Source organism: Accipiter gentilis, chromosome 25 (assembly GCF_929443795.1).
Source record: "Accipiter gentilis chromosome 25, bAccGen1.1, whole genome shotgun sequence".
Taxonomy (NCBI): Eukaryota; Metazoa; Chordata; class Aves; order Accipitriformes; family Accipitridae; genus Astur; species Astur gentilis.
This window is the reverse complement of record NC_064904.1, coordinates 23,370,240-23,511,672: the sequence shown is the minus strand read 5'-3', so window position 1 is coordinate 23,511,672 and position 141,433 is coordinate 23,370,240. Positions and strand designations below refer to the sequence as shown.

General features: G+C 51.7%; 1 protein-coding gene and 1 long non-coding RNA gene across 4 annotated transcripts; one reads left to right on the top strand and one right to left on the bottom strand.

Moving 5' to 3' along the window:
• Positions 1–42,454: 42,454 nt before the first annotated feature.
• LOC126050548 (uncharacterized) lies at positions 42,455–48,788 on the bottom strand. The gene is made up of 3 exons (XR_007509582.1): positions 48,667–48,788; positions 43,285–43,487; positions 42,455–42,560 (listed from the first exon to the last, which is right to left on the bottom strand). It is a non-coding gene; the product is annotated as an uncharacterized LOC126050548 (long non-coding RNA).
• Positions 48,789–57,413: 8,625 nt separating this feature from the next.
• On the top strand, positions 57,414–118,595 carry LRFN5 (leucine rich repeat and fibronectin type III domain containing 5). 3 transcript variants are annotated; one of them, XM_049828651.1, is made up of 4 exons: positions 59,137–59,871; positions 108,338–109,745; positions 110,447–111,159; positions 118,188–118,595. In XM_049828651.1, exons 2-4 carry the CDS (start codon positions 108,358–108,360, stop codon positions 118,295–118,297), a joined length of 2,211 nt encoding a protein of 736 aa, XP_049684608.1. In that variant the 5' UTR covers positions 59,137–59,871; positions 108,338–108,357; the 3' UTR covers positions 118,298–118,595. The 3 variants fall into 3 exon arrangements, with proteins under 3 accessions (XP_049684607.1, XP_049684608.1, XP_049684606.1); XM_049828650.1 differs by lacking the exons at positions 59,137–59,871; positions 118,188–118,595 and adding an exon at positions 57,414–58,502 and having other exon boundaries at positions 110,447–111,966; XM_049828649.1 differs by lacking the exon at positions 118,188–118,595 and having other exon boundaries at positions 110,447–111,932.
• The last annotated feature ends 22,838 nt before the right edge of the window (positions 118,596–141,433 follow it).

Genomic DNA, 141,433 nt, shown 5'->3' with positions numbered 1-141,433 from the left:
CCTCTTCTCCTCCCCTCCACTTGCCCAGTCACTACCCTCTCTGATCCTCTGCTTTGCTTTTGCTGCTCCTCTGCCATGCCCCTTCACTCCTCACAGTTGTCTGGTTTTTGCATTAAAATAACATGCTTTAATTCCCCTTCCTCTTTAAAAATAATCCCATCCCTCATCCCATTTGCCTTTCCAGCCATAGTTCACCCTGCTTTCATCTGGAAATTTATTTAACATGCTATACAGACTGCCTTTCATCTGTTTTATACTAGACAGTTACCAAACACTTGTGGACTTAGCACCCACCTATTCCCAGTTAGTTTGATTCCCCAAAATGAGAACACAAGGAAGAGTCCTCTCATAAAAACACCCGTGTTTTGGGCAGTCAGTCCAACAGTATGTAGGAACGGACAAGCTATTCACTCTCCACTGGGCTATCCCTCCAGCATATTCGTTAACTAGTAATAAGTGAGCTCAGCACCGTTTATGGCACCAAGCATTTATGTGTCCTCCTGACTGTCATCCACCCGGTCCCTCTGCTCTATTGGTACAGACACCTGGACGCATCAAGATCCAGCTACCAAAGGGAAGGTTCATCCTGCTGCTGGCTGCAGCGGTGAGCTGCTTCCATTTGCCCCGAGGTCTCCCTTCTGGTTTACATGCACACTTCAGTCTCTTACAGCTCTCACACCTACACTGAACTGGGCCTAAATGTATTTGGTGGTAACTCACATTAGCCACACACCAAAACTCCTCCCAGTAAAATCTCTAATAAACTGTCCTCGGGCAAACCTGAGCTCACTCAGTCTGCCAGCCATCTTCCCTTGTACTGGTCATGATTAGGTCAAGTTTTGTTATTTATATTTTAAAAATAATTTACACCTATTATTCAGTTTGGACATTGCTGATGCTCATGTTTCTGATTTCAGTTGGACATGTATTATTCTAAAACAAGTGCGATGAAGCCAGAAGTTGCAAGGGAAAAAACAGGCTCCTGTGTTAGTTTCCTGAGTCAGAGAAAAAATAATTCTGCTTTAGAAGAAGAATCAACAGGGGCCTCCTATCATTTGCTTATTTAAGCATTCACTGAGTCTCAGAGGTGTTGAACAGTATAAGTGAACACGCCAACACCCTATGAGGTGGCGAGGGACCAGTTCCTTTGTTCCTCCACTTTCAACATCCCTGTCTGCTCCTCACATCTACCAGAGCCCTTGGTCAAAAAGATGTCACTGTTAAACTCTTCCAGGTGTATTAGGCAGGACCTGAGGATATCAGAGCTTCCTGCTTTTTGGATGAAGTACCAGACCAAGACCAATAGGACCTTTCTGTGGCCACAACTATAGCTGGAACTGGCAGCAAACAACTTTAAAAGCTGCAGTCCATTAATGTCTGGTGAGTCATATCAGGCTCAGAGAACGAGGAATTTCCCAAATGTACATCTGACATATTCAGTGGGATAGTGAGCTGATAATCAAATTTTTTTTGCCAGATAAGGCAAATTATTTCTGAAGCTCTGTATTGTCACTGTTTGTGAACAGAGTCACTAAAGCTTTCACTCTTAAACCAGCTGTTGTGAATCATTTCCTTGCTAAAAGCCATATGGCATAGTTCTTATGTCATTTCATATTGAAATGTGATTTTTTTTGTTATTATCATGCTTTAGCTCTCATGTTTTTGTTCCTCTGTATGTGCACCTCTGGAACCAACAGCACATTCAGGCTACTGGCCCCCATGATGCAGGAGGCCCCTTCAGCTCCGTGTGCTTCATGCCAGGAAAGTTAATACTGGTGAAAGGCATGTGTTATTGTAGGAAGAAGGCCTGGATAAATCTTTCTCTTGTCACACCCATTCATTAGACTAATACGCTGTCTGAAGATAATGTGTAGTGTTTCGAAAAAAGCACAACTGAAAGTTAAGACTGTGTTATACTCCTGACATGGGGTGATGCATGTCCAGAGAATGCTCCTGTAACAGTAGTGAGGATGTAGCAGACCGTCACAGGCAAATTATGTGTAATGATCATCACTGAAAGGATAGCAGGAGCAAAGCAAGAGAAGGAACACATCTACTCTGTTACTTGATGAGAAACAAGGAAGCTGACTTGCAGGGGATGTGTTTTAAAGTACAAGAAGAGAGCCCCAGCAGAGATCAGAGAATTGCTGGTGTAGCTGGGCACGTCAAACACATACCCCTTGTCGATGAAAAATCATGGAGACCATCTCATACCAGACATAAGTACTGGTGAGCCTAACGCCTGGGGTGCTCTTACCTTCAGTGGTAACAAAACCAAATAATGTGACTTACCAAGGCAGAGCAGGGAACTTGCAACCAAAGACCTCCTTTGGAGAACTCAAAGGCTGGTAATTGCCTTTGGGACCTGCAGAGATTGCTGGGCTTTGTGGAGGAACTTTATTCAGGAGGTACAGATGAGGTAATGAAAGGACAGAAAGACATATCACAGACACATCACAGCTTTGGGCACACCCCCAAATTTTCACAATGTTCCTAGGTAAACTAGAGCAAAAGTGAATTTCCAGACTAAGGGCTTACAAACTGCTTGGCATCCAGGACTGCACTCCCAGAGAAGAGTCCAACACTTGGAAACAGAGTGTATAATTAAAATGCTTAAACAAGCATTACAGAGGTGTTAACACACTGCTGTAATTACACAGCTGTTTGGTCATTAAAGGAGGAATTTAATACAATTATAATATTCTGCACACTAAAAAAACAAAACAAAATTAGAGTTTTTCGGAGCAATACAAACAGTCCTGTCTCCTCTCCAAATTGGCCTTTAGATATCAGAGCTTACAGAAAACTTTTACAAGGGGCAATGTACTCAGGGCATTACCAGAGTTTTCCCCATTCAAATGGTTAAACCCAGAACCGAAAACAGCACCAGTGGCTGAACAGTCCCTAATGACTCTTCAAATAGCAAATTTATCCCAGCAGAGCACTGCAAAATTCCTGGGATAAGAAAACAGAGGGGAAAGGACTCTGGTACAGAGTCCAGTGAACAGACACTCAAGTCACAGCAGCCTGCTCTGTCTAAACCCTTTCCCAGAGGGGCACAGGGCTGCGTGGGATCCAGGATTTGTGCTGCTCAAGCTTTTCTCCTCTTGCCTGAGCTCAAAGAGAGGCATTTCACTCCCTTCTTCCCACGACATGAGCAGAACAGCCCCCAAGACCATCTTCCACCAGGAGTTTAGACCAAGAGTGCAAAGTACAGGCACAGAAGAGGAACACAGACTAAAGCAAACAGAAATGATGCAAACTGTGGGCAGCACATTTATGGTCCAGCTGAAATAAGAATAGAGGGGCAATTCAGGTGTCACACACACACCCCAAGTGGAGCTGAAATTTTGCTAAAAGCATGAGCAGTTTGGAGTCAGCTAAGCTGTCCCCTCTTCCAATTCATACAAGATCTGACTTCGGTACCATCCAGTTTACAGATAGTAAAACACTTCATTGCCTGAAAATGGCAGTGATGTGGAAGAGCGATATGATCCCAAGTAAGTAAATGGGAAAAGGGCAGGTGATGCAAGAGCTTAGCTGTGCAGAAAGGAGATCCCATCCTGGTGGAACTAACATTTCAGAATCAGTCAAACCCATGGCTGTTTGCAGAGCCGACTTAGAGGAGCCCTCTTTAGACTCAGAGCTGTTCACAAACCACCAAGAATGGCTCTGTTGGGTCTCAGCCTTTCAGCACAGCCACTCTCAGGGCTAATAGGAGATAAATGTGCACTTAATATCATGAAAGTGCTGGAGCCTGCCTCCTCAGAAGCGAGTCAGTACTAACCCCATATCACTGCACACAAGCATGCTGGGAGCAGCACTCCATCCCCTCAGCCAGAAACTCGCACAAACTGCCTCCAGCCAGAGCCCAGACAGTAATTACCACATCAGGGCTAGAGCTCTGTGATAATGCCTTTCTTCTTGTCCAGCGTGCAGCCCCAGACTTTCCTTTAGCCCCAGAGTTTTCACTCATTCAGAATGGGCACTTTTTCTGTCTATAAAACTCAGTCTCAAAACCTTGTTTTTAAGCAAATATTGGAACTTTTTCAACTCCCTAAGGAAATGTTTCTTTTTCACTTTTTCCCTGTTTTTAGAAACAAACTCACTGCTATTTTTCATCTGAATTTACATGCAAATTTACTGCACCTGAACTTGTATTTCTGTAATTAATGTATTATTTCATAAAAAATTTAGAGCAGATATTGCCAGGAGGTGTAGGAATGGTTTAAAAAAAATAATCACTTTTTTATAGAGTATTGCTGATTACATCTTTGCACTTGCTGCTGAGTTACAGGATTTTGTGAAGGTGGAGTGGGGAAGTTTTCTACACAGAACAGAGACTATCCAGTGTTCATGCACCATCAAGGTTAGTTATTTTATATCTCAGTTTGAGGGTAAGAAACATGACTGTGATCTATTAGCAATACAGATATCAGATGCTGCTCAGCATTTTCACTGCAGGGTGAGAGCTAGGCACAGCAGAGAACTGGTCCTACATCACTGGGTAAATCCTTCTGACAGAAGGGAAGGTAATGAAGACTCAAGCAGGGTCAATGGTATTTATTAGATATGTTCCTGTCTAACACTAAAACCTCTTTTACATCAGTTGGCTGAACCACTCCATGTTTGCCAGACTGGCTTAAAGGCAAGAGAGAAGAAAAGGGATTTCCTGGACACTTCTACTCCCATTTGCATAATGAAAGACATCCAGAATTGCACTCCATCCTTCCCCACGTTCTGGCTTCAGAAATCATCCAGGAGATGCAAATAAGAAGCAGTGCTGAGATGGTGAGCATTATTAAACATAACTGGCAAAGGTGAAGGGACAGAGAAATGTGAATAAATCATCAGGATTTACCACAAGTCTTTTTTTTTTTTTTTTTAAAGGTGTATAGCTTGGTATAAAATAAACCATTACCTGGAGACTGCATGGTAAACTGAGGAAAATCTGGAACCATAGCTTAGACAGCTATGGTATTTAACTTTTCTCTGATAGTAGTTACTAATGAAAAAGTTAATTTAATTGGATACTAAAGGCTGCACTTGACTTAGATGAAGCAGATGTAGATAAAGTGTCTCTAGTACATCACTCAGTCCTGAGTACATAGTAACAGGAAATTAATTAATCTCCACCAACACTTGTTCTTTCTAGTGTGAAACAGGTTTAATTAACTTATTGTGAGTGGTCAGTCACTGCTCACTCTGGAAGAGCCTTACAGATTTAATGAAGTACCGTTCTTTCTAAATTTATGTTGGAAAAGTGACAATGACAAATTTTGAAGCTGAATTACTTGGCATATGTGATCAGTTAATGGAATACCTTCCTCATCCTAATTATTTAATTCCTGTCCTGTTATTTTTCCCCAATTAAGCAGTAGTCTTCTGACTTAAACTATGAGTCCAGGAGCAAGCATACCTTAGCTTATCCCTTAGCAATAAAACAATTTGTACACTAAAATGTCACTTTGGTACAGGTCATATCCATCTAACACCTGCTTAATACTTTCTACAGTCTTTAAAGTGTTTGAAATAAATAAGAGCCATGCACAGTTCAGGGCAGGTCCTTCACAGCAGATAAAAATAGGATAACTGAGAGTGCCTGGAGTTATCCCACTTGAGCTGGAAGGAGAAGCCATGTGCTGGGGGTCCCTGCCAGCTGCAGGAAACACACTTGTTCTCTTCCAGGCAGCAATAAGCACATGGAGCAAAAAATTGAAATGAAGTTTTTGGACTCCTGATGAAAAAAATAATTCATGGACCCATGTCTGTTGGTCACTATTTGAGGACTTGATACCAGCCTGAGCAATTACAGCAGGAGGTGAGTTGAGCAAGGAGGGAGGCTCCCCTAACTGCATTTGTTTTCTTTTGTGTTTTCTCTGATCATTCCAAACATCACTGAGTCTTATGGTCTCAAACAGACAAGATTTTGATACATAAGGAGAAGATAAGTCCTATTCCTGCTAGTTGCATTACAGCCCACAAAGAAACAGCTGCAGAAGAGATCTGAGGAGGAGGAAGAGCAGGTGAGCTTGTCCTCTTACCTTTGCAGGTATGAGATGGTAGCGAAGGCTCAGTGGTCCACTGGACAATGGAGCTGCGGAGCACACCGGTGCTAGTAACAGCCTGACAGACTTCCCCTGGGCTGCATGAGATCAATGAGCAGAGAGGTTGAGCTTACTTTGAAACAGGTGTTTATACCTTCCCATCTTACCAGTATTCATGACTTTCACCTGCAGCACCTGCAGGAGTTGCCTTGTTCCCACCCGAGCCAAAGTCTCACCACTGCGAAGGATGGCAGGACTCCCATTAGAAACACATGAACCATTTCTCCAAAGCTGGTATAATTGACTTTTTAAGCATGAAGTCAGAGGTTTCATGGTTATGGTGATGAAAGTGGGAGTACTGCACAGCTGCTCCAGCTCAGGGAGAGGGAGGCACATCTGAAGCTCCTTTATACCTAATGGCATTGCTTTTTTTTCCCCTTTTTTTTTTGTGTGTTTTTCTTTTCTTTTCTTTTCTTTTCTTTTCTTTTCTTTTCTTTTCTTTTCTTTTCTTTTCTTTTCTTTTCTTTTCTTTTCTTTTCTTTTCTTTTCTTTTCTTTTTCTTTCAGTTCCAAGTCTGTCTGTACTGACAAAGTCCTTCAGCTTTATTTTCCATGTGTTACCACTGTTTGGGAGGTCTGTGCTGGAAGACCAACTTTGTGCTTATGAATAGGAAAGAGACATACAGCTTCACAGTAGGTTCATTAGCCTGTTTCTGCATTTGTGGCAGAAACATTAAACAAAATACTAAATAATTCATCCCCCTATAGTCATGGGCATCCACTAGCTCCCAGTCTGCCTTTCCCAATGGAAAGCATGTGGTATTTCTCAGTGTTGCCAGTTACGAATCAGATGAAGTGATCTGGGTTCCTCATGGAAGAGGAGGCTATTGGAAGAGATAGGAGAAGCTGCAGCAATACAGGACAAAAGGCATTAAACTTTCCAGGAGACAACTTAGCAATGGCAGAAATCACAAATGGTGAAGTGTTTTTATGAAGAATTAACTCCACGGTTTTCAGCAGCGACTTGTTCTGAAGATGATCTCCACACATGCTACAGAGTTAAAGAGTCATACAAGTGACAGGAGAGAAAGTTAGTAGTTAAACGCCTTATAAAGATGCCTCAAGATAGGGAGGTGAAAGCAGGAATTTAAAAACCCCAAACCTTGTGTAAGGGTTAATTAAAATATTAATAAAGCAAGGTTTCAATTATTCATGCATAAATAAAAATATGTTTAATGATAGACACACGCTGAGCATTAGTACGGTGGACGTGATATTAGGATAGAGAAGGGACAAAGGAGAGCTTTGACTCTCAGCACAGAAAATTACTGTGGAGTGCAGAAAACGTTGGACAAGGCAATGGGGTGAGAGAGGGGATTGCAAGTGCTCAGGGAGAGATGGCTGTGAGGTGGGGGATACCATCCAGGGGGGCTCCTGCACTGCTCCGCTACAGTCCCGCAGGTCTGCAGCAGCCCCCATGGTCCCCCTCCCTCCCGCACTCCCCAGGCTCAGAAGCCAGGAGTGTTGGCTCATCATCTCAGCGTGGCTCTGCCAGCACATGAGGGGCACAGGCAGGGCAGGACTGCACAGGCATACGGATCGCTTCCGTCAGCGGTTCAGAATTGCTTCTACTGTTGTGTCCTGAAGGGCTCATGGCAGCAAACACAGCCAGACTCCAGCCTCTGCAATGCTGTGGTACTGCCATGGTGAATGCACACCAAAAATAATGGGGTTTATGCTCATACTTCATAGAATCATAGAATCTCACTTTCATAGAATCATATTTGTCATGTCTCAGATGTTCTTCATTTTTTTTGTCATAAATGATTGTATTTGCCAATGTTTATTTACATTGTTATTTTTAAAAAATTACAAATTACAAAGAAAAGCATGGTATGAGGCACCTTCATTTGTTTTGGTAACCACCATGTTTGATCTTCAAATAGAGAGTTCTTGTAGAGTAACAACTAAAAAATCCTATAATATTTTTGCATCCTTATTTTTTACAGATCATAGAATTGTAGAATCATAGAGCAGCCCAGGTTGGAAGGTACCTTGAAAGATCATCTCATCCAGTCTTTTGTGGGAAAGGGAGCCTAGATGAGATAATCTAGCACCCTGTCCAGCCGCACGTTGAAAACCTCCAGCGATGGGGACTCCACCACATCCCTGGGGAGGTTGTTCCAGTGAATGATCGTTCTCACTGTAAAAAATTTCTTTCTTGCGTTGAGATGAAATCTCTCCAAGTGCAACTTGTACCTGTCACCCCTTGTCTTCTCCATGTGGCTCCTTGTGAAGAGAGAGCCTCCGTCCTCTCTGGAGCCACCCTTTAAGTACTGGAATGCTGTGATGAGGTCCCCTCCGAGCCTTCTCCTCTCCAGGGAGAAGGGACCTAACTCCGTCAGTCTTTCCTCATAGGGCAGGTTCTCCAGACCTTTGATCATCTTTATGGCTCTCATTTGGACCCTCTCCAGACTGTCCACCTCTTTCTTAAATTGTGGGAACCAGAATGGGACCAGAACTGCATATGACCGGTCAGGGTAGGGGTCAGGCAAGCAATACTGCTCTCCAACCTGCACAATGTCCTTTGCACAATGTCCTTAGCGCAATGCCAAGTTTGTCATCCCGTAATTTTTGCTTTCTGTGGCCTCCTGGAACATCTGCTCAGACCGTGACTTACCGCTCTGCACTTCTGACATATCTTTCTCTATATGTGCCCTAACTGCAGCGTATCTGTGCAAATACTTTGTGTCTGTGCGGCCATAATTATATCCTCAGTTTCTCTCTTTAAGCTGTCTTTGACAAGTCATTTATATTTTGCCTGCTTTCATGAGCTTTTATAGTGAAAGAAAGTTGGCAGGCAATTCTCAGCTATCCTACTTGTCTCTTGTCTGTCTGATGATTGATTTCCAGTGGGAGTAAGTTTTGATTTTTGAAAAGATCCAGACTATTATTATTGAACATTTAAGTTGTGTAATGGAAGTATCTGTCTGACAAATCCAGAAGGATATCTGAGCAAAAGGCTCAAAGGCTTAAGGAAATTCTGGATCATGTATAAAACATTGTCCAGTGCATTGTCTCTAACATCAGAAAGCGAATGGAGAGAAGCCACAATGCCAGGAGAGTAGAGCCAGGTTGAGGAAAAAAGAAGTGCAAATGGAGCATTTCGAAAAAGTCAGGAGAAATATTAGGTTCTGTGAAGACTGAAAGATATGACAGACAATGGGATGAAAAGGACCAATCCTGACCTAGATATCCAGGCAAAATCCCCACTGACAGAGAGGAAAAATGATGCCTCTGATCTGCAATTGATATCAACACTTTGGGCAGAGTAGGATGCTTACTGAAAGGGAATGCTGAAAAGGAAAAAAATCACATAAAACCAGGCATAGCCTGGGAACTTGCTTCAGACATATTAGCAGCTCGCTTTGTGTTCAGCCTGAGCTCAAACTGTGGTTTGGGGACAGACAAACAAAAACATCTCGCTTGGGGATGAGACATTTGTGATTAGCTTAGGTATGGAGTTCTGCCAGGAAAAGCCCTAAGTGCGGGAGCTGGTCACCCGGCAGATAGCGAGGGCTGCAGAAAGCTGATTACAGGAGCACGCCCCGGGGTGCTCTGCCGAAGGGCTCTCTTCCAGCTCTGGAGCTGGGCTCTCAAGTCTTACATGCACAGGCATGTTTTTCCTGAAAAACAAAAATAAATGGCTGTCTTGGTCATGGAAGCCTCCCTTCGCACCTCATAGCCTGACCCAGGTAAACAACTAGACCGATCTAACACTCATTTTACAGAACATAGATAGTTAATGGTAAAGCACGTGCCCAGTTTTGAGTTTATGCTGTGCCCCCCTGTATGCAGAAAAACAGTTGCAAGTTCTTGAGTGATCCCTCCATTTTGGAGCCAGATGGGCAAATACATTTGCCCTTTCCCGTGGAGCCGAGGAAAGGGCACCATCCTTTTGTCACAGCAGCAGACACATGGGAAAGCACCACAACGCACATGAGGAGACATCATCAGAGAGACACAAACTGTGCTCCTGTATGTAAAATTAATCCTGAAGTCTCTGTTTCTCTTGCGACACTGATGCTCTATTCAATCTTGTCACTGAGCTGGACGAACAGTAGCAGTGGGGATGTAACTGTTTGTGAGTGACCTAGATAGCAGTGCACTAAAATAGAAGACAGCAGTGATTCCAGAAATTACCTTGTTTCACAGCTTTGAAGGAGAAAGGGACAGCACATGCTTTACCCTTGAACTGCTGTTCCCAGTCTGTACCTGGTACTGTTTCTTGTGCTGCAAAGTATTTCTCCTACCTCTGTAAGGCAATAGGGCACTGTGACAGATTTCAGGAGCAGTCTGCACAAGCACAATTGGTTCCTGCCCACACCTCACAGTAAAAATAGTGTTGCCCCATCACTGCCTAATGAAGCTGTTCTATGGTCTGCATTCATCGCGCCTGTTCCTGCTGGCTTTCACCCAGAAAGGAAAAGGTTGGTCACATCTGCTGTGCTTAATGATGTGTGCAGTGTGTACCACTGAGTCTTACAGTCTGCAGGGTATGGCTTGCTGCCAGGAGAGGGTAATCGGTGTCTACAAGGCTGCAGGGAGCAGGGGAGAGCAGCCCGAGGAAGCACCACGCTCCTTCACTGCCAGACGAGTCTGCAAAGCACGGCCTCTGCATCCCGCGTACTGAGCGATGGGGACGGGGACAGGCAGCGCTCCTCAGGAAGGCACGGCCCTGCTGCGCAGCACAGCCCGGCTCCCTCCTCTCGTCACGCTTCGCGGGTAGGAAATGCCACGTCCAGTTCTGGAGGCTGGTGTTTTCCACCTTAGCACTTACGGCTGCTTCCCGCTCTACCAGAAAAACAACCCATGTTTGATAAAGCCCAAGAGAATCCAGATTTTACCCATTGCTTCTAAAAAGCTGGTCTACAGTTTTTCATCCTTACTACTTCTGATCACAACTTTTCCTTCCGTTAGTCTTAATTCACCTTTCCCAGCTGCAAAGGGCAAAACCCTCCCCACATCCTTCCCGCCCGGGCTCTGCTGTCAGGAGGGTGTTAAGGGCAGAGACTGTCTTGGGGAGGGCCTGGGGCATCCCACCCCAACTCCCAGAGGCCAGGGGTGCTCTTACCATGGCTGCAGAGGCAGCTGCCAGCCCTGCCGCCCCGCTCACGCGTCTCCTGAAGCACTGAGTGTATGGATCAGCTTCCTGAGATTCTGTGTACATAGTCCTAAATGGGCATCACAGGGGAAAGAATCCGTATGTCCAGGATTATATCCACCTTCTCTGCATTAAACCAAGAATAACATCGGTCCATGGCATGAAACAGGTTCCAGGTAGGGGAAAGTTTGAAAGATACCACTGCAAACCATAGGAGGTTTACCCAGGGTCTTCTCATATGTTAAAAAAAAACCAAACCCCAACCTATGTTCCCCACCCACTTTTATTTCCCTATAGGTTGTTTAGAATCCATTTGAATAAAAAATGTCTATTGAAGATTTTCATTTTAATATAGTTCATGGCTTAATTTATCATAAATCCAGAAAAAGAGCTACAAAGGCACTTACATTCAAATATATAAAGAAACATATATTTTTAGTGTAAAATGATATATTTAATTAAAAATATAGCTTAAGGATGTGTGACATAATTTACATATATTTGATATCTATCTTAGTTTACACCAGGAAAATTAGAATCATAGAATCATTTAGCTTGGAAAAGACCTTTAAGATCATTGAGTCCAAACTGATTTTTCAATTAATCTGGTATTTATCCACAAAGTCAAACAGGAGGTTTTCTGCAACTGAATAAGCCAGAAAAATGCTTCCTGAAAAATGCTGTCCAGCTCCCTTCCTGCCACGCGGCAATTGGCCTCGCAACTGTGCTCCTGCTAATAACGTGGTGAACATGACTGCTGCTGTTACTGTCAGCTCTGTAGCAGCCCCATTTACTCCACAGCTGTCCCCCAGGACTACGGGAGGATGATCTGATGGGGCAGCACTGCGAGGGTGGTATCGGTGCTGACTGCTGGGAAATCAGGGCATGCTCCCCTCTCCCGCATCCCCTGAAAAACAAGAGCCACTTCACTGAGTGCTCCTTGCAAACAGTGCAGGAGTATGCCTTAGGCACCAGCTACTGAATGTTTTCCCAATTTTTCTGATTTTCAGGTGGGAAGCTGGCTTTGCTCCCTGCAACAGGATCTCAGTAACTAAATAATTTCCCAGCTCATTCTACTGCTGTTTGTCCAGGACCAGTCACTGGATGCAGGGGCTCCACATCACACTGTAAACACACATGGATGGATCTACATTTCTGTTCACCCCAAATGCAAGGCATGGGGGTTTGCCAAAGGTTCTCAGCCCTTCCAGGTGCTGGTTTCTGCATCTCTGTACAATGTGGCAGTGTGAACTACGTGACAATGGAAATGGTAGGGATGGACACAACTGGTAGGGGGAATCTTTGTCCCAGCACATGGAGTGATTTGTAAGGGTAAGGTGTTGCTACAGACAGATGCACCGTTCTTGCTTCATGGGACCCTATGACAGAGCATAAAATTTTAATGAACTAGATATTAGCTATCTTGGGAAATCACTCTGTAATTTGTTTGGAGATGTAAATAGTAAACCCAAACCTCACAAACAGCATATTAAGGAATTTGAAGAGCAGAGGCTTTTTGGTTTCCTTCTATATCAACTTAGTGAAACTAAAAAACTGGTGTAACTGAGCATCAACCCTTCTTTGGGCAACTTTTGAAAAAGGGGTCTGTCATTCTGAACTTTTTACCATGATGCTCAAGCACATCTTTCTTTTGCTTGGCTAGATGAAGCAGGTCTATTATTTCTAGTGGCTATTACTGATTGTCACATCCTACTACATCTCATCAAATAATTTAATTCATTATTTTTAATGTTTTGCTGTGGCTTCCCCCCCCCCCTTCCCCCCCCCCCCCCCAATTCTTGCAAGAGTATTTGTCTACCCATAATATCAGGGTGATCTGTTATTCACCTACAAAGGGAGAAGTTAGTTTCTTTTGCAGCAGACAGCAAGATCGGAATCTGGCAGTCCAATGAGGTCACACCCTTACAGAGGCGTCCTGTGCCTTATGCATCTTCTATGTGTTTTTTCATTGCCAGGAGAACACGGGACCGGCTTGCCCGTGCCTGAAGGCAGCCCCTCGGCAAAGGCGCCCTCGGACCTCAGGTACCTGATGACATTTAATCCACACCTGTGCCCGACTGTTCTGCCATGTGACGGTGCAGGCACTGCCAGGCTGGTCAGCCATGCCCGCCTGTGCCCGTGCCCCATGCCCCGTGCCCGGCAGAGGCAGGAGGAGATGCCCACCAGCGAGGACGCCCCAGCCTGCGCGGGCTCTGCACGCTGCTCCCCTCGCCCTGCCCGCACACAGGGCTGCTGCTCGGGGGTCTCCGGGCATACTCGTGTGATCACACCCTGCTGCGTGTGAAGCCATGCCATCTGCTGCACAGTCAGCTGCTGCTCTCATTTGTGCATCTCCAGACTGTCCCGCAGCTACCCTGGTAAAGCTCCATAAAGCAGAAGAACAGTTTTTTCCACTAAACCAGTCTACGTTTTGATCAAATTCACGCAATAGAAGTCTTCTGAAATGTTTGTAACATCTTTCCACTGTTCTTCAGCCATAAATGAGACTCACAGTCTATTTTTTCATCTTTTTTTTTTTTTTTTAACATAACACATTCATTAGCATCAGACCTTTCCACTGTTCTCCAATATCTTGCTTTTTCATTTGGAAGAGATTTCAGGAAAGTTCCTTACCACATGGCTGCTCTCTCTTTTTGCTAATAATTAGTCTTAGAGAACTGTCAATCTGTTCTTACCCTGTGCTTGGTTATAGAATCAACTCTGCTGCCCATGGGGCTTCTATTCATTTACCTTTTCCTGCTGCTTTTCATCTTACTGCTTATGCAAGCTTTGAGCCTGCTCATTTTATCAGTAAATGTTGATTATTTTTTAAATGCTAACTTTTCTTTAGCAAGCTGGGCTGTGACCTGATCCGTAGCCCTGGAGGGATGCTGGCAGGCTCTTCTCTCCATGGCTGTGAGTCTTCCTTCCTCACAGCTGTTGGCACATGAGGGTGGAGGTGGACACTTTGCTCCAGGGTGCTTTCTTGTGCCAGGGCAGAGGCCCCAGGGAAAGCCTACCAGGTCACAGAGACCCAAAGGCAGAAATGGGAGATGGTAATATTTTTTTTGCCTCAGTTTCCTCTCTTTCTCCTCCATTGGATAGCTCTTTTTTTTTCAGTCTTGATTTATTTGCTGATAAGCCTGCCTCTATGCTCATCATGTAGTTGTCTGCATGCCTCCTTAAGGCAACGTATTTGTGTATTTGCATGTTGTTATTACCACTGTGCCAAACAGAGAGGTTTCAACAAGGTCTGAAGAGGTTTCAACAGGTCTGTTTCAAACACAGCCGTGGGGACCCGTATGCAGGGTGGCTGGCACTGGAGGGGTTTCCTCAGCAGCTGATACCCATTTGTTCTTGGGCTCATATTACGGTTACCATGAATTGTTACTTGTACTCTCTAGTCCTTCTACTGTGCTGACATACGGCAGTCACATCTCCTTGTTGCCCCCATTTTGCCAGGTTAGACAAGTCAAGTTCTTCTGATCTTCTCTTGCAAAACAGTTACTGAGTTCCTGTGGTCATCACAGCCTTTCCCCCCTGAACTGCTTCCAGCTGAGCTCACCTAAGTTTTCCTAGTGAGACTCACAGTAGTTTTAAAACATCTCCATTTCAAATGGCAATATCAGTCTTGAAGAGGCATTTGGACCATAGCCTTAATAACATGCTTTAACTTTTGGTCACCCCTGAAGTGCTCAGGCAGTAGGACTAGATGTAGGTCCCTTCCAACTGAACTATCCTATCCTGTCCTATCCTATCCTATCCTGTCCTATCCTATCCTATCCTATCCTATCCTTCTTCCTGCCTCCTTCTTTCCCTAACAGCACATGCTGAGGAAATCTTTGATGACATTTCTTCCCAGCCCTGCACTAGAAGAAGGATTTAATGGGTAATAATGTCCCAGCCTAGACATCAGTTCTGTCATGTTGTGGGAAGGAGGCATGTACCTTCTGATGGGGGTGAGAGCTGTGGATCATCTCAAGATAATTTGATCATCTGAACAAATTTGCAAAAAGCGTATGTCAAGTGCAGTTTTTGAAAGTCTTCTGTGTTCATCCAGTTTAGTCGGGTTTCTACAGGATGGCAAAAACCACATCTCTGACACTAGTGAGGCTCTCCAGGAGTGTGAATAAAGGTCACCGAGTTTTTAAATTAATTCTGCAGGTATTTAGTGAAGAGGAAGGTTGTTGCTGATAAAGGTAAGGACGTGTCTGGCCAGGTGGCCATCTGACACTAAAAGGCAACTGCCTCTCTTTAACAGTCCATATGTTCCTGTAAGAGAGCTGCAAAGTAGGACCAAGATTTTGCTTTTTATAGGCCCACCTTAAACCACCTGAGAATGTCAGTATGATCAGATTGCTGATGATATTAATCAGGTACAAAGGAGCTTCTTTTTTTTTTTTAACTAATAAAAGAAACTATGGAAAATAATTTTTGAGCACACACGTGGTAATTAGCTGGCAAAACTGGTGCAATGAGTGCAGAAAGATGCCAGACTTTGTCTATTCAGTTAAAGAATCTCAACATTTTCATGCGAGCTGAGTGTGACATGACTGGCCCTTGCATGTGTCCAAACATGGATCTGATAGATCAGCAGGCAGAGCAAGGCTAAAGATGAATTCCCTTGCCATGAATGGGCAAGGAAAAAGTCTTTAAGTAGCAAGGATTTCAAATGACATGGGATTTATAAGCTAAAGCCTATGTTTTGAGTTATGCTTGAAAACAAACTTGCAACCAGTGCATTTTAAGACCATGCTTTCCTCTCTGCAATGGGCTCCGCCAGGCAAATGAATGCTGAGATAGCACATCCTGAAATAATGAGCTATAGCTATGCTAATTGCACTCCTGTACTAGGGGACCAACACAGCACAGGAATGCAAACCTGTAAATTGGGCCCCACCATTTAAGTAGATTCAGGTACTTGAATGTGGTTTGTCTGGTTTGCAGAAAAGGAGGCTGAGAGGTGGCCTCATCGTTCTCTGCAGCTTCCCGAGGAGGGGACCTGGAGAGGGAGGTGCTGATCTCTTCTCCCTGGGATCCAGGGCCAGGACACATGGGAATGGTTCAAAGCTGCACCAGGGGAGGTGCAGACTGGGCATGAGGAAGCATTTCTTTACTGAGAGGGTGGTCAAACACTGGAACAGGTTTCCTGGAGAGGTGGTCAATGCCCCAAGCCTGTCAGTGGTGGAAAGGCATTTGGACAATGGCCTTAATAACATAACTTTCGGTCAGCCCTGAAGTGGTCAGGGAGTTGGACTAGACGATCATTGTAGGTCCCTTCCAGCTGAACTATTCTATTCTATTCTATTCTATTCTATTCTTCTATTCTATTCTATTCACCACTGAATATATCTTAGTACTGAATTTGCCTTTTCTGTGACTACCTCATGGCATGCACTGATGCTGATAGGTTAATGCATCACTGCTTCAGCGGTGTTGCTGCCCTCTCCCACTGCTTTAGAGATCCTAACTGTCCCATTTGTACAAACTACACTTGTTTGTACAAGGCAGTTTGAAATGCTGGAATGTATGCTTGTCCTAGAGGTGAGTTAATGTATTTCCACTTAATTTTGATGCACCATGTTCACAAACTTTACCTGGCTTTCCTCTCCTTTGATGAGATAAAGAACAATTATTTTAACTGGTTACATTTTAAATGTTTCTCAGATTTTAACATACTGTTAAATCAAGGCTACCCATCTGGTAGATTACTGTCTAGATGTGCTGTCCATCTGGTAGATTATTGGTTCTCGGTTCTCCTTAAGGATACTAACTTTCTCTCCTTTTTAATCCTGAGCAGAACTTGTGAAATAGTCCCTGCCTGCTTAGGAGCACAGTGCCACTCAAGGCTGTGCCACCTCCAGGTACTTTGTGAGAGGTATTTTACTCTTCCTGGCAATAGTACCTGTGGTCAAAATGCTTTGTTACTTTTAAACATCCTGTCTTTGCTTTTGCAGCCTGCATAGTCTTAGTTCAAAATCCCCTGCTGATGTCACACCAATTCCCATTCAGTCACCTCTGATTTCTGGTGATGTCCAGTGCTGCTCTGTGTGTGTGCTTATCTATGAGTGTGCATATATGTACATGGATGCATGATGGAACACAGGCTTAATTTGCCAACATAGCATATTTGTTGCTGTCAGTTGCCAAAAAATAAAAAGGCACAATGGAAACAATTATGCTGTAGTATTATAATTGCTCAACAATCTGAAGTAACAGTGGAATTGTTGACTCTTAGTAATTGCTCATGACTCATGAGTGGATGAGATAAAACAGGGACTTTGCAAAAGAGGCAGTAGAATAACTGTAAAAGCTAAGACAGAAGATCTGGGGAAACCATTATCACAGCAAACTAAACATGGAGCTGGTGGACTGTGTTGCAATTGCTCTTTTTAAATATTGCACACTGGGTCCAAAAATGCCATTTTTACTCATACCAGTACTATTGCTTTTGGAAGATTTGGATTGTAGCTTACAATTTGCACTTGCTGTGGTTCCATGTGGTTAACACACACTGAAAGCATAATCCCGCGGTATTTATAATGCTAGGAATTTCGAAGAGCCCTTTGCTCAGAGGATGACCAGTGGTCAGGGGGAGTGTGACAGTAGGCACCCAGCAAGGGGAGCTGGGGGAGCAGGGCATTTCCTACAGGGAGCTGGGCATGGGCTGTGAGCGGACGCTGTCAGGCAGTGCAGGTATGGACTGGGGCAGGCAGGGGCACCAGGGACACGGGTAAGGGCTGGGGCAGGATGAGGCACTGGGGCACTTCTCTCCTGCCCAGCGCACACCAGGCACGCCAACGTCGCACGCTCCTACATCCCCTTCTGAGGGAGCAGTTCATTGAATCACACCTGCACTTTCATCTTCAGCAGTGCAGAGCATTTCCACTTCCCCGTACAGTTCTTCCTATTTATATCTGTGTACAAAAGAGCAAAATATGTCCACATCAGAATTATGTTTCCCCTCATTTCTAGAAAAGAAGAAATTAAGATTCTGACATGCAAATTAAGGTGTCATCTCTTAATTGCCCTAATGTCCCCAGCATCTGGGGGAGAAATGACACCAGGGACAGGGAGTTGATAGCAAAGCAGACATGCTTATTAACATGTTGCACAATTAATGCAGGCAAGTAAGCTCTGCAGTGGAGCAGACCTTGTAACCTGTGACAAGGAAACTGAGGTGGGAGAAAAAAGGAAAACAAAACTGAGGAATAATTGCATTGTACATCTCTGAACCTGCCAGAGGTGAGGGACGTCCTGGGTCAAGTTGTCTGCAAATTATACAGCGCATGCTGTTATTTTTGTCTTATTGTCACCCTGAATAATGCAGCACTAAAGCCACAGGGAACTCTTTAGAAGTGTTTGTGCTGCATTTGGGTGGCAGAAAATGCTTCTCTCTCCAGAATGTGCTAGGCTAGACTGTCTATCCACCTCTTCATAGCAGGTGTCTCTGACTGAGACTGGTGCCCTCTCTCCTCTGTTGCTCCCCCCACTCCCTCTCCATCCCCTCCCGGCTCCCACCTCCATAGAGCATGCAGCCCTATAGCTCCACACGCAACTCCAGGCAAACGGATCTCCCTGGAAATCTCTGTGAAATACTGGAGAAGAGAGCATGGCTGGCTGGAAGTGTGGCTGCTCGCACTGCTGCTAGCACCAGGTCTTCTTGCTTTGGGGGATTTTGGTCATGTGCAGTGGAGTCCGTTTGCTCTGCAGAGGTGCTCGAGGGCATGCCCTGCCCCACAGCTGCCTGCAGCAGTACACACACCCATCCGTGGAGCCCATGGGTCATGGTGTCCAGGAGTCATTTCCAAACATGTCTTGGAATTGGTCATCTAGGACCGGGTTTCAGAGTAAGCCAAGCACCAGCTGGTGCCCATCCCCGGCACTGCCAGGAGCAGAGGACAGGCATCGCTCCCTGGCTGGAGCCCAGGTGAGAAGCTCAAAGCAAACCCCTGGGAGTGGAGCTGCCAGGAACAGGTCTTTCAAAGCGGCGGCTGAAGGCATCCTCAGCATCCAAAACCCCTGCCTTTGGATTAATTATAGATCACAAATCAACGTCTGACCAGCACCAGCAAGGTGCAGTCCCCAGCCTGGGCACAATCACAGAAACTGAACAGTGGGCGGGCGGCTGAGCCAGGGCTGCTGCGGGCGACGCAGGGCTGCTCCCTCGGGATCAGGCTTTTCTCCCAGTGCCTCCGCTGCTGCATTTCCCAATGGCTGCTGTGCTATGGTGTGAGGGAGAAGACTTGTGGCCAAACAACTTTTGCTGACAGAATTTGAGCCTTTAAATGGGCTGAAAAATCTGAAGAACCCTGGGGGGAACTCCTGGAGGTCCAGTCAATGCAGGCTGCGTGGACCCCGTGCAGCCCATCAGCTCCACAGCCTGTCCTCCTCCAGATGGCCAGGTCCCCTGCCGCAGGGACTCCGCTCGCCCAGCACCGCTGCTCCTGCCTGCAGCAGGGATGGCTCTGCCCATTTCAGGTGTCTCTGTGTGGTAGTGATGCAAGAGTGGAAGAATGGCCTCATTTTTATTTTATCAAGGTAACTTCTGTCAAATACCACACCAACAACTGACTTTTGGCTCACAAAGATTAGCCTCCTACAAAGGCCCAGTCCCTCATGATGTGTCACTGCAGTTAGTGTATAAAATATTAAGTACTAGAGAAAACTGAAGTCTCTGCTCAGCAAGACAGTTCTGTTCCCTCTCATCATTTTTCCCTCTGCAATAGCTTGTTTTGTTCTTGCTTTTAAAAGGGAGAGTGACAGATCCACTACTGTAGCCAACATTAATTTAGAAATGCAGTGAAAATGAAAGTGCTTTCTTTCCTGGACTTCTACAACCCCAAATTCTCCTTGGTGCACATAAAATGCCCACACAGTGCTGCACATGTACTGCCCAACCACAGCTCTAAGGGCCTGATAGTCAACTCGGGCAAAATCAAAGTATCAAACAGTGATATTTGCTATTTTGCCTATTAGAAAATAAGACTCTCTCATACCTCTGGAAGAGCAAAACTTGAGGAAAAGCTGTAGTAAGAGGGATGTTTCAAACCTGGCCATCTGGGTTATTTCATGTTCTAGCAACTGACTTAAAAGACAGCTGTGTGCCTCCTTGTATAAATTCAAGTGGACAAGCTGACAAAGCAGTGAGAAGAGTGACACTGTATCAGATATCTACTTTAATCAGTCGCTTTGATCACTGCAATTTACAATGCAGATTGCAAACGATTTTCTGATCTCCTTGATGACAGGTTTTTAATCCCTGAGGCATTTTCTGGGGATGCTTAAGGAGATAAATCTGGACTGAACACATTGCTGGAGTTGTCCCTTCATTTGTTCATGGCTCATGCTGCTGTTGTGGTAACATCTGTCTGTAGGTGTATACATGCCGTATGGTACTGATAACAGCTCTAACAGCAGCAGGGTTTCCAGCGCACCCGGGTGGAGCCCGAGTCCTGGGGGAGATTTGTGCTTCAAGGGCTGTGTTTCTCTTGTTGTTTTGTGGTGACTTGAAATTCCCATTCAATAATTATTTACACCTCCAGGCACTGAAAATCCTTTAAAAGTCTGGGGGCTTAGCAGCTTATGGGGCCAACTAACATGGAGGCCTGAATGTGGCATTGTTATTTTACCAATTACAACTGTATATATGCCATCATTAGACATTATGTTATATATAAAACAATTTTAAAATCTTGTTATCTGCAAAACCTCAACAAATTAGTCTGGTTTTAAGGAGGCCCTATGCACATACACGCTAGTCCAAGGATATTTGACATTCACACCAGTTTCTGAGAAAAAAGGGAAGTAAGTAGATTAAGAGGACAGCTTACAAGCACAAGCATGTCTTTGGGCAGGCAGGAAACTGCCAGGTGAGATACATCTGTAGACTGAAACACATAACAGTAGTTTCAAAGTGAAGTGCAGAAATATGAACCCAGGATTTTCTGTGGAAAATACCTGTAGTATGGAAAACCACAAGCAAGAAATCTATTGAGAACAAGGGAACACCATGAAATAACCATTCAGTGGCAGTCACTGCAGCTATGGTTGCAATGAGAGGCCATGTCCAAAGATGCATTTGGACTTCCCAGTCTTCCTTCTCATTGCTGTTATTGAGGTCTCTCTAATGTGGAGTTAGGACTACCTGGAGTTAAAATCAAACCGGCCAATTATACATTCAGAACTTCCTCTATAGTGTTGTGGAAGAAGAAGTAATGTCATGAGAGGCTGCTGCAGCTCCGTGTCCCCAGGTCATACCCCCAGTGTGGATCCCTTTGGTGCTGGGCTCAAACATGCAGCCTGCTCCCAAGCTGCCCTTCGATCCCACCGACCCCAGCTGCCTCCTGCACACACACACACACACAGATGGGTCTCTTGGCAAACCGCCGGACGTTATGGTCCCCTCTGCAGCTAGCCAGGAGTCCCCTGGTCTCTCCAGTCGCCAACTCATCCAGGTGCCTCCTCCTCAGACACACGTCCCCTGGTCCCCAAACCACATCACCTACTCGACAGCTGGTCTTGCTCCATCTTCGCCAGTGCCCACACCCACGCTCACACACCCGCGCTTGCTCCAGGTCCTGCACCATGGACAGTGGGCCTCTCGTCCCTGGACCCACCCCAGTCTATGACACCTGGAGATCCCCCCCACACACGTGCATCAGCACAGAGACCTCCCCACAGAGGAAAAGGGTTACAAATGGAGTTTGATGGGATGACAGGACAAGCAGTGCTGGTCAGGCGCAGGGCAAGGCCAGACAAGTGCACTGACCAGCAACACATTTATGGGTCACTGGCTCCACTTGTCTCCTTATCTCTCTATTTTCTCATGCTTGTTCCTCCTCAGACTGCCTTGATCCATGCCTTTCCCTGCCTCTCCTATAAGAAGTCCTGTGCAATCCCAAACCACTCTTCCCCTGCATCCCATGATGTCTCCCACACCCCAGGCAGTGACTGCCCTCAGTCTGAAAGGTGGTCCAGAGACCTGTTCCTCTTGAATCATCTTGACGGGCTTCACTAGAGGCCTATGGGCCTGAGTTTCCCCTGGGACAGCCCTGGGAGGGGGCCAGGCAGGGTCTCCTTTCCTCCGAACCCGTAATTTGGGTCCCTACCTGCTTCTGTGCCTCTGTGCTCCTCTGGGCTTGTGGAGAAGGGCCTCTGATGGGCTGGTCCCTCTCCCGGGATGGGTCTGGGACTAGCCCAGGCAGGGTGTTATCTGTGCTCACCACCACCACTGTGTGCTGCCATGTGTATCTATGTGGGGAGAGGAGGTTTTGTCCCCAGCCTGGCCAGGAGGCAGTGCCAGTGCAGTGTTCAGCCAGCGTGGGACCAGCGCAGCCCGTTCGGATGGCGCAGGGGAAGCGGCTGCCCAGCACGTGGGGATCCCCCAGCTCCAGCGAGTAATCGGTACCGACCGACCGACCGAGGCCGTCGGGTCCCTTCCTGCTCGCCGCAGAGAGGTTCAGCAGCAGATTGGTGGCACACTGTCATCTGCGGCGTGAGCATCAGTTACTGACACAGGGCAGAGTCTTGTCATTGTCACAGGAGAAACAAACCCTGCAGCAGTAGCAAAGTGAAACCAGAAATATTCAGGTCAGAAATTAATTGCAAACCTGAATGGCAGCAGCAATGGGTCCTAGTGATTCCCTGCCAGAGCTCTTCCGTGCAGTCTTTGCCTTTCAGAAGTTCTTTTTCAGCAAGCTGCCGCACTGAGCACGGTTCTGCTACACAGCAGTGCCGAGCACCGTCTTCCAACGCGGGGGCAGGGGTAACGCGGGCGGCTTTTTGGAAAACTGGCGGTGGTTTGGCTGCTGTGCACCGGGATGAACTCGAGGGCACTCTCTCCCACACGTTTTATCTCGTTAAAGTGTTGTCTGCTGACGAGAGGGAGGCGGGTGCCGGGGGGTGCCGCCCCCGCTGGCTGGGTACCGGTGCCCCCCCGGCCGAACCGCGGGCAGCTCCGAGCGCGGCAGCGAGCGGCGGTGCCCCCCCCGGCACACGCCGGGTTGTCCCCTGCACTCACTGCGGGACGAACGGCCAGAGGCTCGTTTTACATCGCCAGCTCTGGGCTTGGGAAAACTAGCACCGCATACGTCTCCGTGCATGGGGACCGTGAGTGCTTTCTAAACAAGCTGGACTGCAGGTCCAATTCCTTTTATCTACTAGCTAGAGTAAAATAAAGCAAATTAAACCAATTACAAAGACTTAGCAGGCTTTTAGTTTCAGTAGTGCTGAGGACTATCCGCTTATCTTTGTATAGAAAGGTTTTTCTAATGGTAATTAGGCATTACTTTGCCATTGTGGCCTGCGACAAAAATGGGTTTCCCTGCTGTTTTCAAACCTTGCTCAAGCTTCCCTTTGGATTGCTGCGTTAGTGGCTGTGAAAATGGCAGGGAATTCACATTATTTCTCTGATTTGTAGCCATCATTTCTTCTTTCAAACAACTGCTAGATAGTTCACAGCCAGCATGCGTTTTACTGGTGGGGTGAGAGGATTGTGGCAATTCAGCACGGTCTCTGCTCCTCTCTTACAGAGCCGCTAAGGACAAACTGAGGCTGCAGGGCTTGTTACCGCAGCGTCTCATGGTGAAAACTTGAATAATTGTCTTCCTCTTCGAGGACCTGCCATTTTAATTGTACAGGTGCTTTTACTTCGCTGCCCAGAGCTATCAATGAGGCTGGTAACTTATTACAACTCAAAATGCAGATTAGGCATTCATGCGGACAGCAGGGTACCTGCAGTTGCGCTGAACGAGCCAGAAGCTGATAAAAGCAATCCCCTTTCCTGCTGCTGGGAGGACAGGGAGACTCCTGGTGCCTCTGAGGGGACCATGTGCCTGCCCCTGTGGAGCCCGGTTGGATCCTGCCCAGAAATCGTGGGCTTCTATGAGGAGTGGGTGTGTTGGAAGTATGGGGGCTCCCACTCCGCGTGGTGCTGCAGCTGTGGGTGCTGACCACGCTCACCTCTGGCCTGTGGGGTGGACATCCCTGTGCAGCCCAGGCCCTGCTCATCCCTGCCATGGCGGGGGGTGGAAGGATGCTGAGGATACCAGTTTGCCCCCCAACACCATTTCTGTCTTGGGCACGGCTGAGCCCCGCTCCCGCAGGCTTGCAGCCTGCAGCTTGCTCTGTCTCCACAAGCATCCCCGCAAAGTCGTGGGGCTCGTGCCCACAGGGAGGTCAGGCAGAGATGTCCAGCCAGGAGCACAGGTGGAAGTGCTCTGCTGAGCCATCCAGGGCATCCAGCTGCGACTGCCTGCCCAGACCTGGGTCACCCTGCTATCCCTCACCCGGCCCCCTGAGCATGACCTCACGCTTCCTCCTGCCCTTTGGTCTGGGATGGAAAACCTTTCTTGGACGTTTACCTGTTGGCTGCAGTCCGCTGCCGCTGGGAAGGCTCAGAGCGCGCAGCCCACTCACAGCCACAGCGCAACAACGCTGCCGTGGCCTTCACATTCTTGTCCACCAGCGGTCCCCTAAACTGGAACTGGGGACCTGGTGAGCCCAGGTGAGGCGAGGGAGCCTCTTACAGCCGGCACATGGCAGCAGCAGCTGCGGGTGCAGACCAGCCACGACCCTGGAGAGGAGCAACCTGAAAATACACCCATCTTCCAGAAACCAGCAAATTTTGAGAGAATAGGAAGGAGGCGGTTGTCTTCCCATGACTGATGAACCCATGAATAGAAGTGTATAGAGAGCTACAGCATCATACTCAAACACAGAGAAAGATGCTGCAGGATATCTCATTAGCATACTCTTTTTACTAATCAAGTCAGTGTGAATAATTTTGCTTATGATTGTGTTTGATAGTATTAGTGAATTATAGATTTGAAAAGTCCCTTTTTTTTGTCTGCAGAAAGCAGTAGCATTATTACTGAACTATTTTTAGACAATTTTGCAGATAACATACTCCATTCTTTTACTGTTTCATTATAATAGAATTTCACATACAGACCTCCAAGGAAAAGGAAATGTGCCCTACACAGGCGGCTATTAGATAGGTTTGTAAGATAAGCGAGTACATTTTCTGAGTCATAAGTCATTTCACACCCTCATACTGTCTGCCAAACAGCAATGGTGGTTCCATGCCAAAAATATTACCCCTACTGATGTTGCTACTACTCCTGGCAATGTGGTAGACACGTGAGCCAGAACTGTGGCAGACATTAAAGCCCAGGGCCAGTGCTTGCAGCTTTTGAGCAGACTCTGGCCTGTGGTTGCACCTTTTGTTAGGCTGGAATCAGTTCTCAGCAAAAAATCTGCTTTGTTTAAATTGCGTTTATGATCCAGGCTAAGGGCGATATGCTGGATTGCAATATTTATGCACCTTGGAGATCTTTTATACTACATGTCTGAAAACAATTTTGATGATGGTTGATACTCCGTTCCTTCAACTGAACATACGAAACCACATGTGCCCCACATCACACAGATCTTTCATTTAAAAGTGCTGAACATTAAAAATGTTAAAGCAAAAATACCGTGTGTTACTTTAGATGTGTAATTAACAGAGCCTGCTGTTAATTATGTTCTGTTAATCAGCAGCACCCTGTATCAGCACAGAAGCCGAGCGCAGGGTGAGGCTCTGGTGCTGTGCCTTCCAGCAGTCCCTGTGGGAAAGGTGAGCTGTGCAGTTTCCTATCACCATGTGGGTCCTGTGTATTCACAGTCCCTCACCTAGGGATTTCTCAGGCCAGGTCAGTAATGCAAGGAAGTAGACAAAAGCAAAATTTCATGATTTCTGGTGTGACTTCTACTTCCAACAGTTTCATTACACCCAAACCTTTCCAGACAATTTCAAAGTTAGAAGAAGGACTTAAGTGTTCATGTGCTGCTACCTCCTACATCTGCAAGGATGGTTCTGAGAAATGCCTCTCGGTCTAGCCTTGCCAGGTGTCGTCACCATTGAGAAGCACTGCCAGTACTTGTGCAAAGAACAACCCCACTCTTGTTTTCAGATCACCATTATATCCAATTGCAATTTTGGTTTGGTATTTTTGGATCCCTAAAATAAAATCAAGCAGGGTTAAAAGGGAGGTATACTCCTGGTCTACATGGTTAGTGATGAAGAAGGAAAAGATAACTCCTACCTCCATTCTGTTCTGACTGCAGTGCTGCTAAATAACACCCAATGGTGCCACTATAGTTTTAAAGCTCACAGACAAAATTGCATTTTTCAAATCACACATAACTTGCCTGCACTTACAATATACTAAAATGAACGGGAGATGTTTTCTGCTCCAGTGATAGAGAGTGATTTGTCTGTCAAGCCTGAAGTTATAATTACAGGTGAAAACTGAGTGAAAGTGGAAAGTAGATTTCCTTGTAACATTAAACCTCAGTGATGGTCCTTTCAGGCCACAGAGGTTTTAAGGCCATCGCACAGCACAGCTTCAGCCCTTAGTGAGATTTATGGGTAGCTGCTCTCTTTCCAAGTGGTTTTCCAGAAGGGGAGCAATCTGGGACGGCCTCACAGCCCACCCAGACTGCTGGAGTGCAGCGAGAGCCCTGCGAGCCACCAGGGCAGCCAGGCCAGCCCTGAGCCCCCAAGGTGTGGGGCTGTGGACCCTTGGCATGGGCTGGGCATGGCCCCTGGCAGCTCCCATCCCCTGCCAATGGAGAGCACTGCCACTGAGACCCAGAGGAGATCTGCAGCAGAGGAGCCAGCTGGGGAGCAGGTGGGAACACCTCCAGGAGCACAGGAGAAGCCTCCTCCCCTACTGGGGGTGGTGGGAGCAGGGAGCTTCCCAGCACCCGGCAGTGCTCTGCTCTGTGCTAACAACGAAGTATGCGTGAAACCACACAGGGGGTGGACAAAAAAAAGTTCTGGCTACTCAGTATTTTCATAAGTTACTTGGAAGTTGATATAAAATCAGCACCTGTGCAGAAAGCTATGACCAATTACAGATGGGTGAGTAGTGCTTCCTTCACTGCAGCCACAGAGAGTGAGCTGGATCTCATGGTGACCTGATCCCATCTAGGCAAGAGTTACCAAGCCAGGCTCAGAGCCCGCTGCTCCTGCTGGCACGAGGCGTGCTGGTGCTGCGCTGGCGGGGAGCAGGGATGGCAGTCTGCGAGCAGCGGGTGCTGGTGCGGTGCTGAGGCAAGCACGGCGGCAGTGGGCTTTGGGTGTGTCAGGGGAGCAGTAGGAGGAAGCAGGAGGCAATTTTCCTCTTGTAAGGCTAATACTGGACTACTGCACAGTGTTCTGCTGTCTGTGTTTTAAAGAAAAATGTTACAAATGAATCACCAAAACAATGTGAGGGGTGGGGAAAAAAAATCCGTATCTGGCAAGAAGTAGAGAGCTCCACCTGCTTATCCTGCCTGAAATATAATAAAATGCTGACTTAAGTACATGTTGGCAGGGACATATTGTCTGGAAACTTTTTGATCTAGTTGAAAAAACAAAAGAAGAGCCTGACAGGAAGCTAAAGCAAAATTAATTGGATTGGCAACAAGGCTGAGTTTTGAAAGTGCTGGAGATTAACTTTGGGTCATGCAACCGAGGCGTCTGGTACCTGCTCCAGCTCCTGCAATGAATCCACTAGGACCAGGTAGAACATTTTCTAGAAAATCCATGAGAGAAAGCCCACGCTGTTGCTTCTGCACTGGGGGGATGCTGCACGTCCTGCACGCCCTATGGAGGAGGTCCTTCCTGCAGCACTGTGATCCATCCAGCTGGGCTGGAGAAGGCTTTAGTGCCAGGGGCCATGCCGGGGCTGCACTCCAGTCATTGTGATGGCTTACAAAATGCAGGAGTGATGGTTCCTCTGGACATCACGAACTCGTGGCTTCCTGTGATCCCAGCTCGCATTTATCCTCCACAAGGGTTCCCTGTGACTTTGCAAATACCCTCTGGACTTTTGTATCCACTCATTACAGAAAGGGCTCTGGGGGCTGTCTGGCCATCCTTGTGTCCCAAGGTCAGATGCGCTCCCCCGTGAACTCTACCTCCCGGTTTCTGTACTGTCGTTTTCAACAAAGAGCACATTTTTATTTTTTTTTTTAAAACAAAAGCATGGATAAATTCCTTCTGTCCTCCCTCTGAGACTCACAGCTTCCTCGGAAATTGCCCATTCCTATTGTGCTAGAGCAGAGAGACATAAACCGTGACAAGCCGTATCACTTCGTCAGTGCGCTGCTTTAATCGGGAGTTACACTGGAAAGTTGGTCGTTCTTGCTGAGTGCACTCCTGCGGCTCGTCGGTGCTGACACGGGCTCTGAGCAAGCTGCGCCTCCAGCCCAGCAGCCCCGGGACACCCAGCCCCGGCCCCAGCCCCGACCCCGGGGCACCCAGCCCCAGTCTGGCCCCGGCCCCGGCCCCGGCCCCGCAGGGGTCCTGGCCAAAAGCTCGCTCGCCGCCCGCCCCAGCCCTGCTTCCAGGGCTCCTCTCCGTGGGAGCAACCGCTGGCTGAGAAACAGGCACGGACAGAAGGGATTACTTGTTTAGCTGGAAACAAAGGTACCCCTTTGAAGGTAATTAGGGAACATCTCTGCCTGAGGTGCTCCCTTGTAGTAGTGCTGTTCAGCTTTGTGGATGAAGAAGAAACTTGTGAACAAGCGAAACATTACCTAGCTCTTCAGCTGAGTGCACATACACACCTGCACGCACATACAGAAACCCCACATTTTTCTCTGGTGAATTCTAGAGAAAAGATTATAATAAGGTTTTGAGCATAGACTGCTGTTACCCATGTTGACATCAACGCTTCCAAGGCACATGGGAAGAGTGAAAAGAGATAAGATGCAAACTGTTTCTTGTAGTGGGTGCTGCGAATTTTCTGGGGAAGAGATTTTTTTTTCTTTGTTTGCTAAATTTTCAAAAATAACACTGACATTTATCCAAACAGAAGGGTTTTTTGTTTTCCCTTGGGGATTAAAAGCCTGCACTCTTCTATAGTGAATTATCATGTGGGCACTGCTCCACAGGTAAAGGGATTGCTTCTAGTCATACCATTAGCTCCCAGCAAGACAAAAACATTCTGGAGTTAATTATGGATTTAATAACAAGCAATTATCAACAATTCCATCACCGTCACTCTGGTTCATGAGCAGCAACTTTACTTGTTCATTGTGTAGGTGCAGGGAGACTGACTGCCCAGCAGCACACCCGCCGTGGCACTGGCAGCCAGGGCACTTAGCTAATACATGTTTTGTACGTTGCCCAAACGGATGTATTGGCTGACACCAACCCAGCAGGGTCAGTAGCTAATTACTTGTGTCTTGGGCCCAGAATTAGGCAAACAGATAGCCTGGGCCACCTAAATATGCCTGCCAGCACCTGTGACAACATTCGCATGACAACCAGCATCTGAAGGGAGGAGGAAACAGAAGGACTGTGAGATTCAGGGTCGTTCTCTGTTTCAAGAAAGGTGGCAGAGACAAGACCAGGGCATTAAAGCATCATGTCGAGTAATGGTGCTGTCTTCATTCAGTCCATGATCAGCTGAAACGTTGGCTCTTACACCAGTGACAGACCAAGAAATTAACAATTTCATTCCCATGGCCCATCAAAAAGCTAACAGGACAAGCAACCACTGAAATAGTGCAACATATTAAAAAGTGTGCAAGCCTGTGTTACCTGATCAGAAAGTAACTCCCGAAACACACAAAGTATGTTTAGAGAGGAGACATTGCTTTATTCTGTGCAGGGTGCAAGATGGAAGATTTCCACAAATCGAGCACACCTACTGAGCTTTTCCGTTCATACTTGTACGATACCGTTAAAACACCACGGCTATCTAATACATATGTTCCACCTAACTATTGCATATTCATTATGATGAGCAAGCACGACGTGTTCTCTTGAGCAACTATCCCAGAGTCTTCTACCCCTACGCGGGGGTCTCTGGTGGTCTTCGGCGGTCGTTTGGGAAAGGATACCCTCCTTTTGTCCCTTTGTGGTCATCTGAGGACACCAGGGTCTTTGTTTCTCTTGCCAACCCCTCGTTCTATATGCCGAAGGAGGATGATGTCCTTAATTAACAAGTCTGTGACTCTTTAAGCATCCTCTATTGTAAGCAGGATCTTAAACTAGGTAAACTTTACCTTGAGTACACATAATCTAACCAGTCTTTGAATAGCAAACAAACCACACTTCTCATGTTTTAGGGTTTTTTTCTTTAAACTATCACCGCCTTCTTATTTGTTAATCAGTCTTTTGAAGGTTTGAGGCAATACCTGGATTAACTGCTGCTGGCAAAAATTACCCCAAACGATGTCCATGCAATGTCCTGACTTAACGTGAATTACGTGTCAGATTAAGACTTCCCTGGGGTTGCCCTGGGGCTGGGACCCGCAGTTGTGTCTGCTGGCAACCACAGTCAAAGGAAAAAAGTCTGAGTGTTTGCCAGCCTGTATTCAAGACTCCAGCTTATGATTTTGTGCTGAGGGAATTAATAATGTTTACCCTGGTTCCCCCACAAAAGGCAGATAAGAAGCCAAAAAACCAAATAAGCAGCACAGCCAGAACAGTAAACGTGTTTGCTTTAAGGAGTGGAAACCATGGTTAAGTTTCTAGACCGTGAAGCTACAGGCTTCCTCAAATTAAATTAATTTAATGGTTTACACGTTTCCTCCGTAGAGATGTGGGTACTGAAATGTGCATCCCCAGGCGGGTGTAGGGAGGTCTGGCAGGTACTCCTGTCGCCCCTCAGCGAGGTACAGATGCCACGTCTGCGCCAGGGACAGGGAGAGCCGCCTCGGGCAGTGCCCGCCGCCAGCAGCCGCCGGCCCTGGCGCCGCTGCTCCCGCAGCGCCCCGTCCTTCCCTGCAGACCGGGCGAGCCGCCGCTGCGGGCAGGTGGGGAGCCGGCGGGTGTACGGGGCCCCCCGCGGAGGGGGCTCGGCGGGGGCCAGCGCCGTGCCCGGCCCGTAGGGCAGCAGCGGAGCTGGGGGCAGCCCCGCCGAGCCCCCGCTCCCCCCTTCAGCCCACCGCCAGCTTTGGCTCCTGGCAGGGGCTCGCTGTCGCCTCCTCGCCAGAAAGGCTCTGCAGTCCCCTTCTCCAAAGTGCGTTTTACTCGTTTGGCCAAGCCCTAATTCATCTTCCGTCAAGGATTTTTTCCTGACGTCAAAAGAACGGTTCTGACTACTCTGTTCCTCACATCCACTTTAGCCTAACGGCGTCTGTAAACAATGAATTCGCATAAGGAGCAGTATTGATGAAACCCAGCTGCACTCTGTGTAGGTGACCTTGTGACTTCAAACACGCTAATAACCTTTGAAGTACCGACAAGATAAGACAGCGGTACCTCACCGCTCCTTCGGACGAGGAGGGAGCCCACCACCACCAAACGGCACGGGCGGGCAGACGGGCCGCTGCGGCAGCAGCGGGTTTAGAAAGCTGCCAATTGGGCTTAAATGTTCAGCTGCTGGAGCAATGTGCACACCCCCCACACCCTCCCCGGACTGGGGAACCCACGGTGGTGGCTGGACTGCACAAGTGTCACAGGTGGAGTGACGCACTTCACTCGTAAGAGAGAAGTAGCAATACGTTTATTGATATAAAACAGCAATTTAACAAAGTTTGATAGCTGATATGACAGTGGTTTAACAAGACTCGATGGCAAGGTTCACTTGATATTTACTGCATAGAGGATGGGGCCAGACAAAACTGTCAGGGAGACCCTCCCCTTGAGTCATGAGGTTCAGAAAGGATCCCCTTGCGTTCCAAACGCCCGGCCCAGACGGAGGGCCAAGGAGGTGCTGGTTTCTGCCCAGGCAGGGCCACACGGCCATCCACCACCCGGGAGGAGTGGATGGGCAGGCCGGCCGCAGTCCCTCTCCCTTGGACCTTCCTGCAACGCAGCAGGTACAGGAAACCGCCGGAGACAAACACAGGTGAGGTCAGACCCAGTCCGAGAAATCCCCTGCAAAGCAGATTAATAACGAGAGCTAATCAGAAATTGTGCCTTCTCCCACGGAAATTTCTCATAGAAAAACCACATGAAAATAATTTCCATTAAAACCTTCCGCAAAAACTAAAAGTCTTTTTTTTTTTTTTCCCAGAGGGGAGCAGCAGCTGCTAAATTCCCAGATTTCCACCTATTCTCAAATAAGCTGCCTCTAGGGGAGTGTTTTCAAACTAGAGGTTTCAATTCTATGCAGAGCTGCAATACTTTTAAGTGGAGCCGCAAGACTGACAGAATTCAGTCTAATCCAATATTTACGTGAATATCCAATGTTGCGCTAAATTATCAGCATACGTGTGGGGTTGTGACTGGGAAGGATCTTGGAGCTCCTGCAGTAGGGAAAGCCCCGGCCTGTGCTGCTCCTCAGAGGCTGCTTCAAGCCACGGTTTTTGCAGACTCCCCCGTTCGCACTTGTGCCCGCATTGCCCGGCTCAGCCCTGCTCACCGCCCTCCCGTTTAACAGAGCTGGCAGTGCCTTGTAAAATATTCTTTGACCAGTTTTACAACGGGATTTGAGTGGCCTTTTGCAGATCTTTAAGTGAGCAAAGCAGAAGGCATTCGGACAGCTGCAGCAGGGTGGCAGGCAGGTGGATCACCGTATTAACCGAGCGGGACGAGGCAGCCCGAGCAGCTCCCATCTGCAGCGAGCACTGCCCGTCAGGCGCAGGGAACCACGGCAAGGACCGGCTCCTGCTGCTTGCTGTCCTCCACAAAGGTACGTTTGCTTTTCGTGGATTTAAATGTGCATTTGAAATCAGTGTGGAGTAAATGGCCATGGACACATCTCTTTAATGTGTGCAATCAGTATCCATCAGCCATCTCTTTGCAGGAGTGGAGCTTACACTCCCATCTGTGACCCTAAGACCACTGCCACCTTCTTTATTTCTTGTGATAACTGCCAGAGATCAGAACTTAAATTGGGGGTTTCCAAACCTAGCATAGGGGCTGGTGCTGAAGAACTCTTCAACTGTGATGTGGCAGGGGCTGCTCCCACACTGAGTTCATGTCCCTGTGCCTCCTGTCCCTCTGGGCTCAGAGGCTGCACAGTGCATGGCTGGCTCTGGAAAACACCATCTGCTCCAGGGTGAAGATGCACTGACATCAGGGCATCTTGGGCAAACTTAAAAGGCAACATCATCAGACATCCCATATGTGCCATGGGGGCTGGCAGTTTGTACCTTCCTCTCTCTCTGGGGAACCTGCCTTAGAAACATAGAATCATGAAGTTTGGAAAAGACCTCTAAGATCATCAAGTCCAACTGTCAACCCAACACCACCATGCCCACTAAACCATGTCTTGAAGTGCCACGTCTACGTGTTATTTGAACACCTCCAGGGATGGTGACTCCACCATCCACTCCACCACTTCCCTGGGCAGCCTGCTCTAATGCCTGACAACCCTTTCATTACAGAATATGTTTTTAAATATCCAATCTAAACGTCCCCTCGTGCCTTCTCCACTGAAAACTTTCTGAAGGTCACTGTCCTTTCAGATGCCCCACCTAAGGGTTACTGGTAAACAAATGGGCTTTATGAGACTGTGGGCTGCTATCATGCACTAACAATGGGAAGTGCTTGACCAAAAAGACTTAAATGTGCCTCTTCTTAACAGTCTTTCCATTTTAAACGCAATCAACAAATTGCTCTTTCCAGTGAAGCAAGATGGAAGTACTGAGGAAACAGTAAATGTGCATTACTCATGACATGTAATTCACTGAACAATCCTGTTATTATTATTATTTCTGACAAGTCATAAATAATGTAGCAGAAGAAACAGTCCTGATGGGAGGAAAGGGATCCATGTCACTTCTGTTTTCAGCTCTGCCTGAAAGAGGAGAAAGAAGGGTATCTTTTACTCGGAGCCCCTCCAGGCTGTGTCTCCAGTGCTTCCCGCAGAGGTGCTGCGTTGGGGACTGGCCTGAGCTGCCCTGGTCCCCCGGCTCAGGGCTTCACCTGGGCTGGAGAGGGGTTTGGCTCAGGGACCCTTACCCACATCCACACCCAAACACAATTGATTGATTCCCTGCAAACTGGGGGCACCAACACTTGAAGGAGAGCACCTGGCCAGGCAGTCCTCGCTCCACCTTAGGACCTGGAGCTCTTCTTTGGGAGCAGTCATTGAGGGAAATAATTTCATATGTCTCATGATTTTCAGGGGTTTACAGGAATAGTTTCCAAGAAATAGCCTCAGACCTGAACCAGTCTGAAAAAGGCTTTCCTGGGGGCAGGATGTGCTGGGCACCAACAGGAACAGCAGAGCCTGGGGGTCTTACAGTTTTGCAATGCCCAGGAATGGGCTAAAATTCACTCCTTGGGTCTTCTAGAGTTCTGCCAAGGGATCTAAAACATTAAGAAATATGGAAAGTAAACCAAAGGATCCAGCACAGCAACTAATGGAAGTCCTTTTGCAGGATGGAGGTGTGGAGGCCAGGCCTGTAGGTGAGCTGTCTTCAGTCCTTGCACCAACAGCAGACCGTCACTGGCAAGGAATGGCCTAAATCACGGGTACAGCTCACTGGCCCACGCACTTGAAATGTGACACAAAGTTTGCTAGTGTTTCCATGTGAGGAAAAAGCTCTGAATTCCCTGGACAATGGAGCAACCCAACACACTCACAGTTTTTTTTTTATTTTTTGAAGAATTAGGATAAAAATCTGGATGAATGAGGGGAAAGGTGAAGAAAATTATCTGGCAGAAGTTCGGGATTTCAAACTAGTGGCTCATTTTGGCTTGGAATAGGAGAAAAGAATTGTGTTTCTCATTCTTTTCCAGCAGATCTAGTTTAATGAATTTCCATAATGAGCCTGCCTCACCTTCATTTTTAAATAATTCCACAAGTGTGACATTGATGTGGAGAACTGCAAACACTATCACATATAAAATGTCCTTCCTGACATCTATGACATTTCATGGCGATAATAAACCTTTGGATGAAAACTTTAGCCACAGGGCATACACAAGGTTTCTCTGAGCTTTGTTGAAAATACGGAGCTGGCGGTAAATTACAGCCTTGCATTTACAGGTTACCTAGAACAGCTTAAGTCAGTTCACCAATGAGAATCTCACATATTTTGCAAAATATCAGGCTTTTCCAAAAATCACTCTAAAAGTCTTGCTTAGTTTTACAACATCAAATGCTGCCCTCATTTTTACCTTCTCAGTTTTCCATTTGCTCATGAGAGCATGGAGTCCCCTGCTGATAGCAAGCTGTAGTAAATTAAGTTTATCACTTTAAAAAATACATGTTTAAGATATAACTGTTAACTCCAGCTGAAATAATTCTATAGATTCCTCCTGCATGCAAAGAAATTCAGTGAGAAGATTATATCTCTAAAAATGTGTGATTTATATGTATAAATATTAAAGGCATCAGCTAATCAGAAGGCTTTATAAATGTCAGAAGCTCTGAGCGCGGCTGCATGCCAGCCTCCAGCACACCCCGCCTGAGCATGCAAGTGGTGCAAAGATGGGACATCTGCCTCGCAGTAAAACACCCCCCTTCGGCAGTGCGCCCGAAAGCCCGCTCTGATGGCACAGCACCATGGCTGGGCACCCAGCACCCTGCCGCCCGGGGTTTCTCTGGGCAGGGAGGGTCACAGGAACACTGTTTTTGGCCAGAGCAGCAGTCTGCGGGCGCAGTCCTCATTTTGTGGGACTGATGCTGCGCTACTGAAGATTTGTCTCGAGAAGGAGTGTGCAGTTTTTCCTGGACCTGCATCTGCCTGAGGAAAGTCACTTTGGGAAGTCTGTGGCCCCAGATGCAGACTAGATTTCCAGACCGGGGTAGCGGAGGTTACGACGACATTTCACTGCAGTGCTGGGTGTTTAAGGATGCTCTGACGGTGTCACATAAACATCCTGGATTTGTCGGCACGGTCTGGTGCTGATGGCATAGTGCACGGTGCAGGGCTCACCCACCAGCAGACGAGTCCCTCAGCCAGGTCCCCGCAACGAGGCCCAGCGGGTCGTGGCTGAGAGGAGCCCAGGCCTGCACCCTGCTCGTGCTCCGTGCACGGCGGCTGAGGGAGGGGACGGGCTTCTCCTGCGTCCCGGCCGGAGAGCCGTGGCTGGGTGAGCACTCCGGGCAGAAGAGATCTTCGTGGGAGCAACGATGCTGGCGGCCATGGCCCGCTTTTAAGGGTCAATCACCCCCAGAGGCCCAACCAACCTGCCTCCCCCCCTGGAGCTGACAGGGAGGATGATGGCTTCCACCCTTCACTGCTTGGTGGGCCCCAGGACAGGCTTTGTGCTCTCTCTGAGGGGCCTGGGCCTGGCAAAGGCTCCACACTGTGGGTCTGCCCTCACAGAGCCCCACAGTCCCGCTCCCCAGCCACGGCGTCCCCTCCCTCCCCAACATGGCTACGCTGAGGGTTGCCTTTAGCATCCAACAGCGAGCGAAAGCAAAGTCTCTCCTGACACACGTGTTCTCATTCAACATGCATGGAAACGCAACGATCCACGGTTCATCCCAGGTTGCTGCTATTCCCTGCTCCACGCCTAAGGATAGCAGGGGTGACTCTGACCCCATAACTGGGTGGACCGAGGTGACCTGTGCTGGAAGCTGCAGCTGCTCTGCCGACCTTCTGTAAATCACTTACCTGTCAACCCAGCTGAGTGCCAAACTTGACAGAGAGGAGACAGAAAGGTGCTCAAAATCAAATCATGCAATATTATTCCACAGGAAAAGAAAGCAGGAAGATATCTGTGTCCTTCCTGTGCACATTCCTCTAACAGCACCGCTCCGGCAAGAGACTGCTCCAAGGGGTGACGCTTTTCTCTCTGCTCTTTAAAGTTGCTGCATGATCATTTTTGGTGTGCTGTGTAGTTCATGTATAATGAGAAACAGTAGATAATAATTCCTCATGCATCTTCTTCATCCCATTGTTGGATATCATCACATCTTTCATACAGACAGCTCTTCCTCATGCTGCAGAGTTTCAGTATATGTGGTTACATCTTACATGAAAGCCTGTGGCCACTCCTGGTGTCCTGCTCTGCACACTTCCTAATTCTCAGACATCCTCTCCGTGAGGGGAAACCACAGGTTACGTGGAGAGCAGCAAATAAAGCTCTCTGGTTTGGCTTCTGTCCTAGTTCAAATAGACTCTTTGCCTTTTGCTGTCCCCAAGAGCTGAACTGATGCCAGGTATTCACAGTGACTACGTTTTCCTTTATCACTGAGCAGAAATAGGTAATTCCTAGTTATGCACAGTGAACAGTTCCTTTCACCCCCTGCCTTGCCAGCATCGAACTTAACCAGTTCATTTATTTCCTAGTTGTTTAAATCTGAAGCTGACTACAAAGACCTGAAGAAAGATCTCAAAAAATTGAGTAACTGTAGAAAAAGTGATGAATGAAATCCAGCAGCAATGTCATTACTGACATGATACCTCAGACCTGTGTAGCCCAGCAGCAGAGCATTGCCATGGCTGGTTACTGGCCACAAGCTCTGCACTGAGTTTGCCAGGCCTCAGCACTGAGGCTTGGCACACCTGCTCTGCCTGAGCTCCCCATCACCTGCCTGCAGCTCCCCTTTACCCAGTCGAGCTATGGCAGCAATTTCTCTTGTTGACCAGGTGTCTATGTCTGAGCTGTTTTACTTCTGTTTTCCCTTGAGCAGTGCAGCCACAGCTTCACGCAGGCGGCAGCAGCCACCAGCGGGTTACTCCAGGTAGGATGGGACATCTGGGACTGATGCACTGATGTTGTGCAGGGCAGCACAGGCTAGGGTGAGAGCAGGGGCTTGGGAAGCAGAGACACAGGACATGGCACAGAGGAGAGTGGGTGTAGGGTGATGAGACAGGGGCACAGGGGACCCCACAGCCATGCACAACCTACTCATGGGCCATTAAAGAAAGGCAGAGCTGGAGGTGGACACAGCTGTCTTCAGGGTAACAAAGAGAAGATGACATGGCATCTACCACATGTCAAAGCACTGCATATAGTGCAATTGGATGTCACCTGGAGCTGTGGAGCATTGAAGAAGGAGAAAATGTGTGAAGCACATTGGAGAATGCAGAAAATGTGTGAAGCACATTGGAGAATGCAGAAAATGTGTGAAGCAAACAACACAGAAAAGACCCCAAGAGGGTTCTGGGCTAAGGAAGACGAAACCATCTGCATGGATCCTGGTGAAGGACCCCCAGTGCCGACACACACCGTGACAACCCCAGGGCCAGCCCCAGAGCCCAACCGCAGCACCTGTAGGGCCTGGGGAGCAGGAGGCTGGGAACAGGGGTGGAAATTACAGGTGTGCGTAACACCTTTGGCTGCACTCTGGATGCACAGCAGCTTCATCTCCACTAATACAGGTGGGATCCTCAGGACTTCAGGCACACCAGTAACACAGTGCCCGAGGCGCACGTCCTCTCTGCCCACAGCATGACCGGCAGCGGGGACAGCTGCAGGGGCCAGGTGGAGTGGGGACAGACCCTCACGCAGCCCTTCGTGCTGGCAGGGGAGCAGGGATGCACGTAACGCCTGTCCCCATCCTCCTGCCAGGGTCTCACTTGGAGCAAACAACTGACTTGTGGGCTGCCTTAGGGGACCTTTTTAGAGACTTGCTGAAAATCTGAAAAGAAAGAAGAAAAGGCCTTGAGCTGGTGAAACCCGGAGGTGCTGAGCTGTGTGTGGCTTCCAGAAGGTTTTGGATGCTGCATCCTCCAGGGAGTGTGTTGTGTTTCTTGCATGAGCTCAAGAACTAGGCATTGTTGTTGTCGATGCTAAAGGTTCACTTGAATTCAAAAGTGACTGAGTAAATTTATAACAGAGAAAACAATCCTGGATTATTTTAAAAACAAAACCTTTTGAGCCACAGATCACTGGAAACAGGAAGAATATTCTGGGATTGCGTGCTTTAATCTCTTTTCAGGTTAAGTGCTGTCAGCCAGAGTGCAAGTCTGTCATCTTTGCTTTTAGGTTTTTCTCATTCCTGCATTCTCCATATTTTGCATTCATTTTGGCGCATTTTCTGCATTTATAAACCAGACTGCCAGATTTTCTGGCTTCGGGATTTCATCTGCAAAGTCAGCAAGCATTTCCCAGACCTATGCTCTGTTATTTGCAGCATTAGGCTTTAGTTCTTTTCATGATGTAGTACACTGATTTGCACAGATTTTTAGGATCTGAGATTTGGAAATGCCTTGCTTTCTGATACAGCTCATGCTGGATAAATGGTTATATGGACTTTTGCTTGGACCCAGTGGCTGTTTGTGTCTTCTGCTGTATCTCTCACGGTGGAAAATGTGATTATCTTTCCACATTGCAGGAAGAATAAACTTATAACCCTGATAATCTAAATACATAAGTGAGGTAAAATCTGCAGATAAAGGTTATATTTTCTAATAGAACCACTGATATGGTAGGTGAAATTTCAGATCTGAACAGCTTTTGTTTCTGAAATATCGCCTGTTTTCTTCCAGCTATATCAGGCAGTAAGATAAAAGATCCTGTCACTGCTATAAATCTCCCTTGCTTATATCCTTAGAGCGTCGTGGCTATAGCAGCCCTACTGCTGTACCACGTAAGACAAGCGACGTCATTTCTGTCCTCTGAGGAAAAACATGGCAGGTTTGGAATCCCAATCAATGGTTTTAAAAATAGTCTCACAGAGCTGCTTATGTAAATGTAAATTTGATAAAAAATCCTCTATAAGACAGAAATGTTTGTATTCCCTTCCTTTAGATTGGCATAACAATGCATTCAGGAAGAAGCCCCTTTTACGTTTGGTACTGCACAGAGCTGTTGATAATGCATGTAAGCCTTACACATACTAAGGATTACTCTGGCTAACTATACGCTTCAAGCTCTTTTTAATTGCAAACAAGGATAAAAAGTTGAAATACCATAAATATAAAATGTTTCAGGGGTTTTCTTAACATTTGCTGAAGCAACGGTTTGTTTTGCTCTAACACAGGATATGCTGAATATGAACACAGTTTGTTATATTGCCCACGTAGCTCTGCAGAACTGCCACAGAGGAAACACAGGCAGCTCTTGCAGCTACTAGAGCAGTGCCGTACCCCTCACCATGTAGCTGTCCTCCAGCCACCTCCTAGGAGAAAGCTCTGCTCTCGCTCAGAGGTGTCAGACACTGCAGCAGTCATGGGAATGGGGAGGGCTGGGTGCAGCCGTGCCTGGAAATCTGCAGGGACGTGCAGGTTGCTGCTCCTCCAACGTGTTAACTTCAATTCATTAATTCTGACCTGCAGAGCAGCACTTCCACGGCTGGGTATGAAAAATGTGAAAGCAGCAGCTTGAACCTGCTGAAGTCTGCAAGCAGGAAGGGAAAGCCTGTGGGACTCACTGCAGCCTGGGTGGTCCCAGGGCCAGGTCGCGCTGTTGGGGCCACGAGGCATCACAGGGACGGAAAGCTGGCCGTGGGCAGCACTGGGAGCAGCGCCCGCAGCACGTCGCCCTGGCACATCCCCGTGGGGCATTGTCCCAGCCTGGCACAGGGAGCCCTCCTCCTGGGGCGTGGGGCAGGGCTGCCGTGGCTCTGCAGGAGTACTTGGCAAGGAATTAAATTCAGAGAACACGGAGAATGAAGCCTGTGACCTTAGCAGTACCAGTGACATGTCCTGCTGGGGACTGCCCAGGCACCAAAACTGGACGCTGAAGGATATGAACCACATGCAGCCCTTGCAGGCGAGCCTCGCCTTCCAGAAACTAGCATTCATCATGATACAAATGTTATTTTAAGCTTTCAATTGCTGACATAATTAATGGAATACAAAGCATACCTTGCATCATATGATACATCAAACTAGATCTGATATATTACACACATCAGAGAAACTATTACTTATTGCAGGCTTGTCCTCCACATTTTTCTAAACCTCACAGTCCAGTTTATGAGCTGCAATGTTGAGCAGTTTTGCCTGTTCAGGTGTCCCCTTCATGATTTATTTATTTTTCTTGATTTTTATGCATTTATTCAGTCTGTGCTGAATGGTGGTGATTATTTATCACTGGACCACATGGCAGTGAACCCTGCTTGGCTGGTATTCAGCTGTCTGGAGGTACCTCATTTGTCTTGTGTTTGCCTTGAACATAAGTCATAAGCCACCATGGCTGCTCAGAAGTACATCCTATTTTTCTGCAAGATAAATACATAATTCTGCAAAACAAACACACAAATAAAGTGTAAATTGTATTCGGTTTGCACAGCAAGGTTTTGGTAGCAGGGGGGCTACAGGAGCAGCTTCTGTGAGAAGCTGCTAGAAGCTTCCCCCACATCCGACAGAGCCAATGCCAGCTGGCTCCAAGACGGGATGGACCGGCCGCTGGCCAAGGTTGAGCCCTCATGTAGCGCCTCTGGGAGAACAGATTTAAGAAGGGGGGGGGGAATGGGTAACTGCACAAGAGCAACTGCAGCCAGAGAGAGGAGTGAGAACATGTGAGAGAAACAGCCCTGCAGACCCCCAGGTCAGTGCAGAAGGAGGGGAGGAGATGGCCCAGGCGCCGGAGCAGAGATTCCCCTGCAGCCTGTGAGGAAGACCATGGTGAGGCAGGCTGTCCCCCTGCAGCCCAGGGAGGTCCACGGGGGAGCAGATCTCCACCTGCAGCCCAGGGAGAGAGGATCCCATGCCGGAGCAGGTGGGTGCCCGAAGGAGGCTGTGACCCCGTGAGAAGCCTGCACTGGAGCAGGCTCCTGGCAGGACCTGTGGCCCTGTGGAGAGAGGAGCTCACGCTGGAGCAGGTTTTCTGGCAGGACTTGTGACCCCACAGGGGACCTGCGCTGGAGCAGTCTGTGCCTGAAGGACTGCAGCCCGGGGAAGGGACCCATGCTGGAGCAGTTTGTGAAGAACTGCAGCTCTTGGGAAGGACTCATGTTGGAGAAGATCATGAAGGACTGTCTCCCATGGGAAGGACCCCACAGTGGAGCAAACAACTGTTTGCTTTGCTTTTGCAACTCACAGTCCATCCAGCTTTTGAGTTCAACCTGTTTGCTACCCTCATTTTGATGCTAATGAATTTAATGATATCTCCTGTGTTCCCAAACTTAATACCGAGCCGTGGCAACAAGCATTTTTAGGGAAGAAATTAACATCTGGTGTGTGATACAGTGAAGGGAGAGAACAAAAAGGTGAGAAGAGAGAAGTGCAACTTCATGGCTGGATTTCTTTTGTCTTAGTACTGGGTTTTGGGAAAGTGGAATTGGAAAAAACCCTTAATTTAGGTTTTATTCAGTGTCAACTTTCTCACCATCAAAGAACTGTAACAATGCTGGTGGGTTATTTAAATAAACCACAAAATGCCCACAGAATCTACTCTGCAGAGCTAATGGGAAATCTAGTTGTTCCAAACCGTTGCTTAATAAAAATATAAGGCCAGGCTGTAACAGTGTTTTGAGTACCATTTGGTTCAGGAATGTTGCCGTATTTGTTTCCACAGGATTCTCTCAGACATGTTTCCATCCTTGAAGATTTTGCAGAACTTGCCTGGAAAAAAACACAGAATGACTGTGGGTGTCCTCAGCAGGTCTGTCCCACACACAACCCTCTTAATGGGATGTGCAATGCCAGGCTGGGCGCTGCATTCAGTAAGTAGTAGTGGACTCTGTCTGGGAACGGATGCTAGAAGGATGTGGAAAGCGGCACATCCTTTTCATTTGGGGCTAACTGGAAAGGAGGAAGGGAAAAAACCCACAAATAGTATTGTTTGTTTGCCATGAGAGTCTTCTGAAACAGGTATCCCTCCCCTGGCATAAGGGCTTCCCTGTCTTGCTGGATATCACTCTGAGTACTACTGCCTCATCACACCTTGCCTATGAGTCTTCACCAGCACAGTTATAGGCCTGAACTGCTACTTCCCTACTAATGAGAAGAGGCTGGTCATTGAGTTTGACTTTACTATTGAAATGCCAACCCTTTTCAGATCTAGACGAAGTTAGGAACTGGCTGGCCAGTGTATAGACTCGTTTTTATAATGCAAATATGATCCTTCCAGGAGGGATGGAAGCCCTTGAGAGTTGTTACACAAGTCTTAAATCCATTATTAACAATGTAGAACTGCTAATTGTAGAATTGTAATGTAAAATTTGGTAATTGCTTACTATACAAACACTTTAACAATTTAAAGAATGCATCTAATTACTGGCTTTTGACAGAAAGCAGGCTTGAAATGAGGCCAGGGCTGGTAAAGTTAGTGACTCAGCATCCTCACCAAGTGTTTGCAGAGGAAGTTACAAGCCAAGGCCAAGTGGATCCTCCAGCCAGTTGCCACTGAATGGGGAAATCTTGCTCACCCACCTCTTCCTCATCCTTCTTCCACTTCTGGCTGTGCTGCGTTTCTTCTGCAGCAAAGGGCTGACGGAGATGCCAGGAGGCATTTCTTGGTACTGTTTTCTGGCCTTGGTTGGAGTTTACCTTCAAAATTAATCCAAGAATGGCCTATGTTTTTTACTAATCACATAGAAGCAGTGTTGAAGATTATGGAGTAGCTGTATGTGAATTAGCCATTGTACTGGTTTTGGCTGAGATAAATTTCTTCACAGTACCTTGCATGGTGCTATGTTTGGGATCTGTGCTGAAAACAGTGTTGATCACACAGGGATGTTTTAGTTGCTGCTGAGCGGTGCTTGCACAGTGTCAAGGGCTTTTCTGCTCCTCACCCTGCGCCGCCAGTGAGCAGGCTGGGGGTGCAAAAAGAGCTTGGAGGGGGCACAGCCAGGACAGCTGACCCCAGCTGACCCAAGGGATGTCCCAGACCACAGGACATTTTGCTTAGCAATAAAAGCTGAGGAAGAAGGAGGAACAGGGGATGTTCAGTGATGGCATTTGTCTTCTCAAGTCACCGTCACACGTGATGGAGCCCTGCTGTCCTGGGGATGGCTGAAACACCTGCCTGCCCTTGGGAAGCAGTAGATGAATTCCTGATTTTGCTTTGTTTACACACGCGGCTTCTGCTTTACCTGTTAAACTGTATCTCAACCCACCCGTTTTCGCACTTTTACCCTCCTGATTCTCTCCCTATCTCACTGTGGGGGGGAATGAGCTAGCATTTGGGTGGGCTGAGCTGCCCACTGGGGTGAAACCAGTACAGCCAGACATGTCAAGGCTGCCAGCCCGTGCGTGCCCCAGTGCTGGGCTGGGCTGGAGGCGCACTGTGCCATGGCACAAGCTGATTATGGCTATTTACAGTGCGCTGATCTGTCACTGTCCTGACACGCCTGTGCCTGGCTTGCAGCAGCAGGGACACAGCCTGCGGGCACAGCCTGCAGCCCCGCTGCCCCTGGGTGCCCTGCAGTGGGTGCCGGGGTCCCTCTGGCCCCAAGCGCAGCCCCTGGCCCGGACCGCTCCTCTGTCCGAGCTGGTGGCAGCCCATCCCTGCCAGCAGGGTTAGCAGGAGGGGGCTCGGGGCATGCTGAGCCCTCGGCCCAGCCGGGGTCCGGGCTGGGAGCTGTCGCTGCCTTGCCGTGAGCATATGGTCTCCAGAGATGCCTGCCTCGACGCGCATGAAGGAAGCAGCAAAGCCATATTTGGCCAGCAGGGTAGTTTTACACATTTTTCATTAAACCTATGTTAAATATGGAAATACTGCAGAAAGGAGACTTGGTATTTCATGTGTGAGCTCTTTTGCACATTTTGGTGTTTCTCATGTTTGGAGATAAAAACAGGATTGACAAAACTCTCTTCTGGCTTTCTACTGGAAATGTACTTAGGTTTACTGAACTGCCATGATAATTTCACTTTTAAAAGCTAATCTAAAATCAGAGAGAGTTAATAAAATCTCTAGAAATGCCTTTCCAGTCAGATAAGCAAGGTAAATGATTATTTCTTTTTTTCTTCTTCTGTTTTTTGAGAAAGAAAATTAATTCATTGTTGTTGTTTCAGAGCTCTCCTTGAAATGCAGGTCTCTTGGATGTGACCAGCAATACAATGCCGACCTGGACTGAGCCAGTGGTTCAACAAGCTTGTCTCAGAAATGAAGAGCTGTTTGGTGGACATACCTGGAGCAGATTTTTGGTTCTACTGATTGAGAACATCTTATCCATGAGTATCTGTAATTTTCCAGAAGTTAAAAAGCTTTTCTGGCAGCAGCTGCTTCTGTGATGTAATTTGAAATTGGAGAGAGGAGTGATGAGAGAGAAAGCTAAATGGACACAATAATACCTGTTTCTTTATTGTATATGAGAACCTTCCATTAGAATGAATAAAGATAAAAATCCCACTTGAACATCAAAAAATGCCTTTCTGAAGCATAGCTGTGCATTGCTTTATTTAGGTGCCTCCACAAAAGGGAGAATTTGAGTGAAGTTGCCCCAAATGGATGAACAGTTTTAAAGAGAACATAAGGAGTGAGAAAACTTGCAAAGTGTGGGGGAAAAAAGATTATCCACCAAAGGGAATTATATCTTGGAGACAGTGAAAATCTTGGAGAAAGCAAAGATTTCCAGAAGAAAAGTAAAAAGAGGTCTTTGCAAAGCCTGTAGAATACCACACAAAAGGTCGATCAGCAACATAGAGGAGAGTAAGGTGGCTACTTTGTGTTGTGGTTGGGGCGAAGACTAAAGGAAATCTGTGCAAGGCAGACAAACCAAGTGGCTAATTCACTTTATGGTTATGGTTTTGGTAAGGTTCAACAGCGATGCAGACAGGTGATGGGGAAAGGAAACAAGTTTATGGAGACAGAGGCTGTGGAAATGGATGAGGATGAGGAGCAGCTCAGACCACTAAGTTTCCTATGCACAGAAACCAGGTCTTCATCCCAGGCTACTGTTGTGACAGACAAGAAGCAAGGATTTTAATAACAGTCAAATTGGGAATGGTATCATCAGGAGGGGAAAAAAGCTGTGCTTGTTCCTGTATTTTAAGAAAGGGGCTGAAGTGAGATGGGAAAACAGGAATCTTCAGGTTAGTCCTCAGCAGTATGCAAAGTTGCAGGAGAAATTGAGAAGAAATAGTGGCTGAAGACAAGTGGATGTGGGTCATTCAGGATTCAAACAAGCCAGGTTTCAGAGAGGCAAATTGCAGCAGAGTTCACCAGCCAGTAACATTTTCTTAATGACTGGCTCCCTGGGCAGGATTATCACAGACCTCGTAACGTACGGGCCTAACATGCACGGGTTTCAGGAGGGAAAATGTTGATTTAAACCTGGCAGGAGGGAGACACACATGATAACTGCTGAGGTGGCGAGGAGCTAGGCTAGCGGGGAGCTCCTCGGGGGGACCGCGGGGCCACCACGCTTGGTCTGCGAGAGAAGCTGTCGCAGAGAACGGAAGCATGCAAGCAATGCTTAGAGAGGACAGTGGCAGGGAGTCATTCTCAATAGAGTCAAAGGTCCTAACATGGAAAAAGGGTCTCCGTTTCCACTAGGGAATAACAGCATGAGCAGACGTGAGCCTTACTGTAAATGCAGCTCCCAGGCTTAGTACTTTTCTGCTCCCTGGCTGCCTTGTCTGATGGACTGGGAGTTAAACTCGATGATGCTTGCTTCTCCACCATGCCTGCCCAGCACTGAGCCACGGGGCCATGGGTGCTTGGTGGCACCTCTGCATCCCGCTGCAGCACGAACAGGAGCTTGTAACACTGACACAGAAAAAAGCACCTGCAGATTTCATTGCTGAGTGATCAAACAGGTGAGCGCCAGAGGAGTCTCTTCGTAGGTATATACAGAAAAGTGCTACAACAGGCAAAAGAGAGCCTGCCTCAGATGCGCCTGTGCCATCTCTCTGCAGTACCTGGAATCCTGAGCACAGTGAGCACCTTTGGGGCTTTATTTAGAAGAGAAATCTAGGGGAAATCCAAGGATGCATCTTCTCAAAGCAGAAGAAACCAGAATGCCCCCCAGAATGTGCCCACCGCTCCACTGCCACCCCTCGTAGCTGTCTGAAATGCGGGCAAACCTCTGCCTGCTCCCAGCACCTCAATGGCCGATCTGCCCAGGGCTGCGTAAGGCTAGCAAAGCGTTAAGCTGAGCAGAGGTTTTTGTGCTGAGTGTTCGTGTTTCAGCCGTCAGCAACCCTAAGCTCCCTCCTACCCAGAAATCAGGTAAGCAGATTTTCAGGTCAGCGCCAAGCGACAGCTCCTGTGCGAGCTAATCAGGAGGACTGCTGAGAGCAGGCTGGAGCCACTGCTGATGGGAAGATGCTCTTCATTAAGATGTCTGCCACTGGCAATGCAGAATTCACACTGAGTTGCAGAAACACATACAGATCTCTGCGAGTGGAGAGGCTGAGGCAGGGACACTCTCCTTCAGCAGGGTAGTCTCTCAGTAATGGGAAAGGCACTTCTGAAGGGTATTATCTCTAAGGCAGAGGGGAGTGTTTCCAGAGCTGCCTTTTACTCGGTGTGTAGAGACAACTGCTGTTCCACACAGCTATCTGAAGGGCTTGGTCATTGCCACGTAAAGGACATTTTTTGAGATACAGTTCCCATTTCCTGTATAATTTCATGTTCCTATACACACTAAATGCATATTGACATTGCATATTCATATTGCTCACTGACTTCCTAAGGGCACTGCATCTTTGCAATCTTGCCTTCTGAGTCCGTAAAATAACAGTGGTGGAGGTTTTCTTTTTTAGAAGTCAGAGCATCTAATTAACTGTTTGATATTCACACACCTTCTGCCGGAGAGCAGAGTTGGGCATGTGAGCGGAGGAGGGTGATGCTCAGGAGCAGGGAGCGTGGTGGCAGCTCTGGACCTCACCGTGTGCCGGCGAGCGGGGGTGCCCATGGAGTGCCTGGCTCCTGGGCTCTGTGCTAGCACATCAGGCGCCCCAGGAGCCCCCAGTCTTCCTGGGCAGCAGCCAGGGCGGGGGGGCCATGGGCCAGGCCACTGTGGGGAGGTAGCTGGCTATGGGGCCAGGCGCTCGCCGTGCCCTGCGGCGTCCGTTCATCACAGCGAGGCAAAGCCTGGAAACCCTTGGCTTCTCCATGCGCTCAGGCAGCGGTTCCCAAGAAGCCTCTTCCAAGAGGCCACAATGACCGAGCCCTTGTTGCCCCTTGGGAGGGCTGGGGTGACCCTCGGGCATCGGACACTGTGCCTTCGGGAGTGGCTGAAGTGCCCCAGAGTGGGGTCTTGCCATACAAAGGAAACCCATTTCCCAGAGGGGATGACGGTGTGACCCCAGCACAGTATGGCAGTACGGACACAAGGGGAGAATGACTTATTTCCTCTGATTTGCAGAGTTTCTCTGCCTTTTCAGATGATAAACCCCTTTTTTGCAGCCACAGTTGCTCAAGCCTGTGTGGCAGCATCAGCACTGCCTTCATTCTCCAGCTTCCCTCGTATGAATTTCAGGAGCCGGCAGATGTGTGATCTTGCAGGGCAGGATGGCTTGTGAGTGGGAAGAGAGGGGTTTTTGGCTGGAGATGGCAGTGCAGTTCTTAAAATCTCCTCACCCCTTCCTGTTATCCCATGGCCATTCACAGCACACTAGCAAACATTACCCAGCGCCTGAGAAACATTTCTTTTTAGGGGCTAGACAATAAAAAAAGAAAAAAAATATCCATATCTGGAAGCTACAGTAGGAAACTTAAAAGTAGAAGGAAGATGCACATTTTTAACAATAAGGATAGTAAGTCATTGGAGCAACTTACCCAAGGGGCCGTTCGAGTTTTGCCTATTGAAGTTGTTTTTCTTTAACCCAGCCTGGATTGGTCTCCAGAAGAACCTCAAACAGCAGCAAAAAGCACAAGCGTTTGGCTCTTCACTTGCGCCCTGCGGCAGGTCAGACCAGGGATGATATGCCTGCCTCTTTTCCTTAGGAAATGAAAATCTGTGTTTGCCGCCTTTGATGGGGACCTGGGATGCAGCACTTGAACTGGCTTCTGCTGTCTGAGCGCGGTGCTGTGGTGCTCGAGACCTCACAGGACTGAGTATCCTGTCTTCGAAAGGTCAACACCAGCAGAAGCTGCGGAGAAGCTTGTGTTAGCAACAGGAGGAGTAAAAGGGTAATTAACAGTGACGGTTCTTGACCTGGGTGTCCCAGATCTCCCTCACTCTTGTAAAGGGAGTTATTAGTCAAATACAGTGCCTGTGTGTGAAACAATTATCACTAATTACCACCAAGTCATGGCATTCTGAGATTTTTAAACCCAGCATGGAAGTCTTGTGTGATTAGAGAGCTAGTTTTCTAAGGCAACTGTCTAAGTGTTTTCCATGCAGCATATTCCTGAAAATACAAGATGATTTGGTGCCAGTCAGGCGACTTTTAATGCCTTTTAATCTGTACATAATATTAAAAATAAAGCAGGCTGGCAGGCTGAGACCAAGAACAGGCACAGCTACGCAGCAGGTAGCCCTAGTCCTCCCCTTGTGCCCCCTCAAAAAAAAGAAACGATGGGAATACCTGGCACCTTGTGACTGTTCACATGACTCTTGCTCAGATTTTGGCTAACGCAGCTCATGCCAAGGCCTGATGTGAGCTGGGAGCAGCACCACAGGGTCAAAGCAAGGGCACCAGGTAGGCAGGAGAGGTGGCCAGAAAGAGTTAAAGGGCCACGATGCAGCCACTGTCGCCTGCAGCTGGCTGTCCCCAGCAGCCAGCATCTTTGTGTATTGAGCGTTGGGCAGTTCAGTCAGAATCTGCTAACTCTTGGAAATAGTATATACCAAACCTCCAAGCTGGAAGGTATAAAACATCAGCTTACCCAAAAAGCTTTTGAAGCAGCTGGATTGCTGAGGCTTTTGTGCTTCCCAGTGTGACACAGGGGACGCTTGCATGGTGACGGAGGAGGAAGGATGAGCACTCTCACCCTTGCCTAGGGAACTATTTTGCTCATAGGTGCACGAGTTAAGAGTCATGGGTTATAAGTTATGAAACCTCATGACCTGAGTGGTGAATAACTGAATTCACGTGAAAGACTACTCTGGCCATAGGGAGTTGAGCCCTTGTTTGTTGTGTTTGTTTGCTGTATTTCTTAATGAGCTCATAAAATAAAGCTTAATTTACAGAGTACTTTGTCCTGTAAATTTGAGAGATCCCAATGACCCGTGACACACCTCTGTTAGTTCTCCTTAGCAGCTGGCAGCTGTAATAAAGCATGTCTTTGGCCCTGCAGGGCAAAAGCTGGGAAGGCCAAAGCAGAGGTGTACTCCATAGGGCAGCAGCGGCTGCAGCAGGGTAAGGACTGCTGCTGGCTGCCGTCTGTCTCGCGCTGCGGAGACGTGCAGGACAGCGAGGAGGTATGGACCTCATCTGCCCAGAGACGTGCTGCAGCAGTGCGGTGTCTGCAAAAAGGAAAGGAGGGTGGGCACCAGGCAGCAAGGAAGTGATTTTCAGCACCTCTGAACCTCTGGAAAGGGTTAAATCCAAGTCTGACTCAGGACCCTGAACCCAGTTTGTGTTACAAACACAAATGAGACCCAGCTGGCGAATGTCAGTTATCAGCTATCACAACCCACCTGCAGACAAGCCCCTATCAAACCAGTGCCCCTAGGCAGCTGCAGGGAGACCCGCGTGGAGAGCGGCGTGTCCCACTCCGTGCACGGCCCCTCGGCATTGCTGCCTGCGTGGGCAGGAGCGACACGGCCACACGCTGCCCGACCGAGCCGCGCTCTGGCCGCCCGAAGGCAGGGAGCAGGGAAGGAGGTGGCAGGGAGGGGGTTGTGGGGGGCAGTGAATGATCCCAAACGCGCAGCACAGCCCCAGCGCGCAGAGCCCGAGACCCTGCCGTCCCCAAACCACGTCTCGGAGCCCCAACATGCCAGCTGGGGACTCCCCTGCCTTGGTGGCACTGCGGTGGCAGGAGAAACTGCGCGGGAAGGACACAAGTGCTCCCCACAGACCACCCCACGGCAGCCATGTACAGAAAGATGGGTCTGAAGGGCCGTTATGATGTGCTCTCTGCCCTGACCGGGCAGAGGAGTAATCCTAGACTGGAAGTACTGTGTCATGGTTAAACCAAGTAATTCAATAGCGCTTGGAAATTGCTTAGTCTCTTCGTTATTAGATTTATCTCGCAGCTCTTCCTTCCTCCTCTGTAGGGTTCTTTATTCAGAATTTGCTCAAATATTTTCCTTCAGAAGATTTAATATCTCAAAGTGCAAATATCCAAACCCTGTATCATTTTGTAATTTCATACTCCATGGTTCTTTCATATGCATATCACTCATTTGCTATCCCTTTGAAGAATGCAGCTTGAGTAATGGAAGTGAAAGAAAACCCATTCAGTGTTGATTTTAATTGAACAAGCTCAGAAGCTGTGGGGATTCATGCCAGACTCCGGCTCACTCTCTTTTGAAGAGTTATTACTAGACTTCTTTTGCCTGTGTGTCCCTGTAATTTTTTTTCCAATTAGCAACTTCCTAAAAATATTAGTGACCTTACTATCTTTCCAGTTTGGCTTGTTTGGGATGCTTATGCCAAATAATCATTACATCTGCTTTCTCGTCCTGTTCCAATGGAATATTGCATTCCTTGTCTGGGGAGCAAAACATCAGCTTGCATTCAGGAGTAAAATTTTGCAGTTACAATTGACTCATTTTTGGTGTAGCTTTTTTGCTTCAATGTAATTATGGCAGTCATGAGCTTCTGTAGGCTTTAAACTGTGACTGTAAAGACTGTAAATTAAGGACTGTAAACAAAAGATTTTTTTTTCTTTGTGTGTATAAATGAGGTCTCTGGTAGTTCTTCATTCTCCCATCCCAGTCAGTTGGACACGAGCCCTCAGCTTGTTGCTTGGATGTAAGAGAGAAGATGGGACATGCAGAAGAAGGAAGACAGTGCAAATGGCTTGAATGATTTGATACTCTTTTCCATACAAGATTTGGCTTAAGAAAGCACTTAAATCAGCAACTGGTAGAAGAGCAAACAATTTTCCAGTCTATTATGGAAAGGAGCTCTCCACATGGCTCTTACAGAGCAGCAAGCATGCTAAGGGAATTTGAGCAGGCTGCTGATGCCGATTTTGCTATTTTCTGCTGAGAAGTCACCTCAACAAAGAAGGAATAAATTGCATATGAAAGAAATGTGAACACGAAAGAATTTTAAAAGACCAAAATCCCAAAGCCCAATACAAAGAGAGTGCAAGTGTTAAGGGAGCATGTTATTAAAATATCAAGGGCATACCTAAATACTACCAGAAGATGGGAGGAGGGGACAGGCAATGGAGTGCATCTTTAGCTTGGCTGCTCTGTTCCATTAAATAGGCGAGGTGTGGGATGCTGAGCCCCGGTGAAGTCCCCGGTGAAGCAGGACAAGGTGCCTGTGCTATCTGCCAGGTGAAGCCCATCCCATCCGCACAGCACCCAACACTTCTGTCTGCTTAAATTATAGAAACATAGAATCTTTTAGGTTGGAAAAGACCTTTGAGATCATTGAGTCCAACCGTAAACCTAACAATGCCAAGTCCGCCAATCAACCATGTCCCTGAATGCAGCAGAAGCCCTCCTCAACTGATGGTATGTGGGCTTGAATGATTGCCAGCGTGGATCAAAGGCATCTCAACCAGTATTCTGCCATTTCTCCATCATCCTCCCTATCCTTCTGTGCCTGTCTTGGCTTGAGAGAATTGGCAGGCTCCCTTATGCCAGACGAGGCTATCCTGCTGCTGGCAGACAGCAGTGTGAGATCTAACATCGAGAGGGGGCCTGGCGAGCACCTTGCCGCATGCCGATCGGAAGCCCCCTTTCAGTGATACAAGTCCTCATTCAGCAATGGGCGATCGCTGCCCTTGGACCCAGTGGGGTTAAACTCCCCCTGAGAAAGAAATTTAGAGCCATTTTCCCCCCAAACCAGCTTATCAGACAGCAGCATTGCACTGCAGTGCTGAGTCCTTTCCTGGGGTCAGTGGTCCGCTTTGGCTCCCGCCTCCCACGGTTAGTGGAGATAGGAAAAGTAAAAAGCACTCCTATGTCAAGAAAAAGGTTTCGAGGACTGAAGGCAGGGTTGGTCCCCTCAAAAACACAGGTACCTGTATGTCTGTTTACAGCTGGAAAAATGGGGTTGCCCGTGGTGTCGGCAGCCCGCTCCTTTTCGTCTAACCTCTGCCCCAGCTCCACCGTGCACATCGGCACCGCTTTCCAGCCGCAGCGGCCCCCTGGCAGTTCCCTACCGCTTCGGTCCCTGCCTGCCCTGGGAACACTTGTCCCATGGCCTGGAGGTGACAATGAAACCTGGCAGAAGGAAACAGCCTTTTGCAGGTAACAGGTATTTTGGGGGTAGGCTGTTCTTCTAAATTATGACTGGGCTTATTCTCTATTTTTTATTTACAACCCTGCAATAAACTTCTTTCTTCCTATTTCTTGTGCAGGGTCTCCATCTGCCGTATTCCTTCCACTCCTATATCCGCGTGCGCCGAACTAAACAAGCCGTGCTTCAGACAAGTTCGGGCCCCAGACACGAAGCAGCCTCTTGGCCGCGGGGCTGGACATTGGCCAGACAGCCGTGGGGGTGAGCAAAGCAATCGCGCGGAGCACAAAGCCCTCCAGAGACATGCGGCGCTTTGGCCGGACACTGCCCCAGGCCCAGAGCTCGTGCGCTGGCTCAGAGGGTGGGCAGAGCCCTGCCTGCGAGGCTGGGACTGAGGGGGGAAGGCTCCTAGGAGACACAGCAAACTTTTCTCAGTTGTGCCTCAAGGTCTTTCCCAGACAAAAACATGCTCGTGCAATGCAAAGTCATTGCACGTGCCAGATCTCTACTGGACACCCAGCATTAATTTGTGTTAGTCCTTCAGCTTATACCTACTGGCTAAAAAGTATGAAAGATATAAACCACTTTTTTAGAAGCCAGGTACCAATTTGTAGAAATCTTCATATAATCCTGCAGGAGATTTCAAAAAAATCCCAAGGATATCGCTTTATTTTATTCCTCAGAAAGCAAATCTGTTAAAAGATCAAGCAAACAGACAGTGCAATTACTGTAATCACGGATTAAAATCTAAGATGAACTGTTTTTTTTTTCACAGATTAAAAAATGTAAAAAGGATTAAGTATCTCTTTACTTGGTTTGGTTTCAATGGATGAACCGAGTCCGTCTGAGGACAAACCCGGTGCCAGCTCCCCTGTCCTCCCCGCGGTGGTTTATGGTATGAGGTCCGATTCACCGGCAGCGCCAGCTGGCAGGGATGAGCAGAGCGGGCCTGCCGGGAGACACCCAAAGAGCAGTGAATCAACCTGTGCTGGTGCTTTACCACTCGCCAACATACCCTGGACAGAAATGCAATGCCAGTTCACCTTAAATAAAATTAGAAGTAATGATGAGGAAGGGGCCTCTCCAAAACCTGCCTGCCTGGGCCAGGTTTATGCACCGCTCACCCCATGCCTGCCCGGCTGGTGAGGGCGGTAACTGGGTGCTCCATGGCTCTGGAAAGTGCCGGCACTTGCGCAGCCTCCCCTGGCAGCCGGGAGGCTTCTCACCTCCTGCCTCCTGCAGCCTGGTTACAAGGAGGCGTAATTCCTATGAACTAGTAGGATCGGTCTCTGCCATTTTTTGTACAATGCAACAGCTCCCCCATCTTACAGACTAAAGAACTTAAAATGGAAAATAATCCCCAGGAAACGAGTACCCGGGCAACTCAACACGCTTCACTGCTTCTGGAGGGAGAGGCTGGCACTGCGCTCCTGCCTGCAGCGCTCCCCGTGTCCCAGGTGCTCTGGAGGAGGGGGATCCACTCCACCCAGCATGGCACTTGACATTTCAGTGATTAAGGCTTTGAATGTTCTTCTTGTAAGGATGAGTGAGTAAACACTGCAGTTCCCAAATACTTTTTGATGAGGTACAACAGTCTATCTTGAAGAGTAACATTTACTGCCTCTTGCCTTAGAGTTTTAGCATGGATGCTACAACTTGCAGCCGCCTGCCTACTGCTCTCACTGCTACGCTGCACTGCTGCCCATCTCCTTTAGGGTGTACACGCGGCACGCTGTATTAACATTCCGAGGTGCCTAACAAGAAAAGACCGCTTGTGCCAATGTAAAGCACTTTGCTTAGTGCGGAGTGATGTATGGCTAAATAGTCACTCCTTCAGACCTCGGCACAGCCATCGCCACCTCAGAAAAGAGGTATTTCTCTGTTCTTGCCGAAACAGCAGTGTTCAGTTTTGCTTGCCCAGCAGTTTGGCAGCGACTCCCGAGGATGCTACCTGCCTCAGCCGCAGCTCGAAAGACGGCTCCGGTTTATGAGGTGGGGCCGGGGAGAAGGTCTGAAGTGATGAGGGACAAGCAGCCCCCTGTGACCACCACGGAGGGCAGATGCGTGGCTTTGGAAGGTGTGGGGAGCCAGCTCGGTGAGCACAGCACCCCATAACCAGCCAGCTGCAGCGAGATGGCACTGTGCCCAGGCCTGACGTCCCTCCTTCGTGAGGTGATTAAGGGTTAGAAAGAGTGCATAAAGGCAGCTCGATGTATTATTTGTACAAAGCACTTTCCTCAAGAAGCTCTCCTTATTTCAGCCAAACAAATGATGAAATCATTTTAAAATGGTACCTATGAGGGGGAAAAGATTTTAGGCTCTACCAGGAAAAATGCATCAACGCTATCCTTGGAGGCTAGAGTAAGGCAAAAGTCACAGTAAGCGCTTGTTAGGAAGGGTTAATGGGTGAGGTGGCTGCGCCCCAGTGGGAGTGATGGGTCCCCAAGGCCGGGCAAGCTCTGACCAGCACTACGCAGGAGCTCAGCTGAGCAATCCTGAGCATCCCCAGCCCTGGGGGCCATGCAGGCTAACACCATCTATGAGGGTACGCTGCCAGGCACTCGGGGGTATGCTGCCAGCACGCAGTGGCTCCCCCCAGGATACAGACCTGCCCCTTCCTAAGGCACTGAGGTCTTTCCCAAAACGGCCCACCCCCGGGCACTGAAGGGAGTGTTCAGGCACAGACATCCCCCACGGTGTCACCCGGGGCAGCTGGGAGAACCCCAGGGAGAGACCCCAGTGGAGGGGCGAACCAGAGGGAGGGGAACGGTGTTAGGGTTAAGATGTGCAACAGCACAACAGTCACACATTGTCACTTAGGTCTGGGTCCAGGATTTGCTCTGATTTCCATGCTCAGACATGGAATTGAACGCGATATTCACTGCTCCTGTGTGAAAGCTGCTGGGGTTTCACTCTAACTAGCTGTGGAGCTATACTTGGCAGTGGGTTAAGTGCCCAGTTACCCCAGCACAAAGAGCCTCCAGGACAGGGGCGCCTGGGCAGAGCTGGACTGCGGGGCAGCATCACCCACTGAGCAGCTGAGCGGAAGGCAAGTCACCATATAACCACTGGTCCTCCAGACCCAGAGTCCCTGCTTGTCACCGACGCTGTGGTCCCAGGAAGGGACACACATGATCTCTTGCAGCTGCACTGACTTGCTTTCCACAAGCAGATCACAGCCAAGAGCACCCCAATGCCTTTGGGGCGGCCCTGCTTTCAAACAAAGAGCCCAGCATCTGCACTGTTGCTGCCGTGGGACGGCACCCACAAGGCAGCCTGACGACGAGGCCGAGGGAGTGGGAGGTGGCTGGAAGAGACATGTTGCGAGTACATGAAGCCAGAGTCATCACTGGAGACACATCCAGTGACCTGACAGACTGGCTGTCCACATCGCCCATCAGGGAGTGAAGCTCCCCAGCACCTCCACAGCTCCCCACGCTCCCAGACACTCCAGGGAGAAGCAAGTTCTTCCACTGGGTATGTTAACAAGGCAGTGGTGCCATTCCAATCCCAGGTCCAACACAGACTTCGGGCTGGCAAAGAAGCTGCAGCAGCCCTTGCTCAGACCGCTGGGCCCAGAGAGTGCACAATGTTATTCTACCCATCTGCAAGGATGCCGAGATTCTGGACATTGCTGTAACAGTAGCAGTTCGGAGTGGTCCTGAGTCAGTCCTCATGGTGTGTCTGTGCTGGACGGTAGCGAACCAATGTACCCTCCAGTATACACAAGGCTCTGAGCGCGAGCTTCCACCGAGTTCCCACCAGGCTTTTTCATCTCCCTTTCGCCAGGGAAGCCGTACCCAGACACTCGCTTCCTTTCCGGATGCCAGCCGCACAGCTGGTATCACCGTCTCGCCAGCTCTCCGGCTCCTGGGGCAGCAGAGAACTGACAGAGCAGCAAATGCTTGAACACAAAGCCCAAGAAGACTGTCTCATCTGGTAGACATCAGCCAAGATAACAGACGTTTTACCACGGAGCATCTTCTTGTCTCTCTGCTCTCTCCAGAGGACAGCACAGTGTGAAAGCTGAATCAGGGCCGAGGATGAGACTGTCTCCAGCTCCAGAGGACAACCGTGCTAGAACTGAGTGTTACGGAGAGCCACTGCAGAGCCAACCCTAGCAAAATGAGCTTACTGACAGGAGTTTTCCCTCAAGGGAGTAGAAGATTTAGACTCATTCCCTCCCGCCAGCACTTAAGCCTCTCTGCCTCTGTAGCAACTCGAACCAGCTCCATGAAACAGCAGCTGGGACTTGGAGATAAACACTAACTTACGAGACCCAGCCCGGCTGCCAGGCCCCGGGCAGCTTCAGAACCTGTTGGAAGGGCAGAGGATGGCTGCTGCTCTGGGAGGTGCGTTCCTCCCTAGACCAGGGTCACACGCTGCTGTGGAGACCACAAAAAGAAACTCCCTTTCCACTTCAGAGTTTGCAAGGAGAGCAATTTTCTCAGGTCGCGTGGACAGACACTGCTGCGTTCCCTCTCCTCACCCGTACCGATGCCAGACATTGCATCGTCCCAAGGCACAAGCATCTTTTGCACAGCGTCAGCAGAGAGGCGTGAGGACTGTCACTGCACCTTTCCGTTTCTGGGACGGGGGTCCCCCATGTGCATCCCCCGCAAAATGCCAGCGTATCCCAGCAGCATTGCTTCCGTCGCCTCTGAGCACGCAGAGCAGTCGATGAGTTCTCCTCCACACATTGCAGCAGCGACCGCCCTGCATGCCGGTCTGGCCGCAGACAGCAGCATCCTGAGCGCTTGGGCTGGAGAAGCCAAGCAGAGCCGGGCAGCCCCAGAAGAGCAGGCACCCGCCTGCCGTCCCAACAGGAGGGTGTCCGAGGAGACGGGGCCCGCTGCCCAGCGGGCGTAGGGCGAGTGCCTGCGCCTCCCTCCAGCTGCAGAGTGGCTGGCAGCTGACGAGGTTCATTAGCTCCTCTTCACGGCGCCACAGGCAGCACTCCTCTTGCTGCTCCGCTTCGGGTCCTGCACCACCACCGACATTTTCCCACGAAAGAGCGTTAGAGAAAGGTGTCAGTATTTCGTAGCGTGAAACGCACCCTCCTCCCCGTCAGAGGTCCCCGGAGACAGACGACGACCACTACACCCCCAAAAGCTCCCGAAGTTACTGACCCCGAAGATAACCCTGCCTTTCCTTTTCCTGCCGGGATCATCCCCTCCTACAAGTCAGGTGTTACAGCCCGCGCGTCCTCAGCCCGGGCGCTCCGAGGCCGGCTCCGCCGGGCAGGGCGCGGGCAGGCTGCCTGCCTCCCGGAGGGTGCGCAGAAGCCGATCCACCATGCAGGTCAGAGCCCAGCCGCCGCCGCCGTTCTCCCGTGCCCTCGCGTGTCCGCTCCCGGGCTCGCTCCGCCGGCGCCCTTCCCGGATAAATACCCAGGTCAAAACCCGGGCGCGCCGCGCAGGGCGGCAGCGGCGGTCCCCCTCCCCCCCCCCCCCCAACCCCGCCCGGGACCGCCACACGCCGCCCGCCCCCGTGCCCCTGCCCCGCGGGGCTCCCGACGGAGGGGCTGGCCTGGGCGGGGGCGCCCGGGGGTCCGCGGCCGCGCTCGGTCCCCGCCACCGCAGCCCGGCCCCGGCGCGGCGGGGCAGGCGGAGGCGCGTCCGCCTCCCTGCCGGTGCCCGCCCGGCGGAGCCGAGCGGAGCGGAGCGCGGCCCGGCGCGGCGGGGGGCGGCTGCGGCTCAGCCGTGCGTGCGGCGGGGCGGGGAGGCGCCCGGCTCCTCCAGCCCGCCCCGGCGCGGCACGGCACGGCGCGGCGCGGGGGAGGCGGCGGCTGCTGCTGCCTCCATGCTGCAGCGAGCGGCGCGGCTGCCCGGGGCTGGGGCCGGGGCCGGGCGGCAGCCGGCGGCGCGGAGGATGGGCGCAGCAGCAGCAGCAGCCGCCGCGGAGGGGCGAGCCGCGGGCGCCGCGCACCCCGCCCTGCCCCGCCGCAGCGCCCGGCGCCGCGGCTGCTCCGCCTGAGCGCGCACCGGCGCGGAGCCCCATGGCCCTGCCGCCGGCCGCCCCTGCGCGCTGCGCGGCCGCTCCGCTGTAGCTGCGCCCCCCCCCCGACCCAAATCCCCCCGCCCCGCGGGAGGCGCCGGCCCGGCGGCGGGGCTGACCGCGGCCGCGCTCCTCGCCCCGTCCCCGTCCGTCCGTCCGCCCGTCCCTCCGTCCGTCCAGCGGCAGCGCCCCGGCGCGCAGGATTACGCAGCGGGGCGCGGAGCGGGAGCGCGTTGCGAGGATTAACCTGGCGCAGGTACACGGCAAGGTCACCGGCCGGCGGGCGCGGAGCGGGCTGCCCGCGGCGGGGCGATGCGAGCGGGCTCGGCGGGCTGCGCCGCTGCGTGCCCCGCGCTCTCCCCCCGCCTCCCGCCCGCCGCCGCCGCCGCCGCCCGTGCGTGTGTGCATGTGCGCTGCCTGCCGCTGCCCGCCGCCGGAGCCGCGCCGCCGCGCCGCATGGGGCCGTCCGCGCGGGCTGCCCTGCCCGCCCCGGCCGCGGGCAGCCGCCGCCGCCGCCGCGAAGCCGCTCTAGGATGCGGCTGGTGAGCGCCGGCACAGGGCGGAGAGGCGGCCAGCCTGCCTGCCGCCAGACCCCGGAGCCCGCCGGAGCCCGGCCGCGGCCGCACCTGCAGGGGAAGCGCTCCGGACGCCGTCCTTCCCCGGGAGGCGCCAGGTAATCGCGGAGGGCTGCCGTGCCCGGCTCCATCTGCATTGCAGCCCGCGGTACTTATTCACGGGGGACGGGGCGCGGGGGGGCGGCGGCGGCGTCCCGAGCCGGCCCGGGCAGGGCGAGCCCCGCAGCGCGGCGGGCGGGCGGGCGGCGCCGGGACGGGGACGGGACCGGGACCGGGACCGGGGCCGGGGCGGCGGCGGCGGCGGGACGCCCCTCCCGGGGGGGCGGCGGCCGCGCGGGGCGCGGAGGCTGCGCGGCGGGGCGCCTGCCCCGCGGACGGGCCGGGCCGGGCCGCGCTGCCGCCGCTGCCCGCGGGACGGCGCCGGCGGCCGCCCGCCCGCCCGCGGCTGGGGGTGCTGCAGGGCCGCGTGTGCCGCGGCCGCCGCCGCCCCCCCCCCCTCCACGCCCCGCTTCGCGGCGCGCTGCTGCCGCCGCCCGGGGAGCGCCGGCACCGCCGGGCCGGGCCCTCGGCGGGGCCGTCCGCAGCCGCGGGCGCGCAGCCTCCGCCGGCGCGGTGCCGCGGGAGCGCGGCCGCGGCCCTGCGGCTGCGGCGGGGCGAGGCGGGGCGGGCGCTGCCCGAGTCCGGGCGGAGGCGCCGCGGGGCCGCCGCCGTGCGCGGAGCTCAGCCCGGGGCGCTGCCGACAGGGCCGGGGCCGCGGCCGGCTCGGCGCCTCCGGGCGTGGGGGTGCGGGGCTCGGCCGGAGGGAGCGGGCAAGCCGGGGCTCCCCGGGGCTCCCCGCCTTCCTCCCCCTCGCCAGCACCTGCCCTCCCGAGGGCCGCCCCGTCCTGCAGCCCTCGCCCAGGCACACGCCTCTCTCCGTGCTCCTCCGTCCTGGAGGGCTGCCGCTTGCCCCAGCATCCCGGGATGCGTGTGCGGCGCTCTCCCATGCCCTCCCCTCCGTCCTCCGTGTAGGGGACACCCGTCGTCGGCAGGGAAGCAAATGTAGGACAAGATAAACCTTTTTTTTTTTTTTTTTTTTTCCCTGCTGGAAGGTTCCCGTTAGGGGAGATGGCAGAGCGGTTGTAGAGGAGCCAGTGGAAACCTCGCAGCCATGTTGATGTCAGGAGCGCACATACGTCCTGGTTTCTGGGAGCAGCCGAGCTGAGGAGTAGCCCGTGGGGGGGGGAGCATGCAGAGGCCCAGGCCCGGTTTGGGGGCCATCACGCCTAGGGTGGCACGGGCACGGTCGGGCTAGGAGCACTTAGGAAAGCCCCTTCCAGGGCTGCTGTTTGCCAGCACGGGCTGGGAGGCACAGGGTCTGCAGCCCGCTGAGGTCTGCCGTGAGAGTCGCCGTGAGAGTCACCGTGAGCGCTGCCCTCTCTCATTTCCATCTGCAGCTCTGGACAGCAGCGTTTCCTCTCCCGCACCTTTGCCTTCTCCCTCCCGGTCTGTCGCGTCTCAGGGGCAGGGAGTGTTTCTCATTGCGTTGAACATCTAGAGCAGAAGGATGTGTTAGTCTTGGCTGTGGGTATGAACATGACCCCACCAGTCCCCCAGGCTGGGGGTAGGAAAGCTGGTGCCTCCAGCTAAGCCCAGCCCTTTACAGCCTCCAGCTGACTGTCAGGGAGCCGGACAGGCCAGGAGGCACGGCGCCTTGGTCATCCTGCTGTCTTGGTAGGGATCTTTCCCACCCATGCTTACATTTCACATGTTCCCAAAGCAACGTGGTGTCGGTTCATTCCTTCTGAGCATCCTCGGGTGAGTGCTGGCGTGTCCAGGCCTGTTCAAGTCAGCGCAGCCAGACGACAAACCACAGAGATGAGATGGATCCATCCCAGGTGTTTAGAGCCTTTTTGGTTACCACTGCGTGTCTGCGGGTGGTGCCTGCGTGGAGGGGCCCTGCCTGGCTCTGGCAGCACCACTCCTGGCCGAGGCTGTGTCCTAGAGCGCGGTGTGGACATGCCCAAACGGACGGCGGGTCCTGGGACTGGTTCTGCTGCAGTATGGCAGGGCTGCATCCTAGCATGCTCGGGCTGCCCTGGACCTAGGCTCCTGGGGCTGTGTGTGCCTTGGGCTGCCTCAGTGGGCTCCCCGCTAGCTTAGAGACGTTCCCCAAATGCTGTGGGCTGTGTGTGGGCTTCGCCTCAGTGTCAGCTCCTGGGCTCTGTGGTGCTGCTGCGGTCTGTCCTGGCAGGTGGAGGTGTGCCGGTGGGCTCCAGAGCAAGGCCCAGCGATTTCACCGCTGATCTGGGAGTTGGGTTCGGTTCTGCGAAATGAGCCATACCAGAGCCCGAGTGTTCTCGGTGCCCAAACACCTTCCCGATCTACGTTTCTAAATATATATTGTACTCAAGGGATTATGCATTTGTTTAAATGCATAATAAATGCATTTAAATGCGTAAGGCTGTATCAAAATACATACCAGAGCTTGCCAGTGAGGCCTTGAGTCACAAGCCTCACTGAGAAGCTTCTCCTGGCATATTGGCTCGCCTTTCTGCTTTCAGAGAGAGCAATTACTGGTTTTATCATGGCAGTGCAGTCAGTGGAAGCAAACCCTGGATATTTCAGGTGCCTAGTACCAGTTCAGAGCTGAGCTAGTTCACCTGTTTACCAAAGCACGTGCAGCTGCAGGAGTGGACTCCACCACATTGTCCTGTTGAGCGAGGGCTGGCAGGCTGAGTGCTCCTGTCTCGTTTGTGACCAGGAGAAGGGCTGGACTCTCTGGTGCCGCACTCTGCAGGATGGTTTCCTAGGGGCTTGGTTTGAATTTTTCATACAGCTCTGGCTGTCTGGAGAGGCTCCCGTTTGCCACCAAAGGTATGGACACTGACGGGCTGCGGTTGTGAGGCAGGGGAGGAAGGGTAAGGGGTGGCTGCCCAACCCAGAAACCGGGCTGGCTGGGAGTGTGGGACAAAACAGGGAGAAGCCAAGAAGGAAGGTGGCAGAGCAGGATGGCAAGAAGGAACCAGATCTTCCCCAAACAGACCTCCTGTGGGCTCCTGCCACTGCGGTGGCTAAGCGTGCGGTTTCTCCCCCAGAGCTGAGGAGATGCAAGGACAGGTGTGCCAGGAGGGACGGGCTTGGCAGGCAAGGGCGCCTGCAAGCTGAAAGCGCCTTGGGAAGATGGAGCGCCCCGAGGTGCCTGGAGGGCTTGTCCGTCCGCTGGGGCACGTGGAGATATTTCAGATGTTGGAGAGCTAATGGCTTTCCATTGCTGATCAATATTGCCTGTGCTTTCAGATGTGGTAACAGGTTCAGTTTTATAGAGCAATCTTTTGAATATTCTCTGAGCAAGCAACCGGTCCAGAAAATCGTTCTAATAGCTTTGCTATTAACGGGCTTGCAGAACTTGAGCCAAATAGAAAAGGCTTGTCTAAGTGCTATTGAAGCATTTTGGGCCAGGCATATTCCATGCATTAGGGAAGATTTGTACTCCTTTGACCAGACATCACTGAGTGTTGTCTATTTATACACATCTAAATATATCCTCTGCAGTCTTCAGACTTTTCTGGCTAGTAGTAAAATTACTTTTCAATATCATGCTATTAAAATGTGCCTGCTGACACTATTTGATGAGTTTTGTGTTAAGAGAGGGGTGTGTGCGTGAGGGTGTGTGTTTTAAATAAAAACTATTCCTGAGATAGTTACCTAAAATGCTTTGGAAATAAAAGCATGTTGTCCATGTAGATGGATAGCAGAAAGAAATGTGCTTTAACAGAAGCAATACTGGAGACACGCTCAAGCCTGGAAGGCCAAATCCAAACCAGTATAAGGTTTTGTTGCTTAAGAGTGAACCATTCTTTCTAGAAATATACATCAAATAATCATGTACTTTGTAATGAAATAGAAACATTTGCTTCTAGTCAGATGTAACTTCTGGTACTCTGAAGTCTGAGACATCATTTTGAAAACAATGACAGTCTTGAAGAAGAAGTAACTTCTCATTTGCTCAGGGGGTGCAGCAGGTCGGGGAGCTGGTGGGTGCCTTTGGTGCCGGTGCTCCTGTCGGGCATCCTGGAGAAGCCCTGAGGTGGGACCCACCTTGTGATGGAAACAGAGAGGAGGAGTTCAGAGAGAAGGGAGCAGGATTTTCCTGCACGGATGAACTCAACAGTCCGTTCCCAGAGAGCTGTGGGTCTCGGTGCACGGTGGCACAGCGGGGAACTGCAGTGGTCTCACTGCGTGCTGGGGTGGAGAGGAGTGGTAACGGCTGTCCACGTCGTGTTTTGGAAATGGTGTTGCAGACCCAGGGGTAAAAGGTGGTGCCCTAATTCCAGGCCGTCATAGGTATTCCCACGTATCCCTGCTGCAGAGGGGTGAGTCTGTCTCCATGTATGCATTTTTCTCGAGCTAGTGAAGGTCTTGTGGGGTTGCTGAGGAGGGATGGAGACCTCTGACAGGTTCCCAAATAACAAACAGGATCGCTCGTTGGGTTGTGGTGATGATAGTAATGGCTGTCTGACTGGCCTTCAGCCCATCATGAAATAGTAATGACAATCATTTTATTTTCTGTGGCAGCTCTCACTGACGGTTCTTGGAGAACTAAGAGAGGCTACAGAGGAAGGGAGAGGGATTGGTATTCACAGGGGAGGAGATGAGCTAGAGGAAGGGTTGAAGGCAGGGCTCTCAGAGGAGGTCCTGGCCCAGAGCCCCTTCAGCCTGGTCACCGCATGCCCGGGGTAGCCCGAGGACAGGCACTGTGCCCCCCGAACTACTTCTGGCCCCTCGGTCCAGGCTCCGGGCTCCACTAGCCAGAGGTACGTAGCATGGTGAGATGGTGTGGTGCCAGGAGCCATGCCCTGCCGGGGACTGGCGGGCATGGATTTACGCGGCAGCTGCTTTAAGTGCTGAATTGTCCCATTGCTTAGAAGGGTGTAAGGGAGTCTGTGGTGTCCAAAGGGCTCCCTGCCTGTGTGCCCCTGTCCTGGCTGGCCTGCCATCCCCTGCCTCGGGGTGGCTGGCTGGGGTGCAGGCTGGGCACGCCATGCCTGCAGCATGAGGCGTGTGGCAGCTCTCGTGTTCCCGTGGAATAAATAGCTCTACAAATAATATTTGCCCCGAGCAGGCTGAATAATGCAGAAGGTGATTTGTCAAATGGCTAATTCAGGCGATAATGGGAACCTCAGTGAATGCCTCTCTAATTGCGTAGCATGTGGCCAGCGGTAGCTGAGTGTTTGAAGCTGGTTCCTGATGCTGCAAAACCCGTGTCCAACACCTTGCTTTTGAAGTTGCTCTTCTAGATGAAGTTTCTCTCCAGCAACTGTCTCTTAGCAAAACATTTCCATGAAAACACATGATTAGCTAGCTTTACTATTAAAGTGCAGTATCTTTTTTTCCTCTTGAATTTTTTGTTTAGGTTTCTCTGTCAAGATCACATTGGACTTCTTTTGGATTGGAGACAGATAAAACTCTTCAGTTTCATTGCCTCAGCATTGTTACATTGCCAGATAACTGATATTCCCTGGGTATTTATTTCTGAGTCTTTGTACTACCTCATCTCTGTAGTTGGCCAAGGGGGACAGAGAAGCAGGAGGCCTGAGCTTGACACAGGAGCCCACAGCAGTGAGCTGTGACAGCTGTGTGCCTCCTATAACAGAAGGACTGACCACCGGCTGTAATACAGCAGATGTAAAAGGAAAACACATACAAGGAAGAAAAAGCACGGTAGTGAAAGTCACGCCAAGAGGAAGCCCCAAAATCTGTTTTCAGTACCCTGGTGACAGTGCTGCTGGTCCTGGATTTGGGATGGGATTGCTTTAACAACCCTAAGAAGTAATGCAGAGATGTTCTGCTGCACGTGGGTGAGGTGTGGGTTAAACTTCTCTGGGTTTTAGCCAGAGTTAAGAGTTTACCTGTTATGTGAAGTCTCTGCCCCAGTAAAGAAAGGCATGTACAGCCGGCAGCACTGCCGGTGCTCTGGTAGCTGCGTTGTTTTTGTTTTCACCAACGCACTTTTAAAATACTTTATGTAAAGACTCCCCGATATGGCTCCGTGGGAGCAGGTCTGAGTAAGGCGAGCAGGATTTGTCGCCTTGTCAGCTGTGACTCAGTGGTTCTGCCGGGTACGTGGTGTTTCACAAGAGCCTTCTATTCAGGACCGTGATTCAGCTCTGCCGCGATATACGAAGCTGTTTTTGCTGTGCTGTGGGCAGATTTGCCGTGCTTGGGGCTCCTCCTGACACGTCAGAGTTGCATCTCATCTCCGCTGGAGCCTGGCTGCAGCGATGCTACTCTCATGGGTCGGGACCATGCTCCAAGCTGCAGCTCCAGAGCAGCGAATGCCACTCTTCTCCTGCCAGCCAAGCCTTGGCTGTGCCTGTGGCTGCTTTGGAGACAGCCTGCTGTTTTGCAGGCATGCTGGAAGACTGGTTTGCAGACCGAAGGAACCCTGGTCAGGAGAGCAGTAGGGCCTTGAATGCCACGACTGAACCTGGGCAAGCTGACACAGAAAATAAAGCATCTTCCACCGCTGTGGTGTAAAGAAACAATACAAGAACAGTACAAGCCCCAGTTCAGGCTGCTGTGGTGTTTGCCAATGCACAACGGCAGAGTGCCCCGACAAGCACTGTGCTGGGGTCCTCTGGGATGGCCTGTGGCAGGGCTGGGGATGTGCTGCGGGTAGATCCAGATGACGACCTTTCCTTGTAGTGTTGCTTGTGGGTCTGGCCCCATAGGTTATGGCTTTGGACCATAGAGAGGTTTTCTTGCACATCCCAGCTCCACACTGCACCTCTGTGACTTCTCTGCATTTGAGCTGTGTGTGCATGCCCTGCAGCTGGGGGAAATAACGGGAAGAGAGCTGGCGGACAGGCTGAGAAGAGCTGTGATGTGCGGTGCTGGGGACTGGGACCATGGGGTGTACATGGAGAGGACCGGCCATCCAGGTGATGTGTTGCTGCAGAGGCTTTGCCCAGCATTTGCAAGCAGAGCGCCCACACAGGGACTCCTCCTTGGGCTGCTTATCGCTTGGTGACCTGGCCTTAGCAGTGATGGATTGGGCCGTTCCAAACAGATGTGTCCTTGTCCCCAAGCATGTGGCAAGGATTGCAGTTAGTGACCAGTTTTGAGGGTGCAGTCTCCTTTCCGGTACTCCTTGTTTCCTTGCACGGAGCCCCCCTCTCACTGCAGCTGGGCACTGCAGATGCCCCACTTACACCTCCCCTCTCTGCAACCCCTTGTCGGCAGGCAGCAAGGAGCCCTCCTGTTGGGGTCCAGCGCATGTTGGAAATACCCACAGGGACGTGGTTAGCACCCTACGGTGTCTCTTTGGTTGTCCAAGATGAGAAAGTTTGCTCCCATTCTGGACAGAAAGAAGTTCTTTCAGCTCATGGTTTGGCAAACAGAAGTACGCGCGTAGCTGTGAATGTGTGCGGGGATGGGTGAATACTGTGCTCCCACAGGGCAATGGCTGTTCAGCCCTCACAACTGTTTTTGCAATTAAGAGTTGCAGAGCAATGCTTTTGTCTTATCCTGGTGATATAAAGCAGTCTCTGGGTTTTTTTAATAGTTTCTTCAGAGAACTTCAGCACCCAGGGTGTAGGTCTTGTACCTCCAGCGCCATTAGAGTGGAGCACTTCTACTGCAGCCATTTCAGAGCTCCACTGGTGCAGGAGCTGAGCGTGGCTTCTTGTCTCGCTGCATCTGTGGTGAGCGAGATGCAACTACACCGGTTGCACGGGCAGTGTAGTCCTTCTTCCAGGCTGGCACTTAGCGTACTTACGTAGGCTTAACTCTCTATGTGAGTAATCCTTCTGCAGTCAGTAGGACTGTCCACGCGCCTCAGGGTGTTCCTGGCTCCGGGCCCTCTCGGCTGTGCCGTTACCGCAGGCGCGTAGGATCACGCTTAACGTCCGTCATGGGGCAGGGCCACGTGTGCGAGACGTGGTTTGCTGCGCAGCCGCGTCCCTGCTGAGGCGCGGTGCCACCTGGGGCGGGGGGGCACAGGGGGTCCTCTGAAACCCCACGGCGTGGAGAAGCTCCTGCAAATAGTAGAGGAGTTGTGCATGCTGTAAGACACCGGCTTTTAAAAATTTAATAGAAAGCCATAAAAAAATCACCGTGCCTAGCAGTTCTCTGTGTGGGATGGGAGGTTTACAGTAAAGTACATATCTGCAGAGGCTACCAGCTTAGGAGGAGGTTTCTGTTTCTTAGCGTGACGTATGGTGGTCGTCAGCGAGTGCTGGTCATTCGCGCAGAGTCTTGAGGAGTCGTGCCGCGGTCCCCAGCCTGACAGGCTGTTACTCGACCGAGCAGGGTGGTGGGATGCGCTGGCCGTACCCTGAGCGGTGACTCGCGGGTGGCCTGCCCCGCTGGCTGCTTGTCACGGGTGCTGCTTGCGGTGGGCACCCGCCGGGCTCTGCCCAGCGCCGGGGCTGCGCTCGCCCCGCTGCCGCGGTCCTGGGGGTGCAAAGAGGGGCCCGGGGGTGCGGCTGCCCGGGCGAGCCCTGGAGCGCGGGTGTGGGGGGGAACGGCCAGGAGCGCCGAGAGCAGAGCTGGCTGCTGCCCGCCTCCCGCTTCCCTCCTTCCCGGAGCACTGCTGGACCGGCAATGGGATGTTGGGCTGCCTGGAGCTGAGGTCGCCTCCAGGGTTCACCCCCCGCCTCAGGGCGCAGGGTCTTGGGGTGTCCCTTCTGACCCACAGCAAAGCGCTGGCAGCGGGGCAGCTCCCGGGGACGGGGATGCCCTGGCTGATGGTGCCCTGGCTGATGGTGCCCTGGGTGATGGTGCCCTGGCTGATGCCCTGGCTGATGCCCTGGCTGCCGTGTGGGCACAGGGACAGCAGCCTGTGTGATGGCGGGGTTTGTCTCTCCCTGCCATCCCGGCGCAGAGGCTCTGTTTGCTGGGCTGTAAGTAAGCAAGCAGAGCACACTCCGGTTTGCTACTTGTGTTCCAGCAGCCTGACCTATAGACATTTTGATGCGGTGGTTGAAATGGGAGGTTACTTCCCCCAGGGCTCGCATTTCTGTTGTATTCATTATTGCCCATTACTGCCCTGGGTCAGACACTGGTTCTAACTTGTTTTATTTAAGAAACATTCTGCAAACAAACACCTTCTGTGGATTGAAGTAATCCCCACGTCCTTCCCTGTTCATAGGAGGAAACCATGATAAATACCGTGGAAAAAGACACAGTAGGTCAGGATGGATAGTTACAGCCGCCTGCTACAGCTGCCTGCTAGTTCCAAATGAAGATTGTATTAATTTCTAAGGGAACAAATTAGGAAAATAGTTTTTAAATGAGCTTTACTAGCGTAGAATTGTGCAGTATATACAAATGAGTAAAAGATAAACTGCTTAGGTAAATGCCCTTTGATTGCTTGCATTGCTCAGCCACGTGATCCGTAGTAGCTCCGTTTGAGCATCGCAGCCCCTTGCTGCTCACATACGGGCTGTGTTATTGTCTTCTGCGGTTTCACTGAAGGGTACAAAGAGCTGAACTGAATAAGCTTAATTTCTTCTAAGAAGCATTAAAGAAGCCTATGTACAGACTGTGTGACTGTATTTAAATTTCATCTGGAAAGTTAATAACAGTAAATAAATAACAATAATGAGGAGCAAAATTGTGGCCAGCAGGATGTGAGACGCAATGCTGTGGAGAGGTTAGACTTGCTCATCGCCAGCTGAAATTCAGGCCATACATGAAATCAGATACCGAAATGGTGCCCTGATGGTTAGTAATGTTTCCTTGATTTGTATTGAGAATATGAAAAGAGGTGAAGGATAAAAGAGGAGAGTGAAGGGCAACAGCATTACAATTACCACATGAATCAGAAGAATCACTCGTACTCCGAAGGCACGGTGTGTTTCCTCTGTAGTGCCGGACACACCAGATCTACAGCAAACACCTCTGCGGAGCAGTGCCCGCGTCCCCCCGCGAGCGGATGGCGCCCGGTGCAGCAGGGCATGGCGTGGGGCAGGGCAGCGGGGAGGGCGGCTGGCGCGCGGGAGCGCCTCAGGGTTCCAGCTGCAGCCGCATCGCCCTGTGCCCTGTCCCCTCCTCAACCTCTGGTTCGGTCAGCAGCGCAAACTTTGGAAGTAGCACCGCGTGTTCAGATGCAAAAGTGGTGTTTTTGCACTAGAGGCTTGATCCTCCGGAAAGGAGACATTTTCAAGCACGGGGCGTCATGGAGCAGGATATCCGAGTTCTGCTAAGTGTGGTTTCTCTCTGCCAAGGCTCGGCTGCCCTTTCAAAGCGTGCTAAGTTTCATGGGCATAGTCTTGGTTTACATCTTACGTTAGCAAGTTGTGTGGTGCAACAGAAGAGGATTTCTAGGGTGAGGTGACGGGCGATGAGGACCCGACGTCCCCACTGTGTGTGCTTGGGGAGTTAGGTGGGACTTGCGTTGGTAAGGTCTGATGGGCTGAGTGCGGACGAGGGGCTGGAGTGCACCCAGGAGGCTGCAGCACTCGCCGGCCCCTTGCCTTTCACCTGGAAGGGACCCCGTGTGCCTACTCTGGGACGGCTCTGTGGGGTGCACCGCAGCGGTGGGGTCACCCCTGGCACACGGCGGTGGGCAGACAGCCTGCGATGGAAGGTGCCTCTGCGGGCAGGGCCGCTGTGCTGGGGGGACGGGGTCTGACTCGTCGGCTCCTGCCAGCGGTGGTGGCTGCGCAGCCCGCGGGAGCGGTGCTGGTGCTGGTGCTGGGGGGTGCAGTGCAGAGCAGAACAGAGTGCTGGCTTGGCTCCCTTGCTGGCTCAGCCCAGAGCTGAACACCGGCGTATGACACTGCTTATCTCTCCAGCTCAGAAATACGGTGCTCAGGGCATCCTGATGGATTTGTGACACTCCCCGTGGGACTCTGCACTCATAAACCAATTAAAGGATTACATCGTTATAATGTGGAGAGTATTCTTTGTTTATTAAGTAATGCAGGTATAATTCAATTAGTGACAGGCTGACCTGCTGATGTCAAGGTGTGGATGCCAGCCAGGTCGGAGTCTTGAGCTCCAGTTCCCAGCGCGGCGGCTCGCTCGTGTGCCCTCTGAACCACGACGGCCGTAGCTGAAGGGAGCAGCCGTCCCTCTGGTCGCTCTCCCGGCCCTGCAGAGAGCTGGGGGGAAGCCAGGGGAGGGGGGACTCTGCAAGATGCCCATTCTGCTGTACCGTCTTCTTACTGTATGCCCCCGACCGCTCCAGCTCCTAGGAGGAGGTGAGCCTGGGTGAAGCCTTGGTCTGATCCTGTACAGCCGTTTCCCCTTCCCCTGCACCCGTGCTCGCTCAGTGCCTTCCCCGGGGAGGCCCTGTCCACTGGGCACGGGGACAGCAGTGAGACCTGCTGTGACCACATCTTATCCCACCGCGTCAGCCTGCTGCAGCCCCTGGTGCTGCCTGCTGGGGAGGTGAAACCCAGACGCTGCCCAGTGGCAGTGGCCTCGGTGCCTTCGCTGGGCTGAGGAGCCGCAGACGGGGCTGCTCCAGGCACAGGCCGTGAGTGCATGGAATGGCGGGGGGGAGAGCAGGAGCTGGCTCGCCCAGGCTTCCAGAGCACGGATGTCCAGCCCCTGCATCTGCACGGCTTTTCTGGAATAACTGCCCCGGGTTACTGCTGAGCACTAGGTAAAACGGGATTTTGTTAAGGCTTTTACTACCGTGTTCCTTTATGAAATGGTTTCAAGCTAGGCTGGGTGTTTAATGTTCAGCATGGCTCAGAAAGCACTATTTCACCAAATGGTGTCCAAAACATAGTCTGTCTGAGGGCATGGCGTGTGCCCTCTATGCCCCTGGCGTGGGTGACCGTGGGTGACCACACTCCCCTCCCCGTCCCCAGCTCAGGCTCTGCTGTTGGTGCTGCGTCGCATTTCCAGCAGCCCGTGGCATCACGGCATGGGCTTGGGAACCACGGCTCGAGTGCCACGATGCGGGTGGAGATGTGAACGGGGGCTAAAACATCTGTTCCCTTTGGGGGGGGGCTAAATGCTGTCAGTCCTGTACACAGGGAAATCCTGTGTGATTACATCCCAGAAGTCCAGGGAAGGCGGAGGACTGTGGATGTTTTCCACCACAACTGTGTGGCCCTGCCCTGCCAAGGGGAGCTCAGAGCTGTTTGTTTGTGACTTGTGGTGCCCTGGCATCAGAGCCATGCACAGGCTGGGCACACCTCTGCCAGCAAAGAGGGGTGAAGAAATAGAAAAGTAAAAAATCCTTTACATCAGTAAGATTGTACAGGAGTAACTCAAGGGTAGGACATTCAGCGGAACACAGTCTCTGCAATTTGGAGATGGAAGTTTAAATCTCAGTGAGAGGTGATTTGCTCACAGGCGAGAGACATGCCGTGAAGCTTGGTCAGCACAACTCCAGTGTGTAGCGGGGACCGGGTGGGTGTAAAAGGCGTTTCAGGGCTACGAGAACCTTCCAGAAAGACCAGTAGGTTTCACTGTCCAAAATAATGAATACTGGTCAGAAGCATCCTCTGGTTTTCCATGCAGTCCCATGACAAAATTATGCTTCGATTGCAGCACAGATCAGGCAGTGCCTCCCTCCCTACATGTTGAATGCAAATACAATGTGAAAAAAAGGGGGTATCTCCACAGTGCGTGCAAATATAGACACTAAAGCAGCTCATGTAGCCTGGCAGTGCTGGAGTAATATAAACACCTGAGAGAAGAGAATTATCTCTGAGGACCAAAGACTGACTTGTAAACCCTGGAATAAATTGCTCTTATTTTGTAGCACTTACTTTCTCGGTTGCTCTTTGCAGGGAGTTTGCTTGTCTGCCAGTTACTGTTCGTCAGAAGGAGAACCCCAAACTGCCAGTAGTCTGGCAGCTGTCTTTACAGTAAACTAGGCGCAGAAGGTAAAATAGATAAGGCCCTGGCAGCACACTGTTGCCCCTGCCAAAAAAAGTAAAAGGCAGAGGAGGGCGGGAGGGCGGCCCTGGGCTGCAGGTGAGGAGCGGAGGGAGCGGAGCAGAGCGGCTGGGGATGCTGCAGAGGAGGAGCTGCCCTCGCCCCCGCTGCCCTCGCCCCCCACAGCTGCCCTTGCCCACTGCAGGGCAGGGGAAAGCCCAAGTCCTCAGCAGACCGATTCCTGCCTTCCCGGGGGAATAAAGCCTTTATTTCCATCCTGACCGTTTGTGAGGTATTAGATCGTGAAATCCTGACTCTCCTTGTAGAAAACCCATCACGGGAGAAAAGCGTGTACTTTTTTGGGCACAGGGGGAATTAATGCTGATTTCCCAGTTGCTGTGAGGCTGTTCTGTGGTAACCATGGCAACCGGGCTTCAAAGACAAGGGGTTAAAATACAGGTTTCCCAATCTTGGTATCAGCAGAGGAGACGTCCTTTAAATGCCTTTTCCCAGGAAGATGCCGGTTCAGGGGAGCGGGAGGGACACGTGGCTCTCCCCGCTCCCGGGGCGGGCAGGCACTGGCGCGGTGGGCACCAGCAGCCCAAAACGCTCAGCCGGCCGGCACCCTTCACAGCAGCCTTGTTTTCCTGGGACTGACGCCTTCCGCCTTACAAGATTTCAGCCCGTTTCCTTGGAGGGCAAAAGCAAAAGCTTGGGAGCAATGTGGTCAGTCACAGCCTAGCAGCTCTCCCGTGATGCTTGGTGTGAGTTTCCGTGTGCTGGCAGTGCGGCTCTCCTGACATTTTTCCTTTTCCCATCCTTGCGTGATGCAATGTCTTATTTTCTATTTACCTGTGCCCCATTCTTCTTCTAAAATGTGCAGTTTGTTAAGGCTGTAACTTTGACAGGGCATTCATTCCCATAAAGAAGTTTGTACGCTAATATGGTACAATCATGTTGCAGGAGGATGGTATCTAAGTACTTCTAAATGTCAGTTCGTGTTGATGCATGAATGCTGTTTCATCATGAAATTAATTGCAAATACACCACCTCTGGGCATCCAGGAAGGACAGTCTCCGCAGCGCTCCCAATTACCAGCCAACACTCGCGCAGCCTAGATAATAGCGTGTGAATGAGTTAATGGTAGTTGGAGGGGCTGAGGAGGGGAGGGTACCTGTTACCAGTTAATGAAGGGGAAAAAGACAATGGAGGGAAGTCAGTTCCCCAGCAAATGAGGACAGGAGTGGAAACCTACATCCCTGACTTGATTTAAAGTTGATGTTACCATCCTTGCAAATGTTAGCTTCGTCTCTGGGTTTCCAGAGTGTGGTCCCAGCTGTGCTGGTCGGTGCCCAGCTGGTCGGTGCTCCTTGTGCCCAGCCGTCTGGGTGTGCTCGGTCCCTGTGCCCCAGCGCCCGGCCCCTTGTTCCCTGTTCCCATTGCGCTGAGCCCAACCTTTGGGGCTGGGGGGCTTCTGCGTGGCCGCACGTTTTGGGTCGGTGAGCTGACCCTGGCTGTGGCTCCCTGCCTGCATCAGAGAGCTCCTGTGCCCAGGGGCTGTCGGGGAGCATCGCCCTCCGGGACAAGAGCTTTGCGCCTCCCATGCTGTACCCGTCACCCCTGGGGACCCCAAAACTGGGGCCCATTCCTGGGGCAGGGCAGTCCCACCAGGCATCCAGACAGCAGCCCTGTGTCTGCTGCAGCAGGGGGACATCCTGGGTGCTCGGGATTCGGCCGGCAGCTCCCAGCGTACCCCTTCCCAAAGGGTCAACGTGGCTGAGGCTTTGGGTGAGGAGAGGGCGAGCGGGATCCCAGTGGGCAAGCGGGATCCCAGAGGGTGAGCGGATCCCAGAGGGTGAGCGGGATCCCAGTGGGTGAGCGGATCCCAGAGGGCGAGCGGGATCCCAGCTGGGGTGGCAGTGCATGGCCAAGGCTTGGTCTGCCTGGGGCGCAGGAGCCGCGCTGGCGGGACTTCCACGACGACTCCTGACCACAGCGTGGCTTTCCCACTTCTCTGGGCCATGGAGGAAGGCTCACCCAAGCTCTCCCTTTTGCCAGTCTTGGACCAGCTTCATTCGCGTTAGCAACGCTGAGCCGGCCGGCTGGGGCTGGGCTGCCCGGGAGGCCGATGGGACTTCTCAAGCAGCAGCTACATCCACCTGGAGCAGCAAACCAGGGGCAGAGCCCGGGACTCCCAAAACCCCTCTCTGTGATGTTTCGCTCGGTGCAGCGGGCTGAGACCACCTGCGCCTCGCCAGTGCTGTCCCATTGAGCGATGACGGACGTTTGCATTGACCTGGGAACTTGGTGGGTTAGTTGTGTTGGGCAGGCTGTGAGTGGGGAGGAGAGCAGGATCCCAGTGCTCCCAGAGCCGTGTCAGGGCAGGGCTGGAGCAGCAGGCAGGGCTGGTCAGCAGGTCTCAGGGGTAGCCTAAACATGTGCCGATAGGTGGTGTGGGGTCCTGGGGCGAGAGTGGAGGAGGGGGCGTTGCATGGCCCTCCTCCCATGCAGCGTTGCTGGGCTTCCTTCTAACCTTGGTGAGGCTGATGCTGTGGGGAGGAGGATGAGTGCGGTAGGAGTGCCCCGGTGTGCAGCAGTGCCTGTCGGGACCATGCGCTCCCGTGTCCCTGTCCTGCCGGCATGGGTGGCCGGGCGGCGGGGTGCATCCTTCTGCAGGAAACCTCCCGTTTGTCTGGCCATGACGTCTCATCACTTCTGCAGAGATGATGATGCTCGTGTCCCACGCAGTGCCCATTTTTCACATTATATCAATATATTCCCGTGTGTTATCACAGAGGACCGAGCTGATGGCTGGATCCTTCCACTGTGAGTGTGGGCTGCTCTGCTATTTCATTAGACTTGGGTACTGAGGGGTACCAGGCTTCAAAATGGAATCACTTTGCTCTGTGAAAAGTCTTTTCCAATATATTTCCAGCTGTGTCGTGGTGGGTGCATGTGCTGAGTGTCAATATGTCAGAAGAAAATTGCACATAAAGACAGCTCTTTACACCGAGAAGATGCAGTAAGGACAGTCAGATCTTATTCAGGAATCGTGTGAAAGAAAGGCTGCCGTGGTATCACTAGGAGATATTGCTTAGTGCTTTGGGGATTTGTTTGTTTGTTTTTCTGCGTGCATATGTAAATGAGAGTTTAACTGATTGCAAATAGCAAAGTAGCACATTCCCCTAATTTAAATGGGTAAAGCAGAGTGAAGCGTTGCAATATTCCTTTCTAGTGGTGTGAGCTGTCTTCTGCTGTGGCTCTGCTGCACTGCTGGGTAAGAAACCGATTTCCCCTATGTCATCTCTAAATGCCAGAGCCTGGCAGATAAGACCACGCGTAAGTACCGATTCATGTCTTCTGCAGCCTCTTTCCTCCGTTCTGCTGGGGCTGGGGTGCAGCCAGTCAACGCACGACTGCTTCGTCAGGGGGCCGGGGTGGGCCCCTGGTGCCAGTCTGGTTGGGGGAGCCTCAGCTGGAGCCGGGGCAGCCTCCCTGGGCAGGGCTGAAGGTGGGATCCCCACGGGTGGCTCGGGCACCCAAGCCAGATTGCTGGAGCAGAGGACTGCAGGCATTCCCTTCCTTCCTCTCCTTCAGTTCAAAGAGAGCAATTTCATGCCTTAAGGGCATCGCTCCCAAGAACAAAAGGGTTCATATTTTCCTGGGCAATGTTCCTGGCAGCTCTCCTGCCTGCTGTTTCTAACACAGCCTGTTTGTGGCTGCTTTTCTCCCAGCAGCTCCTGAGCGGTACCGGTGGTGTTTGGGTAGCCGTGGACCTGTCGCCGGTGCCTCCAGGTGCTTCCCCTGGTCACAGGTCTTCTGAGAGTGGCAGGGTGACGCTGGGCTGCTGATGCTGTCCGGTGTCAGTCCGTGGCCTGTTGCTGTCGAAGCCAAGCAGGTCCTGGTGCCGGAGCAGGGACATACCTGCCGCTGTGGTGTCCAGGAGTCATCTTGGAAGCTGGCTGAGCTGTTGCTGCTGCTTCTGATGGGGTCCTGGGAGCACTGTGGCTGCCCTGGGTGATGGTGGGGAGGTGCTGGTCTGCTGCTGCTGGGTATTTAGGTGTCTCCATGATGTTCAATGATGTTTTTCAGGGACTAGGTAAAAGCAAACCCAAGGGTCTGCTCTTGCCCTGTTGTGTTTCCAAGTCAGTGTTGCTCAGCCTGGGCAATTCTGTCCTTAGGCAGATCTTATCTGCGGGGGAGCTCAGCAGCACCAGTCCCTGCGCAGGACAAAGAGTCCCCTCCACAGGAGTGGCAGGTCGTCAGCAGCGAGAGACCGGGGCTCTGCCTGCAGGCTTGGGTCCTGCCCGCGGGCTGTGGCTGGTCTATGGCTCTTCTTGTCTATGAACACCATTTATTTATTGCTTCCTTCTCCCCATACACAATTGCCCCTTCTTTTTTTTGGTTTTTATCTCTTCATGCTGCTTGTGCCTGGTTGTGAAAAGTAGGGAACAAGAGGATGGAGATTACTGCCTCCATCCGCCAAAGCAACAGCACTGTGGCCTTCTTTTAAAAATTATAGTAGATACTCTTACCAGTGTTACTGTTTTTAATTTTATATTTTTTCTCAAACACTTCAAGGAAGTTTATTTGGAAAGCTTATCATTAGCAGGTGCTGCCAGAGGTTGCGGAAAGGTGCTGGATGTTCCCTGTAGCAGTGGAGCACGGGAGGAGGGGAGGCGCTGGTTCAGCATCCCACCTCGGGGAGGGCTTGGGCACTGAGAAGAGAAGGGGCAGGCAGCTGGGCTCCAGAAGGAGGAGAAGCACTTCAGGGGCCTGCTGCTGGTGAGCTGCAGGCACGACGGGGGGACCTCACCGAGAGATGTCACGGCACGGAGGTGTCCGAACTGGGCAGAGAGCTGCTGCTGGCGGGGGCAGCCACCCTGCAGGTGCTGGGCACCCCAGGCAAGCACGGCATGGTCCTGGCACCCCGGCGAACGCAGCACAGAGTGGTCCTGGCGCCCAGGCAAACGTGGCACACAGTGTTCCTGGCGCCCGGGGGAGCGTGGGGGTGGGCTTCGCCCCGCTTGCAGGTGATGGGCGTACAGGCTGCGCCTCCGCCCAAAGCGGGTGCAGGTTGCAGGTGATCAGCGAGTAACGTGCATGTAGCCGTCGGAGCGGGGGGCTGCAGCTGGCACGCCAGCGAGCTTTCCTAGGTCGCTGCCTCATTCGCTTGCAGCGGGTGTCTGTGTGGGAATGGGGGGGGGCATGGCAAGAGTTATTTTCTGGCAGAGTCATTTATAGCAGGCATGCGTGTTGTTCCAGGTCCGCTGTGCTGCCCTGGGCACTTGTGCCCTGACATGTGGCTGGCATGGCTCTCTCCTCCCCGGAGGACGAGCGGATGCCGGGGGAGGTTCCCAGGCAGGTGCCCACCCTGGGGGTTCAGCCTCTCCACCCTGGGGTTCCCCCTCCACCCTGGCGCTCAGCCCCCAGCTCAGCCCTGCCGGGAGGAGCGCTCCGGTGGGCAGATTGGTTTTGGAGTGCGGTCACAGTGCTCGCTCCGAAAGCAGTAGGCAAGATGAAGGCAGGGAAGAGGAGGCAGATTACCCCTCTGCCCTGTCCCGCAGCAGAGCCAGGTGTGGCTCTGTTGGGAGCATCCCGGGTCGTTTCAGACCTGCGCGGTTTGTCCGCCTCTGGCTGGGCACGGCCGATGCCCGGCCAGACCCCGGTGCTGTGGGGCTGGCAGAGGCTGCGTGACGGCGGGTGAGTGCCCGACCCCGGGCGGCCGAGTGGCAGCGACGGATCTGGGCCTCGGCCGCCGGCCTCTGGTCTCTCCCCTCTGAAACGGCGGTTTCTGATGGATCCCGATGCGACAGTCAGTCTCATCGGTAGTGCGGGGCCAGCGTCAGTCGCTGTCTCCAGCCAGTCCCGATATCAGCTTCCATCTCGTTAACATCTTCAGTGCAGTAGTGGGGCTCGAGGCTGAGCTCCCAGGGTGCTGGGGCAGGGAAAGCGTGGTGCTGCTGCCGGAGAAGGGGAGGAGGAGGGATGGCTTTCCCTTCGCCCTCAAGCCAGCGCTTGGCAGGTCCTTGGATGGTGAAGTGCAAAGGAGCACACACGTGTTGTCTGAGGAGAGGAAGCGATGCAGAGGGCTGTCTGTGCAAGAGAAGCCCTCTTCCACGCCAAGTGCGATGGAGAGGGCGGCAGAGTGGAGCGCAACAGCCTGGGACGGATGCAGCAGCCCCTGAAGACAGACAGACCTCCCCAGGTGATGGTTTTTCAGGCTTGTGGGACGGAGCTTCGGCAGGGCTGTGCCAGTGATTTGGGATCTGCCATTGCCTTCATCTGTATCGGGAGAAGGGGATGGACGCTCAGTCCCCCGCGCACTGCACGTGTGCTGCTCTGAAGAGCTTGCAGCCAGGTAGATAAAACTGACAGAAGAGGGATTTTTAAGGAGGAAATGAGCTCTGAAGCAGTTCAGTGTCTAGCAAAGTGTTTCAGAGGTGCCTGTGGCAGCCAGGGATGAAGCACCAGCTGAAAAGGCTCATCCTAGCCAGGATGATGCAACCCCTGGCTAGTACCTGTGAAACAAATGTAATGGCATTTGTGGCATCGTTACCACAAAAAAGTCTGATGAGTAAAATGTGCAGTCTTGACATAGAGCGTAAGTGCCATATATAGAAGGCATGTATCTTTCAAAAGACTTAAAAGTCCTGTTTCTGGGAAAGATGTAACATTGGTGTTGTCCCAAAAGTGAGGTTGTTTACCCAGTGTGCAAGAGGCCAATAGACACACAGAGCAGAGGTATTTTATTCCAATTCACATTTGTGCAAAGATGGGGGCTAGGTGTTAATCCACAAAGCTAGCACACCTTATACATGAACGGGCAAGCAATTTATACGGTTTTAGATTCACCCACTTTGTTTCCAAAGTCCTTCCCCAAAATCATTATTGGTAGTCGCTTATCTGCCACCATTTCTATTGGGCTAAGGTTTTCTCCGCTTCGAATTAAAAGTACAGTGTTCTTTCATTCTACAGCACATGCTCAAGGAGAGTAGGGGGGTAAGTCTTTTTGGTCTTGAATTGAGTCGGCGGTCGCGGTCTCCCCCTGATGCCTTTACCTTTCCTCCATTTACCGAAGGTCTTTGCCGACTTCATGCCTGTTAGCAATTACTCAACTTTCCGGTGCCTCCTGGGGTAGGACGTTCCCTTCTCACCAGTCTTTTAGTTCTTCAGGGGCACAGTTGTTAGCAAGGCGTGCATTGTTTATACAAAGGGTATCCTGTTTCACAAGACTTTCCTGGCCTTTTTAAAGTGGCTCAAGTACATCATTACTGTGCTCACAAAATCAGTGGTACTTGAACTGCTGAGTGGCAAACTAACTTGAAAACAATGTTCAGTCCTGTGAGCAGACAGCATTGCTCTGCTCTCATCTGTCCCCGTGCTGGAAAACTGAAGTACTTTGTTTTTCTCCATCTCCCCCACCCCATTTTTAATTACAAAAATTAAACGAGAGGACCAGAAAGCAAGAGAGAGAGAAAAGGGAGAACACTGGTATCAAAGCTGAACATTTGGGAAAAAAAAAAGTTTTGGATTCCTTAAAATAAAATTTTATTTTCAGTAAAAGGCTTTCTTATTATAAGAAATTCAATTAGCATCTGTTCTTTGCAGCAGAAATTAGGTGCATGAGAAAGTATTTGCACATCTCAGAGCCTTCAGTGCAATGGGAAGGGTAAGTTGCTTTTGCTTTTTTGTTGCTTTCTTTAGTATAATAAAACTTAAAGAAAAAACAACAATCAGCAACAGAATTTGAAATCTTGGCAAACGATTGTGGTACGTTTATGGTAGCGGTGGAAAGTGCTGCATTCGCAGTGTTTCCAAAAGCAGAGGTTTGCATCCCTGCCACGGAGGAGCCGGTCGCTTTCACCCGCGTTGCAGAGGGTCTGCAGAAACCTCCTCTCCTGCGCGTTTTATTCCAGGTGGTTTGAAGTCCTTGACTTTCCAGGGTCTCTTTCCCGACTAATCCCTTCCTGGCCTTGGGTAGCATTGGGGCTGCGGCGGCTGCGGGGGGCACAGGCAGCTGCCCACACGTTGCCGCACGGGTGGTGGCAGGCAGGGCCCTCCGCTGCTGGAGCAATTCTCTGCTGGTGCTCCAAAACCTGCTTTGCCCTTCACTTGGCCAGTGGGAGCCGGCTCCGGCTTCTGCTGAGCAACCTGCCCCGTCGGTCCTTCGGTGGGCACAGCTGGGACCCACCGCACTGGGATCTGCCTGCCGTCCCCATCCCTGGGGGGCACAGGATCCATGTTTTAGCTGGGTTCGAGCCTCCAGGCATTTCCTGCAATTGCAAATATTGGCAGCCCCGGTGTCAGGAAATACCTTGGAAGTTTTCCGATTAAACTTTTCTGCTAAAAAATGCCATTTTTTGGCATGCAAAATGCTCCACTCAAAATGTTTCAAGTTTGATGACTTTTCCATACATTTAGGACAAGTTTCGGAATGACCTGCCCCAGGACTATGGCTTTTGTGGGGACCCGGGCTGTGTGGGGATGTGCCAGCCATCCCCAGCCCGTGGATGCTGAGAGCGGCTGTGCTGTTCCATTGCTGCCACTGGTGCTGTGGAGACTGCCGGTGATACTGGCGGCCTGGCAGTCTGAGGTGTTCGGGCTCCCCAGTAATAATTCTGAAGAAAAAAGATTGATTCTTGTTCAGAGTGAAACAGAAGTTAAAAAACTCCTAGCAAAATCCCCTGTTGTCATCTCTGTCTCAGCTGTGCTGGTTTGCAGGTGGGGGCACGCTGCTCTCTTTTTTTGCCGTAGCAAACACAAACAGATGAAGAACTATGAAAAGTCTGTCAAATCTCCAAGTGTGGACTGTCCCCTCACCCCTCTTGATCCCCTGCAACAGCAAAGCATCAGAAAGGCTTGTACCCCATCCCAAAACCCTGCAAAGGGTCCCTCTGGGCAAGGGTAGCCCTTGCCCCCCGCCACCGCTGCGGTCCCTTGGCACTTGCTCTTTAGCTGAGGAGCGGGGTGCTGCGGGTGTTGTGCGGGGAGGAGCAGCCCCGTTTGGGTTCGTCTCTCCCTTTCTCTCACTTCCCCATGTAAACCTAAGGGGCATCTGAGCAGCAGGAGCCAGGTGTGGGAGACCCGGGGTAAATGGGAATCCCGGCCGGGTGCCGCTCCCTGCGTGGGTGACACCCGGGGCCACATCCAGCCTGCTCGGGTTTGGGCGATGGGCTCTCCCCGCTGTCCTCCCCTTCCTCCGTCTTGTTAAGCTCCTTTCTGACAAACCTGCTGGGGTCGGTGAGTAGGACGTGACATGAACCACATCATGGAAAAACGCATTCCTGTGCCTAGAAGCCTAGAAATGAGGAAAAGTAATGCATTTTTAAAGAGGACATTCTGGGGAGAGCATAGTACCTCCTTTGATTTCTGTGCATAATTTAAGGATAACTCAATTAGCTTCAGTAAAGTCATGCTAATTTACCTGAGGTAGAAGTTGAGGTTTCTTGTTTCTACAAGCACTTCCCTGCATAATGCTGCTCTTTCTCCTTTTGTGAAAAGGGAACTGCGTAATTTTCCTGATATTAATTAAGATAAGAGAGAATTATACCTAAACGTATTCAATGGAAAACAAGTAAGTTTAAAACATGCCCGAACTCCAGATTAAAGTCACTGGCCTGCTCACTGATGGAGCCCAGGCATCCTGAACCGTGGGGGGTTCTGTGGTTCGCTGATACGCTGACATAGCCAGGGGAGCAGGTTGCGGAGCCTCTTGGGATCTGCACAGACTTCATTTTCATTTTCCTTGGAAAACCGCGGAGAGTGGGGAAGGCTCAGGCAGGGAAGAGATGTCATAGAGAGCGACCGTGCTGTGGCCACCGGCAGTTGAATGATGTCTGCGCTGCATCTACCGCAGGGCTGCAGAGCTGGGGGGCTCAGTGCACTGCCCCTCACTGCACCTTCTCCGCGGGGCGTCCCCGCGTGGGCGACCGGCCGTCCTGGTGTGGGTGCACGTTGCCACGGCCGGCAGAGCTGCAGGCTTGCACCTGTCCCATCCGAGCATGGCACGGCGCGTGGGCAGACCCATGGGCTCCTGCAGCACGCCGGGGACCCCAGCCACCAGCTCCGGCGCGCGACGAGGTGCTGGCGTGCCGGTGGTGTGCGTGCGGTGTGCGTGCCAGGGCTGGCCTCCACACGCTGCCCACCGGGAGCCGGCGTGAAGCGCTCGGGAGCGGGGGGTCCCGCCTGCTGCTTTGCTGTGGGGGTGCTGCGCTGGCGGGTGCGGGAAGCCTGCCCGGCGAGGGGCGAAGGCGGGGGCCCCGCAGGCTCTGCTCCCTGGGGGCTGGCACGTCTTGGGGAGTACCCAAGGACGTGCTCCACGCGTTGAATTCCCTTTTGCAAATTAGCGAAGGATTTTGTTCTTCTGAGCTGGCAAACTGCAGATTGCAGCGCAACTCGCGGCTAGTTTTGTTCACACCTGGTGTAACGCAAGAGCTGCCTTTTACTGTCAGACTGGAGTGCACCGTGCTGCCAGCAATGGAAATACCATTTGGGTGGGAAGATGCGCCATCTCCCAAGGTCTCTCTCTTCTCCAAGTCACCATCGAAAGCGGTGATGGGATGCAAGCTGGAGAAACCCTCCATGCGGCGGCGGGGTGTGCGGCCCGACGGTCAGAGCCTGCCGTGGTCCTTGGCAGCTGCCGCGCAGCCTCCTGCACAGCTGGCCCACAGCTGGGTGCAACTGAATTATGGCATAAAAACGGTGCTTGCAGGTGCGCAGCCCTCGCGAAGCATTGCTGATGATGTAAGCCAGGATTAGCCTCAACTTGCTGTACGGGTGGATTTGGGGGGGGGGGGGGAGGTAGGTGTCCATCTATCAGTGTCCATTTCATGAGTTCAACAGAAATCTTGCAGCAGCAGCACGGTTGATCAATTTTTGAAGCAGCAATTAAAATCTAAACTTCTTTGCCAAAGCTTTAAGTATGACTCTTATCTAAAACGCTCAGACACATTGCTGAGTTAAGAACATTAGGACCAAGAGACCCATTAAATTATCTGGCACAGAAGAGATAGCTGTAAAACCTGCAAACTGACTGGATCTCACACTGCAGATTTGATGGTATCTTCTTTATACACTAAGATGCAGAAAAGAAAGGGAAAGACCTTTCAGAATAATTCCTCTGGGCGAGAAGTTTTGAAAGCGGCTAAGGATTTCTTTTTCTTTTTCCAAAAATCTGTGTAAAATATTTTTGATCTTGTCCAGCTGAAGGGAAACCTGCTTTGTTTGCGTATTTTTACTTTTTCCATCCCACAAGATGTTTGATCTGTCTTTTGGAAAAAGACAAAAAGATACGGCACTGTTCTGTCAGCCCTTCCCCGATTAATTAAAATGATCTGTGATAATTAGATTGAGAAACTGTTCAAAACTGTAACTCAGAGATGAGGTAAGGTCATAAAAATAATCACCATACAGCTGCTCCACGTTTCAGCGGTGCTGTTCATCAGTAATCTGGTGTCTTATGCAAGTTCTGAGTTGCGGTTTATTAAAAGAAATAGCCTCGCGTTATGTTGCAGGCTGTATTTATTAGCCAAAGCTCGGTGCTTAATGACCAGTAAACACTTGTGTCGACACTACCCCAAGAAGCCCAAATGATGTGGTGTATTAATGGGAAGCAACAGAGGATGGAGAATTGGCCAATTAATACATGAAACAATGATGCACTTGCTTAGGCAATGACTTGTTTAAAACTGTGGGCCCAGAGCAGCTGTTGGGAGCCGGGGTGTTTTTGAGGAGCCAGGGTGCTGGTGGGTGCAGGCTGTCCCTTGGGCTGAAGGGCAGCAGTTGCTGCTGGAGCTGCCCTTCTCGCCACCCTTCCGTGAGCCACGTTTCTGTTAGACCACAGTTTTAATTCTCGTCCCTGCTCCCCGGAAAAAATTCCTGCATGCAGAGGGTCTTTTTTTTGTGCCTGAATATCTGTCTTCTGAGGTTAGTGGAATTTTTCTAATTAAAATGTTAAATATCCTTGGGTCAGGTACCAGGTGCAGAAGGAGAATTACATTTTAGATACAAATAAAAGCCTGTCATAGGACTGGATCTAACTGTGGGCAAAGACAGAAATGCCATTAAGGGTGATGCAGAAGAGAAAGAAGTTTTCAGTGATTATTTCTATTTGCCATTTGCAAAGAAGCAGAGAAACGCAAACTCACGGAGACAGACATTTTCTACTTCTACAGGAACTAAGAAAAAGGTTAAAAAGTGACAGTTTAAGTAAGGTATTTTAAAAGTGGCAGAACTGGATAACTGGTACCCAGGAGTATTAAAATAATTGGCCGAGGAGCTCCCCGAGTCAGTAATGGTTTATTTTTAACAAATCCTGGAACACTGTGGACGAACCAGAGGAATGGGAAAAGGCTAATGAAAATTGATAGAAAAATTAAATATGATTGGGTCCGGGGGGAATTGTGCTGTCATCTCCTCCTGGGCCAGATCCCTCTCCTCTCCCTGCCAGCCTCCCACTGGCTTTGCTCTCCTCCTGCTTGCATGCCCTCACAATTTCCAGCGCAGGCTCTTCCCGCAGACCTGGGGGTGCGAAGTTCTTCCTGCTCCTGGAAAGCCGGCTGTTGGGATGCGCTGCCGGGACAGTGCCAGCCGTGCTCAGCCCCTTTCCCACACCCTGTTCCCGGCAGCCGTTCCTGCCTGGATGCTCTGTCTTCCCCGGCTCCCCTGCCTGCCCGTTCCTGCCTTCCTCTGCTGGTGACTCAGTGGTGGGTGCAGGATTTCTGGGCTTCTCCAGTGCTTGATTTCCCCAAGGCACCCTCAGGGCAGCTGGAGCCCATGGAACCATCCGGGATGCGTGCCCAGTGTCGGACAGCAGTTCCCTGTTGGCCCCGCTCGCCATTCCGACTGTGCCGGCGGAGCGGGATGCCGCAGACCTGCAGCCCCCACCTCGGCAGAGCATCGGCATGAGGCACCCCTGCCTCGGCGAGCCATTTCTCTGTGGGTCGCTGTGCCGCTGGTGGCCGTCACTGGCTGGGGCACGGGGTGCCCAGGAGCAGGAGCAGGAGCGGGCTGTGTGTGAAATGCCCAGTGCTCCGAACGTGGAGTCGCAGGTGCCAGCCAGCCCCTCGGCCTGGGACCCCCTCTCCAGCCAAGACAGCTCAAACCGGTGTATTTTGCTGGAGCTCAGCTCTTCTAGGGTGAGTGCCTGCTCCTCACATGGACACCCCTGGCAGCTAGAGATGCTCTCAAGGTGCTCCGTGTTTTGCAGTGCTGTGTCGGGAGCATTCCCAGTTTCACGGGGGCTCAGGGGCTCTTGCTCTCCAGCCCAGCTCCCGATTCCTCTCCGCGGTTATCCTTGAGACTTCAGTCTCGTAGCTTCCTTTTCCACATCAGAAACAGTTCAGTTGTCTCCTCTCCCATCTCTTTCCAAAGCCTGTCTCTCAGCAGTCTCTGTGTCCCAGGGGAGGTGATCGCCCCTCTGGGACCCTTAGTGTCCTGAGCCGTGCTTTCTGGGCTCTGAGGCTTTAACCGGCATGCATCTCTCATCGTTTCTTGTCTTTGTTAGGTGCAGTTAGATTTTACTGTACCTTGACAAATGTCGGAAGGATGACTTCCAGCTGTCAGTTACACAAAATCCCACCCGGCGGCAGGGGACCCCTGAGCTCTGCTCCGGGTCGGTGGCGGGGGGAGCTGCTCCAGACCTGGTAATCTTCACAGCAAGCTCCTTGCTGCCGTAGCTCTTTGGAGAGCTGCGCGTGTGACTGATTAGCAGTTGTTTAACTGATGACATTGGAGGCTGTGTGATGGATGCTGAGTCCATAATCCCTGCACACTGGTCCCGTTGCAGCCCTGCAGACCGCTGCCACACCAAACAACTTCTGGTGTCCCGAGCCTGGTAAGTGCCGACCGGGCGCCTGTCTGATGTGACCGTGTGATGGCGCAGTCACAGGTACTAACCCGCATAACAGCGAGTCCCTGTCCCTAAGCATAAGTACATCCGAGGCCGGTTCGACGGTTCTCTTGTATCCTGATCTCTGCTCATGGACCTTCATTTGAGAGCAAGGCTTTATGGTTCACAGGCTTCCGCAGGTTCTCCTGTCTTCATCCTTCCCAACACAGCTTTCCTTACACATTTCCCTATACCCAGGGACCTCATATAGTCTCCAAAGCATACCAGGTTTTTAAGCCCTTTGGCATCATTATTCTGTTGCCCCTAAATAGTAAGCTGGCAATTATGGAAAGAACTGATACGAACTGATAGTACAGGCTTGGCGTATAATTTCCCGATGGCATTACAGAGATAGGCTTAATGACTTTCTGCAGTGTGTTATCTTCTGCTGTGTCCTCTGCAGATTTACTTTTCACTCTTTCTGGGAGGGTCAGCTCCCTGATCTTTGAGATCAGTGGAGGCGCAGTGAGTTTCGTTGTGTGTCACTCGAGGGAGCAACTGGCCGGGTGCCACCAGTCGGTCATCGCAGCCTGTGCAGCCAGAGGTGGTGCGCACTGCCATGCCCAAGGTCTCCTCTGCCAGACCCAGCCAAGCACCCCTGCGGCTGAGCATCCCTGCGGCCGAGCACCCCTGTGGCCGAGCATCCCTGCAGCTGAGCACCCTTGCGGCCGAGCACCCCTGAAGCTGAGGATCCCTGCGGCTGAGCACCCCTGCGCTCGCCTGGCCTGCCTCTGGCAGACAGCACCGGTCAGTGACTGGGGTTCAGCACCTCTGCCCGAGTAACCCTTTCATTTCTGTCTTCCCCCAGACTCTGCCACTGATACCCAATTTGCTGTCTGTCCTGTTTCCAGAGCTCTGCTAACATTTCGTGCAGCTTATCATTACTTTCTTCTGTTGTTTTTCCCTATATCAGGAAACCATAAATATGTATTTTAGAGCCGTCAGTTTCTTCAAGCGTGCAGAGCACTACCTCCTGTAAAAATTCCAGCAGCAGATTTTGAGCCAAAGGGAAGATTGCAAAAATAGTTTCTCCCTTATGGCACATTGAAAGTTTCTCTTTCAGGCAAAATTGCCCAACCCTGACAGATGCATCTGAAGTTTGAAAAAATATGGGTCCCAGTATTTCACTGAAGCTGTCATCCTTGGTAGGTAAAGGAAAATACTCCCTTTAGTCTGCCCATTGATTTCCTTTGGATCTAAATACAGACCAAGATCCATTGGTTTCCCGCTGCAGCTGCGTACGTGTGGTCAGTAAGCTCTTGTGTTCGTGTTTCCAGTAGAGCTGTTTCAGGCTTGCTCCGTGGTCTAGCTCCGCTTTGAGTTTTTGTGTGCACCTGGAGGGATTGCCGAGAGCTCTGTCCCCTTGCTGGCTGCCTGAGCCCATACAGAGATCTGGGCATCGGCTGCCTGCGCGGCGGTCCTGAGCCTCTTTGGTGCACGCTCTCTGAATCAACATGGGTCAAGGCAGGGCTTTCTGCTCAGTGCTGGCTTTTAGCAGGGGACTAAATCACCTCCATGTCTTCCCTGACCTTCGGCCGAGGGGAGGCAGCCACCGCTCCCAGCCTCCCCCCCTGTCCCAGGGTCCCCATCAAGCAGGGGTGCTGGGACGGGACGTGCACTGCCTCTCTCCCGCCCCGGCTGCATCGCCAGCCCATGGGAACCTGTCCTGGGGGCTGCCCCGTTGCTGCTGAACACAAACCCCGTGCAGCGATGGTGCCATTCGCAGTTGTCACAGGGTTGTCAGATGCCGGGTGTTTCCCAAGTTGAGTCGTGGGATGCTCCTGCATCCCAGGAATTTCCCTTCTCCTGGAACTGGTGGGAACTCGCTCCAGGGTCGGTCAGAGCCTCTGCCAGGGACTCGCCAGCTGGGACAGTGTCACCTCAAACCGTCCCTTTGGGCAGTTTCCTTCCCTGGGCTGCGTGGCGCTCGGAGGGCAGCAGCACGGCTTGGGGCAGTCGAGGGCTGAAGAAGCGGCAGCGTCGGGGCCGGCAGTTCCCGGGGAAGCGGGGCCCTGCTGGGGCTCTCCGTCCTGCCGGAGCCCGGCCCTCGTGCAGAGGTGCCCGGCTGGAGCGGGACCGTCGCCCCCAGTGCCGTAGCTCCCGTCCCCACCACCCCCTTTCTCCATTTCTCTGATGACGCGGTTCCTCCTGGCTCCTGGTACCGTCTGGCCCGTCGCTCTCCCAGGAGGGGGCCCTGGGCTGGGACCCTGACAAACCGCTCGGGTGTCTGAGGAGGCGCTGGGCAACTCGGGGGAGGCTGGGGACGGCTGCGGCCGGGCTGTCCGGCCGAGTGCCCCGGCACCTGGGTGCTGCCTGCCCGGGGGCAGCCCACCAGCACCGGCCCCGCTTCGCAGTGCTCTTTCTGAACCATGGCTTAAGGCAGGCTGGGGAGACCCTGTGTTGTCACCTCAAAGCTCTGGGGTTTTAGCGCGGGGCGTTTCCCAGGGGCTGGCACTGCTGCGGGGCTGCGGACCCTCCCTCCCCCCCCCCCCCCGCCCCCTCCCCGGGCAGCCAGGGTGGTCTCGGTCTCAGCCTCTGTCTCCTCAGCGCCCCGAAGCACTTTCTGCATGGACCAGCACCCCAAGGCAGCCTCAGCTTTGAGCTGCGTTTGGATTGATTTTGCCTCCAGGACAGCGAGGAGTGGAGCTGTGGGAGGGATGGAGGCTGGAGCAGTGCCGGGGGGCTCCGCTCTTGGGGCAGCCGGAGGCAGCGGGCAGGGGCAGGCAGGGGCCAGGCAGAGCGCAGCCCTGCCGGGGGCTCTGCCGGGTGCCGCCTGCCAGGAGAGACCCCCGCCGGGATCCTCCACCCTCGCCCTGCGACCTGCCCGCACCGGGGGCTGTGCCGGGAGCTGGGCTGGGGCCGAGGTGGTCGGTCCTCTTCCCACGAAGGGCGATTGCTTGGGCTTCCAGGCAAGATATCGTGGTGGATTAATTAGATAGTTAAGTGCTAATAGCAATTGAGGAGAGATGTACTTGCTGTATGCCCCTAAGTTTGAATTTATTAAAACTCCTTTCTGTATGGCCTATTAATTTTTGATGACTTTAGATAAATTGCACTCAGCCTGAAAATAAATTAAAATAAGTGCATATAAATCATTTACTATTCTTGGCTTCTGCAAAACAGATTTCCATTTCAGCTCTTGTTGTCCTTCTTTTATTACATGTATTCTGCCGGAGTACATCATTCGTTATTGTGATGAAAATGTTTTATCTCCTTGAGATTCCCTGGTTCTGTCTTTGAAGTGTCGAGGCTGCTGTAGACGTGGTGCATCTTACCTCATTTCAGTAGCTAATTTGACCACATCCGTTTTGATTTACCAGTTAACAGGCCAGACCTAGATACTAAATAGGTATTCTTTCACAGGAGAGTTCTATGCTTTGTACCCGGTATTACTTGATGTTAAATTAAACTTTAGAATTTAAAATCCAGCTTATGTTTTATAACTGACATCCACAAGTGATGTTCAGGCAAGTATAGAGGCAAGCCTAATAAATGCCCGTCTGGTTTTAGATCGTTTAATTTACTATATGTTTATGTAAGAGAACTGTGACTAAGAAAAGAATTGGCCTCAGTTAATCCCGCGACGATTGCAAGATATTATTACTAGGATAATAAATGTCCATCTGGAGTAAATCATTGTTAGTTTACTTTTCATTCGATTTTCTAGAGTATGCAGAAGTGGCACAGTGGAAGAATTGAGTTATTTTTGCAGCCCTTGATAAAACCTACAAACTGTTTCGGCTTGGAAATCTGCTTATGGTTAACCCCCCCAATTTTATTTTGAAATGTTGTACTGATGATCTCCTTCTTTGATAGTGCTGTTTCCTCTGCTTTTGATTTCTCCCGATTAAACTGCTCGTGTGTTTGGTGGGTGTGTTGGGCCACAGCGCCCTGTACCCAGGTCCCCCTTTGTGCCTGTCCCCTTTCAGTCTCCAGGCTGGTGCCCGTCGGGGAGCGCGGGTGTCAGTGCATTAAATGACACAGTGTTTGTTTGGGGAAGGAAACTTTAGGAATAATTTTATTACATTTTTATCACAGCGTTAAGGTAGAAATTGCTGCCATTGGGCATTCTGTACTGATGTATGATGGTGGTCAGGAATAGATAGTTTCAGGGACTTCAGGGAGGTTGTGTGGCAGGCTCTGTCAGGCAGGCTGTGCATCCACCTGTCTGTCCTGGGGTCCATTTGCTCGCCGTTATGGAGTAACTCGGTGCCTCCCTTTCTTGCGTGTGTCCTCATCGCTCCCCTCCGCAGCATGGCGGAATTACTGCTCCACTTCCCTGGGGAGCTGAGGAGCAGTGAGGCTCCACTGGTGGAGGGTTTAACCACGCAGATGGGTTCAAACAGAGTCAATTAGCTGTTTGGAAATCTCCTTGATGTCTTCCTCTCTCCTGCAATAACCAATCACACTTGCAAAGCTGATCCTAAAGGCAGATGCAGAGTTTGTGCCAGACCTGGGTTTGAATCCGCGACTCGGTGCCTTCGCGCATACTCCTGCCTTCACCGCAGGGCACTCCCCGCTTGCGGTCGGGTGTTCGGCCGGTGCCGGGCTCGGGCTCCGTTAGCGTCCTCCTGCCTCCCTCCTGGGTGCTGCAGCGTGACCCCCTCCTTCGGTACGTGCCAGCCTACAGATAGGACAGCTCATGTGATTGGGATGGATGGAATATTTTGATTTCTTTTCACTCTTCGCTGTGAGGCTGCAGGCCCCACCGCGTGCTGTGCAGACCCTCTTCTCGAGGGTCTCATGGGTCCTTCTGAGAGACCTAGCAATGTAATACTTGAGTGCTTCACAAACAGGATTTTTCAGCTCTCCTGTTGTAGGGTGAATAGAGTTGAAGTTAGTGGGGTTTGTTTCACTTAGCGAGTGCTTTAGCCCTTGCAGAATGCATTTTGATTAATCAAAACTGATTGATAATGTTGGCCAATTTTTTTAAAAAAGTAGCTGTAGAGGAGCAGATGGAGGAGCCCTTGGGGTCACCTGCCTGTGTAAAACTGAGCACCATGCCTTCTGCACCTCTGTGAACTTGCCCCCGAGCCAGCCGCTGCCCACTGCCCCCTGCCCCGCTGACTGCCCGAGCGTTCCCTGTTGTGGGGCGAGCTGTTTTATCAGCCACAGCCCATAAGAGCATGCTGCCCCTGGATGTTCAGCTGCACACCAGCCCAGGGGGAAATCCCGGGTTTGATTCAGGGTTTGATTCAGTGGGTAAAGCTCCCCGCGCTGTGCGGTGAGTGAAGGTGACCTCGCTGAGCAGCATTGTGCCTGCCCTCCAGCATCGAGGCCCGTGGAAGCAGAGCGTGCTTAAGGCAGAGGCTGTCCAGAGGTGCCTGGGGGGGCTGCGCTGGCACAGAGCCGCTCCGACTGCAGGTCCATGCTGGGTCTGTGCCCCCTGCTGCAGGGCAGCACTGGACGGTGATAGAAAGTGCTCCTTCCTCTCCCCAGGTCTCCTACTCCTGCTTGCCAGCTTTCATAGCAAACCTGGCTGCCTGTGTTTCTTCATGCCTTCACCGCAAGAGCAGTCGGTGGTTGCAGATCTTCCTTGTCAATTAATTAAAAAAAAGCATCCGAGTAGTGGCAGGGAGGAAGCTCCTCTCGTGCAGAGGCGCGGGGGTCCTGGCTGCCTGCCTGGAGGGGTACGTGGTGCCCCGGCAGTCCCGAGCGAGATCTGCAGAGCCGGCACCCCCAAAGCAGGTAGCTGCGGGAGGCTGCTGGAAATGGGGTTGGCGATGCACCTCTAGCTCGTGGCAGAGAGCAACCCACTGCCTTAGGCACCTCAACAGCTTGGGGTGCCAGCTTTCAGATGGCCCCAGCACATACTCCCGAGCACGGGGCTCTGCGGTGCGTCGGGGTTGCAGCGAGTGGCAGAAGTGGGTCCCTTCCCAAGCATGGGCAGTGGCATGATCCTCAGAGGAAGGATGAAGGACCGAATCCTGAGGCAAAGATGATGCTCGTTCTTGTTGCGGATGAAGTGCTGCTTTTAACCTTAGGAGTGTGCAGACATTTTTGAAAATACAGCCTTTTTATTAAAGAGTGATCCCCTGAATTTGAGGGAAGGGCACAGAGTCTTTGTGGAGCTTTATTGGGAAAGCAGACCATGAGATTTGCAGCATCGAGTTTAACTGTGTGCTGGGGCAGCCAGAGCGGTTCCTGTCGATGCCCCATTTAAAACACAAGGGGCCCCTGGGTGCCCCTGGGCCTTTGCACATGGATGTCTTTGGCTGTGGATAAATCTGAGCTTTCCCTGCTCCAGAAGCCCTCATGGGACACAAACCTGAGTAAGGTAAAGCTTTCTCCATCCCGTATGTTTTTTGCAGTTTCCAGGAGCGAAACAGCGACTCCGAGGTGAATGCAAAGCTTGGTGGAGATGTTTGCTTTGCTGTTTTCAGGAGAGGATGCCCACAGCTGGAGTGCTTAGGCAGGGAAGCAGAGCCTGCTGCTGCACCTTTGCTGTGCGTCCGCTCTCTTTCTTGCTGCGGGTTTGTTTCGAACAGCAGTGTCCGGGCTGGTGAGGCAGTTGGTGCAGGTGGCTGCACCCAGGTGTACGGGCATTTCTCTGTCGTGTCCCGCTTCCTTTTGTGGGATGCTATTGCCGAGAGTCTCCGGCACCAGTAGACATCGTTTTGGCTTTGCCGCTTGCGCTGTCTCCTCCATGTATCTGCTCACAGCAATGTGTGCCAGGGTTTGGCACGGTTTGTTTCTGGTTTCACCGTGCAGTGGTGCCAGCCTTTTGTCGGAGCTGATCATGGATGGAATGATCCTTCTAGATGATTTTCATGCTGAGCCCCCTGCTCATCTGTGTGTGGAGGGAAGAAAGAACATTCTGGTGTCCCTGTTTTTGGGATATATAGTTTTATGATCCCTTGTGCTACCTCAGGTCCATGTAGGTACCTGAATAAAATAGCTCTCCCGACTCCTTGGAAGATAAGTGATCAGATCCCTGTGTGTGTTTGTGTGCCGTCTAGGGTTTCCCAACCTTACTCGCTGGCTGTGGCATGACGAGGTGCACTGGGAACGGGAGCAAGAAGCCTCCGAGTCAGATGCTGGCACTGGGCTTCAGCCTCCAAAACGTGTGGGGGAGGAAGATAAATCTGAGCCTTGAGGCACCATCCACCAGCACGCTGGGGCACAGAGTGTTGTCGCACAAGGGCACTCTGAGTTGGCTGAACTTGGGAGACACCAAGGTGTTTTCTTAGTCTCTGTTCAATGTAATGTAATGTACAATTTCAAAATTAACTGAGTTAAACTACAAGACACATTGTTTTGAACTTTTCAAGTCTTTCTGCCTGTGAGCCTCTGTCCTGTGGAGTGGTTGCTGCTGCTGCGTTTGTTCCCACCCTGAGGTGACAAGGAGATGTAGATGCTGACACTGGCGGTGCGATGGAGGTGGCTGCTCTGCCCGTGTGTCAGCCCAGCGTGGCACCACCAGCTGCAGGCAGCACCGGCCACCGCTGCCTGCTCGGCGCTGGCAGCAGCCTGGTCGGACGGGGAGGCTGCCCAGACAGGAGCCCTGGGAGTGGGATTGGGTGTAACGTCACAACCAGGATGCGGCCAGGGGATTGTTTGGCCTTGGTGGACCGCTGGAGCGGCTGCCATGCTTTCCAGCCCCACCGCTCACCCCTTCTCTGCGGAGCCACGCTCCCGTGAAGGGGCCGCTGGTGCCAGCGTGGGCAGCTCCGGCAGCTGACACTCGCTGGGTGCCGGTGGGCGTTTGACAAGGATAATAAAGTCACAGATTTCCTCACAATGTGACTCGCCAGCATGTGAGGTGTTGCTATCAGAGTGCTTGGTCACAGCGGTTAGAAATGGTGGGCAGAACTGCCGGGAGCGTGCACAGGCGAGAGCGGGCCCGTGCCAGGACAGGAGCAGGTGAGCACCTGGCCCAGGCGCTGCTGGTGCTGCTGGCGTAGCTGGTGCTGCTGGTGCTGCTGGTGTTAGTGGTGCTGCTGGCGTTACTGGTGCTGCTGGCATAGCTGGTGCTGCTAGTGCTGCTGGCGTTGCTGGTGTGGCTGGTGTTGCTGGTACTGCTGGCACATTGCCCCCACGCATGAGGGTCTGAGGGGAAGCCGGGCAGCAGCAGCGCTGGAGTCTGTGTCTGAGGCCCTGGCAGCCCCTTGTCCTGCAGAGTGGGGGTCTGCGTGGGGTGGGCGAGTGCCATCCCCTCGGTCGCTGCCCTGGCCCGGGGAGGAGCGTGCCCAGCCCTGGGCTGTCTGTGGCTCCCTGAGGGTGGGCGGGGGGACGGGGACCCTGCCTGGCTTTTTCTCAGACAGGTGAAAACGCTGGGGTCGCTCGACAGTGTGAAATATCCTGATTAGTGTCAAAAGAAGCTGGAGCAAGGCGTCTTGCTTTGGTTCTCTGAATGGCAAATCAGGTTTTTTGATAGAAATAATGAGATTTTCCTTGCGGGAGAATTGAATTTGGGAAACACGGTTTGCTGTGAAAAGCTGTTGAGGTGGAAACCGCCTGGCCAGCTGCAGCTCTCGGGAGAGCCGCCGTGCTGCCCGCAGCTGCCTGCAGCCATGGCAGCGGCCAAGGGTGGGAGAGGCGGTGGCACCCAGGGGGCTCCCCATGGGGCTTCTCTGGGGCTTTGTGAAAGGCTGCTTGTGAAAAAAGAAAAGCAGAGTAATTTATTTTGAGGGATTTGGATTAAATTTTCTATGGAATTTTGTAATCCGAGATTAAAACTCTAGCAAAGCAGATGGGCAGCTTTGGCACGTCTGCTCTCTCAAGAATAGTTCTAACATCCTGATGTCATAAATTCCTCGTGTTAAGGAAAAACTTTGTGACTGTGCTTATTAGTAGGGCTGTCTGGCTTTCCCACTTCTTACCCTTGTTTTCACCAGTTTATAACAATGTTATACATCAAGTGTTCAGGCTGCGTTTGGGCTGAAGTGTTGGGTATCGATTGCCTACTCCAGCTGTCTTACTGGATATGTAGAATCACAGAATGGTTTGGGTTGGAAGGGACCTTCGAAAATCATCTCATAATCTGACACATCTCAGCAGTTTCTGAGATGACTTTTGTTTATTTTGAAGTAGGAAACAAACTGGTGACTTATGCTGGGGAGGGCTTTGCCATCTTCCTTGCTTGATACCCATTAAAAGTCTGCGGCAGGACTTTGCCAGGAGGAAGAGCATCGCTGGTGCCGCATGCACTGTGAACCTCACCGTCCCGCCTGGGTCTTGGGTGAAGGGTGCCCTTTGGGGGACCAGCCCTACCTTCTCCTCTGCCACCAGAAGCTGCCCGTGCCTCTCTTCCCAGCAGCTGGGACGTGGACGACCGGGGCAGGCATCTGCAGGAGGCCCAGGAGCAGAAGCAGCGGGAGTGCTGCATCTCTGTGATTCCAGATCCTACGTGTGAAACAGGGATGGCATCGCCTTCCCTCTCAGCGGAGCCAAGAAAATAAGCAAATGTTGCTGGACATCATTCAGAAAAGCCAAAGGAGAAGATAATAACTCTCTTCAGAGCTGGGCTTGAGCAGCAAGCAGTAAATAAATCCTGATACCACAAGTGAACAATCTAGAGAAAACAAAATATTTAATGGCCACTTATCAGGTGGTCCCCGTCCGTCATGATTCCTCGACAGGACAGGATCCTTCAGCAAGTACCGAGCATGCACGTGGTGGTGTGTCGGCAGGGGAGGAGCCGAGCAGCACCGGCTCCAGCTTGGCATTCCCGGGACTGGTGTGTCCGACCCTTGCTCCAACCCATGCTTCCTGGTCTTCGGGCAGACGCTTCTGAAACAACTACTTTGTGCTGAGTTTTCAAATGTACATTTCCTTTAAAACAAAAGTGAAAAGAAAAAGAGAAAGCTGGAAGTGTATGTTCTGGGGTCGTCCTAGGATTTGTGCTGTGAGACGATGCCAGGGGAGCCCGTGCCCTAACCCAGCCGTGGCAATGCCAGCCCCACTGCTGCTCAGGGGCTCCCCAGGCAGCCTGCAGAGGAGACGTATCTGTGCGAGTCGCACGTTTTATTGGGAGAGTGGCAGCTGCTTGGCCAGAAATCCTAGGCTGTGGCGGTCTCCCTTCTCTTTGGCTTCCTGCCATTCAGAAATGCTCTGGTTCAGGTGAGTCTCTTGCTTCTCTGCATCCTTTCGCAGCAGTTAGCCAGTGATTCAGGTAGGCTCCCCAAGAACGGGTACGCAGGATGCTCGTGCGAGTACGTGACTGTGCCCGTGGCTGGCACCTGGCCACCCCGGCTGCATCGGGTGCCTCTGCTCGGGCAGGCGCCACATTGGGAAGGGGTCCGGGGTGGTGGAGCCCCTGAGGAGCCTCTTCCCCGCGCATCACTGGCCCCTCCATGCACAGACCTGTCTGCTGCGAGTGGCCGCAGGGAGCACGCTGGCTCCCAGCAAACGGCGCTGGCCGGCAGAGCACAGGGTGGATTTTGCAGGGGTGAGGGCGGCAGCCTCGCCTCCCCGCGCCGACTGGGAACACGCTGCTTTGGCACACTTGGTGACAGAGAAGTGTCAAAGCAAATCCCTTCACGTTTGTGTTGTGTTTTGATGTTGCAAAAACACTTAGTTTTGAAAATGCCACGATATTCCAATTCAATAAAAATGTTTTGATAAGTTAAAAGCTGTTTTGTTTAAACAATTATTCACTTTATTCACTTAGGCTTGCTCGCATTTTTAATCCACAGAATTGATGCCGGTATTACAGTCAGCATTTAGCATACTTGTATAGTATTTTGTGTGGCGGTACCTCAGGAGCTGGAAAATGCAATAGCTTGGCCTTTCTGACTTTAAAAGGTAACGTTTGCTGACGCACTCGCGGCGTTTTTTGACGAGACCCCTCGCTCTCTGCAGAGCTCTGCTCCCGGAGGGGGCTACTGGCTGGTGGGGCCATGCTGGCCCTCCTGCTCAGCGTGCCCCCGGCCCGGCGGCAGCTCCTGCGCTGCATGGGGGGATGTGGTGTGGGGGGGCCGTGGGTGCCGGGGTTGGGGGCTGGCTCAGGAGGCACCGCCAGCCCAGTGCCGGGAGGCAGGGAGGGGGCTGCAGCCGGGCTTCCCGCTGGCCCCCGGGTCCTGTCCCATCGGCACTGCGGGGCTGTGAGCTCCGAGACCTGACGGAGTGAGACAACGGGAGGTCGCAAAGGGTGTTGTGCTGCCTTTCCTGCATTGCACACGGCCGCGTGAATCATTACTGGCAGCTCGAGGGGAAGAAAAGGAAGGAATTCATAATGCACGTGTTATAGAGTGGGGGCCTGGGAAGATGAGCACTCTGTCTGAGCCCAGCTGTGTCTGTAGAGCTGTGCCAGCCAGGACACTGAGCAGGCAGCCCTGGCTGCTTGTGTTTTATTAGTGCACACTTCTGTCAACAAGTTCAAAGGGCACATCGTGTGTCGTGGTGGTGGACAGTTCAGGTGGCGAGTCTGCTGCCTGCTGGTAATTACTAATGTACGCTGGTTTAGAGTTGCCTTGGGAAGTTGCTGTTTCAGTGGGAGGGAACACTGCTGCTGGACCAAGAGGATGTATTGCAGAGACTTTCTGTTTCAAGGACAAGGAGGAAATAAAAGAAAAAAGCCGAAATAGGCTCTCGGCTGTGCCTGCTTGAGCCCAGGGTAATTATACAGCTACAAACAGCTCGTTGGGTTTTACACAGGACAAGATGGGAGTGTGCATATCTCCGTTACTTTCTATAAGTAAGAAACCAGGAGGTGATTTCCTCTACAGGTTAAATACCTAAGACCAGAAGCTGAACGTTCAGAGAAACAGTGACACAGGAGGGACCAGGGTGCGGGTGGCCAGGCGCTTTCCCAGCTGGGTGCTTTTCGGTAGCAGGGCATCATGATCGGCCCTTACAAAACTGGGGCCAGGTAGCAAACTGTGTGTCGCTGCGAAGCCCCACCACAGGACGGAGCAGCAGGCGCTGCTGGTGCTGGGGGGACCTTGTGTCGGAGCACCCGTGGGGCTGGGGGCCAGGCGACCCCCCTGGGGCTCCCACAGCCTGCCCGCCACCACAGTACATTTCTTAACCATTCTCCTCGGTGTGTATTTTTATCACAATGCTGTAACCAGGGTTTTTCTCAGAAGCCGCTCCAGTGCCTGCTTGCTTAAGTATCCATCTCCCCAAGCTGTGGTGGAGCCAGCGAGCGGTGCCTCCCCAAGCCCCGTGTATCAGGGGGCCGGGGGGGGATTGCCGGCTCTTTTTTCTCATGGCACAGCTATTAATAAATTACAGAGCTGCAGTTGTGTTCCTGCGCTGCCGCGTTGAGTCATCCCATGTATCACTCTCGGCTCCTCGTCTGTGATACAAATGCCTAATGAGCTGCCTTCACCGCAGCCCCGCGTGTCAAAGCTCTCCTTGCTCTGTGACTTGTTCAGCGTTTAATTCATTGCATTTCAAATGCGTTCATTTTAGCCGGCAGTGGCAGTAGCTGAGCAGCGTTGTGTGTAGCTCTCGCGTGTGGCCGTGGGCTCAGGGCCACGCCAGCAGCAGACGTGCAGGAAGCGTGCAGGAAGCGTGCAGGAAGCGTGTTGGAAGCGTGCAGGAAGTGTGCAGGAAGCATGCTGGAAGCGTGCAGGAAGCATGTTGGAAGCATGCAGGAAGCATGCTGGAAGTGTGCAGGAAGCGTGCTGGAAGTGTGCAGGAAGCGTGCTGGAAGCATGCAGGAAGTGTGCTGCCCCCTTGTCCGCCCGGGACGGGGGATGCACCATGACGGTCCTGCCACACGGTTGTCGGTGTGTGTGGCAGGCAAGAGTACCGGTCCCCATGTGTTCTGAGCAGCTTGCTGGGACACGTGCATGCGTGAGAGAGATGGTCAGCGGGGGGAGTAGCGGGGAGCAGAACAAAAAGGAGAAAACCTCCAAATTCCTGGAGATTCCTGCATCCCTGCTGCATTAGCTGCGCCCACTTCGGTGTCACCAGGGTGTAAGCTGCTGGCGTGGCACGTTCCAGGTGATCCTCCTGCGAACCAGCAGTGAGCCGGTGCTGGAGGTGAGGGGGCTCACTGTCTGGGGGTGGTGAGCATCGGGCAGCCCACCCAAGCGTGGAGCCAGCTTCAGGCTTGAGATCCTAAACCTGCCCACACCTCCCGGGAAGGCTCTGTCACTCCTGTGGAAATGCAGGACACAAAGAGCTGTGTCAGCAGAAGCGAGGGAACTGAGTGCCTGGAAAGTGTCCATGTTGCCCGACTTCTGATGGAAACTCTTCAGCCGTGACTCGGGAGCCATGCTCCATTAGCACTGGTGCAGGGAGCCCAGTGTTGTTTTTACCTTTTTGAGGACTTGGCTCCAGACAATATGAAACAATTCTAAAATAAAGTGCTTTAGAAGTAAACAAAGGATAATCACCTGATTTTTCTCCTCAATTTCTGAGCTTTACAGGCATGTTTTTAAGCTGTACTCTGCAAGGGCAAGAGCTGAAGCGTTTTGTTGTGTGGAAGACAGGTGAGAAACAGCAGAAGTCCAGAAACGGAGCTTTTGAGGAAGAAACGTATGTTATGCCAGGAGAGGCAGCATCCCTGTGTGAACTGGCAGTGCCGCCCCTGGGCCCTCGCTCTCAGCCTGGGTTCTCTCACCTTGTGCCCGCTTTAGCAAGGCTCACGGCAGTGGGAGATACCTGGTGTCTGAGGGACATGGCCCTGGCAGCTTGCTTTAGCCCAGCCTGCCTGAGCAGGAGTGGGATGGACGAGGTGGTCTCCGGAGGTCCTGCCAACCTCAGCGGTTCTGTCTTCTGCAGAGGGGTCTGCCTTCACCTGATTGAAATTTCCTTTATATACTGACAGGGTGGGCATTTTGTCCTGCTATAAAGTAATGACTGTTCCGTAACCGCAGCCATTTGGCTGACGCGGTCCCAGACTGAAGCTGAGGGTAGCTGGAGTTGGGGTACCCGCGCCGGGCTCTGGCTGCCAGCACTGCTCTCCGGTATGCTGGACTCGCGGCTGCCCGGCGCCACGTTGCTCTCGTGGCCTTGCTGAGAGGTGCTCAGGCAGGAGAACGCAGACCGAAGCGGGCTCTGGTGTGGGAGGCCTGCAGCCCGTGCAAGCATGGCTGTGGCTCGGCACGTCCCTCCCGCGCGGGGCTCCTGTGCGGTGCTGCCATGCTCTGTGGGCCGTGTCGGGCCGGTGGGAGATCCGCCCGTCCTGCTCCGCTCTGCAGCCCCGGGCAGGGCAGAAGGGCCCGGCACTGAAAGGCAGAAGCGTCCCCTGCCTTGGCCCTCAGCTGGGCCAGCTGGTGTGGGGAGACTCTCCTTCACTCCCCTCGCACCCCATCTTCTGTCCTGCCTTGCCCTCCTTGCTGCTGTCACTTGCTGATTTAAGCATCCTCTGCCTCCTGGAAGCTCTCGTTTGCAGTTTTGCTGTTCGCACCGCAGCATTGTGGTCATCTTACTTCTTTCTGGAGGAAACCGGTTGGTTTTCTGCCTCAGATAGAACCGGAGAGGGACTTCGTGGCTCGGATCAGAGGTCGGTCTAACCCGTGTTTCCAGCTCCGGCACTGACTGCCAGTGGTCACTTACAGAGAGCCCCGCTGGGCGGGATGCGCTGATGTGGTCCTTCCTCAGGAGCCCCTTCCGAGCCCCTCGCAGGCAGCAGATGAAGGATGCCCAGCACTGCTTCCAGCCTGCCGCACCGGTGCCGTGCTGACCCCCGTCCCTGCCAGCGGCCACGTTTTCTCCCCGGCACTCTTGCTTCCTCAGCCAGCTCCTGGTGAAGAGCCGCCTGCAGGCGGGTCTGCGGCTGGGTCCTGCTGCCGGGTGCCTCCCCTGGCTGCTGCCCCACTTTCTGCAGGCTCTGGGGAAGGGGTGCAGACCCCCACAAGCTCTTGGGCAGGGACTGCGTCACCCTTTATTTTCGGTACTGTGCCCTGCTGTGAAACAGCGGAAGCTTTGCTCTCAGATGTCAGCCAGGCATGCGGCACGGTCTAGGGCTTACTGATACCAGTTTTGCTTTCTCTAGAAATCTCTTTAATTAAAATAATTGTTATTGTTCACTTTAATCTTGCCAGTTTAGACCTCATTACGGGGAGAAGAATTGCGTCCCAGAATGCATTGCTTTGCATGCGTATCGTTTGCGGCTTAAGGCTGGAGGAAAATGAGAGCAGCTACGCGAAACGGCTCATTAGCCAGCCTGCCTCCAGTGCTGGGCTGTACTTTGCTATTTACAGGGGGACATAACCTCTGGAGCGCAGCTGACCACCTCTGCGGCCGCATCAGGTGCACCGAAGGAGACCCTGGAGCAAGCACAATTTGATGTCCTGTAGCTTTTAAAATTCCCAGAGGTTAGAGGGGTTGCAGCTGTATTTGTTACAGCGTTTGAAGCCCTTTAGCAATGACTGGGCTACAGTATTTCTGCCGTAGCATGCCTCCCCATGGTGATTAACCTGTTCAGGCCTACAGCAAGTATTACAAGTGTCAAAGAACCAAAACAGCATGTCCTCCCCGAAAAGCAAATAGGCAGGCTGGACCTCAGAAGGAGCTGCCTTGCAGCTGAGGGCTCCTTGCTGCCCATATCGGGAGATGTTGCTCCTCGCTTTATGGCTGGTGGAGCACTTTGTGAACGCCGCTGGGGTGAGAGACCGTGGTCCTGGCCCATGGTCCTGGCCCATGGTCCTGGCCCGTGCAGTGGCTGGGTGGCCAGCAGAACCCCCAGGGAAACCTCTTGGTGAGGTTCTTTGATCTGAGTGTTTCTGTTTTCTTAGGTGCTTTGCTTCCAATTCAGCAAAATACTTAGGCGTGTTTACAAACCATTGACCTTTGTGAAATTGAAGCTCCTTGTTCTCTACTTCAGTAGTTTTAGCAGCTGGTATGCCATATATCACAGCATCTTCATTTATATGCACCTATTTTAGCATGGCTGCAGGATGCCTTTGGTGACTGGTGTCAGCTATTTCCCCATCCTTCATCCCCAGCAGGTGAATATCATCAGCTTCTAGACTTTTTTTTTCCCCACCACGAAATTGCATTTGCAAAGACCTTGAAAATCGCAACTTCTGCTGAGTCCTGGAGGGGTAGGAAAGGCAGTCAATAGCTTCTGTCATGACCTTAGTGATGACAGATTATGTCTGAGCCAGGCACCGTATTAGCAGCTGGCTCTGAACAGCTACCAGTGTGCCGCTTTGGGTTTCCCCAGCACACTGACTTTGTATAGCACCTACCATCTGAACAGAATCGGATGCAGTGGAAATCGTTTGCTAATTAATTACTGTCTCCTGGATCCTGCTGCTTCCGTGTGTTATGCAATTCACAATATGTAAATGACACTTTGTAGCACTGGACACATTGGCAGATGCTGCACTAAGTATCATAAAACCTATTACTCCCAAAGAAGATGGGGGCAAAAAAACTGCAGCAAGCAGCACATTGGGAAAAAGAAGCAATCTCAGCCTGGCGTACATGACATTTCATTCCCATGTCCCTTGGATCAATTCCAGGCAGAAATTTCAAATTCATTAGCTCTTTACATGACCTCAATTTGTTGCTAGAACCGGTGGGTGGTCATTTATTTTCATAGCCCACTGCTGATCTGGCGCCTTTGAGGTGTCCAGAGGCTTTGGTGTAGCAGTGCCCCGTACAGGCTGGGGTCACTCCGGCCATGCCCCACCACTGGACCTTGCCTGGCAAACCCCCACAGAGGTTTCTGAACCGGGTCTGCCTCCTTGGGAAATCCTGGATGGCTGGGTCCTCAGGTGCCCAGGGGAGCGCCGGGGGCTGCCGGGAGCTGCCACCCTTGGAGGAGACGTGGCCCCCGACGGCAGTGGCGTGACTCCTCTTGGAAGTGGTAGGAACAGTCCTCCTTCAGGGGATCTCTCAGCAGTGTGCAGTGCTGGAGGGGCAGAGCGTCTGCCCCAGCTGCCCCTGTACCCTGCCTGTGCACAGGTTTGTCCCAGACGAGCTCAGGGTTCCTCCTCAGTGCTGGGATGGCTGTTTTACAGCTGCCAGGACTTGGGACAGCAGGAGCCTGAAGTCAGCACGGGGAGCACGGCTGAGATGGATCCAGTGCAAAGCCCAGAAGCCACGTGACAAACACCCAGCGATGGACAAAATGATGAACTGTTGCCCATCGCGCTGGCACGCCCCACCTGAGAGCTGCCAGAGCAGAGGTGGGAAGGGGGGTGACAGGGAAGATGGGTCCCTGCCCCCACGAGCCCAGGCTCTGCTGAACTGGTGTTGGACCCGCTCTGTAGCTGGGAAAATTGAGTAAGGGGAAGGACTTCCCCATTTCAGGTCAACAGGAGAGCAGCAGGCTGGTCTGCCCCAGTCCCAAGGGCAGCCTGCACCGGGGCTTGTCAGGGCTGTTTGCTCTTCAGAGACACAATTTTCTGTACGGCAGTGAGCCATGCAGCCCACTGTAATTTGTAGTTAGTTTTTATAGACAGATTGAATAACTCAAATTATCAAATGTAGCAACAAAATTGATTTAAAAATTAGTATATGAGAGCCTTTTTTGCATGAATCAGAAATGTCACGTGAGGAGCTTTGACTATCCCTATCTTTTCACAGATGCCAAGTAGTAAGTGAAAGCAGCACGCGCCTTCCTAGGTAACTAGCATTTCTCTATTTGTTTTATGGTAATGATGTACTTTCTATTTCTTCTTTTTTATTTTTTAAGCAAGTAATGAGAATCAGGTAATGCTTTTCTTAGTCAGAAAGGTGTTTTCTGCAACAAGCTGTAAGCCATGTCAGTGCTGCTGTCGCTGCGAGTTATCTGCGTGTGGGACGAGGTGAGCTGGGAAAGGAGAGGTTGCACGGCCTGGCTGACTTTCAAAAGACATGTCTTCTTACGGCAGCTGTTCTTCTAAGCCACAAGATCCGGCTGTTCCTGCTGTCTTCTGGAATATCTCAGTTGTGGGCCACAGCCATGAGACGGCGTACTATGCTGAGCAGCCCCATGAGTAAATACTCTGCGTTCTTTCAGTGAGGCGGTGAAATGTTTTTGCTGTCCCTGTGGCAAGGGGGTGACGTCCAGCCTGGGGGGACGGGCTGTCCCTGTCTCTGCGTGGCGGAGGCACACAGGCTGGGGCACCGGCCTGCTCATTTAAATCCAAGTGTGGTTTTGCTGTTCCTGTCAGTTGACGTGTCCGGTACTGTTCTTCAGCTGCAAATGTCAGTACATCTTTGCATGACGTACAGATCTTAGAGCACTTGTAAGCATTTGTGCAAACACACAACTTCTATTAAGCTTCGCTCGTGTTTCTGTTACAACTTAGGTGACGCTTCATAAAAACCCGATAAGGTTGGATAAGGAACTATTTACCAGGAAGAGGTGGACGCTGGGCAGCGGTGGGAGCCCCCGGGCACCACTGCCTTTGCTTAAGAGAGCTCAGCGTGGAGACAGGCTCCTGTGCAGGGCTCGGAGATGGTCCAAGAGAAACGGCGTGCCTGTTTTTCTCTGCCCTCCTCGTTTCTCCCCCAGCACCTGCCCCCAACAGTTTCCCAAGCTGCAGTTTGAGAGAGCCGATGGACTTGGCGGGATTTTAGAACAATGGTGCTGGTGCTGGCCCAGCCCCGTCACCGTGGCACGGGGTGGGCTCCTCAGTCCTCCCTCCCCAGGGCAGGCTGCTGGCGAGCCCTGCGCGGTGCCGGCAGCTGCTCGCAGGCATGTGTCGCCGTGGTGTGCTCTGCCTTTGGGGTCCAAACACCCCGCTCCGGGCACGGGACAGGGGCTGCCTTCTCTTGGTGGCGAGGGCTCCAGAACCCGACTGTCCCGGAGCAGACTGGCAGAGCTGCTCCCTCCCCTTGGCCGCTGTCCTCCTGGAGGTGCGGTCGTAGGAGCCCTGAAAACCAGAAGCGACCCGGGGTGCTCCTCCGTGGTCCCACTTCCCTCCTCCGGGGAGCGGCGGCCGTGGGCCTGTGTTTGCAGGCTGTGATCCGCCGTCCTCGGCTGGTGCCCGTGCCTGCCCGGCTGCTCCGGGGTGACAGGGCTGCCGGGCCTGTCCTGCTCTTGACTGGTGCTGTGCCGGCGACAGCCCAGGGCCGAGGCGCTCGTTCTGCAGAGGGCTTCTCGGCAGGGCAGTGGTGCGCCTCTGCGGGGCCAGTGAGGAGGAGCCAGCCGGGGGGTCTGCCGCTTTGGGTAAGGGCACCCTCCACCCCTGCCTGGCCTTAACTGCCAGGGAGGCTCCGGTCTCGGCTGCAGCTTCGACGCCGGCAGCTCCCTGCGGGGATGGCCTCCTTCTCCCTCCCGCTGCCTTTGCCTGCGGGCAGCTGCCTGCCCTGCCCAGGGCTGACCTTGCCTGGGGCTGCGAAGATGCAGCCGTGGGGGACTGTGGTGTGCTGGGAGAGGACGGGCGGACAGATCAGGTCGCAGGTGCCAAATCCGCGTTTGTCCTTGGTACGGTCGGTAGGGCTGGTGGTTGCCCAGCGCTCTGATCCACCAAGACCTCTCCATAAGCACCCTCTGCCCTCGAGAGACTTAGTGCATCCTCCTAATTTAGTGTCATGGGCAGCTGTACGTGGTGTGCACTCACCTCCCTGTCCAGGTCCCCGACAGAAACACTGGAGAGGACTGGCCCTAAACCTGAGCCCTAGAGGACACCGCTAGTGACTGGCCATCAGCTGGGTCTTGTCCCATTTACTACAACCCTTTGAGCCTGACCCTTCAGCCCGGTGTTTACCGATCGCGTTGTGTCCCGCTCTCGCCGTGTGCTGGACATTTTGGGCAGAGGATACTGTCTCTGACAGTATCAAAAGCTCTCCTAAAATCCAAAAAACCCACATCCACTGGTGGGTAGCCTCGTCATAACCCTGTCATTCCAGCTATGGTTTATGTCTGTGTCTCCGTATGTCGCCGTTCCATCTTGCGACCGTATTTCCAAACTTGTAAATGCACCTTGCTGATTTGGTTTTAATCTTGTATAGCTCTTCAAATGAACTTGGCTAAATCCAAGCACATTACTGTAATCACAGCTACAAATCTAAATTAGCAGTATTAAGTTAGCAAATCTAAATGAGCATGGTGTCCCCAGCCAAGACTGTCTTGGGACCCTGGCAGTCGTGCTGCGGATGCCCTGAGCCACTGAGTCCATTTGAATCTGGTACGTGCCAGATCTAGATTAAAAGAGAAAAGTCTTGCCTGGAGAGGGTGGGTGACAGCCCATGGCTGTGACTACAGCCGCCCCGCCGGGAGGTGGCTGGCCAGGCGTCACCAGCAGGTTTTGGGGGTTGGAGTAGGTGGTTTGCTCTGCCACGCTTCCTTCGCCACTGCTCGGCATCCCTGTTCTCCTCCATGTCCGTTTCACCTGCAGGACCACCCCGACCTGCAGCGTGGGCACGGGCTGGACAAAACTGAACCTACAAAACGTATTTGAACGCTGCCTGGGAAGTCTGCTTTCTGCTACAATTAATGGTAGCAGTAATGGTAATCGTTATGGTAATGGTTCCCAGCACTTCAGTACTGATGAGCCATGCCTGCGGTAGCATACTCAGGTTTTTTTCCCTAGGGGGACCCAAGAGTTGGAGCCAGTAGTCATGAGAACCTACAGTCCCCAGAAGTATCAGGAAAAAAATTATAAATTGATAGTGCTGAAGAGCAGGGTTTAGAGACTGGTATTTTCACTCATCCTTTTTGCAACTTGTTGGCTCCTCTTAGTTTGCATGGCACTGTGTATGGATTATGGACAGACTGGACAATAGGAGTAGTAATTGTTCTGACGTTAAATGTCTTTAAATATCCATGATTATTCAAGACTGCTGCTTACGGCTAGCCGTGAAACTTTATTTTATGAGCTTCATTAGTACATTTCTGGGTTGATAATGCGTCTGAGTAATCCGATCTGTACACGTATAATTTTATCAGTCCCGAAGGGAGCCGAGTGCTTCATTTCCGATGTGGAGTCCCTCTGAGCCCTGTTGCTTACGACGGCACAAGTTTCCTCTTGGACACGTCGGTGCTTCTCCGCAGGACTGTGCTTCCTCCTGCCCGCCCGCTCTGTGGAGGAGCCTCTGCCTTCCCACCGCCTGCCTGTGCCGTGGCAGGGATGCTGACGCAGGACTGCGCAGAAACCGGCACCGCAGCTCTCGCGGAGCTTTTGGTGTAGTCACTGATAGATGATCTCATTTAGCTGGTGTGGGCACTGTTGTTATCTTCCTTGTTTCCATACTCTGTGAGAATCCTGGATCTGGCAATGTAAGAGATAAGGCTAATTGAAGTGTCAGGCTTTCTGGAAGAAGAGTGCAGTGTTGCTGGCTGTGGCAGCCGGGAAAACAGCAATGGTCCAAAATTAGCCCATGTTCCATTTTTGTTTAGATCCCTGGTTGTTGTGGGGGTTTTTTGGGTTTTTTTTGTTTGTTTGTTTTATTTGCATTTTTGGGTTTTGAATGACATAAAATTAGCTCCTTCTGAGTTTATTCTGAAAATAGCATTAAGAGCTTAAATGTTCAGTGGAGATGGCTATAAACCCATTGAATTGCCATGATTTAGAGGCCGCTGAGAGTTTTAGCTTAGCAAGTAAAGCACACATGAAACATCCCTCATTTTCAGTACATAATGGTATTATGGCAAAGTAACTCCAGACCGTGAGGTCAAGAGCATCTGTCGGAAAGCTGAGCACCTGGAGCAGAGGGGCATTGCACGGCGGGGATTAGCTCTAGCAGGAGGGGCCCAAAAGGCACTGCTGATGCCACGTGCGGTGCCACCAGCTGCTTCCAGATTGCGTTGTCATTTGTATATGACTGTCTGTGTGTCTATATGTGTATATGCAAACATACCTATCTCTCAGTTGTTCTTCTGGAAGGTTGTAGAGAAGCTCTTATGTCAGGATACAGACAATGATAAAGACATCAGGTAACAGGATGAGGATGACACACTTACATGAGCTTCAGTTTCATGATTTAACCACAGACAGTTTGTCTTTACTTTTTTATTGTTGTTTGCTCTCATCTTGCAGAGACTAACAGACGTTTGCTCTCCCTTACAGGCTCTTGAACCTGATCTACAATGGAAAAACTGCTTTTGTTTCTGCTGTTCATTGGCATAGCGGTGAGAGCTCAGATCTGCCCAAAGCGCTGTGTCTGTCAGATTTTGTCTCCGAACCTTGCCACCCTTTGTGCCAAGAAAGGGCTCTTATTTGTTCCTCCCAACATTGACAGGAGGACTGTGGAGTTAAGGCTGGCAGACAACTTTGTTACAAACATTAAAAGGAAAGACTTTGCCAATATGACCAGCCTGGTGGACCTGACGCTGTCCAGGAATACAATCAGTTTTATTACACCTCACGCATTTGCTGACTTGCGCAATTTGCGGGCTTTGCATTTGAACAGCAACCGATTGACTAAAATCACTAATGACATGTTCAGTGGACTCTCCAATCTTCACCACTTGATACTTAACAACAACCAGCTGACTTTAATTTCTTCCACAGCTTTCGATGATGTTTTAGCTCTTGAGGAATTGGATTTGTCTTACAACAATCTGGAAACCATCCCCTGGGATGCAGTGGAGAAGATGGTTAGTTTGCACACTCTCAGTCTAGACCACAACATGATTGATCATATTCCTAAGGGGACGTTCTCCCACCTCCACAAGATGACCAGGTTGGACGTCACGTCTAACAAACTGCAGAAGCTACCACCTGATCCTCTCTTCCAGCGAGCTCAGGTACTAGCAACCTCAGGAATTATCAGCCCCTCGACTTTTGCATTGAGCTTTGGTGGGAACCCTTTGCATTGCAACTGTGAGCTTTTGTGGCTGAGGCGTCTTTCGAGGGAGGATGACCTGGAGACTTGTGCTTCTCCCACGCTCTTGTCCGGCCGGTACTTCTGGTCGATCCCCGAGGAGGAGTTCTTGTGTGAGCCTCCTCTCATCACCCGGCACACCCATGAGCTGCGGGTGCTGGAGGGCCAGCGGGCAGCACTGCGGTGTAAGGCCCGGGGGGACCCTGAACCAGCAATTCATTGGATTTCACCCGAGGGCAAACTGATTTCAAATGCAACGAGGTCCGTGGTGTACGACAACGGGACGCTCGACATCCTTATAACGACGGTGAAGGATACGGGCTCCTTCACCTGCATTGCTTCCAATCCGGCTGGGGAGGCCACGCAGACGGTAGACCTGCACATCATCAAACTCCCCCACTTGCTGAACAGCACGAACCACATCCACGAGCCTGACCCCGGCTCCTCGGATATCTCCACTTCCACCAAGTCGGGCTCCAACGCGAGCAGTAGCAATGGGGATACGAAAGTCAGCCAAGATAAGAAGGTGGTCGTTGCGGAAGCAACATCCTCTACTGCTCTGCTGAAATTCAATTTTCAGAGGAATATACCTGGGATACGTATGTTCCAAATCCAGTACAACGGTACTTACGATGACTCCCTTGTTTACAGGTAAGGCAGCCCCAGCCCGCCTGTGCGGGGCCCTGCCAGGCTGCTTGGTGCTGACCTGCTGCCCCCGGTTCTGCGCAGTCCCCTCCGTCGCAGCGGCAGGAATTTCAGAGCCCTGCCCGTGGCAGCAGGTGGTGGGAACCTCGGGAAAGACTCATGCAATTTCCTACTCACAAATAGGGAAATTGCCTTGAACGGTGTTATTTTTAGATAATCCAAACAGACCTCTAATCCTCTGAACTAATCTGATTGGCAGAAAGGTTGTAAAGTTAGATGAGTTAAATGGATCTTAACGCTCTCAGCTTTATGAAAACACGGGCAAAAAGGTGTCTGTAAATGCATTCCTCGTAGCACTTTCTGGAGGTGTCCGTGCTGGTGTGCTGGCAGAGAGGCTCTGTGCTGCCGGGTGTAACGGTCACACTGTTCAAAACTGTCTGTGCTTGCTAATTTTATGTTTTTGATGTGGTCACTCTCCTGGGGACCTCTGCGATGCCAAGCCGTGGCAGGGGCTTGGCGGCAGCTGCTGCCGCACCAAACGCAGGGCAGCAGCTGCTGCGGGAACGGCGAGCAGCCCTGCGGGGGGGGCGGCAGGAGCCGAGGAGCTGAGCCCTGGTGGCGCTCACCATGGCCGGGGCTGCCGCGCATGGCGGGGAGGTGCCTGCGGGTCTGGCGGGTTCACTCACGCTGGTTTCCTTCTCCCCCAGAATGATACCTCCCACGAGCAAAACCTTCCTGGTCAACAACCTGGCCGCTGGGACTGTGTACGACCTGTGCGTCCTGGCCATCTATGATGATGGGATCACATCGCTCACCGCCACCAGGGTGGTGGGCTGCACGCAGTTCACCACCGAGCAGGATTACGTGCGCTGCCACTTCATGCAGTCCCAGTTCCTGGGTGGGACCATGATTATCATCATTGGTGGGATCATCGTGGCCTCCGTGCTTGTGTTCATCATCATCCTCATGATCCGCTACAAGGTGTGCAACAACAACGGGCAGCAGAAGGCCACCAAGGTCAGCAACGTGTACTCGCAGACGAACGGGGCTCAGATCCAGGGCTGCAGCGGGGTGCTGTCGCAGTCGATGTCCAAGCAGGCTGTCGGGCATGAAGAGGTCATCCAGTGCTGCAAGGCTGCCAGCGACGGCGTGACGCAGTCGCCGGAGACCGGCTCCAGCCAGGACTCGGCCACCACTACCTCCGCTTTGCCTCCCGCCTGGACTTCCAGCACTTCTGTCTCCCAGAAGCAGAAGCGAAAGCCGGGGCCAAAGCCAAGCAGCGAGCCGCAGAGTGAAGCTGTCAGCAGTATCGAGTCCCAAAACACTAACAGAAATAACTCCACTGCCCTGCAGTTAGCTAGCCGTCCCCCCGACTCTGTCAAAGGGGCCCCCACGTACAAAAGAGCACAATCAAAGCCAAGTAAGTTCCTCACTTTGCCAGCTGACGCATCCCGAGCCAAGCGCAGGCTCTCCCTGGGCGGCGAGCTGATGGAGTCCCGCTGCCTCGGCAGCGCCTGGGGCGCAGGTGGATTGCGGTCCAAAAGGAGCATGTCCATGAACGGGATGCTAGTCCAGTCAGACAGCTCTGATGTGGATAGTGGAAAAGCAACTTTCTCCAGTTCTGAGTGGATATTGGAAAGCACTGTGTGACCTGCTTTTTTTTTCTTTTTTTTTTTTTTTATTTTAATGAAAAACAAAACGCCAAACGTTGTGTGAAACTCCCTCTCCCGGGGAATTGGATTTGGAAGTCCGCTGCCGTCTCGCTGATTAATGGCTTGTTCATGCGGGGTTCTGTATAAGCCACCCAGTGCACACAGGGTTTTATTTAGTTTTCATTTGATTTTATTTAATATCAAAACAGAAGGCAACATTCAGAGATTAAAAAAAAAAAAAAAAAAAGGAAAAAAAAGATTAAGGGGTGAAAAAAAGCATGAACAGCACCAGTGCCTTCCCTACTCTAGGACTGGCTTCCTGGTTCTGCAGTAGCAGAAAACAAAAGAGAGAGTTTTCACAGAAAAAGCCTTTTATAAAGGAAATGAAATTTCCTCCAAGCTAACAAATAACCACTTCTGGATCAATCAGTAAAATGATATTTTTTAAAACGGTCAGACTGTATATTTCTTTTCCGTGACAATGGTGTTGCCTTTGTTTTTAGGCAGATGCTGTACAGAAACAACAAGCTGTGTTGTTATGTTGTGTAAAATAAAATATTCACTCCGTACACCAGCCAGCCTCGCGGTAACTGCCCGCCCAGGAGCCGTGCCCGGGGCCCGCGGCCGCCGCTTGGCGGGTCCCACCATGGGGGCCAGGAGGAGGAGGAGGAGGGTACCGGGGCCAAGGGTCCCTCTCCTCTTGCCGGGGTCTGGCTCGCTGGGGCTGGGCACTGGTGGAGCGGCAGGGCTCTGCCGCGGGGTCTCCCCGAGAGGGTGCCTGACCCGCGGTCCCCGAGCATCCTCACCCCGTGGCGCTGGGTCCGGTGGCGGCAGTGGCCACCGGCCCTCAGGGCACCCTCCTCGGTCCCGGCCCAGCCCCGTCCAAGAGCCCGGGGGCTGCCACGGCAATGGCCTTGCCTAGTGCCAATGCTGGAAAACAGGTCGCCGTTCAGCACCGGCCGTCAGGGCAGGTGTCTGCCCGTTGCTCCCAACCCACGCGAGGCTTGGTTTTGGTGCTCCGTTACCAGAGCTGTCCCCCACCCCGGCAGGCAGCGAGTGCAGCGGAGGCTGTCCCCTTCCCGACAGCGCAGGTGCGCGGAGGTGTGAAACGTGGGCGAGGGCAGCCTACGGGAAATGCGGGAGCAGCCCTGCACCCCAGCTGCAGCGGCAAGCATCGCTGCAGTCCTGCAGACCGAGATGTGACTTGGTTGAGCTCCAGGCAGAGTGCTGGCGCCTTCAGGTGCCGGGGAGAGAGCTGAGAGGGGCAGCAGGGCAGCGAGCAGGGGAGCGAGCAGGGGAGCGAGCAAGGGAGCGAGCAGGGCAGCGAGCAGGACAGAGAGCAGGACAGAGAGCAGGGGAGCGAGCAGAACAGCAAGCAGGGCAGCGAGCAGGACAGAGAGCAGGGCAGTGAGCAGGGCAGCGAGCGTGGGCTGGCAGGTTGACCCCAGTACTGCAGGGCAGGGCTGCAGCAGGCAGGTGCGTAGCCATTCAGCGACTCATAGTGATGATTGATCGGGATGATGATGGTCATCTTCTTTCCTAGACTTTTTTGGGCATATTTCCTGTAAACTCTTACAGTTTGTTTCAGTTCTTTTTAATCCCTGTGCACGATGAAGGGACTGGAAGATGGTCTCAACTTTAACCTCCTGTTTGTGGTGTGTGTGTGATAGAATAATTTCAGGCCACCACGTAAGGTTGTAAATGTATGGCGATAGGGGATAGCCGTTGAAAACCTCACGTTGTGAGGATGGGAGACGTGCTTCTGCTGCTCTGCTTGTTCTGAAGAAAAGTCTACAATTAATATTAGTTTAACTCATATGGTTATTGTGTTTAAATTAGAGACAGCTTAACTCTGCAACGTTAGTGCACTCAGATGCCAAATAATAGGTTGATATGGGCTTTGTGGCCATTAAAGTGATAAATAGTTAAATTTTATGTCCTGTGTTCTTCTTCTTGAGAGCAGTGTAACCCCGGCAGATGCCAGCAGACACCCAGGCTCTAACCAGGGCAGCAGGCTGGCCCCAGAGCAGTGGCGGCAGGGAGCATCTCCCAGCAGGGAACGTCTCGTGGCAGGGAACGTCTCCCCGCAGCCCCCCGGCCTCTGCTTCCCAGGCCCTGCAGCTCGGTTGGGACTGACACGCACGCTGGGTGACTCCTGTTGCTCTCAGCCGTCGTGGGTTGTTCTTGGTGGTTTTACTGCCTGTCGTGGAAAAACAGAGTCGGGGTGGGGGTGGTGTAAAGGACATAAAAAGAAGAGGCTGTTTCTTTTTTAGAAAGCCCTTTTACTTCCCTTGGGAAATGCAGAGACCAAAAAGGAAACGAAGCCTCAAAATTAGAGTACCCGCTTCCTGCTGGAAAAGCTAAAAAAAAAAAAACCCAAACAAAAAATCCCTCCTTAGATTTCTCTGGACGTCCGCGTTCTTCTCGAGGGGCTGTATGCACAGAAACTAGCTATTAAAGTAGTGCACTGTCAGAGGCAGTGATGTATTCATCCAAGTTCTGGTAATCTGGCAATGAAGGCATTGTCAAACATGGGAAAAAGGAGTGCTTCTGTGCCCCAGCGAGGAGCTGCTCTCTGCAGACAGTACCTTCACTTTGTGGTTGGGTACGGAGATAGCTTTAAAGGTTTTCTGCTGAGGTATTTGTTTTAAAAACATCAAATGAAAATGCTTTATATGTTGTCTAAAATTGGACGTAAATGTGTCTAATGTTTTGTGAAAGTGCTAAAATATTAATAGCTTCTTGTGGTTTAGGGAGGTTTATTTTTATATTTTTAATTTTTTACTCAAAGGAATCATTTTCTAAACACTGAAGCTGAGTGTTCCGTCCACAATGCATCTGTATAAGCAGCTTAGAAGGACCATATGTCCCTGCGTTTGATTTAATTCTCTGCTAATAGTGTAGGAATGGTTAGACCTGGATAGCTGAGGGTTCATCTCGTGCAGCTTTCTCTCTTCGGCAGAGAGGAGTGTCCCTTGGGAATGCACTGGGCATGAAATCTGCCATTTCCACTGGAGTAACTGTGCAGCAGGACGTTCTGTTTTATTCAGGCTTGATTCAGTCAAAGTGTGGAAAGCCTTGTGAAGGAGGAAATTCTCTGTCCTTTCTGTTCTGCAAAACCAGAGGTTGCCAACAGTTTGAGGCAGACAAAGTGCTGAGATATTCCTTGTTCAGAATAACATTGGTGCGTCTTTCTTTGGAGCGCAGTACTGCAACATCTTCTAATGCTTCAGAAATGAGCATATGAGTTCAATAAACCCAAGCAGTGTTCCCCGTTGCAGGCGATGGGTGCCAACACATGGGGCAGTGCTGGGGGGGACGGGGGGTACGATGGTCTGCGGCTGGCCTGGCGCTGCAGTCCTGGCTTCACCCCAGGCTGCAGATGGGAGTTTGCAGAGACTTGGACCAGGACAAACCTCAGGGCATCGCCCAGCCTGCGGGTCTGCTCCTTGTGACGCTTCTCGAAAATAGATTAACCGAGGGTTTAGCCATGAGAAGGTGTCTTTTTCTCATGAGCACCAGAGGAGGAGAAGCTACTTCAGAAATTTATTTACTCTTATTTAAATTGCTGGCACATGCTTCCTCTGACACCTTTTCGTAACCCTTTTCTCGGAGCATACGTGTTGTGTTAAAGAGGGGTGGTACAAACCATGTTTGGATGGAGAAGCAGGGCTTTGTCGGGTGGAAAGTTTGTTGTGTTAGTTGTTTTCTGTGCTGCCTTTCTGCTTGTGTTCTGGGCATGTTCTTTACAGTGAATATATGGTACTGCTCCGCTCTGGGTGCCAATGTGGCTTTATTTCTGCCAGCGTGTTCCCATGTGTTTGACGGCCCTCCCCACACACCTGGGCAGCCCTGCGATAACGAAGAGTGAACTGGAAAGTGAGGGCCACGCGTCCCCTGCCTGGGAGGGGGGACACGGCTCCCGGGCACACACCGCTTTGGGCCCGGCAGCCCCCGCTGCCTGCACCGCCGCAGGGTGGCTGCTGCTGGGGCATGCTGCCTGCCTGAGGGGGTCCTGCCGAGGTGCTGCTGCAAGCTCGTCTCGTCCCCGCCGGCTGCAAAGCTGCTGAAGGCTTGAGGCTGGCTGCCAGCAGCACAGGGATGCTCCTGCCTCCCGGGGACCATGAAAGCCCCGCTGGTCGCTGCTTTGGGACTGCACAAAGCATCTCCCAGTAACTCCTTAGGCACCTGGGCACAGTCACGGAGCCAGACGGATGCCTGGCATTGAGCATCCCAGGACGGTAGAGCGACACTGAGCCGTGGCGGCCGACAGTCCTGCTGCAGCCAGCGCTCGCTGCGCGCGTGCCCTCGAGAAGGCGCAACGTAGCCCCCCCAGTGCTGCTGCGAAACTGTACCCAGAGCCACAGCAGGCACCCTGCACAGAGAGGGATTGCGTTTCTTCCCCCAGTAATTGATTGAACCAGCAGAAGTAATGGTCACAGCCGCTATCACTTACTATCGCTTCTCTTCCTATTAATCGAAAGGAACTGAAGTCTCAGAGGTGCCGCTCACAGAGTGGCAACATCTGTTGGCATTGCAATAGCTCAAGAACAGTTACTATCCTGTTCTAGGGTGCTGCTTGCAACCAGGGGTGTGCTATTGCTCTCCTAAAGCAGCAACAACAGCCACAAAATCACACAGTGCCTTTCCCCTGGTGATGTAGTAATTAATTTTATGTTGGTCAAAGTTCTGGTGTAAAAGAAGAAAACCATGGCAAAGTCAAAAGGGTCCTGCTTACAGAAAACACGTATCCCATATTTTCCCTTTGCAAATGTGTTTCTGCATGCCTTGCTGCATGTCGGGGTGTCTGGACCAGGTGCCAGAGCCTGTGCTGCCGGATCCGGCCCGTGCTGGGCAAGTAACCCACCACAGCACCTTCTGCCCAGCTGGGGCTTCCAGGCGGCAAAGTGCCAGTTCCTTCTGCAGGTCGTTCTGTAGTGCTACACTCCCCCACTGCTGTTGTCGCCAATCGTCCCTCTGGGCATCAGGCACCCGCCGAGGGGTCTGGCTGCCGCCAGCCCACCCCACGCAGCCAGCAGTGTTGTCTTTCCTTCTGTGCAGGCTGCGGGCAGGTACATCTCATTAGGCACTGAATGTCAGATTAAATCAACTCTGTGAATAATACACGTGCCCTGTACTGACTTTTACTGTTTGAATGTGGCTGTGGTCTTGCTTTCACAACAGTACAGATGTCCACAAAACAAAAGTGCACAGGTTAGCGGGGCTGAAGTGGTGCGGGTTAAAGCTCTTACACCCTGGCATCAGTTATGCAAGACCAACAAAAGGCAAATCGTACTGGTCTTGCTGACTGTAGACTTTTAATATAATTGATTTATTCACAAAAGCCGGGCGTGAAGGCTGCTGCTGTAGAAAGAAGGAAGCTTAGCTTGGAAGGAAGGAAACTAAAAAGGGAAAAAAGCAAACGTGGCACATTGCTGGCTGCAGAGAGACCCCACGTCGGAAACTTTGTGTGAAAATGAACAGAATAAGCTCTTGTTTTTGTTGTACTGGAATAAGCTGCGTCACCTCAGGTTATTTCAAGCACTGCACTTTAGAAAGCGTTCCTGTCATAAGTCTGGAAGTTGAGACCAAGTTGGTGTGCCCAGTCTGGTGCCGAGCTGGTTTTCTTCCCGGACTGCCAGTTTTACGTGTGCGTGCCAAACTGCTTCCCTGGAGGTGCCCACCACGTCTCGTGTGCAAGCTGTGCAATCGCCTCTGCAGGGGAAGTTTCCATTGGAAGAGGGAAATGAGGAAACCCAGTAAGGGTTGTAGCCCTGGCCCCCTTGGTTTCCGCGGAGGCCCTCGTAGGAGGTGGTGGAGGGCAGCACCAGCCTGCCCGCGGAGCTTTGGCTTCATGCGGCGAATCTGTAGGCAGCTGGGAGCTGTAACCCACAGCAAACCAAGGATAAATTTAAAACATGGTGTCTAGTTTGTATTTACATACCGCACCTGCAACTTTGCATTCTGTAAGGTAAGTCAAGCCGTGCCGGGGTGGCAGGGAGAGAGGCTGGGCACGGTGGGACCGCTGGCAAGGCAGTGCTTCTCCTGTGGAAAAACAGCTGCCCCATGGGCTGTCCGCTATGCCGTGGATTGATGGAAACGATGTGGGAGCTCAGGGCAGGACAATTAAACATCTGTGCAATCTCTCTACGGTGGCTTTTTCTCTTGTATGTAAACCTCACGAAGGCAAGTGCTGGACTCGTGCCCATCCACTGCTCCGTTCTGGTGTTTTCAGTTCTGTGCAAACCTCTGAAGCTGTGCAAAGAGTTTGAAATCCCTGCCATGGAAAAAAGCCTGGCCTGAATGAGGGCAGAAGCAAATCTAGAAACTGGAAAATTCTCTGATTCTGGAACAATGAGCTTTGCTGGTTCCGTTCTGGGGTCTGGGAAGGTTTTTTTGTTAGTTTGGCTTTCCCTTTAGCAGCAGCACTGCTGTACCAGCGCTTAGAGCTGGTGTGGAAGCTGGCTGGCGGGGGGCTGGCTGAGCCGCAGGTGGGGGATGCCGGGTGCCTTAAACCCTTTCTCCCGTTAGCCACCGTGCTCTTGCCTGCTGCACCCCGGCCCTGCGGTGCTGGCAGCACCCGAGCCGGCGGGGTGCTGGGCCGAAGGCAGGCTCTGCTGCCCGGGGCAGCTCCGCGGGCAGCTGCCAGGGCTGTCAGTGCAGTGCGGTGCTCGGGCTGGCCCCACCAAGCACCTCCTGGTGCCGCCTGCCCCGCGGCAGGTCGGCTTCGGCTGTGAGGAAGGGCTGGATCCTGCTCCTTGTCCCCTCACCGTCTCTGTTTTGTCTCTTTGCACAGAAGCCGGGGCCGATCCGCAGGACGCCTGCCCACCTCCGCTCCCTGAAAACGTTGCCACCGACGTTCTTACTCGGCAGAAAACAATACGATTCCAACTCACCGAAGATTAACGTGTCGCACCGTGCTCACCCCACCGAAACCTTTACTTGAAGCTGCAGCCGAAGCCAAGAGGCTGTTGAGGTTGGCTGCGTCAGATAAACTTTCTTCCCCCGTTCACAGATTGCCCATCTCCCATCTGCCACATTAAGTCTAAATACCTTTTTTTCTGGTGTCCAAGGTTTTTATAAAACTAAAAATTATGATGAAAAATCTGGTGGCAACAGCTGCAGTCCCAAGTCATGTTAAATGTCGCCAGTGGTGAGTTCACAAACTGTAAACATGGTAGCTTATATCACCTGAACAAATAAATGTTTTACTACGACGGCGTGGGCATGTTGGTTGATCCGGAGGGTTTTGCCCGGCAGCAGGCATACCCTTCTGTGCGCGGTGCTGCTTCTCGGCACGGAAAGGCACCGTGCAGCCTGGGGTATGCACTCCCAGCAGCGTTGAGTGGGGTCGAGCTCGGCAGCGCGGCAAGCAATTGCCAGGGTTACCTGTGTCTCTGCGGCGCGGGGGCTCTGCTGAGCGAGCAGTAGTGAGCCATGCCTGGCCCTGGCCCCAGCCTGCGGCCGGAGGTGCCGCTTGGCCAGGGCGACCAGCTGGGTCAGGCACCGATGCCACAGGAGAGCCATCCGGCTTCGCCCTTCGGTGCTGGGTGGACATGGGCTTTGAGAGGAGAGGGAGCGCCCCATCTGCCCCTGCCTGCTGTGGGGAAAGCCGTGGGGCACCAGGGCTGCAGAAACCCCCTCCCTTGTGGCCAGGCTGCCCCTCTCCGCACCAGGCGGGGAACCCGGGATGTGGCAGGTTATGGCACCGCGGGCTCCTGCAGCACCGTGTGCCGGGAGATGGGTAAAGCACCGAGCACTGGTGCGCTAGTAGCTCTTGTGCCATGTCGGCCCTAGCACAGGAAAGAAAGCCTGGGATGGGGGGACAGCTGGGGACCAGCCTGGGGCTGCTCCCCTCCCACGGCTGCACCAGCCCCTTCGGCCGTGCTGCCAGCGCAGCGTGACAGCAGGTCTCCCTGTCACGCCTTGCTTCTCAAACAAGACCAAGGGGTTTTTTTGTTTTTTTCTTTTCTTCCTTGTCAAGAATCCCATATGGCTTACAGATATAATGGTAACTTCTACGAAACCCACAGTGAATCAACCAGCTTTAATGTAACTTCTGAAGAATGGATTACAGCTAGTATCAGCATTTGTCAGTGGGACTGGTGAAGGGCAGGAGACGGAGCTGCCCAGACGTGGTTCCCCTGGCCCAGCGGCTCCCCGCTGGGGGGGACTGCTCCCACCAGTGGCTTCTGCTGCCCTGTGCAGATGATGGACCTCAGGCTGGGCAGCTGGCTGAGCAACTCGCCCGTGGTTTGCCCATACCAGCAGAGACAGCAGCATCTCCCCAGGACAAGGCAGCCCACAGGAGGAGAGTCTGAGCTAAACCAGGAGCCTCACCCTTCAGGTTTCCTCTTACTCTTTCTCCTCTGATGGCTGCAGACCCGAGGGCTGCAGAGCCGAGAGTGGCAGCCAGGGTTCACCCCAAGGCATCAGCGATGGGGACCTGGTGGGGTCCCGGCACCCGAGGGCTTGTGCATGTGCGGAAAACTTGGTGCTGGTCCAGTCCCACAGACCAGCCCCACAGAGCCTGGGGATAAGCAGTCTGTGTTTCAACCAATGCACAAGAATACCATGCCAAGTGGGGACTTCAACAGGAAAAAACATCAGTTTTGGTCAGGAGTTGGACTCATCACTCCTATTATCACAAAGTGTGACCAGGGATCTTTCTGGTGCTGCACACAGCCTGGATTTCATGTGGATTATAATAATAGCATGTATTGCTCTTCCCTTTCCTCACTGTGTAGTGTAATTTGGGTTCAAATTCTGGAAGAGAATGAGCCCAAAACAAACTACTTTTCAATAAAATGTTTAGTGGAAATTCAGTCCACAAACTCAGCACCTTTCTTATTGCAGACCGAAGTGACTTCCCTGGTGAAGTTACAGGACAGCTGACCTTTCTCAGAGCAAGCAGATGACACTCAGGTCTGTGAAACAGCCGGGCAGCGTGAATCCGTGACTCAGAAGTGGGAGTTAACAAGAAGAACTGAGAGGCTGCTGCTTCCTTTTGACATCCCACATTAGCCTGTGCAGCTGCTGAAACCCTTATTAAACCAACAAGCTCCAAACTCTTGCTGCACAGTCCGTATCAGCTCTCAGGATATCACTTCACATTAATATCATGTTATTACCCTCATTCAATGGCTCCAATTTCAAGCTTTCATGCACATAGCAGAGCTGCTTTTCCTTTGCCAATTCCTTTCTATATCCTTTTAATTAATTGTCAAGGTAAGTTCCACCTGTCAGCTCAATGTTAGTTAGAAATCCAGCTTTCACTGTGGCAAAATTTGCTGAAGTTGTAAATCAAATTTTGGAAAAAAACTCTGGAAGGTCTGTGGACCAGAGCGTGCCAGCTGTACACTGTCATGAATAATCCCGTTGGTGGACCAGCAATAGGGGCTGCTTTGCCTAGGATGGCTTTAGTAGCATTTCATCCATACATTAAGAGTTTAGAGGAATATCATCATATCAACAAGCAAAAGTGACCTGTTACAGAGACCCAGAACTTACTGAAGAATACTGGATACTTACTGAAGAATCATGCGGATCATCTCAGTTGATAAAGCTGAAGGAAATTCTGGCCCATAAAGAGCATTTCCTTACCCCTGGTGGGCACTCCGCCAACCGACACTTCTGTGCATCATCATCCTCTGCCCAGCCTGGGACGTGGCGTGGGTTTCTCTCCAGGCAGACAGCTGTAATGCTTTGAAGGCTTTCTCTACGAGTGACTCCGTGGGCCTGATACCACTCAGTGGTCAAAGTCTCGGTGTTACCACTGGTGCTCACCAAGGTAAATGAATGGATTAATACTGGAAAGTGCTTTTCCTAACAGGTTGAGAAAGGTCAGGAAAACATGACTATAGGCACTGAGGAGCTAGTGGGGAGTTGGTAGTCCAGGAAAGGCAGATGGGGATGCAATACCCCCCCCACCCCAGCACCTTCCTGGGGAGCTCAGGCTCCCAGGCAGCCCGGCGCGCTGCTCAGAGAGTCTGCGTGAAGACCAGATGATGGTGGTGTGATGGGTTACGTCTTAGTGCTATTCCAGGGCATCTTCAGTGAGAAAAGCCCAGACATTACAGCCTGCCAGCATTCATTACCGCAGCGTGCACTCAGCTTTTGCAGTCCTGCAACGTACTAGGGAGAGCTGGTCGGGAATTTTCTAATTAAACCTTGTTTTCACAGAAATACAGAGATTTATCATGGTCTTGTTCTGGTTTTATTGTTTCTTGGTTTTGCCTCCTTTTTTTTTCAGTGGGGGAAAATTTAATTGAAAAAAATTTCTGTTCAGAGACAAATTAAACCCTAGAGCAGCTTGTAGAGGATCAGTTCCTGGGAAGCAGGAAACCCAGATTTGACTAGATTTTCAGTGGGGATTTGAATGTCCATTTTCCATGTCTAATGCAAACGTCATTCAATATTGGCCCCAAACTGTAACCCCAAATTAGTGTGGGCATTTTAATTCCTCCTCTCCGCTCCTGGCAGGAAGCGATTGCCTTATCAGGTTCTTACTGCAACCGAAGGACTGCACTGATGGCTTCAATCTTGCTCAGCTGCCATGAATTGCTAATGAGTTACTGATGACTATTGCTGCACTGCAAAGCTGGGCCTTTGGCTGCTGTGCCTGGGGTTCCCTTCTCCTGCTGTCCCAGCAGTGAGGATTGCAGGACTGCCCTCGTGCTGTGCTTTAGAGAGAGAGGCCACATCCTGACTGCAAAACAGCCTTCCAGCATACCCTAACCTCACCACCCTGAGAGAACAGCAGGGCGCCCTGGTTTAATCATGTCTTTTAATCATCATAAACACGGGCTCAGACTGTCCCAGCAGAACGGTGTTGCCCCAGCCCCAAGGGCCAGTTCTCCGTAAGTCTCTGTGTCCTGCGAGTGATGATGTTCTCTTTTCACACTGATGGCAGAGTACCATTTTCACAAATCTGCATACCAGGCAGGCAAGTCTAACACCTGAGGAGGTATGGACCTAGGGACTGGCTGTGGGTGCTGAGGGTGCATCCTTAGGATTAAACAACACTGAGTTTAATAGATACTGCCAACAACTTCCTTCGTCTTTTTTATTTGGGTTTTTTTTTTGGTTGGTTGTTTGGTTTGGGGTTTTTTTCTTTGCTTTTAATGTCCTGGAAACTTTATGAGACTATGGAAGCACTTCCAGGCTGCACTTCCAGGTTGTCCATCCACCCTAGGATGGCCAGGTCCTGGGGCAGCAAGGAGTCAGCTCCTCCGGGATGTTTCCATCTGGGCAGGGGATGGGGACCGTACAGGAGCTGTGTGCGCTGCAAGACTCCTGATTGCCACCCCTGCTGTGGGATTTCCAGAGGCACTTTCATGGAAATCTGAAAAATTTCCCATTTTGTTCACACGTCCAGTGCCAGTGGCTGTTGTCTGTTTAGCATATGTGTGGAAAGCAAATAGCCAAAGAACCCGCTGAGTTCTAACCACTGTGATGCTGGTAAATATGCTCCTGCCCTTACCAATTCAGAGAGTTCATTTTACAAGTTCTGCACGCTGGTTACTCCCTACCAGAGCATCTGCAGCTGCTGTGCGTCATGATGCGTGACAGTGCCCGTATGCATCTCCTGCTTCAGTGTGGGACTAGCTCACGCCCTGAGATCCCCCAGCCCCAGGAACCAAGGCACTTCAGCACGACCCATCTTGCCACTAGGAAGTCTTTGCTGTCGGCTTGTGTGGCAGCTCTGCCTGTTGTCCCTGCCCATGGTAAGGTTTTATACCACGTGAGTTCTTGACGCACCGTCACTGGCCATTTCTGAAACAGGATTTCCTTTGCGGTTGTTTCCCTTTGCAGTTAGTAGTCATTTCTCCTAGCCTGGTCTAAGACCATGTTTAATGGGCTCCCTGGACACAAGCAAGCACATTCCCCTCTCAGTGCTCCTGCGTTTGGGGGCTGCAGACAGGCTCGTCCTGGATGTAAGGTAAAACATCTCATGGTGGGCTGGGGGAACTTTGGCTTAAATGGGACACAACAGGCGGCCCAGGCTCTGTTTCTCCATGCCTCTCCCCTTTCCTTCCGTCCTGTCGGAGCCCACTGCAGATTCAGACCCTCCTGCAAAAGCTTGCTGGTGAAGGCTGAGTGGCACGTTCCTGCTCACGCACTGGTCCAGGGCTGATTTCCAGCGTCAACTCTGAAAACTCGTCAATGAAAGCCAACAGGAGAGAAGATGAGGTGGTAACCTGTGGTCCAGGAAGCCCCCAGGACAGCCACCACTGCCAGAGCTGCTGGTGCTCCCTCCCCACTGGGGTCCCCCAGGAAGACCCCAAGAGAGCACACGTTGTCTGTGGACCACAGAAGGACGGACAGCAGGTAGCTGCTGAGCGTGCTGTCAGCCCCCGGCACCCTTTCAACACCTTGGATGGGATCTACGTGTGCCAGATTGCTGCAAGCAGTCAGTTGCAGGATACAGCATCTTTGTACGGGGTGATGATACTTTTCCCAGCTGTGTAAGATGGACACAGTGACAGAGCAGAATTTTGTCTTCATCCACAAAGCCTAGCGGAAATCAAAAGGATGGGAATTGAATACAGAAACAAGCTGACAGTGGGAATCAGGAGGACTGGGAATAGTGGCTGGGGACATTCAGTCCTCTCCTTTCCAATTGGAGGGTACAGCATCACATAATCTTGCCCATAGTTAGATCTCTCCTCTCTGCAAATCCTCCTGAGGGATCTTTCCAAGATGTCCATCAGATATTTCTATTTGCTGCCTGCTCATGCCATTTCTTTTGTGCTGATAATGCCTCATAACACAGATAACTTTTTTCCTGCCCCTAGGTGTTTTTCTTCTAGCATACCTATAGAGTGTGTCACACCTGCTCTTGTTCAGCTGGTTTCCCCTCACTCCCCCCATCCCCCTTGTAATTATTCCGGTTCCATCTCCTGCTCCGCACCCCCCAAACTCCTCCTTCTTCACTATGTTAGTCGGGGTGTTGCACACCAGGGCAAAATTTGCATGGTGTCACTGCGACCACAGTTATGGCTCTGTCGGAGGGTTTGTGTGGGCTGTGGTTGCCTGTCGCTCTGTATCCATAACTCCCAGACTGCCCCTCGGAAGGGGCTGCTGCTCCGTGCCATGCTGGGTCTGGCACCTGATGTGTCTTCGGGCTGACTGTGAACTGGGACTCACTCATCATCTCGGGCATTTTTTTTCTATGACATCTATTACATTACATATTCATGTCTTGGCAAATCTTTAGGACTCTGCCCTAGGATACCAGGCTCAGTCAGGTGTGGAAAGCAAACACATTAGACTGCCCTTGTCCCAGGGCAAGAGAAATACCGATCATGACCATGCCCGTGTCCTAGAACCACTTGTGCAGCAACAGGTTTGGGGGACAGGATTGATAGCAATGAAGATATTTTTCCTCCATAGCACATGCAGTATCAGCCTTCCTTGCCAGTGAAAATGTGTCCAACTGTTATCTGTCAGCAGAGATACAGTAAGAATGGACTGGGTATGCTGGGAAGTCAAAGCAAGGAACTACCTTCAGTCCTACCGAAATACCAGCCGGCTGCTGCCACCTCCCTTGGAATCGGCTCCTGTCACTCTCGGTCCTGCCTGTGGGGAGCGAGCAACAGTCTGCGTCCCCAAAACCCAACTGAGGTAAAAGGAAGGAAAGGGAAACTGCCTCCTAACCTTAGTGATGAGTACATGTTTCAAAATATTGATAGTGTGTTGTCTGATCAAGTGGGTGAACATTATGGGGATATGTAAAAGATTCCCAGTGACCTAACTGATGTGTTCCCAACACTGCAATCTCATTGCAAGTGGCACTTTGAACAAAAACTGTTTCAGCAAAATCATAGCTATAGCTTACTGTTACCAGACATGAGTAACTCCTTTACCTGTACTGATGAAGATTGAAACCAAGAGGTCAAAACACAGTTTTCATTTTTTTTTGAAGAAGAATTTCTGCAATTCTATGGTGAAAAAAAACCCAGAAAAGAAATGGCCAGAATTGGGATAAAGCCGAGAAGACACAGGGACAAGCACTCATGAATTTGTCTTGCCCTTTTCCTTGCACCTCTGGCACTCAGGCTGGGGTCCCAGCGGAGTCTGCTGGCTGCTGAGTGGGGGTCCCTGGGAAGTGCGGGGTGCCCTGCCTCTGCGGGGATTGGGGTCCCGGTGCCGGGGGGGGGGGGCTGCGTCAGCCCCATCCCACAGCCATGGCTCTGCATGGAGCCCTCGCTGGGAAGGGCAGCACCGTGCCCCGTGCCACACCTGGGGACGAGCTACAGCGGGCATCACGCTCAAGGCACACGTCAGCATGGTAATTGCAGCCGCTACCCGTGAATTAAAACACCTCCCCGTGTGCTGGTTCAGCACTGGAGGCAAGCGTTGTGAAGCATCGGTTATCAGTCCGGAGCTGGCAGGAGCAGAAGGCTCAGCCACGCATTCCCATGTCACACGTCTGGTGCTGACCAGAGCCCTGTACTGGTGGCGGTCCCCCTCCTTCCACCCTGCCGACAGCCCCTCTCTGCCTTTCCAGACACCTCCCTCCAGTTCTCGTGTACCGTGAATGCAACCAGAAGTTAGGGGGGTGAGTTAGAGCCTCCAGAAGGAACACTCCAGAGGTTGTCACTCCCTGTTAGTCTGCCGGAGCAGAACCTGTCCCTGTGCCTCTGTACTCCTGATAAATGCATGCTGCCCAGGAGAGACTGCACCAGGGGCAAGCTCCCTTCAGGGGCACTAAGGTGAGGGCTCAGGGGATCAAAAAGCTTCCCAGTCGGGCTCATCCTTCTCAGCCTGCGACAGGACGTTTTAGGAGAGGTGGCACTGACCTTCCCAACAGCACAAGGAAGCTGCAAGCGCCCGAGAAGGTGTCCTCCTCAGAGGAATCCCACCATGTGGCTGCAGCTCCACCTGCGTTACTACGGGCTCGGGGTCCAAGGCGAGAGCTCGCAGCTGTCAGTGTCTCTGGGGCTGCAAAGGGACCTGCACAAACAGAGGCAGGTGAGTGCTCCCTCCAGTTCCCACCCAGCTGGGATACACTGGGAGTTTTGGGGCTAGTGGGAAAAAACTTTAATCTTTGAATTGTGGGTCACCTTTTAAGTTACCACATCTTTTCCAGTAAATTTATTGCATAAATTGTCTTGTGTACAGAAGATCCGAGGTGGACTGGTTCAGCGTTGGCACAAGCCGTAGGATGATGGTTGTCAAACAGGCTCCTAAAAGAGACCTTCCCTGGCTACCAGACAGTAAAAAATGTGTGAGATAAGGAGGACGTCAACATGCTGCTGTCATCTGCCTTGATGCAGACATTTCGCTGTTGATTAATGACATGGCAACCCCTTTTTCCAGTTATATTGGAAATAATGTAGTCCTTTGGAATTATTTCAGGTTGCAATATCCACTGCCGCATCTGTGCTCATGCTTCTGAATGGCAGTAATTATACAGCTCTTAAACATCCATTCTTTTCTAAGTGGTCTAATACTCATCTTCATTATTTAGGAGTATTCATCCCTAAAAAATTGTCTGACCTTTAAAGTCCTAAAACCCTCCTGAATTTTAAAATACGTGGAATCTAATCTGTCTGGGCTGATGTCCTGTCACTGTCTCAGAGGACGAATGTGGTAGCAGTGGGTAATTCACTGCTGGGACCGAACCTTTCCTGAACGTTAGTGAGATAAACAGGTTTTTGTGTATTAGCATTTTGTGCCCAGCCTCTGGAAAAGGCAGGGGAGTGGTAGGACTTGTGTGGTCCTGTACTGCCTCGCCAAGTGCTGAGCGACTGGCTCGGGCTGGACGTGGGGAGAAACCTTTCTCCCCCGGACAGTGGAGTGGGGAGGAAAGCCTGTGGGATCTCTGTCCGTGGAGGTTTTTGAGAGCCCGTGGCGCAAAGCACTGAACAAGCTGGTCTGAGCCCAGGGCTGGCCCCACACTGAGAAGGTGCTGGGGCAGAGACACCCCCCCTGCCAGGGTCCCATCCCATGTGGGCAATTCTGCATTGCTGTGATTCAGTGCAGGACCAAGGGGGTGGTCTTGGCCAAAGGTAGTGGTTATGCTGGTTTGGTTCTCTTCACTTCTGAGTTTACTTCCCAGGGAACAGTCATGCCCTGGCCAAGGCAGCGCATCGCCCTGCACTGACTTGGACCGATGGGGATGGGAGGTTGCACAAATACCTGCAGAGGAGGGGATGGCTCGGCCTTTGGGGAATGGCAGTTCCCACTGCTGCCACTGCTCTGTCCACACAAGTTGTTTCAACATTTCGGCTTGCAGTTGCATGGTTTTCTTGAACAGGCAAGTATAGCACCAATGGTTTTCTCACATCAGCTTGTTGTGCTTGGCAATGGCACCGCTTGGTAGCTCTTTGTGGTGACCAGCCTGCACCCACAGCTTGCTCACAGAGAAGAGGTGAGTCAAGGTGAAGGTGATTTTCAGGTAAAACCAATGTATCTTCCTGTGCTGTAAATCGGTGCTGATGCATCTCAGGCCTCTTTTACAGGACCTTTGGTGAGGGTCTTTTTAAGACAAAGGACAGCAGAAGTCTTTGCCAGCATCAGCACGATGGCCACCATGGGGCACAGGGCTGGCGTGGGGCCGGGAGCCTCTCCTGGGCAGCCAGAGCCTTGGGATGTTTCGTGAAGTCCTTCCCTCTCCTTCCGAGGTCCTGCCCAGGTACGGTGTGAATTTGGGTCTGGATCAGCAGTAAAGCGAGTGCAGCATCGCCAGCAGCGCCCACAGCAGCAGGGCTCTTCCCCTCCCGTTGCTGTTTGCCTTTTGCGGCCCTCCTGGTACGGAGAGGAGGGAAGGCGAGCCCTTCACGTTACAGCCAGCCGACAGCCAGCTTTCCGAGGACATCTGCCACCAGTTCAGTCTCCCCCTGCCTTGACACATAGCTCATTGTCTCGTTTAATTCAGTCTGCGGGAGGTGCGGGAGCCCCTCTCCACCCGACCCGCTCCCCTGCCCTGGCAGCGAGTCTCCGCGGTCCCGGTGGATCTCGGCGGGGAGGATGGCAATCCCTCCCAGAGCAGGCGTGGGCTGCGAGATAACCCACTGCGAGGGAACGCGCGTGCTACGCTGAAGGTATCTCCAAAATACCAAACGTGCACTTGCTGTTTCTCCAAGGGTTTCACACTGACTGTGCCTTGTGCTAGGGTGGTGAAGCCCAGTGCCTGCCAACGAGCGGTGCCCATTGCAGCTGGAGAGATGAGGATGACGGAAACCAGCTGTCCCACTGCCAGCCTGCAGACCGGACCAGCAGCCACCTGGTATAAAAGTGGCCCAGCTGGTGCTGGGGAGGGAAATAGGGTTGGGGAGGTGGGGTTGCATTTGATTTTCTCTGTGGGGTGGGGCCAGGAACAGCACTGGGGTTAATCTACAGAGGCCTGGCAGGAGCAGCTCAGCACCTCTGAGAGGAATTTGTCTGCTTTGCTGAGATGAAAGGGCAAGTTATAAAAAGGAAGAGATGCCATCCCAGAGTGCGTCCTGGACAGCCTCTCCCTCAGGGGAGGGCCCTGCACAAGTGCTGCCTGTGCCTGAGGAAGGAAATCAGCCCCAAATCCCGAGGGAGGCTCTGACTTGTGCCGTGCCGTATGGGCAGGCAGGAAAGCGTGCGCAGGTCAGTGTTGGTATTTTGGATGGGTTTGTGTGAACAGCTTCTTTCCAGCTGCCCTGCAATCCCCCAGGCCCCAGCTATGGCTCACACTTGAGTCCTGCTTGTGCAAATGCCGAGGAAGGGGCTCTGTAACCGTGCATTGCTTGATGGAGGCAGTCCTGCTCTCTCCTGCCAGCAGCACCTTGGTTCCCTGTGTTTCAGTGCTAGCAGAGCCCTGGCTTAGGGGGTCCCCGGCATGTTAGTGACTCCTCATGCCACACGGCGAAGCTGAGCCCTTGCAGGAGGTGGCTCGCGCAGCCCTTGCAGGGCTGAGACCTCTGCCAAAGGCAGCATTCGAAAGCTGGTCTGCTGTCAATAGCTTAAGTTTTCTATAAGGAAGTTCATGGAACTTTGGGATTTTTTGGTAATAGACTGCGGGAAGCTGATGATCCATGGCAGTGTGGTTTCTTGCAGAGGCATCGCAGCTCCTGGCTCTGTTAAGTGGCGGTTTCAGGTGCCTCACAGAAAAACTGCTGTGCAAGAGTAACAGCTCTGTCTGTCTGGACTTAGCCTCAGACCAGGTGGGCTCAGTTCCCTTGTTGAAGTGGTCCAAGGCTGCTGAGCTTTTGTTTCTGGGGGGTATTCAGTTCTAGAAATGCAGGACTCTATCTACTGCGTTCCCTGGCCAAGCAAACTTAGCCTGCTGAGCCTTGTCTCCTTGGTTGTAAAAGAGGGGGGTGAGGGATGGTTATCCTGTGTCCTTGTTGGTTTTTCACTTTCCCTGATGTCTTATTGCTTTTGTGGAGGGTGGCAGTGCCAGGGGGTCTGCAGGCACTGGGCTCACTGGGGTGGGGTTAGAAGGGGCCCAGCCTGGCAAGCACGTCTCTGGGTACTGGCCTGGGGGGGGATCAGCTCCTGTGTCCGATCACACCTCTCGCACCCTGAATGTTGGCTGCATTTAACTGTAACTGCAGAACCAAGTGCAGTCCATGTCTTGCTTCTCAGAAGTGTTCTGGCCCCCAGCACGGGCTGCCCACATGCTTGTCTGGGTGCGCAGTGCTCTGTGCTTACAGCTGATGTGCTTCCCTCGGAAACCTGCAGCCTTCACAGCCCCTTTAGAGGAAAGATTTCTTTCCCTACAAGGACGTTGTTTGTTGTGCGGTTCACCGAAACCAGAGAAATTTTAAAATCAAATATGTGTGTCTAGCATTTTTGTTGGGTTGAAACCAGTTATAACAGGTAGGTGGAAGGCAAACACTTAGAAGAACACTTGTTTTGTAATTACATTAAAAAACATTCTTGAAAGAAAAAAAGATAGGTGTAGCTTTCTCAGAAGGCTTCTTTATAAAATCTAACCTGGGGTTCAGATTGACCTGATGGTCCTTACATAGCAGTTCATAAAATACATTCAAAAAAGTAGAAGGTAGCAGGCAGCTGGAGGAAACCTGCACCTCTTGGTGTGGTGACAGTCCCTGGGTGCTCTCAGCTTGGTGCTCGGACACTCCGTAGTGCCTTGTCAGCAGCGTGCTGTGAAGCTTTTGAGGTCATAAATAGTGAATATACCTGACACCACAATTAGAGTAATCTGTGGTAAATAATTGTGCTATAAAGCACAAATGTGAAGACCACTATTTTAGAATATGCTGCGTTGTAGTTCCTGTCGCTTGTGCTGGATAAACTTTTGTCTGTAGCTACGTTGAATAACAATGCTGCTTTTTAAACAGGGTTGAAATATATTTGTATATTTTTGGTGATGTAGTAGATAAATGTAGTACACAAGTATCTTTTCTGTCCCTGTTACTCCCTAGCATTAAATAAACAAATAACTACTCTAGCTTGTATATGAAGATGCAGGTTATACTTCAAAGTGATACAGCAGGGTACAAATTGCAAAAAATGTTTTTGACAGGTTGCAACAAACTGAACTTAAAAAATCCCTGCAACATAGAAGAGCTGAAGCTGTGTTTCTGTTTCTCATTTGGAGATAGAGGCAGCATTATTAATCGTGCACTGACTTCACCTGAGGGACCCAGGCACGCTGGCCCGACGTGCTCTGGCTCGGTGGAGGTGTGAGGACCTGCCCTGATCTCTGAATTGTCAACTGCCATTGGGTGTGCAGTCCCATTCCCCTTTCCCCAGCATGTCAGCAATTAGGCAAAACTGCTGTCTAATGGCACTATAGAACAACACATTACTGAATGCTTCAGATGTAGGAAACAGGAATTTGACTAATAAATGACAGGTTAAATGCAGCAGTTTGAGGGGATGCAGATGGTGCTGCACCAGCAAAGGTACAGCACTAGCCCCTCTGTTCAAGCTGTCTGCTATAAAAACTGGGACTTTGGTTGGCGGTGCATGAGAGGGTGTTGGGGGAGGCTGTGTGGAGAAATTGGCTCCTGTTTGCTGGCGTTGAACAGCGTGCCTGGATCTGCGGGGCGTGCACAACCTCGGCACGTTGCTGCTGGGCTGTGGCAGAGGACCTGCCTGTGGCTGGAGTGCAAGGATAATTAATGCTGGCTCTGTGTGTGCTATGCCTGAGGCAAAGTCTGGCTCGAAGAGTGCAGGGGGGGATGGTGGGACAGGCAGCGAGTGTCTCCGAGGGGACCTCCCGGTTCATCACTGGTTGCAGCTAGTGGCAAAGGTTGTGTTCCTGTTGCTGTAGTTAATGGCAGATCATCAGTTTCCTTCCAGGCCTCACTGCTCGGGGATCTGAAATGTAGATGCTAAAATGAGATCTAAAATGTGATGCAGGTGGAGAGAGGTGGCTTTTCTTCTGCAGTAAGGGCACACTGGTTTTGGTGTGGTTCAGCTGTGGGGTCATACCTGCTAGCTTCATCCCAAAATGCCTCAGAACATAAGGAAATGCTCTGTGATTTTTTTTTTGGTCATACTGAAGGGAGAATTTGGTAAATGGAAACATTTAGCAATAACCTCACAGAAGGATGCAATTTCTGCTGCTGTGGCACTGTGAAGGATCAGTGCGAAGTGTCCCGGCAGATCTGGAGGAAACGGTGCTGTGCAGTGCTGCCAGGGCATCAGGAAAAGCACAGGTGGCTCTGCTCGCGTTGTGTGAGAGCTCCTGATGTTAAACTGCTTTCACTACCTGTTTACATTAAAAACTGCCACATAAATACAGCTATAGGTTAATTGTTCTTCCTAGATTAACAAAATCATGTGACCTTTTGAAACTAAGATATATGTATATTTATTCTATGCTTAGGTCTAAAATACAAACCTGTACATTAGAAAAAATTAGCACAATCTTTAGTGGGGTGTCCCGTACAAGCATGCTTTTTCTGCTTATAAACTGATAACTGCAAAAGCATTAGTACAAGCTGCATGTACTTAACCCTGTCCATAGCACCGGTATATGAGGAGGGGTGTGTGACCCAGAAGGAGGGAGCATGTGGTGATGTGACTTACTTCTCTAGCTCTGTGAAATCGTATTTCCATAGTTCCCCTGCGACCAGAGTCCTGGGTGCTGGGCAAGCATGGGCAGAGCCTACGGGCTCGCACCCCGCAGCTCGGTCAGTCAGTGCATGGCCAACTGCTCAATGCAGAGCTCCCAACATGCTCTTCATTGCTGGAAGCTGGAAGAAAGCCAGTGTTTGATCCTACCTACTTTATTTTTTTTTCAGTAGCCCTTGTGCCTCCTGTCAGACAGATGCACTTGTGCTGGGGCTTTCTGCCCCCAGCTGCTGAGCGTGACTGTGGGAGCATCTCCTGGTGCTGGGCTGTGGGGCTTGGCACCTGCCCGGGTGCAGGGAGTGCTGGGGCTGAGCAGGATCTGCTGTGCTTGCTGTGGTTGGAACAGGACTGAGGCTCAGGCAATGGATGCACACATGTGTGGGGACTCGGGGATGGATCCCACCTGTGTGCTCAGCGCACAGCAAGGTGTGTTGTTTGGCCAGGCTGCCAAGGATCAGGCTGAAGGAAATGGCAGCAGCAAGCACACGTACGGACATCTCCTCTCCAGGGGTGCAACAGCTGACTTGGGGTTTTATGTAGACGCGGTGACTCTGAGATTTCCTTTCCTCTGCCCACACAGCAGCAAACCCCTGACCTTCTGCTGAGCGAGGCAGATGCCGGCAGGTCCCCTCGGAGTGCCGTTGGCCCGGGCACACTGCGCATCTTACTTGTGCTGGGTAGGTCTCGCGCTTTGTTCTGCTCTGCTCTTTCTGTGTTTGCTCCGTGAAAACCCATCCAGCTGCTAAATATTTTCTACCTTCACCCTTCTAAATAAACAACAGCAGCTTCTGCTGTTGTGTGGTGGCAGATGGAGTTTATGAAATGCTCTCTCTGCTGAACATTTGCATGGTGAAGAGCGATCACTGCAGCTCTCGCTCTTCAGAGGACATGTGAGTTCAGAGATGGGGCAGGTTCTTGCTTCAGCACCTCTGCCAGGAAAGGGCTTGTGCAGCGTCTTGCCAGCCAGTGCTGCAAAGGGCTTTGTTAGCATCATTTCCCGCCCAGTGTCACCAATATCACTCTCTAAGTGTCACGATAAACGCTGTGCTGGGGAGCTGGCGGAGGCTGGAGGAACAGACCTTGGGGAGATGGCAGGAAAGGCTCTGGCCACTTGCCCCATCCCCTCAGCTCCAGAGGAGAGGCATTTTCAGCCCAAGGGCTGTGTGGGAACTAGCAGAAAGATTGCCTTGTACAGCCTGTCCAGCGGTGACTGGCACTGACCCCTCCTGCCCTGGCGACCTGCGATGCCTGGGCCAGCGGCATTGCTGGCAGCGGCTCTGCAGCTCCTGCCTGCATGCTGCTTTATCCCTGCAGAGTCCATGTGTATCCCAACAGTTCCTCGCGATGAGGAAAGTGTCTGAGTGTATTTGAGCACTGTCCAAAACACCGCGAGGGTCAAAGCAGGATAGGATGGCACAGCAGAGTCTTGCAGAAGGTGCACAGAAGGTTGTGTGCGCATGTTTAGATAAAGGGTTCTCCTTCCTCTTTGCCTTGTTCCTTCTGACTCTGTCTTGCTGCTGTAACACAGACTTGCTCTAGGCAGGCTCAGTGTTCAGCCTCTGAACAGAAATGAAATGCCAGTTTTGAAGCCTTTCAGAATACAGTTCCCCCTTTTCTATTCTGTTTTGCTTTTTTAGCCAATGCCCGGTGCTATTCAGAGATTAACTGGTTTCCTACCACGGCATTAAGTACTTGTCTTTGTCTCCACACCACCAAGGTGACCTGTGTTGACCGAAGTCAAGCAGAGCTCAATTGCGTGGGGAGGGCTGGTCCCTCGCTGCCGGCCCGCCACCCTGCCTCGCTGGGAGCAGACGTGCTGGGCGTGATGGTCAGGGTGGGGGGCAGCAGTGCCGGCTGTTCCTCCTCTGGCAGTGCTGGATCAGCCACTCAGCCCCCCAGCTCACATAACCCTCCACCAGACCGAGCTCTCAGCCTGGGGAGAGGCAGTGGGAGATGGGAAGTGCTATTTTTACGTCTTGCCTGCCTGTCGTGACGGCGTGGATGCTGGTGTGGAAGGAGCGTTCGCGCGGCGCAGCCCACGCAGAGGTATTTTTGTGCTGGAGGAACGTGTGGGTTTTGTTGCCGCCGCGTTCCTGGAGTGCTGACAGGCACGGCTGGCAAAACACAGCCCCGTGCTCGCGGGGTGAAGGCTTCGTCTGGGGTTTGCCTTCCCAGCTTCTGGCAGGACCCGGGTTTGCAGTGCCTGCCGGATGCTCAGCTGAGCGCAGTCAGTATCCTGGTTTCACACCCGGTGTTGGGTGGGCAGGGCTGGCTGGAGGTGGACACGTCTGCATCTTGTCCCCAAAAGAACGACCCCCGCCCCAACACAGAGCTGTCATGAACAAGAGCAGGGACAAAGCCCTTGGCCATGAGCTGGACTGGGCGCCAGCTTTCTTCTGGTAGAGAAGAGAAGGACTGATTTCTGGGAGTGGTTTGCTGTGGTTGGTGATCAGAGCCTGTGTTTTGAGCTGAGAACGAGAGGGCTTTGGCTGATCCCAGACAGTGTGTCTGTGATCCAGACAACAAAGCTGCAGACCTAAAGAAACCAGCACAAGGAGCAGAGTTAAGGGGTTCTGCAGGGGCTGCGTTGCACGGGCTGGCAGGACGAGGGTGTGCAGCACTGCTGGAGGCAGGGGTGCTGCGAGATCTCTGCGCACGGCAGTGAGAGGGCACAGACCACAGAGTCATCAGTCTTGCAAGACAAGCTGGCTTGCCTGTCCGCCGCAGAGAACCACGGGGACTTCTCCTTGGGCTGCAGGTCCCGCTGTGGCTCCCACTGTAAGAGGAGGTGGGTGGGCTGGGGGGTCCAGGGATGGCACGATTAGCAGTCTATGAAAGACAGTCTCTCAGGAAAGAGGTGGTTTAGTATTTGGATTAACTATAAACAAGACGTGACATTTCAGGACTGAGGGCTATCAAATATGCTAATAGTCTTCAAATGTGTTTTAAGGAAAAAGGGGGGTGGTGATTGAAAGAGGAAAGGAATAATCTCCTCGGTGTTGTGATGGACAGGGAAACACATTGTGGGTTTGCAGAGCAGGTGGCCCGGAGGAGAGACTGTCAGGTCTTCAGGAGGCTTCTTCCAGGGCAGATGCCTCTGCCAGGAACAGCAACAGGTCCTGCTTGGGCAGGGGGTTCATCAGGGGCTCTGAGGCCATTTGCTGAGATTCTGTCATTCTGTGATAAGAAAAAGTACTTCCCTCTAAAGAGAAGTCTCCTAATTTTGGAAGGAAACCAAATGAACTGAAGGACTCCTGCTGCTTCTCTGTTCATAACACATTGCATTTGCCTTTGCTGCTTTTAAGTAGCTATTTTGCCCAGCATGCAAAATGAGGAGCAAGTCAGTGGAGGAAGCCTCTTGTCCCACTGTGCCACCTACAAAGTTTCCTTGAGGTGGATCTAGGGGAAAAGAGTCTTAAATCACACTAGCAATCCCTTTTGAAGGAATGTATGGTAAGGGGGAGTTCATCTGCTAAGAGAATGGGGGTTTTCTCTTCAGAAGACAAATGCGCACAAGTAGGCACCTATGGAGCCGTAAAGCAAGAGACTCCACTACCCAGTGATGCTGTTACTGAGCAGGTACTGGGCATACTACCCTTTGGTTAAAAAGGCTTTCCTTTGTTGCGTTTCACTATTCTAGCTACAATTTGTCACCTTGGGCTGGTTTGGAAGATGCTGACAGTGACTACAAGCATAAGGAAACCATCACAGGAAATTACAAAGACCGGGCATGAGTCTTTGGGTCCCTTTTTAAACATAATTAAACCATACTGACAGTGAGGTGAGTGGCTGTGATGCTCTGCTGTTGAACTGTCTGTGAGAAAAATTGTGGTCAGCACGTGGCTGGCTTCCAGCTCGTGTGACTTCTCCAGGTAGAAGGCTCCAGGGTTTATCCCTCCGGACAGAGGCATTTTGCTCCGGCACAGCAAAACTGCCCTGGGCTGTGCAAGCGCGGTACCCCCACATTTCACTTGCCTGTGTGTGTAGGTACTGCCCGAGGAAGCCACCTCCACTTGCCGTGCTGTCTGTCTTTCCACTGCTCTTGAGGTGGGGATGCGTCTGCTCCACCAGGGAGGTGCTCGCTGCCACTTCAGTCGTTCCTCCCACTTGGTTCTGATGTCAATAATAACTGCAGAGCAAAATTAAGTGTCCTTAATAGGCTTTTGTGGGGGTCTTATCAGAGGGCATTTGCAATTCTTCAGGCATTTTCCTTCTGCTTTATTTAAAGCGTATTTGTGGCATGAAACAATGGTCAGTGACTGTCACGATAAAATACTTATTACCATTCATAGCAGCACTGGCCACTGTGAAGCTGAGTGCATGAAGACAGTGGTGAATACTGAGTGGGTGCTCAATCATGATGGTTTTCTTTCGCTCAACAGATTTCACAATGAAGTTGCCCAGAATTTCTATTTTAACAAGCTCCCTTCCTCCCTCCCCTCAGCCAGTTTGTTAAGAAATGGCTCATTGTCTCTCCAGCCTGTGGGAAGCGCAGTCTGTCTCCAGCAGCGACCTTGCCCTGGCTGGGCACCCCCAGCCCCAGGATCTGAGCTGTTGCTGCCTTCTGTCTATCTGGTGAATGCAGCTCAGGTGGCTGGGATGGAGGGGTCTTTTTGAAAACCCAAATCCCTGTGATTCCTTAAAAAAAACAACACAAAACCCCCATGAAATTTAAATAAAAGAGAATTGAACAGAGCTGATCTGTATAGGGTTATATGTTGCTAATTTCTTTTATGTGGAGGAACTAGCAATGGAGTAAGAAGGTGGTTTTTTTCTTGTAAATTCCATCCTTGCATGGTGAAATAGTAAAATCCAGACCACTTCTGAGCCAGGCAAAGGCATTCTGGTTTCCAAGCACATACTGATGCTTTAAAGGAGGCAGGGTGGAGGGGGGGAATAGAGAGGAGGGCAATCTGCAACACTTTAGTAGTATGTTTTTACATTAAATCTTCATTATCTTTCTTCCACTGGGGGTGTGGGGTACCACTTCATTTTCCTGCTGCCAAGCAGCTAGATGCTTTGGAGCACAGCAAAACACAGAGAGGCCTGATGGCCTGGCAGTGTCCGTCGAAAGGGTGGGAGTGCTGTGAAGGGGGGTGTCTCCTTTCCACTCCTTTTACCCTGCTGAACTCCAGCCCAAGAAGTGCAAAGGTGTCTCCCTGGTGTAAGGGGTGAGGATGCTTCCCTTCGCCAAGAGGAGGTGATGGGGAGGGCACCCACCACCACCACCACCTCTGAGCATTAACCTGCTGCTGCTGCTTGTCTGAAGCTGAGGGCTGCCTGGCCTGGCTGCCAATCTGTGGACCCAGGACCAAGTTTCTCACTTGGTTCCTTCTTACTAATAGCTGCCATTAAATAGGCTACAGTTCATGCTGCGGCTATTTGTATCAAGCCTCTTTCCCTTCTTGCCCAGCTGAAAGCCTGTGTTGGAAGCAATAAAAATATTTAAGAAATAATAGAGTAAGCAGGAGGAACTGGTGTTTCTTTCTGCTTTCCAGATTATCTCTATGGTGAATGTAACTATTTGATGTGAAAAAAGAAATTGTCTTTAACAGCTCTCTTTTTCATCTCATTTTATCTTTTTTTTTCCCTCCCAAAAAGGTTGTTTAGTTTGTCCTATTTGGTATAACTTCCTCTGCTTTAAATTTATCTTAGCATTATTCATCTTTACACCCTATTCAGAATCAATGAGGCAGTGAAAAAGGGAGATTTACATGAGAAGCAGTTTGTGTATTTTAGCAAGGATACTTGCAGCCTTCCCCTGAAAGTGGTCTCAGTTATTTCAGAAGTGGGATAACCAGCTCATTTGTTTTTGGTTTTGTTTTTAAAAAGAACCTGCTTTTTTCCAGTCCCTTTGCTGGCTGGAACATCGTCAATTCTCTTATGTTTCCCATTGTTGTTCTCACTGATACCAAAGTCATTGCAAATACATTTTTACCATCAAAATGTGTTAAGAAAATAAATCACCACTGAAATGCTTTTTCATGTGTGGGCTTTTGCCTTCAGTGGCTTCACTAAGCTAAAGTGAGATGTTCCCCCAGCACCTCTTCTGGTGATAGGAGACTCAAACCTGGCAAAAATGGTGATGGATGGGAGAGACAAAACACTCTGGGCGTTGAATTTGTCACCTGTACTTTTAGCGTCACATGCAGTCTCTGCAGACCCCTAACATGGGAACCAGAGTGCCAGTGAATGGATGTTTATCAGCAGCGAGCCCAGGCAGGAGCTAGTGCTGCCAGAGAGCAGGGCTGCGGTGAGCGTCCGCCCTTGGCGCTGGATGGGGCAGGAGCAGGGACCTGCAGGCAGATGTGTGTGAGGGCAGAGAGTAGTCGAAACCAAACAGCTGGGACTAGAAAGAAGATGCAATTGCGCTTGCCTGGTTATATTAAACAGTTTACCCATGTGAGCCTCAGCAAGCAATTCTGTGGTGACTTGCACGTACTCCTGACTTGTTTCCGCTACCGCCACATCCCCTGAACCCAGCCTGTCTGGAGACGAGCTGACTTTCCACTAGTTGCTCTTTATCATTTTTGGGGAAGGTACCAGCTCATTCTAACAAAGGGATTCATTCTTACTGCACTGCTGGACCTGTTGTTCTGCACAGGCTCATTTTTTTCCTGCTGCATTCGAGTCCAAGAAATAAATCCTGTCCTGTGAGTTGCTATGTGGTCCCGAAGTCTGGCCAGGTGAGCGCAGAGAGAGCAGCTGGTGTGTCCCCTGGATTACGATACCATGTGAAAGACAGTGCCTGGCTGCTCTTGGCTGGGCTGTGGCAGTCGTCAGGGTTATTGACTGGTCCGAGACCTCTCGTGGGGTTGAATCAAAGGTTATTCTGGTCTGGAAGCAGATTGTGATGGATTACTTTAGTATTTTCTTTCTAGTTCTGTTCAGAAACTTTTGGCAGTCATGCTGTTTATTACAGATATTTTGTTGTAAAATACTAAAAATGCCACGTCTGTGGCTGTTTATGAGTAAATTTGGACTAAAAATGTTTCCTGACCTTGGAAGGGTGAAAAAAACCAGAGGCAGGCAAACGCATCCATTTGATGTGTGAGAAAGTCATAAATCCAAGCTGGAATGAAAAGTAATTTAGTCATCCCTTTGGAGTTATTTTCCATAAGAAAATACATACTGAATATCAAATTTACATCCAGTTGCTTTGATATCAATAGTACTAGACAGTATGAATTTCTTAAAAGACAAAATTTAAATTTATACCCTCTGTCTGAGTTTGCAAGTAGCCCGGAGCTGAGCTCATAGCTGGGGCCGAGGTCTGAGCAGGTTCCTCCGGGCAGCTCTGAAGGCTTTGCTTCGGATACGACAAGCCAGTTTGCACAGAGTATGTTCTTTGAAATGCTGCTGCCAAAATAGTTGGGCCAAAACTATAGGTACGTTGTGTTTAAAAGACTTCTAAATCAAAGAAAATTCTGAATTAGTCCAACAATTAGCTTAGATGTAAGATACAGCATTGTAGTGCTAAGCGCCCATGTGAGAAGCTTTCTGAACTCCTGTTTGCTCATCTAACACCACCTGCCTGATTGTTTTAATGGTTATATACTATTAATGGTGAGTAAATCCCAGAGGGCAGGATGCTGGCTGATGCCGGTCACGCTGCCACACCAGCCTCTCCTTCTTCCATTCCGTCCAAGCCTCCCACCCACCGCTGTGGGTGTTGGGGGTTTGAGTCCCTTCCAGGGGCTGCGGTGGGGTTGAGCAGCCCAGACCCTCCACCGGCTGTGCGTGGCGCTGCCGTGAGGTCACTTCTGAGAAGCAGACCCAGCGGGGAGGCGGAAAGCGTCCGCCCTCGGTGCCGGCTGCTCTCGGCAGCGTCCCGCGGGAGGAACGCCCGTGCACGGGTCGCTTCTCCTCTTCAAACAAAACTGGGATGGAGGCGCCGTGTGTGGCTCTGGGCCGGTGGATACCTCCTGCCACCGCCCCACTGGGTACCCCCTCCTCCCCGGAGCATCTTTCCCGAGTATTTTATTATGGCTCACCTTCTCTTATGTTTTTCCTCACCATATGAACTAACCAATACCTCATTAGTTTTGCTTTTGCTATTGCTAAAAAGGCGCTGTGGGCTCTGTACCGACCAGGTGGTCTCGAGCCCTGCGCTAGCTTTGCCTGGTTTTGAGGGGGTGTCAGCGTGTTTGCACTGGGGCAGCGGCTGCCCAGTGGTTGGGTGCCTGTTGGCCGAGTTTGTTTTGGCTATAGTTTAACCTCTTTTAGTTAATTACTTGCTACCAGGAGCTCTGTTGGTTGGTGTGAACCATCTGTGATGCCATAAGTAACGAAACCGTGGCGCGGACGAGCGCGGGCACGGGAGGGTGCCAGCAGCCTGGGGTCTCTCCATGTCCTGGTGGGAACAGAGTGCCAGCGCTGGGGAGCTCCCCCTTGCAGAAACACCAGGGAATTTACCTGTAAAGGTTTTAGCTGTATTTTTAATGAATTTTTTAATAACGATTAGATAATTTGGAGCGTAATTGCTAGTGCTGTCGTAACTGGACTAATAATAACTACTCATATTTTGATTATGCTGGTAAAATGTTAATGAGACCAGCAATAAATTCCTGGCACCTCAGACGTGTGCTCACTTTTGCCCGTAACAAGATTTTGAATATAACAAATTAAGTGTATATATTTTTATGGCAAGCCATAACACTTCCTCTGAGGTATCTTAGGTTTCACTGGATGATTTTAGGTTTCACTGGATGATTCCAGCTAATTGTCCTTGAATTCATTATAGAGAAAATGCTCTGCTGTTACTCGAACTGACTGAGATTTTTAGACAGGGAAAGTGACCATTCAATGGCAATAATCTGCCAGAATTTCCCATTGCAGAGTCCTATGTTTAATATCTTGGCATTCCTCCTTTGTTTCTGCTAATGTAAGGCAATGATTATCATTACTGTGTCATCTGCCTGGAGTGGGGCTTGTCTTCTGAACTTCTCTCAGTAGAAAAGTAACTCCATATTTCCTAATTGCTGGATTAATGGTTTGAGCCGGTGAGGTTGA

Excerpts from the sequence above, each read along its gene's own strand:
- LRFN5 (XM_049828650.1), top strand. The coding sequence starts at position 108,358 with ATGGAAAAACTGCTTTTGTTTCTGCTGTTCATTGGCATAGCGGTGAGA. Across the intron at positions 109,746-110,446 it reads GATGACTCCCTTGTTTACAG|AATGATACCTCCCACGAGCA; the intron begins GTAAGGCAGCCC and ends CTTCTCCCCCAG.